The sequence below is a fragment of the Rosa chinensis genome, chromosome 1 (assembly GCF_002994745.2).
Source record: "Rosa chinensis cultivar Old Blush chromosome 1, RchiOBHm-V2, whole genome shotgun sequence".
Taxonomy (NCBI): domain Eukaryota; kingdom Viridiplantae; phylum Streptophyta; class Magnoliopsida; order Rosales; family Rosaceae; genus Rosa; species Rosa chinensis.
The window spans coordinates 9016991-9161169 of NC_037088.1; the positions used below are offsets into that span (position 1 = coordinate 9016991).

The 144179-nt window shown below is 37.9% G+C and overlaps 6 protein-coding genes, 1 long non-coding RNA gene, 1 other non-coding gene and 2 pseudogenes across 12 annotated transcripts; 5 read left to right on the forward strand and 5 right to left on the reverse strand.

Moving 5' to 3' along the window:
• Positions 1-24427: 24427 nt before the first annotated feature.
• Positions 24428-24501, reverse strand: TRNAE-CUC. Its single transcript has one exon. It is a non-coding gene; the product is annotated as a tRNA-Glu (tRNA).
• Positions 24502-28546: 4045 nt separating this feature from the next.
• On the forward strand, positions 28547-29551 carry LOC112186770 (transcription factor ORG2). The gene is made up of 3 exons (XM_024325286.2): positions 28547-28843; positions 29029-29397; positions 29489-29551. The coding sequence occupies exons 1-3, from the start codon at positions 28553-28555 to the stop codon at positions 29549-29551; spliced, it is 723 nt and encodes a 240-aa protein (XP_024181054.1). The 5' UTR covers positions 28547-28552.
• Positions 29552-45733: 16182 nt separating this feature from the next.
• On the reverse strand, positions 45734-48459 carry LOC112187356 (annexin-like protein RJ4). Its single transcript, XM_024326119.2, has 6 exons — positions 48319-48459; positions 47253-47398; positions 46905-47126; positions 46487-46699; positions 46236-46325; positions 45734-46145 (listed from the first exon to the last, which is right to left on the reverse strand). Exons 1-6 carry the CDS (start codon positions 48389-48391, stop codon positions 45945-45947), a joined length of 945 nt encoding a protein of 314 aa, XP_024181887.1. The 5' UTR covers positions 48392-48459; the 3' UTR covers positions 45734-45944.
• A 13163-nt stretch (positions 48460-61622) lies between these two features.
• Positions 61623-63953, forward strand: LOC112187380. Of its 3 annotated transcripts, none has more exons than XR_005804934.1 (5): positions 61623-61663; positions 63060-63122; positions 63217-63300; positions 63408-63553; positions 63634-63953. It is a non-coding gene; the product is annotated as an uncharacterized LOC112187380 (long non-coding RNA). The 3 variants fall into 3 exon arrangements; XR_005804933.1 differs by lacking the exon at positions 61623-61663 and adding an exon at positions 61687-62625; XR_002931074.2 differs by lacking the exon at positions 61623-61663 and having other exon boundaries at positions 61691-63122.
• A 185-nt stretch (positions 63954-64138) lies between these two features.
• Positions 64139-66304, reverse strand: LOC112187367 (annexin-like protein RJ4). Its single transcript, XM_024326139.2, has 6 exons — positions 66149-66304; positions 65863-66008; positions 65230-65448; positions 64825-65037; positions 64593-64682; positions 64139-64509 (listed from the first exon to the last, which is right to left on the reverse strand). The coding sequence occupies exons 1-6, from the start codon at positions 66219-66221 to the stop codon at positions 64306-64308; spliced, it is 945 nt and encodes a 314-aa protein (XP_024181907.1). The 5' UTR covers positions 66222-66304; the 3' UTR covers positions 64139-64305.
• Positions 66305-76243: 9939 nt separating this feature from the next.
• Positions 76244-76672, forward strand: LOC112200053 (RING-H2 finger protein ATL70-like). Its single transcript, XM_024341057.1, has one exon. It carries the CDS (start codon positions 76244-76246, stop codon positions 76670-76672), a length of 429 nt encoding a protein of 142 aa, XP_024196825.1.
• An 819-nt stretch (positions 76673-77491) lies between these two features.
• LOC112196436 lies at positions 77492-109900 on the forward strand (annotated as a pseudogene).
• Positions 77682-84117, forward strand: LOC112196428 (annotated as a pseudogene).
• On the reverse strand, positions 97116-106844 carry LOC112196420. Of its 3 annotated transcripts, none has more exons than XM_040513034.1 (8): positions 106646-106844; positions 106423-106545; positions 103364-104916; positions 98059-98231; positions 97885-97968; positions 97661-97788; positions 97337-97581; positions 97116-97255 (listed from the first exon to the last, which is right to left on the reverse strand). In XM_040513034.1, coding segments are annotated over exons 3-8 (1635 nt in total). In that variant the 5' UTR covers positions 104368-104916; positions 106423-106545; positions 106646-106844; the 3' UTR covers positions 97116-97254. The 3 variants fall into 3 exon arrangements, with proteins under 3 accessions (XP_040368968.1, XP_040368969.1, XP_040368970.1); XM_040513035.1 differs by having other exon boundaries at positions 98059-98210; positions 103343-104916; XM_040513036.1 differs by having other exon boundaries at positions 97236-97251.
• Positions 109901-124755: 14855 nt separating the features above from the next.
• Positions 124756-126308, reverse strand: LOC112200062 (F-box/kelch-repeat protein At3g23880). The gene is made up of 3 exons (XM_024341066.1): positions 125685-126308; positions 125148-125213; positions 124756-125070 (listed from the first exon to the last, which is right to left on the reverse strand). Exons 1-3 carry the CDS (start codon positions 126306-126308, stop codon positions 124756-124758), a joined length of 1005 nt encoding a protein of 334 aa, XP_024196834.1.
• Positions 126309-144179: the final 17871 nt, after the last annotated feature.

Here is a 144179-nt window from a genome sequence, read left to right on the forward strand (position 1 = left end):
TATCCCATAAAGTCCATAAGACTTGATAATACCGAGAGTTTACATCGAAGTCTTTCGATGATTATTGCATATCCTTTGGGATTGATGCTGAACATTTAGTTCCCTATGTTCACACCCAAGATGGTCTAGCAGATAGAATCTTGGTCATGCGCACCAAGCTTCTAATTTATGCATGGAGCTATGCAATCTTGCATGCAGCTATGTTGGTCCCGTTGAGGCCCACTGCTACCAACCTTACTCCGCGTTACAGCTGGTGACTGGGTACGAACCTGATGTTTCGCACTTAAGCGCATTTCGGTATGTAGTCCTCGTGCCAATTGTGTCGTCACAACGTACAAAATTGGGTCCTCAACAAAGGATTGGAATACGTATTGATTATGAATCCCATCCATTATGTGCTCTTTAGAGCCCTTGACAGGCGATCTTTTTACAGCTAGATTTGCGGATTGTCACTTTGATAAGATAGTCTTCCCGCCGTTAGGGGGAGATAAAAACGTCACCGTTCCTGATGAATGACGTGAATTAACATGGAATGTCCCCACAATGTCTCATCTTGATCCCCAATCGCATGAAAATACTGAAGTGCGGACAATTCTAGATCTATAGAGGCACTTTCTCTGATCTAGCAAAAGTGACGAGATCATATATACCTGCTGCAAATGTGCCTGCAAGGATAGACGTCCCTGTAGGATGTGTCATCCCAGATGGACAAGGTACAACTATGGTGGCTAACCAATCATATGTCCCTGCCCTGAAGTGAGGTAGACCATTAGGTTCAAAGGATTCTTATCCCTAGAAGAGGGTAAACTTGGCACAAACGAATTCTCTTGACATCGCAATCTCAAACCGATTCATCTCACGAGATAAATCCAGATTATGGGTATGTCTTAGAAGAGACTATGTTGGGGGACGCTCCAACATTTGAACCCACTCCCGAGAATAGAGAAATCTCGGTAAATTTAGTGAGATTTGGAATCGGATTGAGATTATCATCGATGATATATTAGTATTTGCGGTGGCCACCGAATCTATAATATGCGATGACCTCGAACCCTGCTTTGTTAATTAATATTAACGAAGAGACGACTGGCCAAAAAGGAATAAGCAATCCTGGTCAAATTAGATTCCTTGACAAAGAGAAAGGTGTTTGGACCTATTGTTCCGACACCTACCCATGTTAAACTTGTAGAATTTAAATGGGTATTTGTAAGGAAGCATAATGAGAAAAACGAGATTGTGATACACAAGGCTCGTCTAGTGGTGCTAGAATTTTCTCAACGCCCTGTGATTGATTACGAGGAGACGTATTCTCCCATAATGGACATCATAACGTTCCACTACTTTTTCAGTTTGGTAGTTTCTGAAAAACTGAATATGCAGCTTATGAATGTGGTCACAGCTTATCTCTATGGGGATCACAATATAGAGATATACATAAAAGTTCCATAAGGACTTAATATACCTGATGCAAATAGTTCTAGACCACGGAACACGCTCTCCATTAGTTTTGAGGCGTTCACTTTATGGATTGAAACAATCTAGACAGAGGTGGTATAACCGTCTAAGTGAATATTTGATCGGGATGGGATATGTGAATAATAAACTATGCCCATGCGTGTTTATTAAGGAAACAAGTTCCTAGTTTGGAATTGTGGCGGTCTATGTCAATGACATGAATTTGATCGATACTCCTGAAGAGATCAAGGAAACCGCAAAGCACCTGAAGTCAGAGTTTGAGATAAAAGGCCTAGGGAGAACAGATTATTGTCTCGACCTGGAGCTCAAGCACAGTGCAGATGAAATTTTGGTCCATCAACCAAATTACATCCAAAAGATGTTAAGATGCTTTAATGAGGATAAAAGCAAGCACACCCATGGTCGTCTGAAGTTTAGAGAGAACCGTATCGTCCTGAAGATGATAACGAAGAGATATTGGTGCCAGAAGTCCCATATCTAAGTGCAATAGGTGCATTATTGTACTTGGCTCAATGCCCTAGATAGGACATCTCATTTGATGTGAACTTGTTAGCTAGATATAGCTCTGCGCCAACACGCCGCCACTGGAATGGCATAAAAGACATTTTTCGCTACCTTAGAGGTACGACAGATATGGACTTATTCTATCCCTATGCATCAAGGAATGGATCAAACTCCCTTGATCCTCAGAATGATGCTTGCCTTGTTGGATATGCTGATATAGACTATCTATCAGACCCGCATAAGGCATGTTCCCAAACTGGTTATGTCTTTACCACTGGGAATACTGTAATTTCTTGGAGGTCTATGAAATAGACACTTATTGCTACCTCTTCGAATCATGATGAGATACTAGCTCTTCACGAAGCAATATGTGAATGTCATGGCTAAGAGCCGTTACAAACCATGTTCGAAGCACATGTGGACTGCATTCCACCACTGATGAACCAACCATTATCTACGAGGATAATGCTGCTTACATAGAGTAGATAAAGATGAGTTTCATCAAAGGAGACAACACCAAACATAATGTATTGAAGTTCTCCTTCAATTAGCAACAATAGGAGCATCAGAAGATTGAAGTTAAGCATATTTGATTTGAAGATAATCGTGCAGACCTCTTTACCAAGTCACTACCAAAGTCTACATTCCAGAAGCACATTCAAGGTATTGGTCTACGTAAACTATCTGAATTACCTAACATGTAATTTTTAGGGGGAGTCGAAATCAGGGGGATTATCTTGAAGCATACCCATTTGACCATCGTGTACTCTTTTTGTCCTTCGTCCAGGGTTATTTTATCCCACTGGGTTTTGTTACCTGGCAAGGTTTTAACGAGGCACAGCTTTAGCATGGTCACCCCACTTATACTACATCCTGAAGATGCTTTGATTCAACATATACATGCATTTGCTCATCTTTTCCCTTTGACCACGGGTTTCTTCCATTGGGTTTACTGGGCAGGTTTTGGTGTAGCAACTCTAATGCATCCTTCTCGTAGACATACTACCTACTTATGGTGCTAATAAGAAGACTTCACCTATCTCTAAAGCTGTGATACTGCTACTCCACACTCAAGTGCGTTGTGCTCTTTTTCTCCTTTGACCAAGATTGTTTTTTTTTCCCACAGGATTTTTATTACTTGGCAAGGTTTTTAACGAGGCAACTTAGAAGCGCTCAGCCTATGCAACACTATTGACATGAAATATCCAAGGGGGAGTGTTGTAAATATTTGTGGATAATGACGTAAATAGATGATGAGTAATAGGTGCTTATCCCTATAGATTGGTGATTGATAGGTTGTAATCGTAGGAGTGATTGGATTGTAATTAAGCATTACCGTTTTGTGTACACCATGTAGTCCTATATAAGGCTCCTCATGGTGAGATGAATGAGATACACAATCTGATTCTCTGTGTCCAAACTCTCTTTCTCTCAAATTTTTTTTCTGTTTTACAACATAGACCATTAGATTCATAATAGCCATGTGTCTAAATCTAACGAAAAGCTTAGAAAGGTTAGGCGGAAAATGAGATTAGAAGAGGATCCTCTCCCAACATGATAACCCTAAAATATGTTCCTTGGGTGACAAATTAATTAAATCATAATGGGAAAGAAAAACAGAGCAAAGTTCAAAATTTGAACAAGCTAGATACACTGATTCTTGGAAAGTCTTGTGGATCTCACAAAAGAAGAGGCTAGGAAGATTTTGTCCAGGATCTGGTAATCCAAGGGCTAGCTTCTTTGATATGAAACTCTATAAGACGACAAAAATGGACGCTGACTTCATGATCAAAGAGGATGGAATCTAACTTTTGTCAGTGACTTTGAGAAATGGCAATGCTATTCCTACTCCCCTTGCATTATCATGTTGCATTGAAAATAATAAGATACTGAATTCCTTCGACAGATATCTGTGGGAGTGCAAATTAAAAGGGAAGCCTTGTGGCGCTTCCCTTTCCGAACTCGCTTTATATGATATATGACATGAACATGTTTGTTAAACAAAAATAAATAGATTACGACATGTGTATATATCTACGGAATGGTAGCTTTAAAGTTGCTTTTACTACTATATCCGCGAAATTTTTTTTTATACACGGCGGTGCAAGTCCACATACAACAAATATGCAATTTCAACCATCCATATGTGGGATCAGTTATTTATCACTCAAAATTGTCCAATCTCAACGGTATGTGAAGTCAAATGCCATGTACCAAAGATCTTCCATTATATCCGGAGTTATTCCACGTATTGCTTGACATAAAACAGATAGTGGATTTGTTTATGTCTTTTATTGAACATTTTTCATGGCTCGATTGATACTTTGATAAGCCAATGATTTTATTCTATGTTTCAAAATACAATTAATTAACCAACATGAAACTGCACAAAGAAATAAAGACACTGTACAACGTTACAAAGAACTTCAGGACACTCAAAAGAATCAACATAATATGCCTAATAGATTGGAATTGAGAAAATTTTGTCCCTCTTGTTATAAACATACGATTTACAGGGAGATAAAGAAATGGATCAAACCGGTCACTCGTGTGTCAGTCTTCCGTTCCAAAGAAGGTAAAAATTGACAAGTAAGGAAAAATCCATTTTGGTTAGGAATTTTTTTTTTTTTTTTGAAGCAGGGTGAGGGAGAAATTAATTTAGTAGAAGTAGAATTGTAGAAATGTTAAGAAGGGGAACGTAATATATATATATATATATATATATATGTTATAAATATTATATAAATGTGGTTGTCCACTGTAAATACTCATTAGTTATGTCCTTATGATTTAAACACTACTCCTATATAAAGGGGTTTAATGAGAATGAAATACACACTTCTTCCTCCTCCATACTCTGTTTCTCTCTTCTATCTCTATATTTTTCTCTAGTTTATAACACGTTATCAGCACGAATTTGCTCTTATTTTTCTTCTTCTTCTTTTTTGAATTCCATGATGATCCGCAAGCCTTATGGTGCAACATAGTTGCTTATGACCAAGGCTAATGATCTATGAGTTTTTCTTCTTTCTCTCCTAGATGAATATCAATTTTCATTATGCGATCATTTACATATATTTGTATGTATCTTTTATATGATATAATTGTTGAAAATGTATATTTCATATACGACAATGAGAACTACATGTTCCATTGCTCAAAACTCGAGTCCTCTGACCGAGTAGTCTTAGAACCTATGGTTCTATAGACATCATACGAATGTTTTTCTCGTGTGTTCCCTATGGGATCCATTGTTCATATTTATGAACTCTTCGAAACCTTTGTTTCATATATGAATTTTTCATAGAACATACTGTTCTAATAATTATGGATCCTAATATACCTCATCTTTTCTGTTTGTAGAAAGATGACACATCCAACAAAATTGGACTATGATCCTCTTAAAATTTCTGGCAAGAACTATTTGATGCTGAAATTCACCTTATGGCTAAAAACCTTAGAAATTAATGCCATCAAAGTTGACAATAAGTCATCTGTGCAAGATCCCGCCAAACCTATGATTTTCTTGCGTTATCATCTTGATAAGATCATAAAAGATGATTACCTTACGGTGTAAGATCCACTTGAGATTTGGCAAGCATTGGCTGATTGATTTGCTCACCAGAAAGCCATTGTTCTATCTGGAGCACGATATGAATGGACGCATTTTGCGCCTTCAGAACTTTAAATCAGTCACTGATTTTCAATTCCGCTAAACATATGATTACCTCCCAACTAGAATTATGTGGAGAATCTGTCAGTGAAGATAACAAGCTCAAAGTCTCTGATTTTTTTGTGGACAATGGAAAACATATTGATTACATGATCAGCGGCGGTTTTCTTGACACCGATAAATTTTAAGCCTATGTTTAGGAATTTTTGTGTCTCTATTTATTTTGTTTAGTCATTTTAAGCCTATGTTTTGGCACCGATTAAACGTAATTATGTTGTATTATCGTTATCTGTTTAATCATATTTATTACGTTTAAATTACCTTTATTACAATTCTTTCATAACCGAATTTGTCATGAGAATTTGTTGCAAGAGTTACAATTATCATGATAATATTTTTAATTGCCATTATGTTGTAGTTATTGTTATTAATAACTCATTTTATTATTAATTTTATTACCATTCTTGGGTAATTATTGTTATAAGTAACTCATTCTATTACCATTATTTGTGTTAAAGGAAAAACATATTGTGTGCCTTCGTCAAAGTGATTGACGAAGAGGGAATCAAGCAATTACCAATTAACATCAATCAGCATGGATTACGAACCAATCAGTAGTTAATGTCATTATTGTAATTGTTCTTTCCATTGTAATTCTCTCCCTATATAAAGGGGTTATAAAATGAAATGAGTAGACCATTCCAATTATCATTTTACTTTTACACGTTATCAGCACGCTCAGAGCCAATAGCCAAGAAAAAATAATTTTCTAATTTCTTTCTTCTTTCCGTTGAAAAATAAACTCAAACCCTAGAAGAGAAAAAAAAAGGGAAAAATTCACCAACGGTGTCTGGACACTTAGGGGACTTTCAGAATGATACCTGAACTTACAAAGTTATCAATGTGATAACTGGACTCATTTTTTCGTATCAACATCGTACCTATGACCAATTTCCGTAACGGCTCTGTGACGGAAATTGGCCGTAGGTATCACATTGATACGAAAAAATGAGTCCAGGTATCACATTGATAACTTTGTAAGTTCAGGTATCATTCTGAAAGTCCCTAAGTGTCCAGATACCGTTGGTGAATTTTTCCCAATTTTGCACGTGAGTCACTTAATGAAGACAAAATGATCGATTTACCCTCAAATTCTTTCTTTCTTTTCTTTTCTTTTTTTCTTTGTTCTTCTTTCTTTCTTTCTTTCTTTCTTTCTTCTTCTTCTTCTTTTCTGGTTTCTTCTTCCCCTGATTTGAATCATCAAGATTCAAATCATCTTGCTCGTCCGATTCCCACCGCCGATTGCCGATCAAACACCGCCGCTGCGTCTCAATCCACCTTCATGCACCACAGATGTTTCTGGTTCCCCCAACTTCAAATCCTATAGCAAATTGAAATTGTGGATTGAGGTTTCACCGTTCACTCCGAGTTCATCCCCGCCGCCGCCACCAATGACTTGACCACCACCACTCTCGTTCTCTCCTCCGACCCCCTTTTATACACCATTTATCAGAAACTCAGACCCCGCCAGCCCTGTACTCTCAAATCACAGCTCCAATCACACCCCTCCATCATCTCCTTCTTCCCGACATGCAACACCACCTCCACACCATCCTCACCTGCAACTTCATCGGTTTAGCCGACAACTTCGGCCTCTAGCCCAACTTCGATCAGAGGCAATTTTCGGCAGACAAAGATTAACAACTTCAGCCTCAACACCATCCTCACCTGCAAAAAATTCGAGCTGTTCTTATTCACCAGCTTCGCCACTCCGCTGCTACCCACCATTGTGCCTCGCCGATTAGTAAACAAAGGACTCGGAGCCTCCACCATCGAGAAATTGAGGCTCACATTCTGCGTATCCTGCGCGGTCAATCGACGACCTTGCTAGGGTGGTTGTATCCAAGCCGGTCCTGCATGTCGTAGAATTGAATTGCGGTGTGGGCGACGAGCCTGATACTGCGATCCCTGGGACCTTTGGTGGTGCAAACCTTGCTGTGGCTGTCCTTCCGGCCGGTGGCCCTTAGAATGTGGCCTTGAGCCTCCACGATTTCGCTAGCGGTGGAGGAAGAAGTAGTCCTTATCCCCAAACCCAATCGAGAAGCAGCGGAGGATGACGTTGTTGTGCGGTGGTGGAGGTTGTTGTGGTCAAGTCATTGGCGACGGCGGCGGGGATGAACTCGGAGTGTGCGGTGAAGCCTCAATGCACAATTTCAATTTGCTATAGGATTTGAAGTTGGGGGAACCAGAAACATCTGTGGTGCATGAAGGTGGATTGAGACGCAGCGGCAGTGGGAATCGGACGAGCAAGATGATTTGAATCTTGATGATTCAAATCAGGGGAAGAAGAAACCAGAAAAGAAGAAGAAGAAAGAAAGAAAGAAAGATAGAAAGAAAGAAAGAAGAATAAAGAAAAAAAGAAAAGAAAAGAAAGAAAGAATTTGAGGGTAAATCGGTCATTTTGTCTTCATTAAGTGACTCACGTTCAAAATTGTGAAAAATTCACCAACGGTGTCTGGACACTTAGGGACTTTCAGAATGACACCTGAACTTATAAAGTTATCAATGTGATACCTGGACTCATTTTTTCGTATCAATGTGATACCTACGGCCAATTTCCGTCACGGAGCCGTTACGGAAATTGGTCATAGGTACGACATTGATACGAAAAAATGAGTCCAGGTATCACATTGATAACTTTGTAAGTTCAGGTATCATTCTGAAAGTCCCTTACGTGTCCAGATACCGTTGGTGAATTTTTCCAAAAAAAAAACTCTCTTCCCTTTTTCTCTTCTGCCGCCAATAAAAAAAAAAAATTCCCTAGGCCTCTCTGGCCAATCACGCACAGGCTCGCTGCCTAAACCCACCACCGAGCCTAGCAGCCCAGTCACAGCAGCATCTCCACTGGCCCTACCGCACCGCCCTTCAGCCTGCCCACAGGCGCGAATCCACCTCTCTGCTGCCCCGAACCGGCCTCACCTGCGCACAACTCAGCGTGCCGCCTCCACTGCCGGATCTCCGAACTACAGCAGCAGCAGCCCCGCCTGCGCCGATCCCAACAGCCCACTGCATCGCCGCCTACAATACACCGACCTGCATAACCCAGCCGCCCCGGCGTTTGCTCATCCGTGCAGCCTGCCCAACTGAGCAGCCCACCGGCGTCTGCCCTTCGCCGGTCGCAGATCCCAGCGTCCTCCAGCCTCAATTCCGTCGCTACTGCTCCCCATACCTGCGGTGCTACACCTTGCTGTCGATCACAGCAGCCTACCGACCCCGCCTAGCCGTGGCCTTGCAAAACCCGCCTTCCCGCCGCCGCCCACGACCTGCATCAGCTATTTTTTTTGCAGTTTTGCAAACCAGAAGGAGGAAGAAGACGTGAAGAAGAGGAAGAAAAAAAAAGAAAAAAAAATCCGGCCCAAAGAAAAGGGACCCGGCCAAAAAAAGAAAAAAAAAAAAGCAGGCCCTGCAGGCCCAGAAACGAAAAAAGAACAGAAAAAGAAAACAAGGCCCCTGCGGCCCAAAAGAAAAAGAAGAAGAAACAGGCCCTGTGGCCCAGAAAAGAAAAAAAAAAAAAGGGGGCTCAAAGAGACCCGGCCCAGATAAAAAAAAAAAAAACAACAACAAACGAAAAAAATAAGACCCACTGCTGAAAAGATAAAGGAAGCGGCCCAATTTTTTTTTCTCAAGCACAAAAACATCGCTACACACGCCTGCATCAACACGCGCGTGCGCTAGAATTGTTTTTCCCGAGACCAAGTACGTTCTCTTTTATTTTCATACTATGGTATATTTAATTATTTATAATTAGAATTTTTATTTTTTATTTTTGAGCATGCTATTTTATTGCTTGTTATATATGTGATATATATTCGTGGAATCTAAAACATGTGAATTTTATTTATGTTTTCTATTTTTAAGCATGCTTTATACCTTATTGTTTATACCTTTATTATATTTTGTTATTAAGCATGTTTGATAAGATAATTTTAATCATTTTAAGCATGCCTTGTTATTTATGTTTTAAATAATTATGCTTAAGCATGTTTCAATTATGCTATAGTTTATACTTTATTTTGAATATGCCATATATATTTTGTTATATATTATTTATGCAATTCTGAGCATGTTTTGTGAATTTTATTTACGCTTATATAGTTATCCCTAAGCATGCCTTTAATTATGCTACTATTTATATTTTATTTTACGCATGCTATATTATTGCTATTATTATGTGTAGCATATATTTTGTTGTATATTTGTGAAATTTGAGCATGTCATGTAGTTTATTTTTTTTTATATGCTATATTTAAATGTGCTATGATTATTTTTAATACAACATATCAATACCGTTTGGCCATGATAATGAAAATTCATGCGCATTATACACACACTTACTGTGATAAAGTATTTTCACATAGCATCGAAAAAATGTGATCATTACGAATCTTGGTCTTGAAATCTAATTCATATTTTGGAAAATAATTCACGTGGATGTCTTTATGACCGCGTAATTTATTTCTTCTCTCTTGTTTATGTAGATGGCTGATCCAACTCGACCTGAGTTTGACATTTTGGACTCAGAAGGACTTGAGTACCATCGTTGGGTTTCTGATATGGAAACTGCCTTTGTGGCAAAAGACTACACTGCCACCATTACTGATCCTAAAGATGATGAACTATCTAATAAGGTGAAAGCAGATGCCTTAATTTTTCTGAGGCGACATATTGATCCTAGCCTACGCTAGGAGTACCTTCAGTTGAAGACACCCAAAGCACTGTGTGATGTCCTTAAAGGACGTTTTGGGAACATTCACGATACTTTGCTCCCAGGACTGGCTGTTCAGTGGAATGGAATCCGCTTGCTTGACTATAGAAAGGTCAATGACTTCAACAAGGACATGTTGCGCTTAAAGGCACGTCTCAATTTCTGTGGAAGGGAAATCACAGAAGATGATATGATCTACAAGACTCTTACCACCTTTCCTAATTCAGCTTTTATACTAGTGAACCAGTATCAGTTGGATTATGACAACAAAAGAATCACAACCTTCAATAAGTTGATAAGCCTACTGCAAGTGGCTGAGAGACAAAATAAGATTCTCTTGAATAACAATGCCAGGCCCACTGGGACAAAGAAAATTCCGGAGGCTAATTATGGAAAAATGAAAGGTGGAAATAACTCCAATACAAGGGGGTTTAGACGTGCTGATCCCTACCCACGTGGCAACAATGCACCATGTGGAAAGGGACATGGGGATCATGGAAACAAGTTGTCAAAGGAAAGAGTTGACAATGAACCATGCTATAGGTGTGGATTCATTGGGCATTAGTACAAGAACTGCCAAGCAAACAACAGAGTAGCAACCAATTACAAGAGGTATAGAGAGTCTAAAGAACAAGTGGCTCACTATATGGAAGAAGGAGGTCATGACCTAGACGTCAACCTTACAGTTGCAGACTCCAATGGCAAAGAGGAACTTGCTAAGTCAATGGATGCTCTCAATCTTGACTGATCAGCTTTATTCATTTTATTTTCCAAAGACAGTTGTGAATGCATAATGCCTCATTTTTAATTAGACTATTGTTTGGTCTTAAAGTTTATTTTCAATCATGGATTGATGAATAAGATTTCTAAACAAGACTGATACGCTAAAAACAAGCGCTCAACTTAACCCTGCAAGATGTAGTCGTTAGCAATATAGAGTAAGCAGGGATCGTTCAAGCCGGGGATTGAGGGTAACTTTATAATTCACACAAAAGAAAACAAAACAAAACTAACTAAAAGAAAAGAAAACAAACAAAATCTGAAACTAAACAAAACAAAAACGTCAGATACTAGAAAAGAGAGAAAAATATGGCAGGAAACAGAAAGGGATAGAAAGGGCTCTGCAATCCTGAGTTGAAACAATTTGGGGTTTTTAGTTTGTAACGAAAATAAAAGATAATATAAAAGAAAAACGATTTTTATTTTAGGTTTTGAGAAAATAAGATGGAGAACATGTTAGAGACTTGGAAATCCACCACCAATTACTTTCGAACAATGTTAAGTTAACCTAGTTTCAATTACTAAGGTGTGAACAGAAATCAACCAAGAAACAAGTCGGAGCAGATCATGTCCCTTATTAATGTTTCCCTAATTACTTAGTCTACGTGAACGCACAATAGCTAAGCCTATCAAACATGCAATCAAGGTATAGAACGCTATCCTATCAACAACACATATAGTGTCAACATATTTGAAGCATTAAGATCTCATGGAAACGATTGATTATAGAGTCGCAGTCTAGTGTGGAACGCCTACCTAGCATGCTCTTCTAGTTGTTTAAAACATCAACTTTTGTTCAAAGCCTTGCATACTTGTGATTTAGAAAACAAAACGATTAGGTGAATTATTTTCTAAACCTAGCTCCAATTACATGCATAAATCTTATGTTGGCCACCATAAAACAAACACATGCAAAAGTTTTCAATCAATCAGAGATAAACAACCAATCCACACCAAAGATCAAGAAACTAAATTTAAACAAACATATGTTCTACATAATTGGGGCTTCAAACCTCGCCCCTAACAAAAATAACTAGCCACACATGGTCTTAAATTCAACAATTAAAAACATGAGTATTAAATTACAAGAGAATAAAAACCGTAAAGTGCAGAGTATGAGAGCCACGAATTCACTTTTAGGCAGCCTTAGATGCAGGCAATCCTTCAAGATGGGGCACGGCAGGAGCTTGATGGAAGTGGATGGTGAATTGCACGGTTTTTCCTTCTTGAAGACTTGGGAATTTTTGAGACTTTGTGTGCTAGGGTTTGGGAGCAGAAGAGGCGCTGTAGGATGGACAATTTCAACGTGTTTAGAGCCTCTATATATATAGAATACACAGCCCAAGTTTCCTTTTCCAATTCCGCTTTGAAAGCCTATCCTAGTTGCTTGAGGATTACTCTACTTGGTGCATAATTAAATGATTTTCAAGCTTTAATAATCTTCCCAAAATCTTGAGGAATTATTTTAGGACTCTCCTTCATATTTGTAGCAGCAATAACCTCCCAAAAATGCCCTGGAAATTCGTCCAAAGAAGAATTCTGCAAAACCGTCCTGTTTTGACTAGGATTCAATTTCTGACTCTGAAGCTTCCTTCTTGGACAAGGAACGACTTTGTCTTGACAAGTTTCTGGATGGTTCTTGACTCCCACGTGCTCTATGACATCAGATCATCTAGAATGATCAATAACCTTCTGGAAAAGATCTCCCAAAAAGCTTCGTGAAAAGCTGACAGTTTCTGCCTTATCGGGAAGCATACTTCGACTTTGATTTCCTACTGCCTCGTTGATGATTTTGACCTGTTCTTTGGCTGTAGTTGAATTATAACATCATGTCTTCAAGGATCACTGGCCCTATCTTCAAAGGTGCATCTGGAAGGGTGCAAGAATTGCTCCTCAAAACCGTTCCCAGAGAGCTGATTCTGAAACTGCAGTTTTCGGCTTTGCAGAAACTGTTTTGCACAATGAATTCCGTGGACTTCCCTTGTAATTTATGGATAAATGGTTGATCAAACTTGGTCCTTTGCATCAGTGCTTCATTATCCATGGCTCCATTGCTCCCTTTAAGCTTCTATTTCTCTTGAATCACTTCACGAACTACCTAAAAAGAAAACAAAGTTAAAACTGACTTTTTAAAGGAATTAACTAAGAAAAGTGTAAGGGATTGCACTTTATATTTATCGCATTTTATGCTCCTATCAAAGACCTTGATTTGATTATCGTTGGCTTATTAATAAATTTTGAATTTTATTCTGAAGCACTGAATTTATTCAAATTTATTTACTATACACATATTTACATGGTTCGACATAGCGCTATAAAGATGTAAAGCAATACATCTAGAGAAAAATTATTAGAATGAAAAGAATATCATTCTACACATATAGAAATACTCTAACGAATATGAGTTATATTTTCTAAATACCTCCCATTTATTTATAGGAATGAATGGAGGAGAACTTGAGTGCTTGGATGATAGTGGGACTACCCACACAATATTAAGAAATAGGTAATTATTCATTGAACTAATAGCCTATAATTCCTCTGTGACTACGATGATTGGATTATCACAACTAATAAAATGGCGAGGAACTGCCAAATTTTTGCTGCCTAATGGCTCAACATTTCAAGTCACAGACGCTCTATATGCACCAAGAGCTAATCGAACCTTGTTAATGTTTCAAAGCAATTTGTGCCAACGGTTAACATGTAAAAACACACCGTAAGAATGGCACTGAATACCTTGATATTACATCTAATGACTGTGGAAGGAAACACATCTTAGAGAAACTTATGAGTCAATTTAGTGGACTGTACCTCACTACGATTCAGATCATTGAATCCTATACTGTCACCAACAATGAAATGTGGGACACTGACTCATACAGGCTTTCGCATGACCGCCTGTGACACCGAGGTCATGACATGATGATCCGTATTTTTTTTTTTAAGAACTCACACTGACATCCCTTCTTTCGAGTGAAAAATGGGAGAAAAATCCGCCACACTGCAAGGTGTCGGTTCTAGTATTGCTCAAATGCAGTCATTGCCTTCTGAAGTACCAGAAGCACTACCTCCCTCCCATTATGCCTCATTGACTATTTCAAAGGTACATCACTCGTTTTACAAAGCCTGCTCTTTAGCAAAAACAGGATCGAGACCTTCCTATGCTAAAGATACAAAACAAAACATTCCATTTTTACAAAGGATACAAAGAGATATCTGTGGACCTATCCATCCAGAATACGGACCATTCAAGTACTTTATGGTTCTGGTGGATGCTTCGACAATCTGGTCACATGTCATTTTATTGTCCACAAGAAATGCTGCAATACTCCTAGCAGAGATTATACGTTTGAGGGCTCACCACCCTGATCACCCTATCAAGTCTATAAGGCTTGATAATGCTGGAGAGTTTACATCAAAAGCATTTGATGATTATTGCATATCTATTTGGATCGATGTAGAGCATCCTGTACCCCATGTGCATACACAAAATGGTCTCGCAGAAGCCACCATCAAAAGGCTACAGATGGTGGCTAGGGCATTGGTTATGCGCACCAACCTACCTATATCTGCATGGGGTTATGCAATATTGCACGCAGCTTTACTTATTCGTTTAAGACCCATAACTAGCCAACCATTTTCTGCGTACCAGTTGGTAACTGGATATGAGCCTGACACTTCACACTTACGCATATTTGGTTGAGCAGTATATGTGCCTATTGTGCCCCCACAGCGCACCAAAATGGGTCCTCAGAGACGATTAAGTATTTATGTTGGATACGAATCCCCAACAATTATCCACTATTTGGAACCCTTGACAGGCGATCTCTCTACCGCTAGATTTGCGGATTGTCACTTTGATGAGACAGTCTTCCCGTCGTTAGGGGGAGATAGGAAAAAGGATTTTCCAAGGGAACGGCAGGAATTGTCATGGTTTGTCCCCACTCTGTCTCATCTTGATCCCCGCACTTCATAAAGTGAAAGTGAAGTGAAAAGAATAATCGATCTTCAGAACGTAGCAGATTCGATGCCTGATGCGTTTACTGATATCGTAAAAGTGACGAGATCACATATACCAGCTGCAAATGTGCCTGTAAGGTTAGAAGTCCCCAACAAGGGGCACGATGCCGCAGATAGAGGCACTGCAACCGCACTTAGTAGAGGTGTGGTTGAGGCCGTGGCTCCCCAAGGAAGAGGGGGAGGTCACTTGGTTCGATTGACACTCACCCAAGGAAGAAGAGGGTGAGTAAGGCACAAACCAATCATCAATGTATAGAATCCCTCTCATGAGATTGTCTCTGATTATAGTTATGTCCATGAATCAATACAGGAGGACGCTCCGATGTTTGAAATGATTCCAGAGAACAAAGAAATCTCAAAGGATTACGAGAGTACGTATGAGTTAATAGAAAGATCTTCCATACACATTGATGATATATATTGTTGCTCAAGGAATCATGGAGCACGATGATATCGAACCACGCTATGTTGAAAAATGTCAACAAAGAGCATATTGGCCTAAATGGAAAGAATCAATCCAGGTAGAATTAGATTCTCTGACAAAGAGACAGGTATTTGGTCAGGTAGTGCTAACCCCACCAAGTGTAAAGCCTGTAGGACATAAATGAGTCTTTGTCAGAAAGCGTAATGAGAAGAATGAAGTCCTGAGGTACAAGGCTCGCCTTGTGGCGCAAGGTTTCTCACAACGCCCTGGAATTGACTACGAGAAGACATACTCTCCCGTAATGGACGTTATAACGTTCCGCTACTTAGTTAGCTTAGTAATTTCCAAAGGACTGGAAATGCAGCTCATGGATGTGGTTACTGCATATCTCTATGGGGATCTAGATTCAGAGATATATATGAAAAGTGCCTAATGGCCTTACATTACCCAAGTCAAGTGACTCTAAACCACAGAGTGCGTTTGCAATTAAGTTGAAACGCTCACTTTACGGATTGAAACAATCCAGACGGATGTGGTATACCCGTCTAAGTGACTACTTGATTGGGAAGGGATATAAGAACGATGAATTATGCCCCTGCGTATTCAAAAAGAAAATAAGTTCCGGATTTGCAATTGTAGCAGTATATGTCGATGATATGAACGTAACAGGTACTCTTGATGAAATAAGAGAAACCGCGAGCTACTTGAAATCCGAATTTGAGATGAAGGATCTTGGGAAAACTCAATTCTATCTAGGTCTTGAACTAGAACACCGAGTTTGTGGAATATTAATCCACCAGTCTGCATATGTCCAAAAGTCAGGCGATATAACATGGACAAAGCACATCCTGCTAGCACTCCCATGACCGGTCGAAGTTTGGATGCAAGGAAAGATCCATTTCGTCCAAAGGAAGATGACGAACAAGTGTTGGAAGCTGAAATTCCCTATCTAAGTGCAATAGGCGCATTATTGTACTTAGTCCAATTTACTCGATCAGACATTGCATTCTCAGTGAACTTGTTAGCTATATTTAGCTCAGCGCCAACGCATCGTCACTGGAATGGTATCAAGAACATTTTCGATACCTAAAAGGAACCATTGACTTGGGACTGTTCTTTCCCTACAGAGAGAAAAGAGGGACCGCAGATGGAACTGCAATCCCTAAAGGAAATGTTGATGGCGAAAATGCCACTCACTACACTAAAATGCCAAATGACGTTTTGGTCGGTTTTACTGATACTGGATACGTATCTGACCCACACATCATTCCCAAACTGGTTATGTATTTACCAATGGGAACACAGCGATATCTTGGAGATCAACCAAGCAAACCTTTGTGGCTACCTCCTCGAACCACTCAGAGATCATTGTTCTACATGAGGCGGTTCTTGAGTGTGTATGGTTAAGAACTATCATTGCACATATTCGAGGGACTAGTGGTTTGAGTTCTACCACTAACACTATGCCAAAAAAGCTATCAGACAACAGAGTTCAGATGACAGAATAGTCATTTTCTGTCGTCTGAGTGTTTCAGACTAAACTCAGACGACACATAAATTAAATGTGTTGTCTGAATACAATGAGAAACCATACTTGTTTTATTTTGAAGATATGGTCAGACTCAGACGACACTTAAATGTCGTCTGAAAAGATGAAAATTTTCTATATTGAACCCTAGCAGAAATTTTCGAATTCCCTCCAACAAATTTTAGTCTTTTCCCTCTCAAATGCTCAAACCCTATAGCTGACTAGTCAATAGAGTGTTATTCAAATGACACAATTTCTTAATTGTGTTGTCTGAACAAGGTGAGCTTGACTATTTTTGTTTCAAAGTCTCTTTTGGCATAACACTCATTCACCATTTCCCATCTGTGCTCACTCGCTCTCCCTCTCTCTTTTTCACCTTCAGTGACATAATCCCCTTTAATCCTTATGATCAATTTCTCTCAGTCCTTGTTCAAATCCGATCACAATTAATGGAGCGAACGTCGTCCTTCTCCTTGCTTTCCATCTTCGAGAAGAAGACTACCCAAATCGATCTCTACCACCATCTCCTAAATACTCTCTCTCTCTCTCTCAAACCCTGTTCCTATCTTAACCTAAATTTCCCGATTCTCTCTCTCTCTGCGTTAGCTGTGCCTCAAACCCATATCTCATCTCTCAAAGGATTAATTTTAATTGGAAGGACCAAAGGATGTAGAAAGGGGATCTCGCTCCGTTCCTAGCATCTGTCAATCTCGACTGTCAGTTCGTTCTCTCTGGCTCCAAGGATGATGAGCTTCGTCTCCGGAAGATGGAAGCCATCACCGAATCTTAGGTTTCTTCTTCAATCCAAGAGAAACCCAAAGGAGGAGAAATTATGCAGTTCCGCGGCTCTCCTGGTACTGCCAAATCCAAAGATGACGAGGCTGCTTGAGACGGAGACGAGCCTAGTTGCTGGAAGCATGTGGACGTGGCCGAGGTACCGAATAATTGAATCAATGCTTGATTCGATTCGATTTGAGGTTGTAATTTTGTGATATAGTTTACACATTTTTGTTAAATTGTACTTGGTTTGCTCTGTGGTGTGTTTTCAGGTTTGGTGTTTGATGTTCTTCATTTAATTTTTTTCCATTGTTTCTTGCTTTCAAGTCAAACTAATTTTCTTTGTTCTAGGTGATTAAAGCTTTGTTATTTTCATTTATTTTGTGCTGCTATATCTTTGTGTTCTCTGTGTTTAATTGTCTGGCTTTCTTTGTTTGGTTTTTCTTAATTGTCTGTGTTCTCCCGAGATTGATGTTTCGTTGCATCTCCGAGAAAAGAATGAGTTTATTCCTTCTGATTTTTCCATTCGTTCTGATGGTCTTGATACTACATATACATCTTCTCCGAGATGTATACTTGATCAACCTTTGCTTAAGTTCTGGTACAAGCTTGATCGTACTTTTAAAGTTCCACGGGCAAATATATACTTTCGAATCAGTCTAAAGGGTGGATTTGATAACTTGAAGAGTTCTCTGTTGACTGTACTATATATCGACCTTCTTAGAGATGAGCTGAATGAGATTTTATATCAGGTCAATGTCTCATCTCTTATAATTACTAGTTACTTTGTGGTTCAGTTTAGAAGGCTGATATTAAATGATGTTTTTGGGAATGCCTGTTTGCACTTGGATCAATTTTGAATCCCTATATAGTCTGGATCCAAGTGTGTCACTACAGGGACTCGGATGCTATAGTGGGTTGTAATGAAATCTACCATTAGTTTTTTTCTTGAAAATTTGTGTTTCTTTATTCAAATCTTTCTAGGCTGTTCTCTTCTCTAGTCTGTTCTGTTATATTTCCATTCTTAACACACTCCGTCATCTCAACATTTATTAATTCAGTTGTGATATACAATTTCTACTAGCAGTGTTCCACAACATTAAGTAATTTGTGGATCAAATGTTGTTTTCCCTGGAAAGTAGAAATGGTCAATCAATATCTATACATGACAGTAACCTGTATTCTCTGTATTCAGGCCAGTTTTGCCCTGCTGGATACTTCTTTGTATGTGAATAATTACTATCTGGAACTAAAGCTGTGGGGCTTCAATGATAAGCTTCCAGCTGTATTGTCAACAATTCTGACAACAACCAAAAATTTCCTGCCAACTTATGATCGTTTCAAGGTATGCTGGCATAGCCATTGTCTGCACTCTAGTGTGTTTTGGTTTAAGTTTGATTATTCATGTCAAAAGGAAGTACCTTGCTGGTTTCTGGCTTGTTTATGATGAATTCACACATAACATACAGGTTATTAAAGAAAATATGGAGCGTCTGATAAAGAACACTAATATGAATCCTCTGAGTCATGCGGAATACTTGAAACTGCAAGTTTTTGTACCAGAGATTCTACGATGTAGATGACCAGTTGCATGTTTTAAATGGATTGTCTGTTTCTGATGTGAAGTCATTTATTCTAGAGCTTTGGTCCCAGGTATACTTCACATATAGTGAAAACTTATTCACTTCCTTTTCTTCAACTTTCATGTCGGTATTATTAAATAGTGAAAGAATCAGAGAGTACATAGCTGTCAAATGAGAAATTACGTTATTGTAGTTTGGAGTTTTTTAGTGGAAAATGTAGAACTATTTTCAACTTACTGTCATCTCTATATGTGCAGCTTTACATTGAAGGCCTTGGTCATGGAAATCTGTTAGAAGAAGAAGCAATTAGCCTTTTGAATATGGTGAAAACAATTTTTTCTGGACAACCACTTCCTACCGAACTGATGCTTAAGAACAATTGTAGTTGTCTCGCTCCTGATGCTAACCTCATTAGAGATGTCAGTGTAAGTATAAGACTGAAACAAACTCTGTGATTCAGGTAATAAAAACGGATTTAAATGCCCTTTTGTGCTGCTATACATAGTTGTTGAGCTTTGAATGCCCTTAAGTATACATTTTTGTTGTCATTGTGAGCCCTGTTATCTTGTAGTAAATGTTTTAGTCGGTTAGTGTCACTTGTTTTGGTTTTGTTCGTTTTCTCTCTGATTTTTGTTGTTGGGTTTTAAGGGCCTCATCTTATGATCTGTTTTATAGATTTAAAAGGTTCATGTGGTCGATTTAACCATGGTTTCAGTTGCTGTACATTTTGTTGCTTTTTGGAGGCTATGCTCCTTGATTTGCTTGTTTATCATTTAAGGGTTTGCAGTTTTATGCAGTTTATTACTCACCCAATCTTTAGATATTTAAGAACTAAACTTTGATCTGATATAGGGAGTGCCCTCTAGACTTGAAAGAAGCAATATCCAGTGTGTGTTTTGCTGCACCAAGATGTGTTGATCTGCCACAGTTGCTTCAAGTTCAAATGCTATTATTTGTATCTAAATGAGGGAAAGAATTTGTATCAGCTGCAACAGAACTAATGCCAGATTGTGGTGTCAATTGCCAGGTTTTATCATCTTCTAATAGTATAACGGTTTTCCTTGATATTCATCTTGTAGTGCACTAAATTGCAAGGACAGTAGTTGTTCTATATAGGTTTCTACTCTATAGTTATGATACTGCACTTTTACTGCAGTTGATAGAGCTGAGTAGTGTGTTTGAGTCATGACTTCCCTGTGGATGATTGCAAGGATATGGATTTAGTTGCTAGTCTATTAAAAAAAATGCTATGTTGCTAGTCTAACTCACAGTTTTTGTGATATCCCTCATCCAATTTAAATATCTCTTCTTTTGTGTTTGGGTTTACATTTTTATAAGCCTTGTTAAAGGTTTATTTCTTTTACTTATTTAGTTAGGTGCTATTGTTTTACTTGGTTAGTTGGTTTTGTCTTTCAGTTTGTCAATTACTTAGATTATTAGATATTAAGTTTATTTCTCCTTTTTAGTTTGTTTTGGGGTGTGGGCTTTTATTTGAAAAGGAGAAGTTCAGTTTTTGGTGGCCGAGAAGAAGAAAGAAAAAGAAAAAAAAAAGAGAAAAAAGAAAGAAATGAAAGATGGGTCGGCAAAGTGATGAGAAAGAAGGAAATAGAGGGAGGTGGAGAAAGAAAGAGTAACAAGGGAAAGAAAGAGGAAAATCAGAAAGAAAGAGAGGAGCAGATGGGAAAGTCGATGACAGAGAGAAGAGGAGAAAGAAAGAAAAGAAGAAAGAATAGGAAGAGTGCTCTGGTTAATGATGGGGTGAGTTTAGAAAACCACAAGGTTTCGTTCTAATTGAGTTTGGGTCTACGTCTTTGAGCAATTTAGTTTGAACTTGCCCAAGTTGTGTGGTTATCAAAGACTAATGATCATGACTTACTATGTAGCTATGTAGTCTGAATTTGAAATTAGTAGAGTGTCTGAATTTAAATTTAGTTGTATGGCAGTTGTGACCAAGTGACTAGATAGCTGATCAAAATTGCAATTTGATCTTTTTGTTTTTTTATTAGTTGTTCATTCCAAATTGTGTATGAAGATGCATTTAAGCATGAAAGAGAGAACATAAATTTTGATTGAAGTATATGATAAACTGATAATATAGTGATATAAGGAATGTAAAACAAAATGTCAGTGATACTGCAGTCATAATCTGGCTGAAATTCATTTTGTTGGGATTACAAATTTACAATGCTGTTTTGGATATATACCCTCTCAATATGCAGTTATCAATTGTATTTCCTTTGTTTTTTTTTAATTCTATTTCTTGATAAATAAATCAGCAGATGAATCAGTAGTTACATTTGCTTGGACTTAGCCATTTGCTTTTGTATTGTGATTAGTTACATTTGTTTGAATTTCTTTTCATGAGTCACTGAAACGGATTGATTAAACTAAATCGGTCTTGCAATTTAAAATGACCTTACTTGGTCTTGCAACCTGGTCAAACACTCCTTTTATTTTTTTATTTCTCAGCCTTTCAATTTTCTTGCAAGTGCATCAGATGAAAAGGACAAAAAAAAAATAGATTAAGACAAATGTACTGCAATAGTCTCTGAACCATAGACCCATTATACATCATCTTAAGTTTTTTCCACTGCAGTGTACAGGTTTGCTGACTGCGGTGCTTAAGGACTACTCTACTATATATATGATATCAGAAGCAGGTGTCCAATCCCAGCCTGAAGGTATGGATAGTTTCTTTTCCTGTTATCTTTAGTTAATGTATTGCTTGCTTTGTCTTTTCATCAATCTTAGTTCTCATTGTGAAAAAAAGTATCTATTTAAGTCATTCATCTCATCTCCATGAACTGATGTAATTGCATTGAACTTTTTTTGACTAATGCTTTTTGTTTACTTAGAATAGTGTAAATTGAGAATGAGTGTGTGAAGAGTAAATTATTTTGTACTGGTCTATATATATGCATACAGAACATTTTGTCACTTCATAAACCAAAGAGCAACATTTTTTAATCAAATGTACAATTTCCCTCGCTACTTTTGCTACCAAAAGTGAAAAGCTTTTCCAGAAGATTCATTCTACCGGCTTAGACAAAGTAACCAAACGAAATGCATTTGCTTGAGAGAAGAAAAGTGTTTCATTGAGTGCCTTTGAATTTTTTATTTTTTGGTAATGGTTTTTCAATTTCATGCTAGGATATGTCTGCTGGAGCAAAGGACAACTTCCAAAACCAGTTTTGGGCTGGAAACCAAGATAGTGGCAGCATCCATTCCTTTTATGATGTCGCTGCTAATCCAGATTCGTATGGTAAAGGCACCAGATTTTTGAGACAAGTAGAACAATGTATAATGTAGTTTTACTATATCTAATGTATCTATAACGTAATTTCGATGTAAATTCAACCATATCAATAGTATACCCGCAGCACCGCGCGGGCATTTTGCCTAATAGGAATATAAATGTGACATTTGAAATACCATGCAACCACTAAATCAAAGTCAAAATATGTTGTTGGAGCTACTTAAGAACAACAAAATTTAGGAAAAATTTATTGTTATATTCCCACTCAAACAACAGAAAATTGTGGTCTCACAATCAAAACAAAGACAAAAATATATAAACTTCTGTTGACTCAAAATAAAAACAACGACATATAATTGTATTTTAAATGAATGTACAACAACAAATAATTGTTTTGTGTTAGTAGTTTAACTAACAGTTAACTGTTAGTTATTTTCCCACTCAAACAACAGAAAACTGTGGCCTTACAATAAAAACAACGACAAAAATATATAAATTTTCGTTGACACAAGACAAAAACAACAACATATAATTGTATCTTAAATGAATGTACAACAACAAATAATTGTTTTGTGTTGGTAGTTTAAATAACAGTTAATTGTTATTAGAATACGAAACAAACAACAGAAAACTGTTGTTGTAAGTCATTATAAATAACAGATAACTGTTGTCTGAATTCTCTAACAGACAACAGATGACTTGAAAACCTTCTGTCGTCTGATAAATAAGACGACAGAGGAAATCTGTCGTCTGATGCCCCAAGAGACGGCACCGTACTAGACAACAGAAATTTTTTTAATCAGACGACAGATCTCCTCTGTCGTCTGATTGCTTTTTTGGCATAGTGTAAAGAGCCTACTTGCATTTACAAACACAATGCAGCTTGCATCGAGCAGATGAAACTAGGTTATATTAAGGGTGATAACACAAAACACATATCGCCAAAGTTATCCTACAATCAGCAACAACAGACTCTCCTCAAGATTCAAATGAATCAAGTAAGGTCTGAGGAGAATGTGGCAGATTTGTTCACCAAATCATTGCCTAAGGACACATTTGAGAAACATGTGAAAAGCATAGGAATGCGAAGACTTTCCAAGCTCCCTAGATTAATGTAAGTATCAGGGGGGGTGTAGACGTCATGGGGAGTCTAACACACACGTCATACTCAAATGTAAAAGGTGCGTTGTGCTCTTTTCCTTCGACCAAGGTGTATTTTTGTCCCACAGGGTTTTTATTGTTACTTGGCAAGGTTTTTAGTGAGGCAACAACTCATGCACCATTTCGTCTTTGACTTGGCACAAGGGGGAGTGTTAAAGGAAAAACATATTGTGTGCCTTCGTCAAAGTGATTGACGGAGAGGGAATCAAGTAATTACCAATTAACATCAATCAGTATGGATTACGAACCAATCAGTAGTTAATGTCATTATTGTAATTGTTCTTTCCATTGTAATTCTCTCCCTATATAAAGGGGTTATGAAATGAAATGAGTAGACCATTCCAATTATCATTTTACTTTTACAATTTGATACTTATCATAGTTATTTATTTTATTCGATCATGATGTCTTATGATTATTTTTGTCATATCTATCTCATATGATTATGTCGTTTGTGAAAAAATAACAAAATTATTTTTCCATCACTGGGACTTGAACCCAGGTCTTTTTGGGTGAGAACCAAATATCTTAACCAACTACACTACAACGGATTTTTGATTATTTTGTTATAATGTTATATTAATGCATGTATCAATTATTGACTCTAAATGAGTACCCCTCTATTTTTGGCATATGGTACTCACATATTGGTATCAACAATATCAATTATATTTTCACACAAAATTGAGGTATGTATTTTCATGAGTTTGACAACTTCATTTTGATTTCCTCTTATTGTCTTATCTGATAATTTGACATAAAGTTGTCAATTTCTAATGAGATCGAAACTACATGTTTCTTGATCCAATTATATGAGGACTTAAAATTCCTCCACTGATTGTTATATAATCAAATAGATCGAAACCTCTTGTTTCTTGATCTCCAATTATGTCAGGACCTTTGTCCCTTCTCTTTATGAGTACATGTGAGCCTCTGTTCACTCCACTTTTAGAACATGCTTCTAATTGTGAAGACTCAAATCAAATATTTTGAGTATGAGGGCTATGGTCCCTAAATCTATTATTATTGGAGTATATGCTTATACCCATATGAACAACTGTCCCAGACTCAAATTTGAGTATATAATTTTGACATTTTTCAGTGTCAAACAATAAATGAACCACGTGTTCATTAATAAATTCAATTTGAACCATAAATGTTCATGATAAATATAATGACAAACAGAGTTGTCTTGCAAACATATAATGCAACTATGGATATGATCCATTGCAATCGTTGATAATTTTTCACAATTGATGCTTCCAAAAGCTAAGGTAACAATCATCTCAAGAGCTGCAGATCTTGATTAATGGCCGACTCCAACTAAGCTCATATTATGTTACATATATGGAACACCACTACATATATTGGTGATGAAATTTCCACCTACTTTATGTTGTATTAATCAACTATGAGTATACTACTGTATACTATATCATGAATTAAAAATTTCATTGAGCCAAATAAAAATTATTTTGGCGTGACCAATGTGTCTTTATTTTATCTACTATGTCATGTAGACTCATCTACATACATACTTTACATTGTTGTATAATATAACAACAGTTGCATACCTTCCTAATAAGGGCATTATAATTTATCGCATAGTTGCGAGTTGTCAATATAATGAGACAATCCTCCCGCCATTAGGGGGAGAAATATCGTTCATAAAAAATGTGAATTGGTGTGAGATTTTATCTACCATATCTCATTTTAATTTTGAGAAAAAATCTCAATTCATTATCTTCTTGACCTAAAAATTGGTTTGGGCTCGCCACCCACCAATGGATTTCCAATCCAAATTTTTTGCACGCATATTTTGCGAATGGTCAAACTAGATGGTCTTCCCGCCGTTAGGGGGAGGAAACACTATTGTAACGGCGTGCATTATGTGGGATATATCCACCAAGTCCAATGTTTTAATCTCCCTATAAGGGAAGATTATACAAGCCCTATAACACTCATTATGAGGTTATACAAAGATCCACATTCTTTAATTAATTTGTCCTTGAGAGACAACAAATGCCTAAAAGAGGCATGGGTACCGGATATGAATAAGCTTATTATAGCTAATGCATGCATATATTTTGAATGTGTGATAGATCTCTAATTGATGATCATTGATGATATCTCATCTGCAGTTGCAACTAAATATCATCAAGGGCTATATACTACCACGTTTCATTGTGTCGACAAATCATACTGTTGGCCAAATTGGAAAGAGGCAATTCCAATGAATTTGAATATTGTAAACGTGATGATATATTTAGACTTTATAACCCCTAAAATACAAGAGGATGTTCATTCTAGTGAATTAAAATCACTATGACACAAGTCTCTTTATAGAGACATGGCCTTATCATTCTTCTCCAAGCAACAACTTTTCTATAAGTATAGTGTTATATTGACGAGAGACTTATGGCATGTTGTCTTGGCTAATATGAAGATCTTAAAGGAAAATTGCTAAAAGCAAATCCCCAAACCCTATGTGTCATTATAAGCATATTGCTTAATCAAATCTTTGACCGATTCATATTGCCAAAGGCAAGTCCATTAATGAATGAGTTTAAAGCTCATTCATGGAATCAAAAGTCTAAAGCTCATACATACTCATTCAATTATGGTCAAAGTGACTTATTGCCTCAATGAGTACTATGACAAGACTAAGAAATCGAATTCGAATCATACTCATAATGTTGCAACATATTCTAACTTTCGCGAAGTTATGAATTTATCTAGAGCTCATATTGAGCCTATATGAAATTATCAATTACACTAATTGATATTTATGGCTAAGTATGCCATACTTGAATTTCAATGCTCGGATAAAGGTAAATGTGTCAGTTGTTGTTCATTTATATTGTTATTCTTTAACTAATATCTTTATCTATAATTTGAGCATATGAAATTGGTTCTACTCAGGTAAGATTCATTAAGAATATCATAGTTTTATTGATAATGCCCTAACTTTTGCAGGAATTGCAATTCATGATGAGTCCTCTTTATGCAAAGCACACATGGTCTCACCTATGTGATCGACACACCATATCTAATATACATGGTGTATGTATTTTATTACATACATGACTGAAGCTTGCAACAATCAGGGGGAAATTCTTATCAGGGGGAGCATTCAAAATTATGCTACCTAGGACATATACGCGTTGTACTCTTTTTCTCCTTCGACCAGGGTTGTTTTTGTCCCACTGGGTTTTTGTTACCTGGCAAGGTTTTTGACGAGGCAACATTAAGCGCGTCCAACACCATATCATTTAGTGGTGGACATCTAAGGGGGAGTGTTATAAATATTATATAAATGTGGTTGTCCACTGTAAATACTCATTAGTTATGTCCTTATGATGTAAACACTAGTCCTATATAAAGGGGTCTAATGAGAATGAAATATACACTTCTACCTCCTCCATACTCTGTTTCTCTCTTCTATCTCTATATTTTTCTCTAGTTTATAACAATATATAATTAGTTTGCTAATTGGTTGATAAGCTTTGGAAGGAAACCATGAATTAATGTAATGAAATAAGAGAGATGAGGTCTCCATCAGAAACATAGCTTAGGCACGTGGAATCATGAAATAAGAGAGATGAGGTCTCCATCAGAAACAGAGCTTAGGCACGTGGAATCAGTGATCAAGTCTCTCCCTCCCGGACCGAAATCTTCTGTCTCCATTTCCCTATCCCCACCCTGTCCCTTCATTCTAATTGGTTAACAAGGATTAAAAAATGAATATAAAGATTAAAAAATTAAACAAAAGTTTAAGATAATAATTTTTTAATCTATATCAACCAATCAGTGAAGAGGGACACCTATCCCCATCTCATTTGGGGACAGAGGATTTCCTGCCCTCCCAAACTCGTGTATTTTGTACACAACACACGCTATCTGCACTTCCACCCCCTTGGCACCCAAATTGTCATTGCCTGCCTTGCTTGATCCATTACCATGATACATTAATCGGAATGTTGTTGCCCATTCACTTTACAATTATTTATATAAATTCTTGTCATTTCATTCGCATATCTGTACGAATTGTTTTTCACACAGACATTCGCCGCCTGTTTAGCTAGTAGTTGCATGCTTTGACTGCTTTTAGGGTTTAAGATATATTTAATTTCTGTGCAAAATTCTCAACCAACAGAAAATGCATGACAAGTACTTGATCAATTAATTTAGGTCTTGCGGACTAAGGTTTAAATGGAGAGGTTGTTCAAATGATCATACAAAACCACGCGAGCCATTTTTGCCAACTCGATCTGCAAATCCGTTTTATAAACAATAATTAAGCCACATAGATCTATGGAAACAACAGACACGAGCACACACACACTGGGGAAGTTGGCAAGTCATTTTCGTAACCATCTCATTGTAATGAAAATTTTGATTGTTTTAAGACCGACAGGTTTTTACTACTAGTATAAGTGTATGGACTCCATCAGCTTTGAATAACTTAATGATGCTGAGGTGAAACATGAAAATGACGGCTGTTTGTATATATATGAATGCTATGATCTACTAAATTTTTAAAGCAAATCAGTCCCAGCATTTCAATTCAATTCAGCAAACTAATTAATCTCAAATCTCATCATGTTGGCTTTATCTCCTCCTCTGTTTTCAACAATTGGATGGCCTTTGGAGGATCATCCCATAAGTCATGACCACAACAATTATTTCTCAGCAGAATCATCGCTTCCTCATTTTCCTACAACTCTGCAGCCACAGTTTGATCAGCTTGATCACTCTACTGCAATCAACGGCGAGTCCAACATTTCTTCAGTGGATAAGAAGCTTAACCACAATGCTAGTGAGCGTGACCGCCACAAGAAGATCAACAACTTGTACTCATCACTACGTTCACTCGTTCCCGCAGATCATGCGGTATGAATAGATTTCTTTCCTACACCCTCAAATTAACTAGTGTTTCTTAAACATGTAAAAAAGAAGCCTAAAGGTATGGTTTTAGAGCATTACATACACACAGTTTAATTTGGTCGTATTATTTTTCTAGTAACTTGGTAAGAACTGAATCCTGCTAACACTTCACAAATATTTTTCTAATACAGAAAAGATTAAGCATTCCAGACACAGTTTCGCGGGTGCTGAAATACATTCCAGAGCTCCAGCAGCAAGTGGAGGGACTAATTCAAAAAAGAGATGAGCTTTTATCGAAAATTTCTACGCAAGAAAATGTAATATTACAAGAGGAAAAGAAAGTAAAAAGCACAGCTTGGAGGAGTCGGAGCTCATTATCTGCTGTTTCAACAACTCGTCTTAGTGATGGTGAAGTTGCAATTCAAATATCCACAATTAAGTCCTCCCACAATTTCGTATCTCGGATTTTGCAGAGTCTGGAGGAGGATGGGCTTGAAATACTAAATGCTTCTTCCTTTGAGTCCTCTAGAGGGAGGGTCTTCTATAATTTACATCTCCAGGTAATTTTTTTTTCCCCGAACTCTCATTCATTTGTTTATACAAACTAGAAGTAGTGGATCGTTTACGTTTTCAAATTTACATTTTCTACAGGTAGATATGTTCTATAGGTTGGAATGCGAGAATTTAAGCGAGAGGCTGTCCTTCTATGCATGAGAAAAACTGAAAAATTAATTCCAGAGGACTTTCTGATAAATTAATGTGTTACCACTTACCACATTGGTGCTTCGTCGATCCACATTGAAGTGAAACAAGCACTTACGCAGAGAATACCAACCATTAAACATGTCATGAATTCATGGAGAGAATTTTGGCGCTGTTAAACTATAGTAGGAAGAAGAGGATGAAGTTTAGTAGTAAGTCGAGTTTGGAAATAATGTGTTTGTGAATCATATAAAGTGGCGCAATGTAGATAAATGCAATTAATTAGTCTTTCCTCTTTCAAACGTTATAACCCTAATAATTCATGAAAATAATGAAGTTAAAAAACCAGACAAACATCATAACTCTAAAATCTATTCCTTGCGTGACAAATTAAAGCCTAATGGGAAAGAAAAACTAGACAAGGTTTAAAATTTGAACAAGCCAGATACACTAATTCTCGGAAAGTCTTGTGGATCTCACAAAAGAAGAGGCTAGGAAGATTGTGTCCAGAATCTGGTAATCTAAGCGCTTCTTTGATATGAAACACTATAAGAGGACAAAAAATGGACATTGACTTGATGATCAATGAAGATGTAATCTAATTATTGTCAATGACTTTCAGAAATGGCAATGCTATTCCTACTCCCCTTTCGTTATCATGTTGCATTGAAAATAATAATATATTGATTTTGAGGTGAAGAATGACAAACTCAGTGCGAGAATAGCAGTTGTCATGTACGTAGAAAAACAATTTTCCAGCCATTACAATCGTGTTATTTTGAATTCCTCCAGCAGATATATTTGGGAGTGCAAATTAAAAGAGGGAAGCCTTGTGGCGCTTCCCTTTCCGAACTCAGACATGAACATGATTTTTAAATAATAAAAAAATTAAAAAATAGATTACTGTTGTGACTTGTGAGAATTTGAGAGAGAATTGTGTTTCTTCAATTCATTGATAATAGGCCCATTTATATAGAGGGGCAAGAGTACAAAGAATACATATTATTATAAGTAATTCTATTCCAAAAAGAGATAAGAAATCTATCATTAAATCTACTTTTCCTATTATATAAGGTATCATATTCCTATTTGGACTAGTCACACCAAATCTAGGTCTCCTACAACACTTCTCCTTGTGACGTCCAAATGTGACGTCATGCAATGTTGATGAAAAATAAGTACAAGACATCTTGCTCATACCTAGTCACCAATTGTCACACATAAAATGACTAACTGGCGGTGGGTTGTAGACAAATAAGTACAACTTTGTGGCCTCATTGGCCTCCATGCCACCATCAAGGGCAGCGCTACGTCTTGTCGTGGGACATCTGTCCTTGCAGGCATGTTTGCAACAAGTATATGTTGTCTAACCACTTTAACTATGTCAGGAAATGCATCAGGCAATGAATCTACTACATTATGAAGATCGATAATTCACTGCACTTCAACTTTGGACTATGTAGTTCGGAGATTGAAATGAGACAAAATGGGGACAGACCATGACAATTCACATCGTTGACATTCTTATCTCCCCCTAAAGATGGGAAGATTGTTTCATTAAAGTGACAATCCGCAAATCTTGCGGTAAAGATAACACTTGTCATATATACCCATTCTTCATTGAGATCCCATTTTGGAACATTGTGGTGGTGCATTAGTACATAAACCTCGCAAGCAAATATGCGTAAATGCAAGATGTCAGGCTTATACCCAGTCACCAATTGTGACACAAAAAAAGGCTGAGCGGTAGTAGGCCTCAAACGAATGAGTATAGCAACTTGCAAAATTGCATAGCCCTATGCGGAAATTGGAAGGTTGGAGCGCATAACCAACGTTTGAGCAACCATTTGTAATTTTTAATGGCGGCTTCCGCAAAACCATTTTAGGTATGAACATGAGGAACCGAGTGTTCAACGTCAATCCCAATGAACATGTAAAGTCATCAAAATTTTTTGATGTAAACTCTCCAGCATTATCGATTAGGATTGACTTAATCGGATAATCTGGATAGTGAGCCTGTAATCAAATGATCTGGGCTAGCAGTTTTGTATAAGAAGTGTTGCGGGTGGACAAGAGTGTGACCAACCTGTCGACGCATCAACCAACACCATAAAGTATCTAAATGGTTTAGTTGAATAGGTTCACAAATACTCCCTTAGATTCTTTGTAAGAATGGGATAGAGTCTTTTGAATCCTTTGCATATATAGAATGGTCAAAAATTTAATTTTTCTAAGGAACAGGCTTTCAAAGAACGAGTTACGGGTCTTGGCGATAACCAATGAGGAAGTGAATTGGGCCGAAGAGGCATAATTCATGACTAGGGCACCACAAGCAATGCGAGAAGCAGGATGAGGTCGATAGAGAGTCACGGCCGAGCTAGCAAGTGGCTAGCGGTGGCGGTTAAATGAAGTACATAACCACGTTTTGTGGTTTGATGAATCGTCTTACAATTCTTGCTTCATGTAGATCGAAAGAAAGAATGTCTGTGTAAAGCCCTAAGTATATGGATCATCATATCACGACTAGAATGACCTAATTTGTCGTGCCAAAGCCAATATGTGTGCGAACCCAAGAGATCATCTCTTATAATATTATTGGATTCAGTAGCTCGAATAGTAGTAGCATATAGCCCGCTAGAGAGACACATAAGTTTCTCTAAGATGCATTTACGATTATAATCAAAAGATGTGATGCAAATGAATTCATTCCTTTTTTTTTTTTTGGTAGTGATATCCGTTGGCTCAAATATCTCTAAAACTCAGAAGGGTCATTCCAGCCCAAGGAGCATAGAAAGCCTCTATGATGGTAAATGTGGTATGATTGGGCAAAGAAAACTAGATCATTGCACGACTTTGGATACGGTTTGATAACACTGTCATAGTGGTCACAGAGGAGTGTGTGTAAAACATCTTTAAAAAAAAAAAAAAAAAAGTTGCCTATTTCAAAGAATAGTGTGCATAGCCGTACTATTTGCAAGACATTTTAATCCTTCGGAGGTCATTCTTATAAGCCAATGATTACACCAAAATTCTCGAAAAGTTCTAATCAAAACCAATTCACTGAATGGTCATCACTCAGTTCTTTTGGTAGCTCCAATCAACCGCAACCAAGTATAGAGGAATGAGGTTTTACGTCAAGCCCCGATTTTTAAACAAATTACAAATCAAGATAATTCTCACAATTATACAGACATGATGGTTTTGCCTTCAATAAAAAATACCTAGAAAACGTTTTTCCTTTTAAACCAAGTACATACTGATGCCATGAACCCACAATGTCAATACAGACTCACTCTATAGAGTCATATATTACATTACACAAGTTTAGGAATTAAATTGCATCACAAAATAATAAATAAATGCTCCTCAAAGCTTACTACATAGCGAAAATCTTAACAACGGTCACAAAATTGGCTTCCTACCGTAAAGCTGTAACTATCATATCTTTGCATCAGCCACGATTACCCTGACTTGCAGAATATTGCATTGGGTTGTCACACAACAAATCCGGTAAGCTTATGAAAACTTGTATGAGTAAACTCAATTACAAAAACCCACACAACTCATGCGAAAATAAGGAAACCCTTTCAATTAGAGAAAAAGAAACTCATACTATGATTCCATAAAACAAACCAACATTCTTTTATGAAAAGAAACAATACAAGTCACATTGTGACAAAATCATAAAGAATGTTACCCAACACTTCATATATGAAAATCAGGATCACCCTGGTCAATAGAACCCAAATAAGTAACTCACGCAATGAATCCTTCCAAAACTCAACAACTTTTCCCAAAAGGACAACACAACAAGTCATCTTGTGAGAAAATCATAGAAATTGTTGCCCTAACAATTAAATATGGAAAACAAGTCCATTCTGGACAATAAAAGAAAGAATACCCTGAAACTCCCTTTTAAAATATGTATTCATGAGTTTCAAGTAACTCCCAGCTATCCCCCATGAGATACAATATCAACAAACTAGAGCTCTAACTGATCATAACCAATCACCCTGCCAAAGGCTTGGTTCCCGATATACTTGCCTGAGGTCACACTATGCCAAAAAACTTATCAGACGATAGACAAAAACTGTTGCGTGATTTGGAGTGCCACCGTTGTAGAGCGAGCCGTTGTCTGTTGAAAATTCAGACAACAGTGGAACACAGTTGTCTAAGAAACATACAGACAACGTGTATGTGTTAAACGTGTTGTGTGATACTCGACAGATGGCTCGATAGGTGGCTCGGCAGATGCCAGGCGCAGAAGCCCAGCAGTTGCGGCGCTGCCTTCAGACAATAGTGCTAGTTTTGAAGCTGTTGTATGTTGAGCTTCTCAGACAACAGACTTTTATTTTGTGTGTTGTCTGACTGATATTCAAACTTGAGTTCTTGGACTATATCTGTTGTCTAATTAATATTGGGACAACAAAATTCAATTTCTTCTGTTGTCTAATTAAAATTGCAACAACAGAGTTTAATTGCTTCTGTTGTGTGAGTGCAGATTAGAAGACAGTGATTTGTTAAAAAACGATGTGATATATGAATGATTGCAGTGTGATTTTTCCCCATTTTTGGCCATTCAAACAACGGGTAGTTTTCATTATATCTATTCTGTTGTCTGATTATTTGAATATCCCATTCCTGGATTAAATTGTGCATTTGATACATTCACATTAAAAATATAAACATTACAAACGATCAAATATAAACATTCCAAACCACTAATCGTTGAACCCAACATTTTAAACAAGAAAAGCATTCTAATGCATGCCCATCTACTTGGGATATCAAAAAGCTGATACATATATATCAATTGTTCCAAAACATGCAACACATTGTGCATGACAATGTACCGGCAGAGAAGCACAAAGAAAGATGCTTTCCTTGTCATTCGAATTTTAAATATTTCCATAACCACTTGAGAGTTACTTGCAGAATTTCATTCAACCTGTGTGGACTCATGGATGACAAAATGGGGGACATGATGCCCCGTGTGCAAGCATGATATGAGAACAAAACCTGTGAATCCTAAGGTAAGAGAATGGGGTGCATACTCATTGATCATATTACATAATGTTCATCATTGCTTGCTATAGCCGTTGTTGTAACTCCATTATCAGCTATGGTGTGGACCCTGTGGAGATGCCACTCAGACCAAGGGCCTTCTGTTCTAAAGTTATGAACTTTCTTATGAGCCATTTATGTTTTTGCAGTCACTTGTATGTTTATAAGTGGTACTCTCAAGCCAACCAGTACTTTCTTGACTTGCTTTAAATCCCATATGCTGTGGCTCATTACAAAAAAGAATATAAAAATATCAAATAGTAATAATAATAGTTATTATTATTGTAAATAAATAAATATTAATCTTGCTTCTTCGTTATATGAAGCTGGGCGAAGTTATGGCTATTTGGAACCGAACTTAAACACTCTGGTTTCAAAATATATGCTTATAGCACTACTACACAAAAGGCTTCACACGACACCTCTCAGACGACGTAACACTGTTTTCCGTGGTGTGAATAATTTCTCATTATTGAGATGACGGTTGTAAAATTTCCGTCTTCTAATATGAATTCAACCAACAGGTGTTTTTCATACTGGAATTATGTATTGCTTCAGAAGACATTTATAAATGAAAGCGTGGTGTGAGGTTAAATGGTTAGAGAAACGGCAAGTTTCGCACCAATTGGCACCACTTCAATTTCCTCAGTATGTAGTGTTTATATGACGGTTACTTTAAAACTGTGGTATGAATCTATAGATTTGCAAGTCAAAACATGTTCTCGACATTCCCTCCAACATTTCCCTCCATTCTCTCTCCCCAAATTTATTTCCCTCTCACCAGGCAACGTGAGGAGGCAAAATTGAAAATTTTGAAGTGGCATTCAGACAACACTTATATGTAAAACCATTGTCTGATGACTTGTACATATGCATCGACTAATTGCTTATACATGTGTCCATGCCAAATGGAGCCCATCTAGACCAAAATGTACTTGAGAAACAAAGAAAAAAACAAAGCCCTAGAAGAAAGCGGCATTCACTCCACAACTACCCAGCCAAAGACATGAAGTGAATGCTGGCTGCTAACCCCGATAATGAGAGACCCTCACAAATGCGCTGCCCTTTCTTCGACAGACCCCGACACTCTCTCTTCTTCGACAGAGCTCTCTCTCTTCTTCACAAACCCTGACTTCTCTCTCTCCTCGACAAACCCTTCTTCGACAAACCCCAACCCTATCTCTTCTTCGACAAACCCCAACCAAAGCTGTCTCTCTTCGACAAACCTCGACCAAAACCATCTATGCCTCTAGCGATCTGGTTACTCGATCTGGGAAGTAGTGAAGGGAAAGAATTCTCTAGGGTTCTTCAGATCTTTCGCCGATGGTGGTTATTGCTTTCGGGTGGAGTTGAATCAGAGAAAGAAGACCTCGAATTGCCAGGGTTCGAAATCGGAGTCGGATTAGTTAGGGTTAGGGATTTGCGTCGATTTTTGACAGGCTTCAGGATTTTGATCGCGATTCAGGTTGAGACTACTTCTCTGTATTTGATTCGAAATTTAGCTATGGGTAACTGGGATTTGAATTTTGTGGTCTCAGTATTGGATTCAAACATTGGAGCTGTGAATTTGAGATTGAAGGCAAAAATGTCAAAATTTGGGCTAAGAAGGTAACTAAGTTGCTACTACTTCAATTAAGAGATCAATAGTGGTTTTGGCTACCATTTTCGGCGATTGCGAAATGAGGGCTTGGCTTTTGGGGTTTTGGTCTTGGCGAGGCTCGTCCACCATCTATGGCAGCAGGCGTGACTATGGGAGGTTGCATTGAACATTGCGTTTTGGGTTTGGGTTCTGGTTCATGTCTGGGAGAAGGTTCTGGAGAGGGACTTGGTGTTATTTAAAGGCACCAAGGCGAAACAGACTGAGGATGTTGCTTCTAGGATCACTACTAATGCCTCGGATGTTGGGCATACTATGTATGCTGTTCTTAATGTGAGTTGAGTCTTTCAATTTTCGAATGGTTGGGTGTGTTATTTGTTATGTGGTTTTTTATTGTTTTTGTGAAAATGACACTGTTGTACCCAATGCTCTGCAGATATTGATTATGGTGGCGAAGATAGTGGTCATCAACGCTATTTTATCTGGGATTTCAGCTGTGGTGAGCAAGTTTTGTTCATGTAAAGTCCCTAGTTATTTGCTTGGTTTAGGGTGTTTGTGATTGTGGTTTGGATTTTGGTTGATTGCTAGGTGACTCCATGTATGGCTCTTGTCATTGCTTATCTTAGTGAGAAACTCACCAACGACATCTAACAAAGCCCAGCTCAGCACTGCTGCGCTGTCTGCTTATCTGAATGAGGTTTGTTTATTGTGTTAAATCCCCACTCAATTTCATGTATTGCATTGACATTATAGTTTCTAGTGGTTTGGTTGTGTGTATTCTGAACTTTCTTGGTTATTTTGTATATAAACGTATTATAGGTCCTCCCTGCAATTCTATTTGTGAAAGCAAGCAATGCAGAGTTGTGGGAGAATATAGGTTTAAGAAGCTTGCTTACACTGACCTCTGCGACCAATTTGAAAAAGAAGAAAATGAAGGCAGTTTTTCCTCAGGTCACACAAATTATATATTTTGGAGGGCTTTCTATGCTGTGTGTTGCTTCAATGGTGTTGTGTAGTAGTTCAATCGATATCTTTGGCATAGTTAATCCAATTCAGGTAATATTATCTGATGCTTTTTCTTTGTGGGTGTTAATGATATGGTATAAATTTTACTTTTTTATAATATTATTGAATGACTTGGTTTGTATACAGGTATTTGAGATTTTTAAATCCCCTGAGCTTTACTATATGTTCTTGAAGGTAAGACAAGGGAACCACTATTTTTTTTTGGTGAAACCTTCACTACTATACTTTACATGCATCTTTGTAAACTATATACTAATCAGAGTTGAGGTAAACTAAAGTTACTTTAGTAAGTTTTAAGTGTTTATGTTTAGCAGACCTTTACACTTTGTATTTGGTGGATGAGACAAAGTTTTTTAATTTTTTTTGTGGTTGATTGGTTTCATTGTTGATGCCCAATAGATTGTTTAAGATGACTTGATTAAAGCTTAACTGCATATGCTCATAGGATCATCTCTCTGGCTTTCCCACTCTCTCTGGTTCTATCTGGTTGGCATTCAGTTTTTATGTAAGTTCTGTTGCTAATTGATAATTGGATGGTTCTTGCAGATGTAGAAGATTATGTGTTCTTAGTTGAAAGCTGGCATATTAAAAGGACTGCCCTTGTGGTGTGGAAACCTCAATTTGAGGTATAATGTGCTGAACTTTTAGAGAGTAAGTGGATCCCTATAGTAGTTAAAAAGAAGGTAAATTAGGGGGGGGGGGAAGATATCTTTTCATTTTTCACATTGATAGCCATTATGACTTTTGCATGCCAATAGGTTTAGAGATATAGGTTTTGCTGCTAAATATTTGTTCTAGTAATGTTTTGCTACTCATGGTTAAGTGTATAATGGCTTGATTTTTTAACTTAATACATCCATAACAAAATGATTTTTTTTTTTGTTTTGCACTTGGTGCATTCTTGGTATTCCTTTTGCTGTTTTGCATATAGCTTTTGCATTTGTATAGTTAGTTTCATTCTTTTAATCTTGATGGCAAGAAGGAATCAGTATGTTGTGTTTCATGACCACGGTCTTTTTAAGCATCTCCAAGCAGTTACATTCAATTGATAACTAATTGTTCATCAGGTGTAATGACTTCCTGTGGATAACAATCTTCCTGATTTATGATTTCCAATGAGAAGTATAGTTTATGGTAATCTCCGGTATTCATGATATCTGTCTCTTAGTTCAAGTCTTCAGGCAAAAGACACACCATTTACATATTCAGGTGCAATAAGTCCTTTCTCATTATTCTTTTTACCCAGTTCAAGTCTCCTGTCCATATCTTTTCCCTTGCAGCTAGAAGCAAGTATTAAAAAAAGAGGTCTTTTTTTTTTTTTTTTTGAAACGGAAAATGGAGGTCTTTAGAGCTTTGAATTTTTTAATGCAGCTGCAAAGCATATTTCATTGTGAACTTTGTTTTATCAAGGCTCCAAGTTACTATATTTTTACAGAAACTACTGCTATTAATCATGATCTCTTTGCTTATTTATCTAGATACAAACCATTTTCTCCATTGATTTCATTTTATATGACCCTACTATAGTTTCCGATGCTTCCTGTTTATTGTTTTTTCTGCCACAGGAATTGGCCTTGTTTTCCATTAACTTGTTTCTTTAACTGATGGAATACCAAAATGCCAGCAGTACCCGAAGCAATATCTTCACTAAGCGGTATGTATTTTCATCTATATTGCTATGTTAGAACATAACAGTTCTGTGATTATCATTTACCAAAAATGTAGCAGGCAGGTAGTTACATTTCGGGTTTAGTTGCGCACTTGCGCTTAATTATGTAAAAAATTGAATAGTGGAGCATTCATTGACATGTTTTGACTTTTTAGTTCACACTGATGATAATCATAATAATTTTGTTGGGTAAAAATTGATTAGTGTAGTATTCAAGTAGCGCTGCAGTCTGTACTTTTATCAATTATAAGAAGAGCTCCTTAGTTGTTGCTTATTTCTTTCCTTTTTTTTGTTTTCTGTAAGGTAGCTATCTATTTCAGCAAATAATTCTTTGTTCTTTTGGATGGAGTCTGTATATAATATGGTGTGTAGTTTGTTTGTGTAATATGCACCTATTGTTTCTTTTAGATACAATGCTCTAGAGAGGAGAGAAGCTTGCAAGGGCGGTAAAGAAATAAGCAAGAGAGCTGCCCAATCACAATCAACTGCTAAAGGTACAGCAGCCTTCCAAAGAGCTCATTCCTCTCACAATTCTAGAAGAAATGATGTACCACATTTTGGGAATCAGTTAGTAACATGTCTTTACCTTTTATATTTCTTCCTAAGGATGAAGTCCCAACTAAGCCAAGATTGCCATCAAGTCCATGCCAAAAGCCTGAAATCAGTAATGCCACCACTGATTCCAATTAAAGATGAGCGGGAGAAGCAAGAAAGCATGAGAAGAAAAAGAAAACAAGGTGATGAGCTCATGGCCTGTAAAGTATGCCGAAGCTCATGGCCTGGAAGGTCTGAAGTGCAATAGGCTTGAAATTTATGTTTGGGGTTGGCCTGACAATCTTTAAGTACTTTGGATGTATTTTGCTATGGGAGTTTATTGAAAATACTCCTTTTGTGCATACAATATTAGCATTGTCAAATCCATTTAGGTACATTTTTGTGGATTATAAAAATATTAGATATATATTGATAAATGACTATTTATTTGGTATTTTTTTTTTTTTGATCAAATAAGAACTTCATTGACTATGAATCAATTACAATGAGTTGTGGAAAGACTGTAAGCAACCACCAAGATGATGAAATGCCCAAAGTTTTCCATACTAGACTTCACACTGAAAGTCCATATTGACACACTGATGGAGCCACTCAGGCCCCGACTCCAAACAAAGAAAAGGCTGACTAATTTTTAAGGCTTCCTTTGCTAACCGGTGAGCAATTCCATTGCCTTCCCGTTTCACAAAGTGCCCACTACATGAACTAAAAGACTGAACTAACAACTTAACTTCATCCAAAATATGTCCTTCAAGACTCAAATCTTCAAAACTATTATTGAAACTACTAATGACTGAAAGAGCATCACCTTCCACCTCCAAGTTAAGGAAGCCCACGTGCAACGCAAACCGTAAACCATGCAACAATGCCAAGGCTTCCACCGATCTTGGTATTTTGATTCCAGCATTGAATATGAATAATTCTTGTCATTGGACAACAAAATGAAAATATGTCAAGCTGATGAGGTTTATAGGTTAAAATCAGACAAAGTTTTCTATAATTCACACGACGGTTTCTAATGATATCATTGTCTCAAATGTCATGGTACGACGGTTAGAGTTATATGTGTTGTATGAAAGCACATATACACTGAATTAGTCACACCACATTTATGTTGGAAGAACTGTCATGTGTATGCAATTTGCACAACGTCTTAAAAATAAAACTGACTTCTGAACAACAAAGAGACAAGGCTAGAATCCTAAAAACCGTGGTATGAATAGAAGTCGCACCACGGCAAATTTCTGTCGACAGCTTGTCGACAGCATGTCGACAGATCTGCCGATCCATCAGACAATGGATTTAGCTACACACCGTCGACCCAATGATCGGTATACAACGGTTGAAAACCGTCGTGTGACAGCCTTTCATCAGACGACGCCTCGATAGACCACAGAAATGCAAAACATGAGACGACAGTTTTAAACCGTCGTGTGAAGCATTTTGTGTAGTAGTGTAGAATAGATATGGTCTTAACTCTTATGAAAAAAATTGATATGATATAGGAAAAAAATCATTTAATATTCGGGTCTGTTTTGACATTGCTTTCACATATTATAGATCATTTACCATTAGGCATGTTTTTCACAGGCCATCAATATCAGACATGACAGAAAAATGGATCACCCATCAAATGGTGTTTCTATTTTAGGATGCCTCATACTTGCTTTTGCTGATGAAGAATTTTATGTAAGAAGACTATTTCATTATGAGGATAGCGACTATTACAACTCGGATGAGAAAGGTATTTTTCCTTTAGTATTGTAATGCGTATCTAATTAAAACTGGTACATCAGACCATGGGTTGAGTAAAATGAGCTTTTTCTATACATGGGTAGGGTGAACAATTTGGTATTTTCTGTTGCCATTTTCTTTTCCAACTCTGCACGTTTGTATCATGAAATCCATATTTGTGGTCATTAATTTCTACATTAATAGTTGAGTATCAATGTCAATCAGTCTGCTGATGAATTCTAATTAGGAGAAAATCTTGTTCTGGCTTGTTCATTCTTACAATTGACATTAGCTGGCCATTTCAAGTTAACCAAAATTAAATTTTTGTTTAGATGGAAAAGGAGTGAGCATTAGTTCCAAAAGTGACCGAAGCAAGAATTGCTCAACACTATACCAGTTGGAGATAATGAGAATAGAGTTGTTCTCGGTATATGGTGTTCAGGCATGTGTGGACTTTTTTACTGCCATCTGTTCTACTTTTCTCACTTTTGCTATTTAAATATGAAAGTTCTGCTAATAACATCATCTTCATTTTTAATTGAAGTCCAAAAAGATGTTGCCTGTGTTTTGTGCTAGCTAAGTGGACACAAATATGCAACTTTTGTTTACAAATTTGAACTAAGATAGTTTGAAGTCTTCTTATGTTATTTTTCATTTTATGACCTTTGCAGTCCACAATTAGCCTACAAAATTTTCAAGATGCGGAACCTGATTTTCTTACAAGCTCTATCTCGGATATTGTAGAATGGTTCAACGAAAGAGGTATTAGATGCGATGTTGCTCTTAAAGCTTTATGCAAAAGAAAAGGACTTCAAGTTGAGGTAACTAATATTTCTATTTTGTATATAAGCTGCATTTAGGGTCAAAGTTGTAGTATACATGGAAAAAAATTTATTGAAAATAGTATATATTGACCATTAATGTGTGATAGATTCCACACATGAGTCAAATTAATCAATCTGTTCATTTTACTTATTCATACCAATTGAAGTTGAAGGAATTTTACTAGGAAACCTTAATGTTGAAATATCAGGGGATTCCTCTTAACATTCCAGGTTCAGTCAAGAGAACATTAGTCTATATACCCTAAACTTCTGACAATGTCTGGAATTATGAATTACCTAAAAATGGGTGATAGAAAATGGGAAAAGAGGTTGGGAGTGGAATGGCTTTAGGATCAAGTGTATTGTTTGCTCCAGTTGCTGCTATTCTAGGGACCAGTCCATCTCTTCTATTATGATGAATCAGTTGGATATTGTGAAGTGCGGCTGGCTTTTAGTATTTTCTGATTGCTTGTGTTTTTGTGTTTTTCTGGGTTACTAATTGGTATCTTTTTTTACGTTTGGAAAAAAAAAAAAAAAAACACACACACACACACAAGAACACGTACAGGTAGAGAAGAGTCTCAATCAGCCAAGCTTTCCAACCCTATACCTATTATATCTTAAGTGGTTGAAGTTTGTACTTGAAACAATCATTTTGAATAAAATATCTTCAGATCTTTATTTTTTCTTTATGTCAGCAAGAGCTTTAACTAATATATCTTATAACCCAAGGCTCATCAAATACAAAAAACTTCTCAAGAAAGCGTCTCCGAGCTTCTCGGAGAAACTTTGGTTTCGAAACCTAGGTTTCGACTGGCGGCGACGTTCTTCCTTCAAGCAAGGAGGCGTCCGTGGAGCTGCGAGGTTAGGCGGCAGCGCGGAGCGGATCCTCAGCATCGATCGTGGGTTGCGGCGAGAGGTCTTTTGAATTGGAGGCCTTTCTGACCGTGGTTTTTTCTGGGTTCGATCCAGCCGTGCGAGTCCTACGGTGTCGGCGTGGGGGAGGTGGATTGCGAACGACTTCGATCTCCCTGGTTTCGACTATTGTGCAGGTGCTCGAAATTGGCAGAGCTGCATCGTTGTGTCATCGGAGGAATCAACGAGTCGCCGGCTACTGTGCAGGTAATCGGATTGCAGAGTGTGGGTCTGTGATCTCTGCAGTGATTTGATTTGGCTGGTGGTTTAGCTTTGAGTCGCACCGGGGGTTCTGCTCGAAGTTCTGAGGCTGTGGAGGATGGGCTAGTCGCCGGAGGGCCTTACGGCGGCGGAGGTGGCACGGCTGTAGTGGCCTAGGGTTTCTGCCCTCTTGGCTCGGGTTTGGCCTTGGGCCCTTGGGCCTGGGGTTAAGCTTGGGTTGTTGGGCTCAAATCTGTGAGCTCAATTTTATGGGCTTAAGCTGATGGGGCAGGAAAACCTTCCTGTTGGACAAGATTCGATTTGGGCTTGGGCTTACGAGCTTGGACCCAAGTTGAGGCAAGCTGGGCCCTAATGTATTAGGGTATTGAGCCTGTGTGAGGTTGGATAAACTTCTATGAGTCTTCTATGACGTTTCTAGTTTCTTGTTTGTACCACAATTGCGTGATTGGCAAGTGAGGGCTAGTTGAATGATTTCTTTCCGTAGGATGCGAGTTTTTTTCATTCTTGTATAGGCTCACTTAAATGTGAGCGTCCCAGTGATCCTTAATAGTGTGCTTTAGCTTAGGTAGGTTCTCCGGATTTTCTTGCCAGATTTCTTATGTAAGTTCTGGTAGACTACAGCTTTTTTGCTGTTGATCTAATGATATCAACTTCTATTTCAAAAAAAAAAAAAAACTAATTATCTTGATCTGCCTGACTTTTGAGAAGGCTAGGAAGAAGATCCAGGTTCGTATTCAAGAGCATCAAACTCTGTTTCTGAGCCTGTGATAGATGTACAACTCAATGTGAGTAACATGAAAGTGTTATTTATATTGTCTTTTCTTTTCTAGTATATTGCCAACTGGTAGTAGTAATAGCGACATCATATAAGTTAGCAATACTTTCTTACCTTTGTGACAATCAAGCTGCAATGCATATTGCTTCTAATCCGTTTTTTCATGAAAGAACCAAACACATAGAAGTTGATTGTCACTACATTCGAGCTCAAGTTCAATCCAAGATCATTGATACTCACTTCACCTGAAGCCATGATCAATTGGCTGACATTTTCACCAAATCTCTTCCCACTGCTCAGTTTCTCAGGATTTTGGGCAAGCTTGGATCAATGAATCCTCTTGATCCAGCTTGAGGGGGAGTATCGGCAGTAGCAGTATGGCGCAGTATGGCTGCAATATGGCTAGCATGGCCTAGTTTACTGTTTGACTTAGTTTTCTGGTTTACTGAGTTGTACATTAACTTCCACTGTTCACACCTTACTTTTAGTTGTTAAAGTAGAGTTGTTAAGCATAGTTATGGGTAGAGTTGAGGTTAAAAGTATGGCTGCTTGTTTTTTCCTCCTTGTATATATTTGCATTCTTGTAATCAGCTTATTTTTTGAAGCAATACAAGAAAACTTTCCACAATTCTCTTGCTGGTTTTCTTCAATTTCAATATGAACTCTAGCTTTTCAATTCTATCAACTGGTACATATTTCGAACAGGTACATCCCAGCGCAATCAGAAAAGAATTTAAACTAACTGATCAATTTGGTCAAGTAACTGGTTGAATCAGTATCTTTCCAACTTTTACGGTCAAGAGAGAAATCCCAGCTTCACTTGGTGACACTCTCTGCATAAGTCTCTGACTCTGATCAATCTCCACATTCATTTGCAGAAACTATATCGGACTCCTATCCATCACCGCCTTAGATTGCAGAAACTCTCTCCTGGTTCCTCTATTGATGTGAATTCCATTCTTGATTCTGAACTTGCAAACGGTGATCGATTGTAAATGGCATATGATGGATTGAGATGACGGAGGACGAAGATAAAGAGAGTAAGCGTGAGTCTTAGGTTGACAGAGGCTCTGTGGCCAAGGAGACTTGATTTGGTAATGGGTAACCATACTAAACTGTGGAGCATGCATGTTGGCTTGAACAATGGTGTACTGTCAATAGGCTCACATTCTTTGACATTGACAGGAGAGTTCCCAAGCAGTCTTAAGAGTTGGGCTGATACTAAGGATAGGGTGGCTGCAAACAAGATATTTACCCCCAGCTTGGGTCCATGAAGCAGTACAGATAAAAGACAAGAATTTTGAACAGCAACAAGGAGCTACAGATAGAATGGTCCCTTCCTAATAGTTGCCACTTGCGGTGCTTGGATTCAAATTTTCTTTAGGAAAGTAAGTTCAATTGTATGGAATTCATTCCTCGTTTTGACAAGATCGATAAAAAGGAAAATTGACCCCAAATGTTCAAATGTTTCTGTAGGCAAGTTAGCAATTCTATGATTGACGTTTTGAGCTACGTAATTTTGTTGAACATTCACCAGATAATTCTTTTTTTTATATTACTGTCATCTTCTTTTACCTTAATGCATTTATAAGGGTTCTTAGATTTAGGTGGCTTGGAGATTCACATATCATGTTTGTGTATGCATATTTTGTGGTGAAGTGTTCTGCTGACTTGCTCCAGAGGAGTATTAGGCCATTTCACATTTCATGTTGGTGGTGGCGAGGAGTCCTTCATTTATTTCTGCCCCAGTTGAGTATATGAATTATTTTTGGCGTGCATTGTTGAAGACATTACAACAATAAAACTTGGTATAATATTGCACTCTAAATTCCTTCATTAGATACACTTTTCACATAAAAACTCCCTCTCCAGGAACATTGATATAGACAGATAGTCACACTGCGAATACCGCATGCAAAGAAACTAATGACACACTATAGAACATAAACACTCATCAAACACAAATAGAAAACATCAGCATCATTCATAGCTCACTAGCTTGATTCGAATTTGCTCAGAGAGGGATCTTAGTTCTTTCCCAACAGAGTAAGGAGGAAAGTTTTGTAGTCCCCTGAAGTTTCTTGGGCCACAGCCTGTTCAAGAGGAACACTGTTCTTCTTGTAGTAAACCACCATGATGTCCCTCAAGTCCCTCTCTGCCCTTGTAACAATCACCCGAGTGAGAGCATTCTCATCGGTCCCTGTCCCTATGATGGCATTGCGTAGTACCTTTACACAGAATATCAGGGATAATATATTAGTTTGGGAGGGAATTGTTTCTAAAAGAGAGAGAATTACACATGAATTTTTGGTTACTACCTTCTCAAAGTACTTCTTGGGGTCATTGAGGCATCGAATGGCTACGTGTAATGCCTTCTGGAAATTACTAGTCCCATCCCCCAATAAATTCTGAGAGAGGGAATCAAAAACAGATAGATCATTAAAGCACGAAAATCACTTCAGATATTTTAATTAGCAATCAAGTAAATTCCTTTTTTGACACATTGAGAATGTGAATCCGAAATCGGGTAGTCTAAGTAAGCCTCACATCAATGATCATCTTATCTTACCTTGCTGATAGAACTGCCATGGTCATCTCTGTATTTGTTGAATGTAGCCATGAGCTGTGTCTTACTCCTTGTACTCAGGATCCTAATAATTTCTTCATGATTAAAACACTTCTCTTTGATTGCATCGTGAAGAATATTAGCTTCTGAACTTGCCAACTTTTCATTGATCTCATTACCGTCATAACGGTAAGCAGTCACCAAAGCAACCAAAAGCTGCAATATTCACCATAAGCCAAAAGCACCATTAATAATACAATTTATCAACTGTAACGGGCACTCAAAGTTGCCTATGCTCTTCCTTTTGCTTTCACTCCTGTGTTTATGTACGTGATCCATTGACCAACCGATTCCGGTTGGAAGGTGAAATGAAAATTACAGTTCGGCAGCATAACATGTCAAATTGTCCAACAGCATGTACCTTGCGGATATCACCAGCGGTGTGTTGAGCTAGATCTTCTTCCAAGGAGCACCTGTAGCGAAGCTGGTAAGCTTTTCTTACAGCTAGAAGCTCTTCAGGACACCGAACACTGGAGATTTCGATGATGACATTGTAGTCAGTCTCATCAGGTTTCTTAATGGCCAGATTAGCCAAAACAGCATCACGATCAGCTGGATCCAATGTCCAACGATACACCGCTCTCTATACATGTCATCCCAAAATGTTCTTTAGTAGCATATATACTAGTGAACAGAAGTAGATTGGGATATGATATTTCTTTTGCAATAATCTGATGATATGCAGCAAAATGTTATATAGTAATGATACCTCAAAATCACCAGAGAGCTCAGATTCAAGGCGCTTGAGAAGATCTTCTTGATAAAGTTGTTCATAAGCGACCCTGATTTCTTTTCTTTGAGTTGCACTTCTATGACTCAGTATGGAGATGATGACCTTCTCATTAGTCCCCCACCCTATATAAGAGTAACCAACAAAAATAAATTAATTAAAACAACATAAATTCATGCGCATATTAGCTAGCATACATCAATTACAAAAGTAATAATCTAAGCAACACCATTAACACATTTCTGTTGATATGAAATCACAAAAATATCGTATTGGGATAGAAACTTTGTAAGTGTTCTCATGGCTAATTTGGGATTGCTGTGACTTAAAAAAAAAAAAAAAAAAAAAAAAAAAAAAAAAATCTGATGCTGCTATGTTGTAAGAATAATCAGCTGTGAATTAAAACAGTTTCGTGTTTGATAAATAATATTTTTAAAAGTGCTATCAGTACATAAAACAACTGTAGAGCATATTTTGATCCACATCAGCTTTTTAAAGCAACCTCTGGACTGCTTCTAAAATTTGCTGCCAGTGACCTATAACTTTTAGTTAAAGTTGCTTTTTATTTATTTACCAAACACAATAAAATCTAAAATTTTGAACAAAAAATGATTTTTTTTAAAAGCGAAGCAATCCAAACAGGGCATCAGAGCATCTCCAATAGCTTCCCTATAATTCTTCTATTATAGAGAAGTAAAAATTAAAATCTCCAAAAATACTCCTACTCCAACACAACAAATTCTCTAATTTACAGATTGCTGTAAATATAGGAAATTTTATTTTTTCTTTCATCACTATCTCTATTTTAGGGTTCTGTTGGAGCAAAATAGCCAAATTTTTTCCTAAAATAGAGAAAAATCAAGATATTGAGAAGCTGTTGGAGTTACTCTGACATATGCTAGCACAGGAGGTGAATTTAATGAAAAATTTAAATGAAATTATAGAAAAAAGAAAATACGGCAAATTGACTCCAAGGCATAAATTGCCAAAAACTAGAAAAGTTGGCATGCAATTCAACAACTATGTCTTTTGCTTGTTACAATACCTTGACACGCCTTTCGCAGAGCCTCGGCATCTTGGTTAGCAGAGAACTGATCTGGAGTAATAAGGGATGCCATTGAAGATTGCTATAGCCTATAGATGCTGTAGTAGCTAGTTTTTGTTTTGAGAATAAGGGTGTGAGAGACCAGTCACATTATGCGAGTCTTTATATAGGACTAAATGTCTAGTAATACTCAATATTGTAGATTTGTAGCTAACAACCACCTCACAATACCCATGTTTGATTTTCAGCTTACCTCAGGCTAAATGTGAAAGGAAGAAATTGTCTTGTTAATTTGTCACGTTATTCACACCGTCACGTTACTTATCAATGATTGGTTTTCTTGAGTTGGCCACTTAGGTTTCTTTTCAGTCTTTTATTATCATGTAATCCTTTAAGTCATTTTTTGCATTAGTCTTTTTGGTATCGTGATATTTGTTGACGAGCTGGCCAATTGAGTTTAAGTCTTCTTTCGTCTTATTAGTCTTTAGTCATCAACAACTTTTAAATCATAAACGTACTTTTTTTTTTTTTTATAGAAAGGCTCATAAACGTATTTTTTAATAAGGGAGCTGAGTAGGCTTGGGAATTTTAGCCCGAAAGCCCGAAAACCCGAACCGGATCGACTCGGACCGCCAGGTCTGGGCCGGGCTTTGAGAGAAAAAATAGACAAAAAAATAAAGCCCGAAATCACATAAGAATAGAAATCACATTAGGGGGTTGACATATCAATTCCATACCCCAATGATGTGATTTAGAACATCGTGTTAGAGAAGGACCGTATTGTATTGTAATTCCAATTGAATAGGTTATTTGTAATTCTATATTAACTAGGGTAGTCATGATATGTTGCAAGATGTCACTCATGACTTGTGAAGTCCCCGAGGACTCATAAACATATATGATCCTAATAACAAGGGAGAATCAAAATGGAGTTTTGATTCGTAAACAAAATAGAATGGTTCTATAAACTTCACTGCCTTGTTAATTAGAATCTAAGAGATCGCACACCATATAAGTGGATCCTTGAGATTGTATATGAAGGAGATTAAACAAGAGTTGGTTATGACCAAATAATTAATTGGAATTATTATTTGGACATAATTAGGTTTTTTAGGTAAAACCGAACCTATTGGGCCTAAATGATTGTCGGGTTTTGGTGTGGACTTGCGGTTCACTAAGTGAGACTTGAATGAAGGCCCAAGACACATTTTGTTGGAGAGATTTTCATAATATAATTATTTATTAAGAAATGAAAAGGTGTCAATTTAAGTTTGCACCTTTTGGATTTATCTGAGTGAAGTGATATGACCAAATATCAAATAATACAAATGAAAAGGTACCTTACCTTTTGAAGGGTTACATATACTTCTATATAAAGGATTCATTCTATTCATTCTAGACAGAAAAAGGGATAATCCTACACAATCCCAAGAAAATCCTAGAGAGTCCCAAGAGGATCCTAAGAAGATCTAAGCCTCCAAATATTCACCATTTTCTGTTTTATTACATATAAAACTACTAGAAACTAATAGTGCACAATTAGTGTCTAGTAACCTTGAGTCATCTTGTAAACCTTCTTTTGAGTGTTTAGGTTGATCTTCGTAAGTGCAAGACGCCGATCAACAACAGCATTATGCTGGGCTTCATTGTATCCTAAAGGCATATTTGATTATTCCCCTTTGCACACTTGATAGTGGGGCAAATAATATCTCAAGGAAAGCGTTGCTACAACGTGCCTTAGAAGCATAAACTCTCTCATGATCCATGCCCACAAATTTGTTCTAACAATCTTGAGACATTATTTTAGCCAATGGAAAATTTTATTCTAGAGAGTTTATGCCCAAGTTTGAAAACTGGTGGAGCCTAATTCAAGAGAGGAGAAAAAGTATCGATATGAACATGATGTAAGAATCTTTCATTTTTCATTTATTGTTAAATCTCTAAAAGCTACAGGCATGATAAGGAAAAGGCTGAATATCATGGAGAGTTTCTGCCATAACTTGAAAGTTCGAGAAGGCCGAGTGTCGAATTTGGAAAGAAAACGCAGGCAATCGTTTATCAAACCAGGAAAATCGTAAGATTTCTAACTATTTCTAAATTCTGGAAATTACAGGTACGCCTAACACTTAATAACCTTGCATGTAAACTTTGAATTCATAATTGGATTGTTGCATGTGCCATATATACATCACGCACAAGTACAACTCAAGATTCCTATATGATCAATGTACAACTTATATATATATATATATATATATACACACACACACGCGAAGCCAATGGAAAAGTAATTGTCATTTAGTGACAATATGGAATCTGGCCTCATACGAAGGGAGATTGATTCATGGATAATAAATCTTCTATCGGCTAGACGTTGGGTGTTCAATGTATATATAATATACACAAGAACAAAGAAGAAGATCGATATGTTGTTTGATGTATATGAAGTATACAAAACAACGTACAAGAAGGATATATGGGATCTCGTTCTGAGGAAGATAGCAAAAAGAAGAATACATATGTTTATGGCATACATTTAAAGTATATATTATATTTTGAAATCAATCGGTTTTATATATAGCTGTTTTATGTATGTGCAGAAGTTTAAAACATGCATCGAGGTACTGCTTTGATTTATAATTGTATATATCAGTCTATTATGACTAAGGGTCGTGTTTTGGTCATCTTGTTTCATAAAACAGTTGGTTTCTAAATGGTGGTTATATGATTTTTGTGATATCAATTATATGTGGTAAATGGATTGGAAGCAGTGAAAGTTTAGATCATCTAGAGGTCGATAAGGACTCTTGTAAAAGTCATAACTATTCTTTACATTTAATTATTCATATGTGTGGGGGTATGAGTTTATGATCCAACTGCATGATGTCCGTTCTTATCCATGGACAGAATAGGGTTTAGGAAGAACTTGATCTGTACCATGATTGACGAAAATGTACTTCTTTAAAGGAGTTACAGATATAGACTGCATGCATATTCTTCAGAAAGTCAGGGTTTGCACGGGTGATAAGGCTTTGATAAAATTCATAAGGTCATATGCAGTAGTTCTTTATCTGGGAATTTATAATAGATGCATACATAGTACTAATTGAGACTGCACATCAGGCCATACATGATGATGCATGGAGAAACATGAAAGGTTTCTTAACTAATCAATTGAACCATGAGAAATTCGAATTCATGGAAGAAGTTCGACAATCCATTGTACTGGTGTACGTTGTCTTCTACTATACAGTATACTGAAGACGTATAATTAAAAAAAAAAAAAATTGCTTCTGTGTGCTAGTTGGATCCTATTTGGATAGCAACTAGTTGATTATATGTATATTGAAAATGCAAGCTTATTAAAAGCCTTTGTGAATTAAGTTACATTGCATGATATCCATCAAAAAGTAATAAGCTAGCATTAAGCTTGAAAGCGTCTATGGCTTGATTATGGACTGTGAATACTCAAGTATTGAATATGAGTATATCATCTAATATAAAGATGAGTTTGGCATAATACTAGTTGAAATGTCAATAGAAAATCCAAATCAAAACTTTAGACGGATCGTAAGTTTATGAATAAGAAATTCATTGATAGTCTTCACTATCAAAGGGCATTTGCCAAGTAAATAATAACAATGATGATTACCGGTTCATTATTGAGACATAGCTATGAAACATAAATTATAAATGACGGTGAGAACCGTTAATTCTAAGGTCATGATTAAGATTGATTGACCAATTAACAAAGTACTTGTAAATCTTTAAATTTACAAGGATTTGATGGGTGATACATCAAATGGGATGGGGAAGTCCAAATTTTTGATCACCAATGATGGAAACTCAACTCAACACTTGAAACATCAAGCCTTGAGTTCAATGAGCAAAGTACATCATATGTAGTGATTGCAAGCACTAAAGTAAATGAATGAACATATGTTTCCACATATATATAGTATCCATCCAAAGGTAAAGTAGTGCTTGGTACCTGTAATGTATGGTGGAGGTTGAGTTAATTCTCTTAATAAGCATGATTGAAAGTACTATAGTTACAGGGGTACTACATGCTTACCTATATGAGTGTGAAGGTGCTGTAGCCTTCTATGCGACTTGGACTAGTTTCTAGAGCACTCATGAAATAGGATATAGACACAAGGCCAATCCACGTGTCAGCTTGTAAAAACACTTTAAAGGGAGTAGAAAGATAGTGTGTGAAATATGTCCGGTTAAGTCACATAGAATTGCAAGTTCAAAGCTAAGGCCACTTCGCCATTCTGACTTAACTTTGATGTATTCTCACTAAGCTAAGGTTCAAGTCCACAAGACACCTTAGTTTATGCACTAAGCTTTCCAAGATGATGCTCAAGAATTTTTCAAAATGTTTTTAAAATCATATTTTGATTATATCTTTATATTTTGAAAATGGTGGAGGATTGTTGGAGAGATTTTCATAATATAATTATTTATTAAGAAATGAAAAGGTGTCAATTTAAGTTTGCACCTTTTGGATTTATCTGAGTGAAGTGATATGACCAAATATCAAATAATACAAATGAAAAGGTACCTTACCTTTTGAAGGGTTACATATACTTCTATATAAAGGATTCATTCTATTCATTCTAGACAGAAAAAGGGATAATCCTACACAATCCCAAGAAAATCCTAGAGAGTCCCAAGAGGATCCTAAGAAGATCTAAGCCTCCAAATATTCGCCATTTTCTGTTTTATTACATATAAAACTACTAGAAACTAATAGTGCACAATTAGTGTCTAGTAACCTTGAGTCATCTTGTAAACCTTCTTTTGAGTGTTTAGGTTGATCTTCGTAAGTGCAAGACGCCGATCAACAACAGCATTGTGCTGGGCTTCATTGTATCCTAAAGGCATATTTGATTATTCCCCTTTGCACACTTGATAGTGGGGCAAATAATGTCTCAAGGAAAGCGTTGCTACAACGTGCCTTAGAAGCATAAACTCTCTCATGATCCATGCCCACAAATTTGTTCTAACACATTTTTAGTGCCCAATAGCATGTATAGACCAGCCAACATATTGGCTTTGTGAAAGTCAACATTTCACTTTTAGTAGTTGGAGTTATTTCCTATTATAAAATGTGAAAGCATGGACAAAGAGAGTAAGCAAGTAAGTGGGAAGTGTGTGTCTTCACACTATCATCTTTTAGTTGAAAAGAGATAGTTTTCCCTTTGACTAATTGCACAAGTTAGTGTTATCACAAGGAAGCAAGACCACTTGCATATTTCTTCCTTTCCTTTCATCTTCTTCATCTCTTGATTCACTTGGTGAAGATCCTTAGAGGCGACATCCTTTTGTGACTCTAGTTGTAACATCAAGGAGGAGTCTACAAGCACAAGAAGGAGCACAAGAAGGAGTTCTTGATCCAAGGTGCTTCAAGGTGGAAGAGACACATACAAGGAGAGATCAAGGAGAAGAACTTTGGTAGTTCACTTGGATCTGATTGAGATCACGCTCCAAGGGTGAGTAGAACATAAACTCCCTCTTTGTTCTTCCTTACTAAGCATGCTATGTTTATATACATATCATAATAAGCCAAAATCATGGGTTAAAGGAATGAGTTTGATGTTTAGTTATTAGTTTAATGGTTAAACTAATTCCGCACTAATTAAAAGTTTTGAAATCCATCCATTCCTTCACCTTGAACCGGCTCTAATTTATGTCAAGTGAGTTTCTACGACTCTTGAACTGGAGTAGGAATACAATGAAAGGGAATTTTGGTCCTTGAGCCTTGAACCGCCTTGGATACGACTACCGCCAAAGTAGGAGATTTGCATCTACATTATATTAGCTTCTGACACATGAGATTTGGATGAAGGAGCCTCCCTAGCACCCGACATTCTCATTCATATTGTTTACACTTTTATTAATTTCTTTGCATTTTTAGTAATCTCTTTGCATTTTATTACTTTTTGTTAAATTCAAATCAACTCTCAAACATTGAATCCATCTACTCATTTGTGTATACCAATCTTGAGGCTACAAGTTAGTGGCTTTGAATAGGCTTGGTATGAACTAAGCCAAGCATTGCCAAGGCTTGGTGCCTTGATTGTTTATAGTTTTTATTTTATTTTATATTTTTCTTGTGTGCTTTTAGTATCCTACCGCAGATTATCTTGGTTAGGTCCAACACCTAATCCCCAAATTACGATAAACTAAGGTCAAAATATTTCCCTTACTTGACATGATTTGTACGCTTGCGAGAGTTTATGCATCAAGTCAGTTTTCTCAATGGAGGGTTGTGATATGGATGCTTTTACATATATAATAGAAGCAACACCAGTAAAAGTCACATTTGACATGAATAATGACCTTTTGCAACCTTACATGGAGGAGCAGATTAAATATGCTCTATTCCAAATGCACCCTTCAAAAAGCCCAGGACCTAACGGTATGTCCCCTTTCTTTTTCCAAAAATATTGGAACATTGTTGGCAATGATGTTTACTTGGCAGTTAGAAGCTTTCTCAAAACAGGTGAACTTTGTAACAATATCAATTTCACTTACTTGTTCTTAATTCCAAAGATCAAAGACCCTTAGAAAGCTACACATTTCAGGCCAATAGCCCTTAGCAATGTGATTTGTCGTATCTCCTCAAAAGTGGTGGATAATAGACTAAAGTAGTGGCTTCCTGATATCATTTCACCCCTTTAAAGTGCTTATGTTTCGAGACCTATCATCTCTGATAACACCTTAGTGGCAAATGAAGTGGCACACTTTATGCACAAATTAAGGCATCAAGATATTGGTTTCTTCTCTCTCAAGTTAGATATCAGTAAGGTTTATGATCGTCTAGAATGGGATTATCTCCAAGCAATTTTGTCTAAACTTGGTTTTCACCCAACATGGATTAATATGGTGATGAACAATGTCAGGTCAGTGACTTACTCAATCTTGCAACAAGGAGACCCAACTCCCCCTATCTCACCCATACTAGGAATTAGACAAGGTGATCCTTTGTTACCATACTTGTTTATTCTTTATGCAAAAGGCCTATTTGTGCTCATCACACATGCTGTCCAATCAAACCACATCACGGGCCTCACAATGTGCCCTCAAGCTCCAACGCTTCACCACTTGTTCTTCGCTAATGACAATTTATTATTTGGCACTACTACTGTAGAAGAATGTTTTGCCTTCAAGCAACTCCTATGGATTTATGAGAAGGCGTCTAGACAAAGGGTAAATTTCCAAAAACCAGTGTAGTTTTCAGTAGAAATCTCAACCTGGAACTATAGTACCACAAACTAGCTACCATCCTTGAAGTAAAATGAGAGGAAGAGCATGATAAATATCTGGGTTTGCCATTGAGAGTTGGTAAATCCAAGACTGCAAAATTTTCTTACAACAAAGAAAGGTTGTCCAAGAAATTAATCAGCTGGAAGGCCAATATTCTTAGCTGTGCTGGAAAAGAAATTGCCATCAAGGTCGTAGCTCAAACAATGCTAGTTTATGCAATGAATTATTACCTGCTTCCTAAAGGCCTATGTGATGACATCCATCAATTATGTGCTTTCTTTTTTTGGGGTGACACAGATGAGAAGAAAAAAAATCCATTGGGGAAGCTAGGAAAGATTGTGCTTAACCAAACAGGAAGGAGGTATGGGCTTCAAAAACCTTTATGCTTATAACATTGCTATGCTTGGTAAGCAAGGATCGATGGAGAATTATCTCGAACCCTCAATCTCTAACCGCCAAGCTATACAAGGCAAAGTATTTTCCACAATGCTCCTTCTAGGAAGCTGAACTTGGGGACACACCATCATTTTCATGGTGTAGCATTTTGCAAGGTGTTTTACAAGGAATTTGAAAGTTGTATTCAAATCTGATTAAATGCAAATTTACTTGGTTAGTGGTTTTGCAATTTCGATGACTACGGGAATTTAAGTCTTTGAACCAAATTTTGAAACTGTGTTTATAGTTATGATAGTAAACCAACTTATTTTCAATTTGGTATCTATTTTGAAATTTAGAGTGTTTCACCAAATTTAGTTTTCAAACCTTGGTCTCCAAATTTGTGTTATAAATATTTGCTCGTACTTTAACCTCTTTCAAGCTATACGTAGATTTTGGTTTTACAAGTGATTTGGCAAATAATTTAAAATTAATTAGTTTGAGCGTGAACCATTTCGACAAGGTTGTGGGATTTGCAATCTGGTGTTGAAAAGGAATTTTGAAATCATTTAGTTTGTGGAAAATCTCTATTTAGTTTGATTTTGGTTGTGACGAAATTTCCAAACATTCTTCGAATTTGATATTTGGTTCCAGTTCAAGGTCATTGTAATTTATTTATAATCTTATGATTCCCTTACCTTGGGACCATCTCTCTTTTAAGAGTTTACTTCGAACTGTTCGATATCTGACCTTGGTTGGATATTGTTAATATCAAGTGATTGAATAGTTCTTTCAGACTCGATAGTTGAATTCATTCATTTCTCTAATTTGATTGAGTCCACTATTTGATCCTCATTCTCTCCTATTTGGGAATTGTCTGTGTTGTTTCGAACTGTATTCTGTTTGTTTCTAAAATCGAAGGCATTAATATTCCCAACTAAATTATTTTGTGGACTCGTAGTTGAAATTATTCATTTTTGTCGAGTCTATCCGTCTGTGTGTCATTGTAATTAATGCCACCCCAAAGCTCATCCACTTCGTGCACAGTACAAGGATATAAATAAGTTGTGAAGTGGACATTGGAGAAAGATACCATGGCGTGAAAAACGTGAGCTTCGTTTTGAGGTATGTACACTTGCTATTTCCTTATGGTTGAGCATTGAGAACTTATTGTTATCATGAACTTACTGTTATCATGGTATTTGATTTGAATTCGTTATTCATAATGGAGAAATGAAACGCCCTCCTAGTTGAGAGTGCTTTGGCTATTTCCATGTAATTTAGAAAGGAGTTTTTTGCACCATCAGTGTCTGGAAACTTTGGTAACTAACAATATGATACCAAAATTGAAGAGAGATTATTCAGAGCACCGCCGTGCACTTGCACCAACATAAATGAATGGTTAGATTGCATTAAATACACTTTTTGTTTATTAAAAATAAAGTTGATAATAAATATCAAGGGTTGAAATTATTTTATAAGTGTTGGGTCACTTACACCGTCGGTGCATAGAATAATTTCCAAAAATTGAAAAGTTATCAAAGTGATACTCAGACTCAATTTTTCGTATCAACGTCGTACCTGCTGTCAACTTCTGTCACGTCTCCGTCAATCTAATCACGTGCATAACACGTGACTGGTTAAATGAGGTTAAAAAGTCCGATTTGCCCTCAATTTCTTTTCCTTTATTTATTTATTTATTTATTTATTTATTATTATTATTATTATTATTATTATTATTATTATTATTATTATTATTATTATTATTATTATTATTTTAAGAATACTCAATTCCTTAAATTCTCTCTCTCTTTAAGGTAACCAGTTCTGAATTCGAGGAGGATCAATCTCTTCGAAGGGCACTTCTCCAGCCTGGAAGTCCATTGTTTGCTATCTATCTCTGAATCTTTCCGGCTGACTTCAGTTAGCTTGACATTAGCAGTAGGCAACTTTTTGCCTCTCAACTCCAGTGATTTGTCTTCTACCCACCCACTTCTTCAATTTCAGTTAATTATGCTAGTAGAAGTGATCAAAGCTATTAGACTATCACCGACTTGCACAATAGCCACACACGGTGGCCGAACCTGCAAAACATCTCAATTTCTCCAAATTAATCTCAACCAAATTGAAATTCAAGTGCAGAAGCATGTAGAGCTCGACAAGTAGACCAATTTTGATATCTAAGTTGAAATAGAAGGTCGCCGAAAAAGGAAGAAAACCCACCGTGAAATCCCTACACCATATCTCCTTCGATTCTCACTCATGCTTCATTGTTGGGACAATCCGACACCACAAGGACGTCCACAACGTCAAGAGGAAGCTACGGCCACCGGTTGAAGGTCTCGAAATGGCCAGAATCTGGAAAGCTCGCCAGAAATCCATGAAGCTTCTCCCCTTCTATTCTCCTTCCTCACTTCGCGACTTGACAAACGAAGACCACCAGATCAGTAGCCGCCTCACCATTCCCTAAAAGACCCGAATCTGGCGTCATGGGTTCAAAAAAGATAACCTCTTTCCCCTCCTCGCCGCAGTTCAACTTCGACTGGCCGGAACTCAGGTTCGTCCCTAGCCCAGTTCCGGTCTTCTCAGCCCCAGTTTTGGGCGGCCGAGACCAACCCGACCACCGCTGCGGCTCTCTCCCCAAATTTAGAGATCCCAATTTCTGAATTTCATAACACTCCACACTCGCAGTTAGCGAGTCAACAAAGAAAACGCAAAAAACCTCCCCCCCCCCTCGGATTGGGATCTTTGGTTAATAAACAAAGTAAGTTTTTATTTTTAATTTTGAATTTATTCATTTAGGATTTAATAGAGGGAAAAAGACTTTTTTGCCCTCATTATGCAACTCACATGTCTCGCATATGGTCAAAATTAACGGTGCCGTGACGGAAGTTGACAGCAGGTACGACGTTGATACGAAAAATTGAGTCTGGGTATCATATTGTCAGTCACCCAAGTCTCCAGACACTGTTGGTGCAAAAAAAACCCTTTAGAAAGTAACGAATCTCGTAATAGTAGTAAAGTTGTTATTGTCGATTGAACTAAATCGAGTTACTTTATTACGAGCAGAAATTGTTAGTATATATATAGGATGAAGAAAATCAGTTTACTCAAGAGACCCTTAAGCACAATTGGAGTAGATAAAGTCATACCCTTAATTTCAGATTGCAAAGATAAACCCATACCCAAATTTCAATTGGGAAAACCAATCTTAGAAGCCAACACCCAAATCCCTTAATTATGGCTGACACAAGAATGGAAGCCATTGAAAAACCCAAGACTTTGTGAAAGAGATGCATTGCATGAGCTTACCTGATCCATGATGTTGAAAAGACTTCTGATCTTCAATTTTGCTTTTGCGACAAGACAGCAAGGAGAAGAGAGGAGAAGCAGATTGCAGTTGACTTTAGATGGAGAAGAAGATGGCAATTAAACAATCATGGTCTTCAGATTTGGCTTCATCACACTTGGGCTTAATGAATAAACTCATGACTTGGGCTTCTTCAAGAGTAGAGCTTTGTTAAAAGGAGGAATGCGAATTATATACTTACACTAACACATGTATTGCATTGAATATTCACCCAGATAAATTAGTTTGTCACTTTGTATATATTCACTTGTTGATGTATAATTGTGCATGCAAAATGCCTACTGCTGCTAGGAAGCCTTCATGTACATAATCAGGTGTGTTTTGTACCCCTTTGAATATTGTCAGTGAGATAATATTCTTGGCATCAATTGTTGAGAAAAAAGAATAAGTGTAGTGATATAGGCCTAATAATTTTAACTTCTTGCTTTGCATAATTCTTCAAGCAAGATAGATGATGCTTTCAGTAACTCTAAAGTTGTTTAAGGGAAGAGGATGCATCGTAGAAAAGATTTAGTGAGAAACACCGTCCCCAATGTTATCTCCAATTTGTCCAAGTCCGAGATTTCTGGGCTTCAACATTACTGTCAAATTCTTTCAACTTTCAATTAACCCTGGACTCTGATTAATAATATATGCCTACAGAGCGTGCTAGCACCAAGTCTGCATGCAAAAAGAGTAGAAAATTAGCCACTCGAACTCTATGAGAGTATTTTCCCATTCTTGTAGGCACAGCGTTATGTTAGAATCTGAACTTAATGATTGCCCCCACTGAAAGGGTTAGACAAGCTGGAGGTTCATCCAGGAGCTTAAAAATTGCACATAAGGTGTTCGATGAAATGCCTAGCTCGCACATTTCATTATGAATGAATGGAAATAATGACACTCACATTTTAGTTCATCACGGCTCCTTTGTAAATGACATTTTTGCCACATAAACTTGGGATTAGCACTGAATTCATTTAAACTTATTTTCTTTTGAAATTATCATATGCCTAATGCTTTTACCGATATTTCGATTCTGCAAATTTTACTTTCTGGCTTTGGGGTGTTATAGGTTGTTTAGGGCTTTTCTTTGAACAGATACAATGTAGTGTGATTTATGCCCCTGGCTATGGGACTGGCAAGACTTATAGTTAGATGCATCAATCTTAGTTTAACTTTGTGTTGCATGGCATGGATCAAGCAGTCTTGGGCAAGAACCTGTTTTTTTGTGGTTAATATGCATGTAATGTGTGCCTTCATTTTGCAGTTTATGATTTCTTTTGTTTTTGTTGTTTGCTTTTCAACAAACGATTTGGTGGAAGTCGTATATGTTTTTGTATTTGTAAGTTCAACCGTTCAAGTGAATAAAAGTGGTCCTTATATATAGGTTTTCTAATTAAATTATCAGTTGATCCATACGCGAGAGTTATAATTGCTCTCCACTATTTTGACTATTAGGCTGGAATTGCAAATTTTTCTGTTTTTCAATTTTTCTTTTTCTGAACCCTGAGGGTAGACATTGAACTTTAAACAAATCGAAGAATTATTCACAACATTGTTGCTTCACAAATACCACCCGTTGGAGTGCAACTTTAACTACCACTCGCATAAAAAAAAGAAACCAGAGGAATATATCATCCTCCATTTACATACCTGGATCACACTTAAATTCACTATTTCCTTCCATTTTTGTTTGCAGGTAATTGTGTGATAGAGTAAAAGTAGGGATGGCAATGGGGCGGGTTGGGGATGGGGATCACAATACCATCCCCATCCCCGGGATCATTTTCTACCCCCATCCTCGCCCCAATCCCCAATAAAAATATGTTGGGGATTCCCCGTCCCCATCCCCATTGGGGACTAAGCCTCAAACCCGCCCCAAATCTCCAATAAGAATTTAATAAATAAAATAATTTTTTCTCATATTGTCTTTTTTAAAATCAAAATCTACAACAAATAAATTTAAAATATGATTAAATTCATAAATCATAATTCAGTGAGTGCAAAAGTCAAAACACTATTAAAGTAAAACTGTAGCTATTAAAGTAAAGTAGTAAATGTATATATTTGTGATTTATATTATAAAAAATAAATTAAAATATATATAAGTTAAATATATGCATATATTATTGGTGCGGATTTGGGGATGGGGATCACAATACCATCCCCGCCCCATCCCCAATCTTAGATAGCGGGGATTGGGGATCCCCATCCCCATTCCCCATTTGTCCCCAAATTCTCCCCCCATTAGGGACGGGTATCCAATGGAGCTCCACCCCGCTGGGGATTTTTGCCATCCCTAAGTAAAAGCTTGATCCTTTAATATATCTGATAGCTGCAAAGGTAAATGATCTACATCCTTATTTCCTCCATATGTATATATATATCTCAAACAAATTTTTTTTTTTCAGGTAAAGTTGAAGTTGACAATATGCATCACATACTCATACTTTATACCCTCATTCATCATGTTTTGGGAGATCAGATCACCCAATTAGTTTTGCATTAGATATGATGCTCCCTTGAAAAGTCATGCTATGAATTAGCTACACATGTTACTGTCATCAATTTGTTATTTGATGGTAAGTCCTCAGAAGGCATGCTCATATTCAGTTCCGCATGCCATAATAAGCACACTTGATCTTCTTAATATCTTAAAATTTAAACAACCCTGTAGTACAATTGCTTTCTGATGTTTCAGATTGTATAGTGCATATTGTTTCTGTTTCGTAATTGTTAGTTTATTATATGGAATAAGAACCTGTAGGTTGTTTAGCATTATTACTAAAAGGCATTGCCAAATCAAAACACTACTGATGACAAACTTATGGTGAAGGTATATTAAGCCTGTATATATATGTCAACAGGTGAATTGAAAGCATAAATCAAACTACATTTATTCCTTTTATTTAGGTTGAGTTAAATGGAGCACTTGAAACCTTGTGTGAGCAAGGATTTGGTGCATGGTCATATATAATGTTGGGATTTTATCTGCAAGCTTTTTCCAATCATATATGCTTTCCTTATTCTACAGTCTACATCATTCCAGGGTTGTATACAGAATTACAGATTGAATTAAAAGAAGTTCATGAACACACCAAATCGAACAAGCCAGAGATAATAATCTATGCCATTCTGTACATACTAGAACTGCCTATTTTTACTTTAGATACTGAGACCAAGAGAAGGAAATACATGAAAGAAGAATGAGGGAATGAGTATGGTTTGATTCTGCACTTTTTTTTTTTTTTTGAATTTTGTTGCAGATTTCACTGAGCTGTAAATCAAGTTCATGAATTGTTCTGGTAATTTCAAATTGTTCTGCGCTTTCAGCCTTTTTCTATCCATCCATATACCTATTGTTCTGTTAATTTGTTACAATGGTCTGCCTATATGTGTCTCCCATGAATTCATTTCTCTGCATTTTTGTTACAATGGTCACTTTAAAAGAAACGATATGGTTTTAAGATGGAGGCAAGTTTGAAATATATTGTCAAATTTTTTTAAAGAAAGGTAGAAATAACTGATACTGTGTATGCAACTTTTTGAATGTGAGAGGCTCAAGTTATTAGGAATTTTCAAATTTTAAAAAAAATGACCATATAGATTTTCAGTTCAAAAACCCTAAATTAGATTGGCTTGCTGTTCATTTTGCCTATTGTCAGGCAAACTTAAATCCATAGTACAATTGTAAAGGTAAGCTTTTGTCAAGGAGTTTGAATTTATTATCAACTTGCAGTCCTTTGTAGAGAAACACTGAAATGAGCATGGAAAACCTGCTGTAGAGGTGGTGATTCAGAAGGTATTACAATAAATTGCAGAATTGTCATTTGAAGACTTTGCTTTTTTAATAGTTTATGCTGACTAGAGACCATCTCCGCTTATTTGCTGACTAGATCCATGTTCTTAATTGTCACACCCTGGAGAAAAAAGCTGAAGCTGGAGAGTGGGCTGAATACCATGTGGAAGCAGTTAAAACTGTAAGCTAGGTTACATCATTTCAAATTCAATTTAAGTTGATAGTACGGTTTTTGTCTACTAAACTTTAGTTCCCACCCTTTTACCTTCGCCGTCCTATCTCTTGAAGAAATGGATCCTTGCAGTCAAGGAACAGTGGTCAGTGGTGAAAGAATTTGTTGAACCTCAACAAAGTCTATTGAAGCTTATACATGAAAGAGTACATTAGCTCCCCATGTTATAAAAGCATAAGAATTTGTTGATCCTTACTTTCAGGTAAATTTCTGTCGAATCAATTTTTTTTGGTTTATCTGCTTTGTTACATACAGCTTACAACAGTATTTTTGGGGTGACAGGAGGCAAAGAAGTTGAGCAAGCCATATGTTGATCACGTAGCCATTGTTGCAAAACCTCATCTTGAAAAAGTTAAAAGAGTGGTGTTGAAGCTCTATACAAAGCAGGTGGTTCAGGCCTACGAGAAATTTCTCAAATCTGCTTCCACATATCATCATCAAGTATTGGCGTTTTGTCATGCTGTGTAACTTTGTGATAATCTCTATGGTTTTTTGTAATGCTAACGGTCCTTAAAAACAATGTCATGCTCTGTACTTATCAGCCCTGGTTGTCAGGACCATTCTCTATGTTTTTTGTAATGCTAATGGTCCCTGAAAAACAATCAACCAAAACCGTCGATATTTTGTACATCAACTGATCAATGTACATAAAAGTTTTTTGGCTATTCTTTGTTTTTTCATTCCTTTTTTTGCAATAACACACTAATTATTATTGCGACTAAAAAACCTGCAACATCGCGCGGGCCTTTTTACCTAGTTGCAAACTAAATTAGAAACTCTTTTCATATAAAGACTCTCAAGTCCAGGAACATGGATAAAGATAGATTACACACCGCTTGAAAATTAATGACATAACATAGAATATAAAGACTCGTCAAACACCGACAGAAAAACCAACATTCATATTTCATAGCTGCACTAGCTAGATTATTCTAAATTTCTCACAGAAGGAATTCAATCTTCCTTTCCCAACAGAGTAAGGAGGAAGGCCTTATAGTCCCCTGAAGTGTCTTTGGCCACAGCCTGTTCAAGAGGAACACTGTTCTTCTTGTAGTAAACCTCCTTTATGTCCCTCAAGTCCCTCTCTGCCCTTGTAACAATTACACGAGTGAGAGCATCCTCATCGCTTCCAAGCCTTTTGATTGCATTGCGAAGTACCTTGAATAACAGGTAATATATGAGTCTGAGAGTCTAATATAATCTAGAAACAGAGAATTACAAATGAAGTTTTGCATGGTTACCTTCTCAAAGTACTTCTTGGGGTCATTGAGGCATCGAATGGCTGTGTGCAATGCCTTCTGGAAATCATTAGCTTCCTCATCCAACAAAGCCTGGGAAAACAGACAAAATATTAATCACTTGAAAATTGAAATATTGTTAAACAGAAATCAATTACTTTTGGGGCAGATTGACAATGTAAATCCGCAATTGGGTATTCTAATTAAGCCTTGAATATTTGTTGTACGTTCTTACCTTGCTGATAGAAATGCCCTGATCATCTCTGTATTTGTTGAATGTAGCCATGAGCTGTGTCTTGCTCCTTGTACTCAGGATCCTGATAATTTCTTCATGATTGAAAGCCTTGTCTTTGATAGCATCGTGAACAATAGCAGCTTCTGAATTTGCCAACTTTGCATTGATCTGGTTACCGTCATAACGGTAAGCAGTCACCAAAGCAACCAAAAGCTGCAACATCCACCATAAGCCAAAAACACCGTTAGCAATTCTAGTTGTCTAGTTTAACACCTATACTCTTCTTTTTATTTAGTCGATCTATATTGCCCATCTTGTTCGAAGGTGCAATAAAAAAATCAGTCAGCAGCATTATATGTCACATTTGCTGGTAAAATAACATGTCAAATTGGCTAAACCATGTACCTTGCGCATATCACCGGTGGTGTGCGCAGCTAGATCTTCTTCCAAAGAGTGCTTGTAGCGAAGCTGGTAAGCTCTTCTTACAGCTAGGAGCTCTTCAGGAGAGTGAACGCAGGACATTTCTATGATGACATTGTAGTCAGTGTTGGATTTCTTGATGGCCACATTAGCCAAAACTGCATCACGATCTGCTGGATCCAATATCCAACGGTACACCGCTCTCTGTACATGTCATCGGAAAATATGAACTTAAGTTTCTTTACTCAATTACATTGCGACAGAATGAGAATAAGATGAATTTTCTTTTAACCCAAGACGCAAAAAGAAAACAGGCCAATGCAATAATCTGATGATATGCAGTAAAACGTTACAGTCAAACATATCTTGTCAAAAACTATTCTGACATTCAGAAAACTGCTGCATAGTTTAAGACCATTTATACATAAACGTTATTCAAATCATTATTACTTGTGTGCTCCTAGATCTGTTAAAAAGTAGAGTTTTTCTTGGATAATATTCTCTTTTCCGCCAGTTCCTCTATCTTCTTTAGTAAAAGGACAAAAAACCATTCGGAGATTTCTATGTCTTTTGGATACACTAAACTACAACCTTAATACTAACAATTATTAATAATACCTCAAAATCCCCAGAGAGCTCAGACTCAAGGCGCTTGATAAGATCTTCTTGATAAAGTTGCTCATAAGCTGCCCTGATCTCTTTTCTTTGACATGCATTTCTATGACCCAGGATGGAGATGATAGCCTTCTCATTAGTCCCCCATCCTACATATTAAAACATTAGCCAACAAAAACAAATCACTCAACATAATTTCAAAATACAACTCAATATCTATAGCAGATGTGTGTATATATATATATATATATATATATATATGAATTACAAGAAATTATCTAAGCAACACCTTTCACAGAGTTTCGAAGAGCTTCTGCATCTTCATTGGCAGAGAAATTTGGAGGAGAAACAAGGGTAGCCATTGTTGAAGTTTTTGTTTATCTCTCTCCCACACAAACACAAAAATGGTTTTGTTGGACTCTTTTCACTAGTGTATTCTGGCTCTTTCAATGCCCAAATTTATAGCAAAGGTCGCTCGGCCATTATGGAGCTTAAATTGGAATTTTATTCTCATTGAGCCTTTTGATTAATTTGAAATTATGAATTAATTCATGCATTTTCTACTTTTTCCACAAATGGGATTGTGTCATGTGTGTCTTGGTTGGCTTTGTAAAAGAATAGGACAAATGGCAATTACAGTAGGGTGTTCTTGAAATGGCTCTTGTTTGGATTCAGAAAACGTCAGATTCTTTTCTCAACTCTATCAAATTTTCTTCACTAGTACTAGTCTGTCCACCATACGCATCTAAGAGGCATGTACACAAATGCTGACCCTATAAATTAGTTCCATATATGCTAATAGGAAATTAATGTACCAAATCATGATGATATATACACCGGTTGCCAGCTCATAATGACTACTATATCAAAATATTGTGCCGTTGAGTTTCTCGATTCTTTACCATAGGATTTGTCAATTTTATTTCTCGAAATGAGATGAAGAAAGGGATATAACCGAGCGATAGAGACATTGCCATCATATTACTCACAAAGTTCACATCAATTCTACTTTTAAAGAGAGATTTGCTAGATGAAAAAGTTAAGAAAGATTTTCCTAGTTAGTTGTAATTTCAAAGAGATTTTATTTTGAGTTTCTCGACCATTTGCATTAGAATTAGTCAGTTTAGAGAAATGATATATTGATATAACTCTGCGGTAGAGTGTTTCCTGAACATCATGTTAGTCAGAAAATTCACATGTAGTACTTTCGAAAGGAATTTAATCAACATTAGTTGTAAATAAGCTGGCGAGATGAAATGTTGAAAGGAAAACTGCCAATCACAATTTTTTTACATACCTTGACACGCCTTTCGGAGAGCCTCTGCATCTTGGTTAGCAGAAAATTGATCAGGAGTAATGAGGGATGCCATTGAAGATTGTTATAGATGCTCTACTAGCTATTTCTGTTTTCAGAACAAGAATGTGTGAGACCAGTCCATGTATGTGAACCTTTATATAGGACTAAATTTCTTGTAATACTCAACATTGTAAACAACGGCCACCTCACAAAACCCATGTCTGGTTTCTAGCTTACCTCAAGCTACTTGTGAAAGAAGGAATATATCTGGTTTGATTATCTAATATATGCCCCTTTAGTCACACCGATTGTTAAAACAACCTAGGAAAACCAAAAGAAAACATGAATGGTGTGTTTCCACTGGTCTGTGCCTTTTTTTTTTTTTTTTCTTTTATAGTTTTGGATACATGATATTTTTACTTAATGAGGTGGGTTTATGTCTTTTTCGTATAATGGTTGACACATGGTTCTTGATGCCGGCCTCTTCTCTCGATCTCAAGGAAAAGAGACGGCATGATGAGCTTTTCTTAAATTTTTTATTTTTTTTTGCCCTTTTAATCTAGGTTCAACTATGGTCGGAGCCAGCTAGTACGTACAGTGCTTCAAACCTCTGTTTCCGAGTCTGTTCTAATCGCTTCTTTCTTGGTGGTAGCCTCGTCGGACGGACTAATGCTCTCCTCTTCGCAGCGCCACCTAAGGGAGAACTTCATGTCCACTGCCACGTACTGCTTTTTCAGTTTAGATAGTGAATCCCTCCATTAACCAGGCAATCAACGCGCTCTACCACTTTCGTGAAGAAAGCTTTCAGAGAAATCTTGAGTGTCTTGTTTCCGAAGCAAAAGCGGTAGGTGATGGTGCGTGACCTCCAGGAAATAGTAGGAACTCTAGAGCACCTCATTGGCAAACGTCGTGGACATGAAGATGGATTGACCATATCCCCTAAGAAGTTGAAATTGAGTTTGGTTGTGGGTAAGAGAAACCTCATTCTGGATTCTAAAAACCTTGGATTGGATCTAGTCTTGCAGGTAGAGTCCACTTCTAGCAGCATGAAGAAGAAGAGAGGACGACCTACTGGTAGTAAGAATAGGTCATCTTCTGGTGACAAGACTACGGCCTCAAAGCATGAGGAGGGCCATGCGCATCACAAGTCTCCCAACAGGAAGCAGTCTGTGGGTAAACACTCCAACTCGAAAGGGAAGGAGATAGTTATTGTTTAATTTTTGTTATTGGGGTGAAGCTTATGTGAGAGTGCATAGACTTCTATGAATCTTCTATGACTCTTCTAGTTCCTTACTTGTACCACAATTGCGTGATTGGTAAGGGAGGACTAGTTGAATGATTTCCTTTTCATAGAAGGCGAGGTTCTTACATTCTTAGATAAGCTTGCTTAAAAGTGAGCGTCCCAGAGATTTTAATGATCTGCTTTAGCTTAGATAGTTAATTCGGTTTTTCTGTCGAGTTCGGCTTATGTAAGTTATGGTAGACTCTAGCTTTTGGCTGTTGATCTAATGAATTCAACTTCTATTTCAAAAATATATATATATATATATATATATATATATATTGCATAAAAAGTTTACCAAGCACATCCTAATTTGGTATGTCTTGTTCAGTGATTAATGTGAGTCCCGTAAAAATTTAAATGAGATTAATTGAGATCAATTTTATATCTCAATAACTGTTAACAACATTCGAGGAATTTTTCTAAAAATATTATTAAGCGAATCTTCAAGTTATTGACTCTATTTTCGCTAAATTTCGGGCACCTGAGCTATTCTTTATGAATTTCAAAAGTTTAGAAATTAAGAAATTCATTTAGAATAAGTGAAAATAGTTGCGGTGCGATAAAGAGCGTCCGTTTCAACACCAGTTCATCATGGCCGTCGATATCTATATTATTTTGGGTCTTTAAATAGCGCCAGATCAGATTGAATGGGCCGGGGTGACCGAATGACCCGTTTCTTCGATCCGTTAATCCGCGAGAGTGACCCGCCGAGTTCTCCTCCGTACGGCCACTTACCAGAGTCTCGCAGCGGCGGAAGCTTCGTTGCCGATATTTATCCGTTATTTAATTCTCGAAACGATGAACCGTGACGGAGGTTCGAAGCTCTTTTCCGTCTGTTTTGCAGCTTTTTCCGGGGACCCTGATTATAATCGGCAATAAACGAGGTTTGAAAGTTTATATACGTGTGGAGCTCTATGAGTTTCTATAGTTGGATTTTGATTTCGGTTAAGATGGAAGGAATCGGTATTTTGGGAAACTTAACCCGCCGCGAGCGCAACTGTTCACAGTGGTGGGTTGATCTCTGACTACAGATTGGAAGCTTGTGCTTTTCCTAGCTCAATATGTAGAGTTGATCGAACCCAAATCGGAGAGGCGTTGGTAATGACGTCCAGTGTATAGTCGAGGACCTTGTCAGTTAGAGTTCATGTAATCTATAATGCAAAACAGCAGAGCAGCTCTCGTCTACTTTTTCTTTCATGGCTCTTGATGCTTCTCTTCGTAAAACGAAGTTACGGGTGGCGTGGTCCCTCTTTTTTTTTCCTTTCTTTTTCAGTATTGGAACTAACGTTAACGGCGATTAGAGGGTAACAGGAAACGGACGGCTTGATATGCTCCACATCGATGGTAATCAGGGCCATGTGGATTACCACCTCAGGTGGTTTCCAGAAGTTTCCTATTCTCAACAATATAAAGTTTAGTTATAAAGTTCTAATTGACTTTGTACCTGCTTTGAGCTTCTCCACCGCATCAGTTAAAGCCGTTTTTCGAAAGTTTATAGCCACTGCATGAACAAGAATGAATCTTTCAATACCCAAATGTCAGAGCTCGAAATGCTCCCTACAGGCTACAGTCATCAGTTAAACGAGTGTTCTTTTTTTTCTTTTTTTTGAGTTGCAAAGTTACTCATCATTGCCATGTATAACGCGTACAGTTCAAAATGCCAAATATCTCAAATTGGGCATAGTTAACTAATGCATGTACAACGTTGTAACTAATGCCCCTGCTTATAAATTTCTTGTGAACTCCCTAAGTTTTTTTTTTTTTTTTTTCAATAACATCAAATGTATTGAACAAAGAAAAAGTATACATGAAATCAGTCTTAAAGACAAAAGGCAAAAACATATTACAAAACTGTTAAAAAAAAAAAAATCAAACAAACCGACATTCCCGGAGGCCGGACATATTTCCGTCATAGGCAGCTCAAGCACTTCGATGACAAATATCCCACCAAGGAACATGAGTGTTAGAGACATCAAAGGAACCCTTCCCTACAGATATGGGAGATACGATCTTGCATACGGGATAGGAGAGAACGACAGTTATATATGCCAAAAAATAGTGAGTCGTGCAGGGGGTTGGTGTTTGAGCATAAAGTTATAGCCCAAAGCAGTTGTCAACTAACCATCACTGGAGGAACGCCATACAAGCTTATCGTTCATCCCAGGTGAGATAGGTAAAACCACGGATGTAATTTCATCCCACAAAGTCGTCAAAGCACCAGTGAGATTATGAGGTCTTAGCCAAGCTCCATCAACAATAAAATCTGAACCTTTGAAACTAAGAAAGTACTAATCGAATAAGGAATTACCAAGACGAAGAGCAATAGGAATATCTAGCCAAGCTGCTTCTTCCATTTAAAGGACAAAGAAGAAAATCCTTCAAATTACCTGGTATTGGTATTCTTTATTTAAAGTTAAGTTGTTTTCTTGCTTGGCGGTGGACTTATACACTCTTTTTTTTTTTTTGGTCAACTCCTTATACACTCTTTTGTACTATTCTTCTGAAATTTATAATTATTTAACTATACGCATGCATTATAAAAATATATGAGCAGGGCATTCTGATACTATAAAGAAAATAATAGATAAATAAATAAAACTTTAGACATTTAAAAAATTTCTGTACTGAAATCCATAAGTAATATGGCTTTATAGTAGTTGAGTACCGCTGGATGCTGCTGCGTTTATTATTATTATTATTATTATTATTATTATTATTATTATTATTTTATAACACATTTTTATGTAATAAAGTAACAATTATAAGCTCAAAAACATTATCCGAAGAGTTATCAAATTTATACATATTGTAAAAGTTAGTCTTCTAACTAGACTTACATATTTACATATTTCAAAAGTGGTTCTGAATAGTATCTCAAGAGTCTAGTGCCACTATATATCTTCCCGAAAACTGCAGAGTACAATGCATCAGATAAGCAAAAATATAAATTTGTACTAAATTACAGGGGGCCGTGACCACTTACCCAATTTTAGCCTAAAAATTGCCCACTTACTCCACTAAGAGATTTTTAACCCCATTTACCCAATCTAACATCTACTTACAGTTTTGCCCCTATTAATCAACTCTCTCCTCTCATACTCTCTCTCCTCCCCCTCCGTCTTCGATCTATTTCACTTTCCTCCACCTTCACCGATTTCAGTCTCAGTCTCTCTCTCTCAACTCGTCTCAGTCACAGCCTCTCTCTCTTAACTTGTCTTAGTCTCAGTCTCAGTCTCTCTCTCTCTCTCTCTCCATGTCTGCAGATCGAAAAATGGGTTCGGTTTGTCAAAATCGAGGGAGAGCCAAGCAGATCGGCGGCGAGGATTTTTCCTATGCTTGATGCTTTTCTCGCTCGGTCTGGTTCAGTACGGCTTCAAATCCTAAATCAAGCAGTCGCATTCCAGTTCCACGACGGTGGAGGAGATCAAGTCGAGTCGCCAACGGCGGAGGGTCTGCTGGAGCGAAATTTAATGGAGGTATTCCTAGGCGTCGACGGAGGAATTTTACGCCGGTGGCAGGGATGGCTGCAAACAATCCCAGGTTTGCGATTTGGCTGTCGGTGTTTGATTCCGAGGATGAGCTTGTGCTTCTTCTTGGCGCGCTCCTCGTCGTCGTCCGGCGGAGGAGGAGGAGGGACCGGCTTCACACTTTTGGGTGCCCAGAGCAATTTTTGGGTGCCCATAGCACTTTTTTTTTTTTGTACACTGTGAACCCCGAGAATGAGGAAGGAATTGCAATGTAACTGTGGGGTTTGTTTGATGGTCTACTGGGGGCAGTAGACACATTATTGGCCCCCAGTAGACTTTTATATGAGGGACAGGGATCACTATAGTGTGGTGTTTTAATAAGTTACCTGTTGTTTTCTGTGTATTAAAGTCAAATTATCTGTGAATCCTACAAAAAGGTGCATTTTTGGTGGTCTATTGGGAGGCAGTAGAAACATTGGACGTTGTATTGGGGGGCAATAATATGATTACTGGGGGGCAGTAATATGATTATAAATTGATCAATTGTTCCTGTAGTGTATTCATTTTGGTTTTTGGAGTTCATACAATTCACTGGACGGCAATAATATGATTTTTAGGAGGCAATAATATGATTACTGGGGGGCAGTAATATGATTACTGGGGGGCAATAATAGCCGGATTCCGGTCACCGGTCGCCGGAATCCGGAATCCGGTCACCGGTCGCAGGAATCCGGAATCCGGTCACCGTTCGTCGGAGTCCGGTCACCGGTCGCCGAAGACCGCGCCGACCACTGGTCACCGGAGCACAGCAAGGTGGAAGGTGACTTCTCTCTCTAAGTGAGAAAGAAGGAGAGGGCAAAAAAGTCTCAAAAAAAAAGAAAAAAGAATTAATTGGGTAAAGGGGAAATAATCCCTTAGAGTGTTTTGGGTAAATGGGGTTAAAAAACAGTTGGTGGAGCAAGTGGGCAATTTTTAGCCTAAAATCGGTAAATGATCATTTCCCCAAATTACAGCAAAATTAGTGGTTATTATTCTGATAAAAACAAACTAGTCATCATTATTAGCTATTATAATTCAAAGTTCAGAAATTCAAAAGAGTTCTATTAACTACGTACTAAATTCAGACAATTGGCAACAATAGTAGATAGAAAAGACTTCCATATATTAGATGTCTGTTTGACCCCAGGTGATCTTCTTTCCTCTTTGATGTAAACCAATTATATATGGAGTTGCTCTAGGGTGGAGTTTGGAGGAAAGATTCATCTTTAATTGATACACAAAAAAACCTAATTAACCTAATTTAACTCTTTTAGAAGTTATATATGGGGCGTGAATGGATGTTAGTGTAAGTAAAAAATTAGAACTTAATTGACATATTAAAATTTAGAATCAATAGCAAATTAAGATAATATACATGAATTAACATGGAAAAGTGGTTTTTAGGCTGTACATAAAATGCACCTAAATTTGCATATTCAAGGCATCAAGAATCTACCTCATATGCATGGTGATTTCCTCTAAGCAAGCTCTTCAAGAACCAGTACACAAAATGACAGACTGAATCAACAAGATTTCACTTATATTATATATTTTTTTTCCTTTAGTCTACTGGAACTACCATCTTCATTAATTAAAACCACAAAAATGGCAACATTCCATAATCTAATCATGCATAAGTAATGGAAATAGCATTCAGTTTTAGTGAAAAGTATGATTCCTGGTTGAGCAGATCTTCAACCTAATTAATCTTCCTAGAATCTGGAAAGAAAGAACATATTATCTAAACCCAACTGCAACTCAAAATTACCAAATGTGTTTTGTTTTATTCGTCCATGAATTCAACAGAAATGCTATATGGTTCTCAGAAATGAATAATTTTATTTAGTCTCAACTAATAAACAATTTCCCGAGATTTCCAGATGTCCAAACCAATACTGAAGATCCAGCTAGATAGTTCTTCACACCGGCACATAGAAACCAAAGATGAAAAAACTTGGCTAATCAACATCAAAAAGACAACAAAGCAATCAAAACTTGAGCAATTACCAAAATCAATGTTAATGTCTTGGCTGAAGATAACATTTTCATATCATTTTCTAACATTTCCAATCTTAAAACTTAAATCCCAAGACATCATCCTAATACCACAGTTCTTCCCTGACCTCAAAACTCCCAAGAGATCCCCCAACAACACAATTAATCTTTCTTAAAATGTTGGTACTCAAAGTTAAATACAGCATAACATACAATCAATTTTACTAATGAAGCGTTAGCCTTTTCTAATCCAAATAAGTCTACACACCATAACTATCAGGATCCGCAGCTTCAGAGCTTAATCAAATACAACATGTTAACAACCTTGCACAAATTATAACATCCAAATTTTAGTACGTTAATTTGTTTGTTTCTAAATATGAGTAATGCTGATCAGAATTAAACTATCAATTATTACAGAAGGATAAAAAGGAGCAAGGTCAATTTTACAAAATTAAAATTCACTCGACAAGCAACTTCCGAAACCTAGTCATCCTAGCTCTATGAAATTAAATAAAAATAGAAAAAGAGGGATGATAATATCGGCCAACGCAGTCCCGGAGAAGCTAGCTGAAAACTGAACAATTAAGATGTGAATATGTGATTGAAAAATCAGTCTATCAACGAAATCCGCATATTTTAATATATATATGCGGATTTCCTTAAATAGACTCACTTTTCCATCGCATATCCACATCTCGACCGTTCAATATTTAAGTCTTAAATAATGATTTTGAGTGCCTTAATGATTATCAATATGGCTAAAATATGCGGACTTCCTTGATAGACTAACTTTTAGATCTCATATTCACATCTCGATCGTTCAGTATTTAGCTCCTAATGTATAGATCACTTCTGCACATTTTAAGCCAAATTGATGATCGTGAAGGTAGATTAAATCAATGAACGAACCGAATCTGTCCAACTTGAACCGTTCGTGTTCATAATTGTAAATCGCAGTTTTGAATGCCTTAACGATTATCAATATGGCTAAAAATTTGCATAGATGATCTACTCATATATACCTGAAAGCTGAACGATTAACATGTGAATATGTGATTGAAAAGTCAGTCTATTAACGAAATCCGCATATTTTAATATATGCGGATTTCCTTAAATAGACTCACTTTTCCATCGCATATCCACATCTCAACTGTTCAGTATTTAAGTCTTAAAAAATGATTATCAATATGGCTAAAAATTTGCAGAGATGATCTACGCATATATACCTAAAAACTGAACGGTTAAGATGTGAATATGGAATCGAAAAGTGAGTCTATCAAGGAAGTCCGCATATTTTAATATATGCAGATTCCTTAAATATACTCACTTTTTGATCTCATATCCACATCTCGACCGTTCAGTATTTTAGTCCTAATGTATAGATCACTTCTGAAATTTTCAGCTAAAATGATGAACGTTAAGGTAGATTATATCAATGAATGAACCGAATCAGTCCAACCTGAACCATTCGTGTTCATAATTGTAAATCGCAGTTTTGAGTGCCTTAATGATTATCAATATGGCTGAAAATTTGCATAGATGATCTAAGTATATATACCTAAAAACTGAACGGTTAAGATATGAATATAGAATCGAAAAGTGAGTCTATCATGGAAGTCCGCATATTTTAATATATGCGGATTTCCTAGAATATACTCACTTTTCGATTGCATATCCACATCTCGATTGTTCAGTATTTAGCTCCTAATGTATAGATCACTTATGCAAATTTTCAGCCAAATTGATGATCGTGAAGGTAGATTAAATCAATGAACGAACCGAATCTGTCCAACCTGAACCGTTCGTGTTCATAATTGTAAATCGCAGTTTTGAATGCCTTAACAATTATCAATATGGCTGAAAATTTGCAGAGATGATCTACTGATATATACCTAAAAACTGAATGATTAAGATGTGAATTATATGTAATTGAAAAATGAGTCTACCAACGAAATTCGCATATTTTAATATACGGGGAGGTCCTTAGCAGAGAAGGATTGTACATACACATATATCAGAGAAGGATTTTATATATATATATATATATATATATATATATATTGAGATGAAAATAAATTTCGTCACTAGTTACTGCAAGTAATTAAATACTTCTTTGCAGAAAGTGATGAAAATAGTTTTCAACTCAAAAAGTGTAATATTTTGAATTTTTTATTATTATTTGTAACTATTAAATTATAATTTATCATTCATAAGGAGAAAATTACACATTTAGAGATGAAATATATTTTGATGGAAAATTATATTCTGATTGCGCTTCCATTCCTTTTGCTCCTTGCCATGGTTCTTGACACTGTGGATATTCTTCGCTGGAAAATGGCAAGAAAGAACCTCCGTCGTAGCCGCTATGAAGCACGATGCGTGCTGAACGCCTACGCAGACAAGGTTGCCCGTCCCAACGCTCTCATGCATCTTCCACATGAGGAACGAGTAGACTTGATGCCCAGCTACACATTCTCCGCCGGAAAATGGCCGGAATCGGTCAACACTTACATCATATGCCTCGAAGAGTACAAGAGTCAAGACACGCTTCGCTTCATGCTCCCATGCCGACACGACTTTCATCAACCCTGCATCGACAAGTGGTTGCGCCATGCCGTGAGCTGTCCGCTGTGCAGACAGAGTGTCTTTCTGCCGGAGCCACCCCTTCGTCGTCTTTCGGAGGAGGAGCCAGCGACTGGAGCACCGGATTCGACAGAGCATACCTGATTTCGTGGACCATTTCTTTCTGAGCATTGATGAACCAATCCTCTACATTTCTGAGCGCTTCTCTCAGCGCGCCGAGGCCATCATCGGCTGGATAGCCGCCTTGATTGGCTGGCTTGCTGGAGAGTAAGAGTAAGAAGCACCAGGAATAAAAGCTCCGTTCGTTTGTTTTGAGTTTTGACGTGACTGAGTTAAAAAAAGTAAAAAAATTGAAAAAGTAAAAAGTAAAGTGCTCGTGTAAATGGTTTTTTGATGCGAGTGAAACGATGAGTGTGTAGCTGTAAATCTTTTCTTTTCCATCAATGGAAGCGTCCCATCCTTTTCATTATTGCGTTCAGAGTGTGTTTGGATGAGGGAAAAAATGATGGAATTTAATTGAAAGTGAGGATTTCATAATTCCTAAAAACCAGTTCCCTCGTTTGGCATTATTAGATTGGAAATTTTAAATTTCTCTGTGGAAAAAAAAAAAACGAAGGAATTCGTTATTTAAATTCCTTACTTCAATTTCCACCAAAATAGGTGTCATTTACAAATTTCTTTGCAGTATTCAATTTTTATTTTCAAAACAAGACTTTTTTCTATTTTGTCTTTTTATTTATTTTAAACTTTCTTAATTTATTACACGTTTCAAATCCTAAATAGATGCAACCAAACAATAGAAATTACAATTAATGGAATTTTAGATTGATGGAGTTAAAAGATTTCATCATTTATAAATTTCTACGGATTTTATAATTTTCTCATCCAAACGCCCCGTCAGTGTTTTCTTATTGCAATTTAAATTCTTTGTCAAAATTTTGACCCGGGCCGGATGTCGTATTCGGAGCCTTTTTGCTGCCTAAAACCCTAAGAAAGCGATGGCGGTCGAGACGAGAGTCTTGAGGATGGGACTGTGTTGAGGACTAATCTGCAAGGGTTTATGATCAATGGGGTCTCGGTGATTACGTCAGTTGATAACAGCTCCGGTGAGGATGAGAGTGCCTTCATAGAGGGCTTGATATTCGTGCCTTTTGCTTTCACTGCGTGGTAATGCTTGTCCTTATTTTTGGTGAGTAGTCACCAATGCTTGGTTATCCCATTGGTGGCTTCTTAATGTTTAGAATGAAAGGTGTTTGTGTTTGTGATGGTATTCTATTCTGTTTTGAGTGTTTGATTCTGTGTTTGAATTATGGGAATGCTGTGGAAATCAAAGGCTTGAGGAATAAGATGATATGGAAGGAGTTTCTGGGGCAGTTCAATAGGGGACAATGGTTGGAGTGTGATAGAATTTTGCTATATCTGCTGTTTACAATCGTTGCTGTTGTGCTAGCACAGATACTTGTAGACAATGTTATGCTATTGTGTTAAATGCCCTTCTCATCAAATAATTTGATTGACTTCATAGGAAAGAATGTTAAAATGCAAATTAGAAACCCATTTGTTCAGACGAGCATGCATGTTATCTTTAAGCTTAATACTTTTTGATCTGGTTTTCTCATTCAACAAAGTGATTTGCTACCTACTCATAGTGAGTAGGGTCTTTTTGATCTGGTTTTGATATCATATTATGTTGTACTGGAAATCAAGTTGTTAGTTCTTAATTCTTTCAAACAACTGTTCTATACTTGAGTGATTATCAATTCTTCGTTGCATCTTCCATATTTATATTGGGTTGTTCATGCCAGTGGTCCTTAGTATTGTACTATCAAGCTTTAACATAATGAAATTGCAACAACAGTAGGCAATCTAACGAAATAAGTGAAAACTTAGGAGCTTCAACATAATGAAATTGCAGAATTGGGCTAAAGTATTGATTCATGTTTATCAAGGCCAATTATATTATGAGGACCAACTGTTTGGTAGGGGTGAGAATTAGACCCGCCAAATCTACAAACCCAGCAGAGCAGATTTCATTGTGTTGATCTCATTCCCATTTCTTAACAATCTTGTTTGGCATTTAGTCATAGTAGCATGACTTTCTGCTTGATGGTATTGGACTAGTATGAATTGGGTTTATCAAGAATAACTAACTATAGTTGATAGGCTTGAAAGTTGTACTTCCCGAGTTGTTGTCTAAGTTGAAACTTCCCAGAACACCCTGTATGTTCTTGAAGGCAATCAAGACCTGAGCTTGAAATGAAAATTGTTAGCCTAACATGTTAGTCATGAGTGTCTTGGATATTTCTGTCTGTGTTTGGTTGGGTTTCAGTATTCTGGTAACAATATCAAAGTCCTGTATGCTCTAGTATGATAGCAATCAAGAGTGGAACTTGCAATGAGGGTACTACTCTTACAGGATATTCATGAGTGTCTAGCATATAATTGTCTAACTTTTATTTTGTTTGACTAGTTTGATAATAACATGGAAATCCTCGTATGTTCTAGTTTGGTATGTTTGCTACTTATCTAGCCTAAACTTGAAATATCTGTGTTGTGATTTGTGAAATGTCGATGCTGCAAGCATTTTTTAGATAGAGTTTTTCTTGACCCGCTCTCCTTTTTGTGACTTTCTGCTGGGAATTTAAACAGAGTCCGGTTTCTTTATCCCTTTCCCATCTCTTATCTTCATTTATAAATTTTGGATATGATCAATTGCTCTAGTGTATACCTAACATTGATGTGCGCTTTTGTGAGATGTGGTATATTCATTTGCTTTGAGTTTAATTCTTATGATTTCTTTTTTACCTGTAGGTGGCATGCTGTTGCTGCATGGACATGGGATGCTCAGGACGAAACATGTGGCATTTGATGGTTGTTGTCCTGATTGTAAGCTCCCTGGGGATGATTGCCCACTAAGTAAGTCGCAAACATTATAATTTTTATCATTTCTGTTAATTCATCAGATGAGTTCGTATTGGTTCAAACTTTGCTATTTCAGAAGTGGCTCGAATGTTGTCTGTATCCACATATGGTCATGCCTTTTTTCAAGCGTAATTAATTTGAGATCTGTGGTGCTTGCGGTGATCTGTGCTCAAATATCTCATTGTGTTATGGTATATTGTATCAATTGATTATTAATTTTCAAGCATCAAGATTTGGGTTTTCTTTCTTTTCTCCTACTAAATACCTAAAATATGATTCAGATAAATATGCCGACATGTTATAAAATCACAACTACCATAATTGATTTCAAAATTCAAGCTGGCATCCTATTATTTCATCCCATAATGATTTTTTTTTTTTTCCCATTATTACTTGTACAGTGCCTTGGTGCTGTACAGCTAATTTTGTTTGACTAGTTTGCTTATACATGTATAAGCAAGTATGACACTTTGAGGGTTATATAATCATATATATATATATATATATATATATATATATATATAATTCTCAACATGCAATTCCTTTTTATCTTCCTACAGGCTAGCTCATCATCAGGACCTTCCCAAACCAAGGTTTCTGATCATTTTGTCAGCATGGGATTTTCTCATAATATGGTTGCCAAAGCCATCCAAGAACATGGTATGAGCACTGAACCATTTCATTCCAGTGCAAGTTTTTACTTGAAATGCTTCAGTTTAACCCTGTCCTTATTCAACACAATAGTTTGATGGCATCCAGGACTTGAGGATGCAGATTCAATTCTTGAAATCCTCCTCTTATATAACGTGATTATTAACTGGACTTCACTTGCCAATGCTTTCTTTGATGAAGATAACTTCGGAATGTGTTGGTTGTGTCTGATGTGCTGTTACATAATTATAGTTTTAGCTTCTGTCAAACTCAACTTGCATGTAATGCGCATCCATGAATTTAAGCATTCACATTTTGTGTTTGCCTATGGTATATTGGACTAGGTCAGTAGATTATCAATCTGGGGAGTATAACCATGTATTTTGTATTCATTCATTGTCAAAGCTGTATTTCATAGTAATGCGTATTCAGGAATAATAATCATGCATGATTATTTTAGTCAGCCTGTAGGTCCTTAGCTGCTACTTTAGCTAGTCTTCTTTTAATTACAGTGTCTCTGGCTGTCTGCATTGTATATTTCTACATCAGTTATGCCTTGTTTTCATATCATATCACTAATTGTTTCGCTTTAATTGTTTGTCATGCACATATTGATATTGTCTTCTCTACAAATCTTATAATCCATATGTTTTCATTTCCACTACATCGAAGCACTACTCTCGCTTTATGTTTAGTGTCCAGCATTGTGCCCATCTTCCGTCTTTCTTACCTATCCTTGTAAAATCAAAATGAAATTGATGAGGATAAGAAGAACAAAAAAAAACATTAAACTGGCATCAAAATTCCTGGTTAAGATTTCTAAATTAAGCAATTGTGTTCAATGTACGTTGTCTTGTGAGTGCATAATCAATTGCTATCTTGTTAGATTGTTATCCAATTGTTCTGATTCATCTGTCATTTCATGGTAGTATAATGCACATATTTATAGTTTTTGCAAGATGAGTTGGTCCCAAGTATTCCGGGTCTGATCTTCCCATACTTGAAGAATATAAAGTTGTTGATAACTTGCAATAAAAGGAAAGAAGGTTTTACATTCTTCTGCTTTCTTGCTATTATTTTGCAGGCTCTTGAAAGTAGTCCTCCGGAGCAACATTCTCTTCCAGAGCTGCATTCTCCTCCAGAACAGTGCTGTCCTCAAGAACAGCGACTAGTTGACTCGGATCTCTTTTCTTCAGATTATGATGGGGGCTTTCTAGACAGTCTTTCATACCTCTATAGCTCTGATGATACCTCATATCTTGAATACTGTAGATGCCATTGGCCCTTTTCGATAAGAATCTCTATCCTCCACACCACGTGATATTATAGTGTTTTGCAATATCAATGGAACTTCCTCATCATTCTATAGGCTAGTACATCAATTTACATGGGATTATTGGTTGATAGCAATGACACTTCACTTGCATGTTACATGTTACATATGTGGACTTCACAGAAAATTAATAAACTATTTTTGCAGGTAACCATCGATTGTACATCTGAGGCAGAGACAAAACTTATGTCGTCGGTTAAAATGGGGTACAATGAATTGGACTATTGGAGGCTTCAATGGCAATAGAGAGATGCGGTATAACTTTATTTCTATGAGAATCCTCACTTACAGATTGTCTCTATACTTCAATTCTTTTTTGCGATTATGTTGATATTCTGTAAACTGCTATTTGCTTGCTTTAGGTATATGCATATCTTTAGCTCCAAACCAAACTCCAGAAGTTTAACCAGAACAATTTCGTTTAGGGTCTAGCACTCTAATTTCATCTTCAACGCATCCAAAAAATATATTGGTTCCTTTCTGGGTAGTCAGGAATCAGGATTGCAATCATGTAAGTGGAACTGTATAGCAGGAGAATCTTGTGGAACTAGGCTACAATGTTTTTCATAGCACAAAAACGGCCAGTGATTTTGGGGCCACAAAACTCCTTCCTAATATTATCTGTTGTTTAGTAGGAAACCCAACCAGGTTTACTAGTTTCTTTGACTTGGACAATAAACCACTTTCTGCTAGTTCAGTCAGTTGGTGATGCCATCAATCCTCAAAATCTTTTTTTCAATTCTATATATGTTGTTACCTGTCTCTTTTACTTATTCCTGTAGAAAAATGGCAGGTATTGACTTGTCACTTGTTGATTTGACTGATTTCATATCAGCTGCTCAAATTTCAAAGGCAGAAGATAGCCATCTTCCCCTTGAAGAGATGGTATTGTCGATACTTATTGCTGATATTCAATGTTAATTTCGGTACAAAGAATCAGTTTATCTACACGTTCCATGTCTGGTAGATTTTGACTGCTGGTTCAACTTTTACAGCGTACACATCTGCGGAGTGAGTATCCTGAGAAGAATAAATGGAAACTTTGTGAATCTTCATTGCTGAAGAGGAAAAGGATTACGGGACATGGAAACCAGATCATAGGGGAAGATGCTGGTGCAATTCATCTCCCAAATCCAATGAATGGGTTTGGGACTCCAGCTGAACTCTGTCAAATCCACAGAAGTCTTCCAAAGGCGGCCACAGGACCTCCTTAGTTTTACTATGAGAATGTGGCATTGACTCCTAAAGGAGTTTGGAGCACAATATCCCGCTTTTTGTATGACTTGAAGCCTGAGTTTGTTGATTCAGTTTTTGTGCTACTGCAAGAAAAAGGGGTTATGTTCACAATTTTCCAATCAAAAACAGATTTCCTCTCGTTTCCCTTCCACCACAAACTATATTTGATGCATTTACCATGACAAGGAGGTGGTGACCTACTTAGGATGATCGGACAAAAAGCTAAATTGCTTACCGGCTTGCATTGCTAGTGCAACAATTACTGAGAGGATCATGAAGGCTCTCAAAGACTATGACGAAGATGAAATGCCACCTGAAAGTGTCCGTGGCTATGTTCTTTATGAATGCCGCAAGTGGAATCTTGTTTGGGTAGGAAAGAAAAAGGTGGCCCCACTTGAGCCTGATCAAGTGGAAATGCTTTTGGGGTTCCCAGGGACCTGACAAGGGTAATAAGCAGGACAGATAGATATAAGTCACTGGGAAATTCATTCTAGGTAGAGTTCTTCTCTTCCATTTGAATGAACATTTCTTTCTTCCTTATTGTGCAGTTCATGCACTGAATGATCCTGAATATTTTCAGATAGTTCCATTTGCTTTGGTTGTTTGTTCTGTTCACAAGCATGATCTGTATTTTAACTTCTCTATAATTGAACTTTATGTTTCAATCTTTCCATCAGTTGTCCCGTCATTTTGAAATTGCATTTGCTTATGGTTCATTGACATTTAGATATTCTCTGCTATTAAATTCCCTCATTCGTTTGTTTGCATTTATATTTCCTATAGTTTCACTTTACCACAGTTATATTTGCTTCAGTTTTCACTTTTTGTCTGCTGAAGCATGACAGTTTTGAGTGGATTTGTATATTTTGCTGTTTCTATCTAATGAACTTTGTATTTGAACAGTTTCTATTCTAGTAGATTTTCACTTTTATTGCATACTCTTTGCTATTACATTTTACTTACGGGCTCCACTTCTTCAGATTGATACAGTGGCTTATCACCTGTCAGTTTTGAAAGATCGATTTCCCGATGGCATCAATGTCTCTCTCTTCTCTGGGATTGGCAGTGCAGAGATAGCTCTTTACCGGCTTGGTATCCCGATGAAGAATATTGTGTCAGTGGAGATTTCAGAGGTGGGGAGAAATGTTGTGAGGTGTTGGTGGGAGCAGACAAACCAGAGGGGGAACTTGTATCACCTTGCTGATGTGGAAGAGTTGAATGTCAGTTCCTTTGGTGGGTTTGATCTAGTGATTTGTGGCAGTCCATGTAACAATCTTGCGGGTAGCAACAGGCACCATCGGGATGGGCTTGAGGGTAAAGAATCTTCCCTTTTTTATGACCCTTTTTGTATATTGGATTTGGTCAAGGGTATTATGGTAAGATACAATTGAGTTTATTTATAACCCTTTATTGAATAGAATGAACCATTGGATCTCTTTGTTTCTGACTATTGATCTTGGACTACTCTTTTTTCCAAATGATTTAGAAATTGGTTCTTGTTAACTCTTCATTATCCGTGTGCTTTTTCTTTCTTTTTTTGTTCCAATGGTTTTGTCATGGGACCTGTTAAGCTTATGTTGAATCTCTGTGTTGTGTCCTGCTTCAATTCAGAAACCAACTTGTGCTACATGTTTGAATAGTTTCTACTCCCAGCCCTCTTGACTGAGAATGCATATGAGGAGGTAGCTCCTCTCTTTTCAGTGGCTATTGTGAGCCATTCAAGGAAAAGACTTCTACTATGTATGGAATGGTAGGTATGAAGCTAGTTATACCCTGGGTAATCTCAAGTAAAAACCAGACAATTGAAATTTCATTTCAGTAATGTATAAAATTAGTTATACCCTGGGTAATGATAGTTTATTTCGCTATTCTCTCATTCATTATGATGATCTGGAGACTCTGTGCTGAAAGCAGAGATGCAGCCCAGAAATAGTAGCTGAGGCTCAAGCCTTCGTAGTTTATCATAGTTTTATAGAGATTTTTGGGGCAATCATAAGTGATGTAGGACTAAGCTCCTGCACTAGCAAGAAAAAGCTAGAAAAAGTTTCACTTTGTTTTGCCATTATAAGCTGATGTAATTGCCGGTGTCTCTCAAATTGAACAAACAAAAAGACATAATGTAACGGCTACTGTAAGAGGCCATAACAATTTGTACCCATTCCAAACAAGAATACTATTGAGTACAAGCATGAAACATGTTCGCCAAATTTTGTTCACGAGTGAGAATCACGTCTCTGTTCCCTGCTTTTATGATCTGAATCTCTGTTCCGTCCTACTTTAATCAAAAGGTAACTCCCCCGACCAAAATTACTTCAAGCAATTATAGAAAAGTGACACTGTTGCGCCTACACACATAGGCTTGTAGGTGTGCCTAGGTCGTCAAGGTTGATATGATTTGCAGCTTTCCAATAAAAATTAACAGGATGGTAAACTGAAAGGAAAGGAAAATCAACAACAGTTTTCGGGGGGGGGGGGGGGGGGGCGGGGCGGAGGGAAGTATTCAACTTCACCTTCATTGCATACTAATGTTTGCACAGAATGACAGATTCTAGTAAATCTTGTTCTCAATCTACCTAAGGATCAAAAAGCCTAGACCATATGTGTGCTCGGTATCTGCTACATATTTTCTGGCGTAAAGAAATTGATCCTAGGAACTCCAAACAGCCATTCTGCAGGTAATAAAGGGGAGCTGATAGTAACAGTTTAAAGACCTTAGCTCTAGGAATCTCTCATATACACTAGTGTTTAGCACTTTTGGATTATTCACCGGCTAGCAGTGTTCATTAGCAAATAGATCAGAGTAGACTTGGACATCTGAGGTTCCTTTTCCAGAACAGCAATCACATCCTTGACAGATATACTACGAGTACTAGCCACAGTACTGGAAATGATTCCCCACCAAGAGACTTGATGGGTTTGAAGGCTTTGTGTAATCTTTTGTCCTTTATGTTGATTCATGGGATGAGTGGACTATAAACTGGGGTGTGAGAAGTGACTAGATCTTGTCTTATCTGTTTCAAACTTGACTAGTATGATTTGTATGGGCCTTGTTACTCGTTCGTTTTAACGGCATAAGTTGATTGCAATGGCATAAGTTGTTCTCTTTGTTGGCCAACTCAAAATTTGTTCTTGTTGGCTAGCTTTCTTTTACTTGGCCAATTTAAAATTTGAACTCTTGAGTTGGCTGCCACTTTCAATTTGGGTTGGCTGCCATTTTCTTTTGTGTTGGCTGACTTGAGTTTCCTCATGCCTTTGGCCAACTTAAAATTTGAAGTCCTTTGTTGGCCTACTCTCCCTCACTTGAACTCATTGGCCAACTTGAACTTTTTCATGTGTTGGCTTCCATGGGCCACTCTCACTTGTTGGCCAGCTCTAGTTCTATCCATCGGCCACGCTCGAGTAACTTAATTGTTGGCTTTCGTTAGCCGATTTGCTTATTTATTTTTCGGTTGGCCGATTTGAATATTATTTTTCATTGGCTTCCTTGTGTCTATTGACTTGTTGGCCACCATAAGCTACATTCACATGTTGTCTTACTCAGATTGGTTTGTTCGTTGGCGTACTCACGAACAACTCACTCAACACTCAAGTTGATGTCCCGAAAGCTTATTGGACAAAGACAATATATTCCAGTCATCGGGGAGGTCAAGGGGGAACATCTACTCATGAGTTTTCAGAGGTCGATTCGGGGGCCAAGTTGACTCAAATTTCTCAACCACTCGGCTAATGTCGCCGATGCTTCAGAAACTTGGGGGGGGGGGGGGGGGCAATGTTTGTACCCACATTTGCATGGCCACTAGGACATAACTAATGTGCATATAGTCATTTCTAATTACAATGAGCCGCTCTACAAGTAATTTGGGCCGGTAGCTAGAAATGTTGGCTGATGAATAAGTGGACACTTCAGTTGGCCCAAGATGAATCAGACGAAGCTAGGCCTTTGGTTATCGGCTGGCCTGTGGTCATTGGTTTATTGTCTAAAAGCCCATTGGCCAATACTCTAATTGGTTTCCAACCCGAACTCAACTTAGAAAGATAATGGCCGATTGTCAGAGAGGCCGATAAGCGATAAAGATGAAATTTGATCAAGTAGTATTTCAGTCGACTTGAAGTTCATGTCAGCCGATAAGGAGAGTTCAATCCAAGATATCCTACTTCAGGATTAATTACAGCCGTTGATGACGACCATTAGAGCCGATCCGGATAGAGTCCAGCGTCAAGTCAGTCGACGGTAAGTATTGAAGCTGAATCAAGATAGAGTCACTAAGCCAAGAGGAGGCCGAATTCCACTCAACTTCAAAGAGTCAAGAGATCAGTTCAAATCACAGAGCAGCCGATATAAATAGAAGCATCGACAGAAGACATTAGAGACACACAACTCCAGAAACTCGAGCCATCAAGCTTTTCTTATTTCGTTTTACCTTTTGCTTAGGTAGAATTTTGTCTGTTTCCTTAGTTTATTTGCTCTGCTAGTTACAATCTCAGTTACTTTACCTTTCTTGTAGCGTAGTATCGATTTTGAATTGTCCTCTTTGTTTTCTTTCAAACAATAGTTGATAATTTTCAGCCATTCCAGATTTCAGTTTCGTTGTTATTATCTTTTATTTGCTCCTTATTGTCTTTATGCTTTACTTGTTTGATCATGCTATTTACTGTTCGTAGTCTCATAGTAGCTATTAATCTTATATTTACTCATACTCTCATAACAACACCTAACCTTCAGCCACCAAGTCCTTAATCTGGAGGCATCGAACCGCAGCCGAGAATAAGTTCCTTCCTCGGCTAACAATTGCTTGATAAGTCAGATCTACATCCACTACACTTACAATTGTACACTTGGCCTTCTGGCAGTGTGCTGGCACGCTCCGCATCTATTCATCGAGAAGGACATTTGTTCCTTGATCCCTCGGCTGTATAGGCCGAGGTGATTTTCAGAGGCAACATCTTTTTGCACGTCCAGTGGGACGAAGATTACTATTTGCTTAGTAAGGTTGAATGCAAGGGAAGGAGGTTAGTCAACAAAAACAAGACAACCCATACAGTGTAAACAGGGGAAAGAAGTTTCTTCGGTGTGGAGAGTCAGGACATAATTCAACTTTTTGTCCATCACGACCGAAGCTCGATCTTACTCCAATCAGAATGTCACTTGAGTCAAGTAGGAATGGGACTTCAGACACTTCGTCGGCAAAACAATCAGCCGATGAACGTAGAGCTCAAGAAGCAGCAAAGACTGCATCGGCCGAACTAGCCGCAAGACAGGAGGCCACACAAGCAGCGGTAGCCGACGCCGTTGCAAGGCAAGAAGACATGAGACGAGCGGCCGCTGACGCAGCCTTGGCCAGGCAATCTACTGAAAGTTCGTCTAGAAACTCACCACTTAATGCTTTTCAGAGTGCCTCGAATAGTGCAACCACTCCCGGTGCTATCATCTATGCAGCACGAGACGGTAGAGTTAGAGATACTGTGGAAACTGATTATTTAGGACTGGCCGGAGTGTCAGCCGAGTATTTGTACAAAGCATTGAATGAGGTTTTTAAATTGCAGACGAATGAACACGCTGCCCGAGGGGAAATCAACAATAGAACATTGGTAGATCAGTTAGCTACTGTTTTGGGAGAGAATACTAACCGATCTATCGGAGGATTGCAAACGTCTCTTGAGCAACTGAACCAAACAATGGCGGCTATGGTGAATGGTCAGAACACTTTCCAAACCTTACTGATACAAAATCAACAAGGCCAACTCAACCAAGCACTTCAACCTCCATGGCAGCAAGCTCATGCTTATGTTCCACAGCCACAGGCTCAGTTTCCTATTGGTGGACAGCCGTTTCAAGCTCAACCCCAATTTGGAATGGCCAATAATTATGTGCAACAGCCGATAAATAACAACAACGGTTTGGGAGGACAAAATCCACCTAGGAATGGGTTGACAGTTGAAGAAATAAGGAGAATTTGTGAAGAGACTGTAGGGCCAGCTCCTAGAAGAACGGCCAGGCCGAGATACACCAAACCATATCCGGAAAGGGTTGAAAACAGAGACTATCCGAGGGTATTCAAATTTCCCGACTTTCCTTTATTCAGTGGAGATGATTACCAATCAACTATAGCACACATTTCCGGGTTCATAGCGCGATGTGCTGAGCATTCTAGAGATGACGATTTGAAGTTGAAGTGGTTTGAGAACTCACTGACCGGCCCTGCTCATGCTTGGTATGTCAACTTGGCTCCTAATTCTATTCAAAACTGGGCCGACATGGAAAGAGCTTTCCATGAGCAATTCTACAGAGCCAAACCAGAAGTCACAATCGCTGATTTAGCAAAAATGTATCAAGAAGCACATGAGTCGGCCCAAGATTTCTTAGATAGATTTAAGGCCGCAAGAAATAAGTGCAGAGTCAATCTAGGAGAGCTAGAGTTTGTTCGAATAGCTCAGCAAGGTCTAAATTATGAATTGCACAAGAAATATGAGGGAGTTGATATTAGAGACATCTTTGAATTAACCACTAGCGTGGCTAGATATGAGGCAATCATTAGAGAAGAGACTCAAGCTAGATCAGCCTCAAAGGGAACTTATTATAAGAATCTTACTGTTCATGCTATGGAGGCCAATTTCGAAGGTTTGAAGGTCGAGGAGGAAGATTCGGCCGATATCAATGCTGCCAAATTGTTTATAAACAAACCAATGGTTTGTAAAGCCCTTGCAAAGCCAACAAACCCAATCAAGGATAAACCTCAGCCGATAACCTACCATACCAAAGATGGCACACCTTTAAGATTGACACCTACCCGCACTTACACTTTTGATATCACAAAGGCTGACATAATTTTTGATCAACTTCTTGCTGAGAAAGTAATTAAATTGCCAAACGGCCATGTTATACCTAAGGCCGATGAAACTAGAAATAAGTCTTATTGTAAATTTCACAATTCATGGAAGCATTCTACTAACAATTGTGTGGTTTACCGTGATACTTTGCCGGATCTCATCGAAAAAGGAAAGCTGAAGTTTCCGGAGACGAGTAAACCAGCTTAGCTTGTCGATACCAACCCTTTTCCAGTCAACATGGTGTACGTCAACTTCCCAAGAGGTCACAGGAAGAATTGACCAAATGTGAACTTGTCTGATCCTAGGGCCCGAAGGAGCTATATATTTCGTGACCAGAGGAGGGAACCAGTTTATGACAGTCAGGATGAAGACGCATACAATATGACAATGCCACCGGCTTTGAAGGCCTCATCGTCATCCACTTCAAAAGTACCGCTGGCCAGTGCTGTGATTCTGTGCAGCCGTTGCAACTGTGAGGTAACCCTCAATAATCTTCTACAAATCAAGAACCAAGAGTTAGCTACTGATCGACAGGTAAAGCCTGGGTTAAAAGCCCCAACTAATTGTGAAGAAAGTAAGAAGAAAGACTCAGTAGGGAAACATGCTGGCAATGAATTGGGGACCCCCACGGCCAATATGGCCGATGATGAAGTACTTAAGCTCTTTGGCCCTCACAGTCCCAAGGGATGTTATCAGGGACAACAAACTTCCCAAAGTGTGTTTAAGAGGATAAAGGAATCTGAAAATGCCGAAAGCGGACGACTTTCTGTGAGGAGAAGGTTGACTTTTGAGGATGATGATCTTGAGGGAAATTTTGCTGATGGTTTCAATGGCCGACGACGATCAGGTTTTGACCAAGATGATCGATTTTATGACCATGATTATTTTGCTAGAAATAGAGGCCGAAGACCTTATAGGACATATCGACCACCAGTCACTCATGATAATAGGTGGTATAGCTGAGCGGCCAGAGATCAGCCATTTTCCCCTTTGACAAAAACTCAAAAGAGACGTATGCAAAGGGAAGTGGCGGCCGCAAGGCAACAAGGGTCAGAAGGGTAGGAAGTCAGACGCTCTACTGAAGCAGATAACAAAGAAGCCCCTATAATAAGAGAGGACTTTCATAAGGATTCAGGAGAACCTATGGAACTTGAGACAATCGGTGACCATTTTGAAAATGTCCTTAGCTTCCCAAAGCTACCCCATCTGCGGTTTACTGAAGGAGGGGTTAAGGTTTTCAAACATCTTAACCTTCCATTTAAGTTGGCTGAATTAGAAACAATGAGAAAGTTTCACCAGAAACATACAGCCCTTGCAATTTATGGGCTTCCAAGGAGTCAAGACTATATTCTCAATACAATAGTAGCAAATTTTGATGCCGATCATGCTTTGATTCGGCAGGGTTTCCATAGCCGATTGATTACACCTGGTTTAAAAGCTTTGTATCAAGCACATCGCAAAGGAATCCAAAAGAAGGATATAGTCACTCAAATTCCAGTTTCAGAAGCCGACTTTCATTTCCTTAGATGTTTTCATAGAAGTCACTCGGCCGAGGAAACCTATGGCATAACGCCAGAAGAGGCCCAGCTCGCAAAGGGAACTTGATGATTATTTAGAAAAGAAAGATTTTGCGACTGAAGAGCAAGCGAAAGCCGATGCCAAAGTTAAGGATATTGAACAACAGAAGGAAGTGCAAAAGGCGGCCATGGATAAAACGCCAAATGGAAAAGTCCCTACCATAAGAGTACTAAGAGGATAGGATCCGCCGTTCTCAAATCAAGATTTGGGGATGATGAAAAAATATCATAGGATGTATTCAGCATTGGCCACTTATGGCCTAACTGAGAAGGAAAGCGTGATGATGAAAATGTTGGAAAAGGATCTGTCTTCATAGTCATACCTCATCACTGAGGATTCTAGCATCGGCTTAAAAATCAGTTATCAGGCAATGATAGAGAACTGTAAGCTGGAAGCCAATACTGATAACTTACCTATTTCTGATGCTGACCTGACTTACCTCCGCGCCTACCATAAACAACATCCAGCTGCTGAGATTTATGGATTCACGTCCGCCGAGAGCAAATTACTAGATAATTTGTCCAAATACCTGCGGGCTCGTGTAATCGAGTGGCAAGCAGAGACAGAGAAGGCATCCACCTAGTTGACAATTGGGGCCATTGAAGAATTGAAGAAAGAGCAAGCCAGTCTCAATCAGTAGTTGAAGAATGAAGAAATGGTAGAAGGTGCTGCCACAAACAATGGTAAGCAAGACGATTATGGAGACGAGGGTGATGAGGAAGTCAATTATGGGGAAGAAGAGGAACAAGGTGACTATGATAATGAAGCTGGAATCGACTACGACGTAGGAGATGACACAGCTTTTGACATGGAAACCTTATCCCCATTTTACAAGGGCGAGGCCGCCTTCGGAAAAGGAGAAGGTAATACAATGGACATCAACATGGTTTATGTCCTACCTTCAGAACTCAAAGCTCAACCAGGTCAGTCAAATGAACTGATCGGCGACTTTGTTGCCGATCAACAACCTCGATTTCAGATTGATGAAGTCGTTGTCCAGTTGAAGGATGAAGACGGCCGTGTGGTACTCACAAAACCAATGGCCAAAATGGCTCAGCATTTGAAGCCGTTATACATCACGGCTTACATAGAGGGATATCCAATAACGAAAGTTTTGGTGGACAATGGTGTAGCAGTTAATGTGTTACCTACAGCCGTTATGAAGAAATTACGCAGAACTGAATCTGATTTGCTACCTTCGGACGTCACAGTGAGCAACTTCTCTGGCGGGAAGAGCAGGCCAAGAGGTATCCTCCCACTCGATGTCACAGTGGGGGAAAAGACAAACATGACAGCTTTCTTCGTGGTTGATTCATCTGCTCATTACAATGCGTTGCTTGGCCGCGATTGGATTCACCAGAACTTATGTGTACCTTCTTCCCTGCATTAAGTTTTGATCTTCTGGCATGGAGACAAAATTGAGGTCATTCCAGCAGACAATAATCCATTTCAAGCATCCACCAATGTAGTAGAAGCAAGGTTTTATGAGGACGATATTGGTTATTTCACTTTCAGTGGATAAGATAGCAAGGGCCGACCTACCCAAGTTACGGCCCAGAAAATTGTCAACCTAGGGAGGATGTTTTGCAAGATGCAGAACGTCCAACCCTAGTTGACCTTTTCAAGGACAATATCAATGTCTAGAGACCCAAGGTCTCTAGAAAGAAAGGCCGCAGTCCGATCTATTTTAGGACGTTTGCTGGCCTATTGGGCCGACAGGATTACCAAGTCTAACTCGGCCATCAACTTAATGGAATATATTGCAGAACAACAGGAAGAAGAATTGAAGTTGGAAGATATCGGCCCAGCCCCGGTCGAATTAGAAGATACTGAAGCCGAAACTCAAGATCCTGTACACCAAATCAACTTGGGAGATGAAGATAACCCTCGGCTGATCTCTATCAGTAGACTTCTCGATCCAGAACTGCGAGCAGCGATGGAGGCTTTATTACGAGAATATAAGGATTGTTTTGCATGGGAATACCATGAAATGCCCGGGCTCGATAAAAGCTTAGTAGAACATGTATTACCTCTTAGAGATGATTGTAAACCTTACAAACAAACTCCTCGGCGATGTTCCGCCGAGGTACAAATTGAAATGAAAGAGGAAATTGAACGATTACTACATGCTAAATTTATTAGACCTGCTAAATATGTGGAGTGGGTTTCCAACGCTGTACCTGTAAGAAAGAAAAATGGCAAGATGAGAGTATGCGTTGACTTCAGAAACTTAAATTTAGCAACTCCAAAAGATGAATATCCTATGCCAATGGCCGATCTCTTAATTGATGGAGCGGCCAAACATGAAATATTATCTTTCATGGATGGTCATGCCGGCTATAATCAAATATTTGTAGCCGAAGAGGATGTCCATAAAACCGCCTTCAGGTGCCCAGGCTTTGTTGGAACCTTTGAATGGATAGTGATGCCTTTCGGCTTAAGAATGCTGGAGCAACTTACCAAAGGGCCATGAATGCCATTTTTCACGATTTAATTGGCAAAACCGTAGAGGTGTACATAGATGACGTGGTTGTTAAATCAAAAACCCGATCAGGACATCTAGCTGATCTATGTAAACCGTAGAGGTGTACATAGATGACGTGGTTATTAAGTTTACGTATGCGAAAACATAAACTTAAAATGAACCCCAAGAAGTGTGTTTTTGGAGTATCAGCGGGGAATTTTCTTGGTTTTCTCATTCACCAGCGGGGAATTGAGGTCGACAAGAATAAGGCTAAAGCCATTATCGATGCACCCGCTCCTTCAACAAAAAACAGCTATAATCATTCCTTAGTCAAGTTAATTTTCTTAGACGATTCATCTCTAACTTGGCTGGTAAACTTCGGCCTTTCTCTTCTCTACTTAAGTTGAAAATTGGAGATGAATACAAGTGGGAGCCAGAGCACCAACAAGCTTTTGACGAACTCAAGAAGTATTTAACACAACCCCCAGTGTTAGTACCTCCACAGAAAGGAAAGCCACTGAAGCTCTACATAGAGGCCATAACTGAATCAATTGGGAGCATGTTGGCTCAAGACAATGATCAAGGAAAAGAGCAAGCCATCCATTATTTGAGCAGAATCCTCACACCTGTTGAGATAAGATATTCGCCGATTGAAAAACTATGCCACGTGCTCTACTTTTCGGCGATTAAATTACGACATTATATGTTACCATCAGTTGTTCATATAATTCCACAAACGGATTTAATTAAATATATGTTGACTCGGCCGATCATCAAAGGCCGAATTGGAAAATGGACAATGGCGCTTTCTGAATTTACTTTCAAATACGTGGCCTAGAAGTCAGTCAAAGGCCAGTCATTGGCTCAATTTCTTGCCGACCACCCTTCTGTTGAAATTGAAGATATGGAGAATGTTGAAATAGATACTGCACAAGTCGGCCAGATGTATCACGAGCCTTGGCTACTATATTTTGATGGCTCAAGTGCCAATGACTCCACATGGGCAGGAATAATGATTGAATCTCCAACCGATCAAAAGCATCAATATGCCTTCAAACTGGACTTTAACTGCACAAACAACCAGGCCGAATATGAAGCCTTAATAATTGGCCTGGAAGTATTGGAAGAACTTGGAGCAACAAGAGTTAAGGTGTTTGGGGACTCACTATTAGTCATCAATCAAATGCTCCAGGTTTTTAGATGTTCAAATCTCTCGTTGGCCACTTCTTATGCCGCCGCACAACAACTACTTAGTTGTTTTCATGATGTAGAATTTCACCATCTTCCGCGAGAACTCAATAGTGAAGCGAATGAAATGGCTCAAATTGCTTCCGGCGTCAGCATTCCAGCAAGCCAAACTAACAAAATAATCACAATTGAGAGAAAATCATTGCCATCTTTGGCCAAGAGAGGTATGCCGGCCGATGTCTTTGAGATAGACGTGCCACTTGGTGATTGGAGATTTTACATAATCTAACACCTTTTGATGAAAAATGATGGCGGTGGGAGCCGAAAAATTAGAATGTTGTCTAGCAAGTTCACAATTAAAAATGGCGAACTGCTAAGGAAAAGTCCTGATGATGACCTTCTTCTTCGTTGCCTCGGCTCCGAAGATGCCCAGCTAGTAATGGCTGAAGTTCATGAAGGTATTTGCAGAGCACACCAGGCTGGGATAAAAATAAGATGGTTAATCAGGTGACATGGCTACTACTGGCCAACTATTCTTAAAGACTGTATTGAGTATGCTCGAGGCTGTGCTCCATGCCAACTTCACGGATCCATTCAGAGAGTTCCTGCTTTCCCCATGAATCCAATAGTGAAGCCATGGCCTTTTCGGGGCTGGGCAATGGATATAATCGGCCAAATCTCTCCCCCATCTTCCAAACAGCACAGATGGATACTGGTAGCCACAGAATACTTTACAAAATGGGTTGAAGCCGTTCCATTCACCTCCATAAGTAGTGCCGAGGTGATCAAATTCATTGAGCAAAACATCATTCACCGCTTCGGTATTCCAGAAACTATAACAACTGACCGAGGATCAGTATCCATAGCTAAAGCCGTCATCAAATGGATGGCCAAGTATAAGATTACAATGCAGCAATCGACACCCTATTATGTTCAGGCTAATGGACAGGCTGAGGCCACAAACAAGGTCCTCATCCAAATTGTGGAAAAGATAATTCAGGAAAATCCGCGTGATTGGCACAATCTTCTATCAGAAACTTTATGGGCTTATCGGACCTCCAAATGCTCGGCTACAGGGACAACTCCCTTTGCTCTGACATATGGACATGTTGAAATTTTACCAATGGAAATGACAGTCAGATCATTGAGAGTTGCAATGCAAAACAATCTCACAGCCGACGAATATAGTCAGGCAATGTTGCAAGAACTAGAGGATCTTGACCAGGCACGGTTGGATGCATATGATCGGCTTCAAGCTCAAAAGAAGGCTGTCGCTCGTGCTTACAATAAAAAGACTAGATACAAGAGTTTTGGGGAAGGCGAGCTGGTATGGAAAGCAGTGTTACCCATCGGCACGAAGGATCCCAGATTTGGAAAATGGTCACCAAATTGGGAGGGTCCGTTTATTATTGACAAATTTCTCGGCAAAGGAGCATATCATTTGCGCGATAAAGACGGCGAACGACACGCAATGCCCATTAATGGCCAATACCTAAAGAAATATTACCCCACAATGTGGGAAGCGCGAGCTGCTGAATAATGATGTAATCAAAAGATGGCCACTATAATGTATACTGTATATATGTTTAGGCCATCTTGATTCTGGCCGATGCAATTAAGCTGAAAAGATTATTTTTATCAGATTTCCAGTTTGTTTGCTTGACCATTATACTTCACTTGTATTTACTACTATAAGATATTATCTATCCATGACCCAACAATGTTTATGATAATCTACCGACAAGCAAATAATTAATTCAGTTTTTCATCGGCCCATAACTTTCAACTGTTTACAAAAAAAAAAAAAAAAAACCTGGCCAATGGCCGACAAAAGAGCCACATACATTCATCATCATTACTCGGCTAATAAAGCTTTAAGAGCACCCAAGGTACAACCAGTGTCCTGAAGGTCACTCTCAAGTTGCATACACCTAGGCTCGGAATTTTTCAATTCGGCCTCTATTTTTTTCAGTTGTCCTTGGCTTTGGAAGCACTGCTTACTCTTTTGAAGGAGCTTTTCCCCCACTTCTTGTCTCTCTTGTTTCAAGGACGCCAATTGTCTTTCCAACTCAATCTTGCCTTCAAGAGACTCCACAACCCGTTTTTGTTCCATACACCACCCAAACTCGGGAACCAAGGCTTTCTTCATTTGCTCACAAGCCAAGATTTGTTGTCTCCTTTTTTCTATTTCTTGGTATGAACCAGCTACACAGGATATTTGTTTGGTCAACACTTCTAGCTTCTCACCAATGAGAGCTACCTTGGGAGGGGCAAAGTATTTGGCTCCAAGTAACAAATCCATGGCCACTTTCACTTTTGATAGTTGGCCTGTTTCCACAAATTCTTTTAATGGCTGCGCTAACGTTTCCTTTACCACCTTCAGAGCCCCATCAACTTCCTCCCTTGATGTCAATTGCGGGGTTGGTAACTGCAAAATGGCCGAGCAACATTCTGGTTGGATTAGAGCATCAGCCGAAAATGCCCTCATAAAAGCCTGAAGTTCTGCTTCAAACCCTTGATTACCTTCCTACAATGTCAGCCACTAACAATCAGTTCTTCAACATAATAGAAGGGAAGTAATCACAAAACATGTTTGGTGCATACTTACTAGTTCGTTAGCCAACACCAGGTGTTGCTCACTAAGCGACGAGGAGGGAATACTGGCTTGCGGTGAAGTTTGGCGAGCACAAGTGTCTCCTCCATATTCATTGCCATAACTTCGCTTTCGGTCATTCTTTCAGGAGAAATTATCTCCCCCACCGGTTCGTCACTACTTGGTTGGCCATCTTTATCAATGGTCAGTTCCACGGATTCCTCTGTTTCACTAGGAATGGCATTTTGGACGTTGGCCTTCTGCAAATTCATCATATAAAGTATGTCATATTTATGCTCAAGCTAATAGCCAATTATTCACTCTGCTGCTGTGTCATATCTTGAATGTCTCTAGGCAACTTCGTTTGGCCACGCATAATTGTTCTTCACTCTTAGAGGATTGCTCGTCTTGTTTTACCGATTGTTTCGCTGGAGGAGATTGAGACGTTGAAGACATGGTGGCACCATCTGTTATTCAAAGGAGACAAAACAGAAACGCCATTAGCCATCGGCCATGATTCCTTACATAATGGCCGACTGCAATTCAAATTGATTTCGGCCTACCTTTGGCCGCCTCAGTGGCCGCACTATGGGTGGCCTTTCTCTTTGTGCTCCCTTTAGCACACTTCTTCAAAGACTCTTGGCCACCTACAATCAACAAACCCCAAGTTGGTGAACAAACTAACAACATGTGCATAAATGAAAGTACACTTGGGGGGGGGGGGGGGAACAACTTACTTATAGTTGGGATTGCTTTAGCAACTTTGCTTGTTATTTTACCACGCCTTACAGCTTTCGGCTTCTCTTGTGCCCACGGATTTCCTGCAAAAGCCGATCGCCTAGCCGACACCAACCCATCTTTAAAGCGGCTACCTACTCGTTTCGTCCACCACTCTCTGAACTGGGAGGAACTCTTGCTAGTTGCTACTCTTGTCCCAGTGGGCGTACCAAAAGATATTGCCTTTGAAAATCACCTCGGCCTATACAGCCGAGGGATCAAGGAACAAATGTCCTTCTAGATCAATAGATGCGGAGCGTACCAGCACACGGCCAGAAGGCCAAGTGTACAATTGTAGGTGTAGTGGATGTAGATCTGACTTATCAAGCAATTGTTAGCGGAGGAAGGAACTTATTCTCGGCTGCGGTTCGATGCCTCCAGATTAAGGACTTGGTGGCTGAAGGTCGGGTGAGTTAGGTGTTGTTATGAGAGTATGAGTAAATATAAGATTAATAGCTACTATGAGACTACGAACAGTAAATAGCACGATCAAACAAGTAAAGCATAAAGACAATAAGGAGCAAATAAAAGATAATAACAGCGAAACTGAAATCTGGAATGGTTGAAAATTATCAACTATTGTTTGAAAGAAAACAAAGGGAACAATTCAAAATCGATACTAGGCTACAAGAAAGGTAAATTAACTGAGATTGTAACTAGCAGAGCAAATAAACTAAGGAAACAGACGAAATTCTACCTAAGCAAAAGGTAAAACGAAATAAGAAAAGCTTGATGGCTCGAGTTTCTGGAGTTGTGTGTCTCTAATGTCTTCTGTCGATGCTTCTATTTATATCGGCTGCTCTGTGATTTGAACTGATCTCTTGACTCTTTGAAGTTGAGTGGAATTCGGTCTCCTCTTGGCTCAGTGACTCTATCTTGATTCGGCTTCAATACTTACCGTCGGCTGACTTGACGCTGGACTCTATCCGGATCGGCTCTAATGGTCGTCATCAACGGCTGTAATTAATCCTGAAGTAGGATATCTTGGATTGAACTCTCCTTATCGGCTGACATGAACTTCAAGTCGACTGAAATACTACTTGATCAAATTTCACCTTTATTGCTTATCGGCCTCTCTGACAATCGGCCATTATCTTTCTAAGTTGAGTTCGGGTTGGAAACCAATTAGAGTATTGGCCAATGGGCTTTTAGACAATAAACCAATGACCACAGGCCAGCCGATAACCAAAGGCCTAGCTTCGTCTGATTCATCTTGGGCCAACTGAAGTGTCCACTTATTCATCGGCCAACATTTCTAGCTACCGGCCCAAATTACTTGTAGAGCGGCTCATTGTAATTAAAAATGACTATATGCACATTAGTTATGTCCTAGTGGCCATGCAAATGTGGGTACAAACATTGCCCCCCCCCCCCCCAAGTTTCTGAAGCATCGGCGACATTAGCCGAGTGGTTGAGAAATTTGAGTCAACTTGGCCCCCGAATCGACCTCTGAAAACTCATGAGTAGATGTTCCCCCTTGACCTCCCCGATGACTGGAATATATTGTCTTTGTCCAATAAGCTTTCGGGACATCAACTTGAGTGTTGAGTGAGTTGTTCGTGAGTATGCCAACGAACAAACCAATCTGAGTAAGACAACATGTGAATGTAGCTTATGGTGGCCAACAAGTCAATAGACACAAGGAAGCCAATGAAAAATAATATTCAAATCGGCCAACCGAAAAATAAATAAGCAAATTGGCTAACGAAAGCCAACAATTAAGTTACTCGAGCGTGGCCGATGGATAGAACTAGAGCTGGCCAACAAGTAAGAGTGGCCCATGGAAGCCAACACATGAAAAAGTTCAAGTTGGCCAATGAGTTCAAGTGAGGGAGAGTAGGCCAACAAAGGACTTCAAATTTTAAGTTGGCCAAAGGCATGAGGAAACTCAAGTCTGCCAACACAAAAGAAAATGGCAGCCAAATCGATACTCGATGTTGTAGATCGAGCAGAGCGAGAACCACTGGGAAATGAGGAGAACTTGCTGAAGCGTGACTTTAGCTTGGCTGGGTTGCTAGGGCGTTACCCTTGCTTGGCTGGTTCCGTAACCGTTGTGGTCGCGGCACTACCGTCGGCTCCCGAGGAGACTAGGACCGAAGTACGTTGACAGAGGGTTTGGTGGCACTGAAAGTTGGCTTCTGAGAAGACTAGGACTAGGAGTGTGATCACCGCTAAGAGAAAGAAAAGGAGAGGAGTTGCTCTTAGAGAGGTTTGCTCTAGAGAGAACTTAGATCATCTTAGAGATGTTGTTGTGTTGTGAATGTGTGTTTTAGAATGAGAGGAGAAGGTGTTTATATAGGGAAGAAAAAGAAGAGTGAAATGATGAGTGGAAGAAAAATAATGAAAGTGGAGTATGAAAGTGATTTGTAAAATATGGAAAAGATAGAGAAATGATAAAATGAAAGCAAAGAATGAAGGTGCAGAAACATGGAAGTGATGATGATCTATTAAAGAGATTGTAGAAGAAAAATATATCCAAGGAAAAAGAGAAAAGCATCTAGCTTTCTTCATGTGGGTAGGAAATATGAACATGTGAATATTGAGCTGGTTTTAGGTCAGTTTCTGCCCCTTTATTCCTTCAATTATTTCTCCAACAAGACTTCATAATGAGCCTTCGACTTCTTCATATGAAATTATCCAACATGAGTGTAGATTACTGTGGTAAAATTTCAGAATTTATTTCCATGTGGTTGGGCCGGAAATGCTGCTGGACCTCTTACAGGTCCAGTTTTCCAGTTTTGCTTCTGTAGAAAATTGGACTGATTGTTTGAAGGCCTTCCACTCAAAACTAGCTCTCTTCATAAGAAAAGATCTTTGGGATGTCTAGTATTAATCTGGAAAGTTTCAACTTATTTGAATCTTGTTTGGTTAGTCTTCTGCCCCTCTTTCCTTGTTTAGCTCGGTTTCTCCTAGCCGAAGTAAGAAAATGTGCTAAAGTTGACTTTTCATTTCCATGCTTCCATCATTTCCTTTTCTTACAGCTCGCATAATTCTCCATAGTAGGCTTTATTTAGCCTCTAAATAATATATTTCGAACTTGTCGACAATATATAGTTTGAGCCACTGGCATTGGCTCAATTTCTCCAACACATGCCTTGTCAGGCCAAAATGCTCATTTTGGGTCCAAACAGAAAGTGTGACACTGATCTGGGTTGCGAGCTAAGAGATCGAACTAAAGGTAGACCAGCCGTTGCTAATTTTAGTACATGGATTGAGGTGTTTAACAACGGTTTGGGAAATAAGTCACTTGATAGTATTGGCAGTCAGGAAGAGAAAGGGGAAAGCCAGCAGGAGACAATGAAAGTAACTCATGTAGAGCATGCTGCGTTTCTTGCCTTTTGGATATGTAAGTTCTTAGTGTGCACAACTTCTAAAAAAGTGAATGTGGAGTACTACAAGTTGGCTGAAGCATTAGCAAGTAAAGAAGTACAAGAGAGCGATCAACCATTAGCTCTTGGTCCATTTGTGCTTGCCCACTTATACAGATGTCTTCACCACTATGTGACCGAAGGACTGAATCCAAATTGGTCTGGGCCATTGTGGATTTTTCAGTTGTGGCTGCACACTTACTTTCCCTCTTTCAGACAGCCGGGTTTGGCATTGGCCGTAGACACCACTCTTGGACAACAATTAGCTCCTCTTGATTTACTTCCTCATTCGGCAGAAGAGTGTTTTGAGGTGTTGTTCAAGTGTCCAGAGTTTTCTGCAGAACAATTTGCCGTTTGTTTCAGTAGGAAGTATTCACCCTACCTTGCAATGGATATCAGCCAACACGCTTCAGAAAGTGAGACGAGATGGGAGACTGCGTGTTCAGCTTGGAAGAGTGCAATAGGTATGAGGGATCTCTTCTAGGGTGCCTTGTCTGGTAAAACACTCAAGTGTGGAGTGGAGTTATATTCACCATCCTATTTCAGTCGTCAGTTGGGATATTATCAAGCTATACCGGCTCTGGTGCCAGAATCGTCAAACCGATATAGGTTATTGCGAGCCGTTTTCTGCAACAAGGACGACATTGAGCAGAATAACAAGGCGTTTGTGTACAACATGAGCTTTCCCATGAAGACAAGAGTAGCAACTAGCAAGAGTTCCTCCCAGTTCAGAGAGTGGTGGACGAAACGAGTAGGTAGCCGCTTTAAAGATGGGTTGGTGTCGGCGAGGCGATCTGCTTTTGTAGGAAATCCGTGGGCACAAGAGAAGTCGAAAGCTGTAAGGCGTGGTAAAATAACAAGAAAAGTTGCTAAAGCAATCCCAACTATAAGTAAGTTGTTGCCCCCCCCAAGTGTACTTTCATTTATGCACATGTTGTTAGTTTGTTCACCAACTTGGGGTTTGTTGATTGTAGGTGGCCAAGAGTTTTTGAAGAAGTGTGCTAAAGGGGGCACAAAGAGAAAGGCCACCCATAGTGCGGCCACTGAGGCGGCCAAAGGTAGGCCGAAATCAATTTGAATTATCTCCCCCACCGGTTCAGGAGAAATTATCTCCCCCACCGGTTCTTTCGGCCATTCTTTCAGGAGAAATTATCTCCCCCACCGGTTCGTCACTACTTGGTTGGCCATCTTTATCAATGGTTAGTTCCACGGATTCCTCTGTTTCACTAGGAATGGCATTTTGGACATTGGCCTTCTGCAAATTCATCATATAAAGTATGTCATATTTATGCTCAAGCTAATAGCCAATTATTCACTCTGCTGCTGTGTCATACCTTGAATGTCTCTAGGCAACTTCGTTTGGCCACGCACAATTGTTCTTCACTCTAAGAGGATTGCTCGTCTTGTTTTGCCGATTGTTTCGCTGGAGGAGATTGAGACGTTGAAGACATGGTGGCACCATCTGTTATTCAAAGGAGACAAAACAAAAACGCCATTAGCCATCGGCCATGATTCTTTACATAATGGCCGACTGCAATTCAAATTGATTTCGGCCTACCTTTGGCCGCCTTAGTGGCCGCACTATGGGTGGCCATTCTCTTTGTGCTCCCTTTAGCACACTTCTTCAAAGACTCTTGGCCACCTACAATCAATCAACCCCAAGTTGGTGAACAAACTAACAACATGTGCATAAATGAAAGTACACTTGGGGGGCAACAACTTACTTATAGTTGGGATTGCTTTAGCAACTTTTCTTGTTATTTTACCACGCCTTACAGCTTTCGGCTTCTCTTGTGCCCACGGATTTCCTGCAAAAGCAGATCACCTCGCCGACACCAACCCATATTTAAAGCGGCTACCTACTCATTTCGTCCACCACTCTCTGAACTGGGAGGAACTCTTGCTAGTTGCTACTCTTGTCTTCATGGGAAAGCTCATGTTGTACACAAACGCCTTGTTATTCTGCTCAATGTCGTCCTTGTTGCAGAAAACGGCTCGCAATGACCTATATCGGTTTGACGATTCTGGCACCGGAGCCGGTATAGCTTGATAATATCCCAACTGACGACTGAAATAGGATGGTGAATATAACTCCACTCCACACTTGAGTGTTTTACCAAACAAGGCACCCCAGAAGAGATCCCTTATACCTATTGCACTCTTCCAAGCTGAACACGCAGTCTCCCATCTCGTCTCACTTTCTGAAGCGTGTTGGCTGATATCCATTGCAAGGTAGGGTGGATACTTCCTACTGAAACAAACGGCAAATTGTTCTGCAGAAAACTCTAGACACTTGAACAACACCTCAAAACACTCTTCTACTGAATGAGGAAGTAAATCAAGAGGAGCTAATTGTTGTCCAAGAGTGGTGTCTACGGCCAATGCCAAACCCGGCTGTCTGAAAGAGGGAAAGTAAGTGTGCAGCCACAACTGAAAAATCCACAATGGCCCAGACCAATTTGGATTCAGTCCTTCGGTCACATAGTGGTGAAGACATCTGTATAAGTGGGCAAGCACAAATGGACCAAGAGCTAATGGTTGATCGCTCTCTTGTACTTCTTTACTTGCTAATGCTTCAGCCAACTTGTAGTACTCCACATTCACTTTTTTAGAAGTTGTGCACACTAAGAACTTACATATCCAAAAGGCAAGAAATGCAGCATGCTCTACATGAGTTACTTCCATTGTCTCCTGCTGGCTTTCCCCTTTCTCTTCCGGACTGCCAATACTATCAAGTGACTTATTTCCCAAACCGTTGTTAAACACCTCAATCCATGTACTAAAATTAGCAACGGCTGGTCTACCTTTAGTTCGATCTCTTAGCTCGCAACCCAGATCAATGTCACACTTTCCTTCTGCAAATACAATGTCCACCACTTGCCCATGTGGCGGCAAGCCCATAATGGCCGCTATATCAATCAAGGTCGGACTAAGTGCACCAAACTAAAGCTCCAGAGAGTTTGTTTGAGAACTCCAAAAACACATAGCGGCAGCCAGCAAGGAGCGGTCACAAGAAATAGTAATGGTGGACAGCTTGATGGCGTCATAGATCCCAAGTCGTTTCCATATCTCCCCAAATCACTTCTCGACTCGTTCTACCCACGGAATCCAGTTGGCTGTTTCACCAGGCCATTTTCTTGGTTTTGTTCCCCATGCTCCCCATGCTTTTCCTTCACTGAAATAGCTAGAATCATCTACTTCATGCTGGCTCAAAACTTTTTCCACATCAGCAGGTAATCACTCTGGAAACTTGGGCCAAGTTGACGTACCCCACCCCACCTTCATTCGGGACTCGTTGTGTTATTCTATTCATGAAGGCCGAGGCATTCTTTTCAGTGGCTTGACTTAGTGCTTCCGCAAATGCAAATGAGCGTTTGGTGATACTTTTTGTTTGCCTTCATAATTGTCTTCTCCGGTCCCTTTCGAAGCCATTGTTTGGACAACCAAGTCCTACATGATATAGAGCATAATTGGTTAGCACACCATGTTTCTCAGTATCCACCATGTTTCTGGCTATTCGATGCGATTCGCCGAAAACCGCGAAACTTGGGGGGGGGGGGGGGCAAAGGCATATAATTACATGCATATGAGCCAAGATATTATTGATAAAAAGATGATGTGTAGTACAAATGCAGAATGAAAAACCGCGCCTGATCGGCAATATAATAGCATATGCCTTTGGATAAATATTTATCGAGACATATGCGTATCCTGCTGCCATGCTTTTCAAATGCATGATTATAAAATCATGAAGAAAGATGCCAAAATGAGAACATCAGCGCAAAGTCCACTTTGTTTGACTTTTCAAACAATTTATACCAGTGATGACAAAGGCAATTAACGTGCAATTCAACTTCATGCATTGCTAAAATATGTGCCACAAATCGGGCCCATTGGGAATTAATATATGTGTATATATGTACAAGTTGCAATATCATGCATGGAAGAGAGAGATGGCTGCAGAGAGACACGAAATGGGTTGGTGAACCCACAATTCAAATCATGCATTGAATTAAGTTGGTCAAAAGATTCCCTGTTGGCATTAAACAAATTGATGGCTGCAGACCTTTTTTTTAAAAAAAAAAAAATCTAGTGCCATTCATAATTGGGAATCTTTTGCTAAGCTTGTTTGCATTAAAAAATAGTTGATGGCTGCACAGAGACACGAAATGGCATTTGTAGTGAATATGAGGCCACAATTATCAATTAATGCCATTCATAATTGATGGTTGCAGCCCTTTTAAAAAAAAAAAAAAAAATTATGAGGCCGGCTTGAATGAAGAAAATAAACATGGTCGTGATTTGCCAGAGTTGAGATCTGCACGTTTGTTTCTTGTTGACCTTATCTTGATGCAATTGCACATGGGAATACAATGCCAAAAACAAAAAATTATGTTTGACTAATTGCATTAAAGCAAGCAAGTCTGGGAAAGCTAGTCAAAGATTTCACTACCAGAAGAAACAAAAACGTCATTAAACATAACCCCATCTATTCAAGATAACTATGAAGTTATATTTGATTAAATTCTTGGACTATGGGTCTTTGAAGGCTAAGTCAAAGTTATCTTTGATTAATGGTAGAATCTGGGAACATGAGCAAAGAGCAAAGCATGCAAGTTCATAATTAACTTCAAAGCTGCAATTGTTTGCAGAGTGGCATTAAACAAATTGCTGGGAGCTTGAAAGAAGCGCAGCACATATAATTGCATGGTGGGCTTCATGTAATTGCAACATATAATTGAATATTGCTTAGACATGTTGCTCTGAAGTGATTATGCGCAGAAAACAAGCTGTTATGGGTCAATGAAAGCTTAATTACAATTATGAACTTGTTCATTTAGTTCATTGGTATGTACTTCAGATTTCTGGGAAATTGAGAAACAATTGCAGAACGGCATAATCACATAAATGGTTAGACCAAAATATGCACTTGCATTTAAGAACCAAGAGCCGTACCTGCAATCAAGGGATACCCAGCTTCCAAACAACTCTACTAAAGCGGGATTTGCTAAAAATCAAGGGATTCCCAGCTATGATTTCAGCTCTGGAACAATAGGATAAAAGACTACACAAAATGGACTGAAATATAGAGGGGGAGATTATTCAGATCCATTAGATTCTTCAGATCTGAGTTTTCTAATTTACAAACTCAAATGCAAAAATTCAAAATATGTAGTACCTTTCGTGGTCACGAGGATACTCTCGGCTTCATACCCAGATCACCATTAAATGAAGGTGTTGATGAATTTGAGGATATTGGAGCTGCAAGATTCAATTGGAGCTAAGTGATTCACTTACCAGAGGGCAGCTTGCTTTTGCTAGAAATAAAAGAGGTTTCTCCTTTTGTGGTCGTAATAGAAGACTGGGGAGATAAGATGATTAAAGAAAGCATTGAAAGAAAAACGAAGTGGTCAACCCTTGATAAAGTGGTGCACATATAACCCAGGTTCCAAAAAAAAAAAAAGGGAATGGGACCACTTTTCTTTTAGTTGGCTACATCTCTCTCTTTGTTGGTCATTACTTACAACTTTTCTTCAAGTTGGCTGACAACTTTTCTTTAAGTTGGCTGACCAACTTTTCTTTTCAATGGCTGGCTTTCTTTTGTGTTGGCTGACTCTTTCTTTGTTGGCCAACTTGAAACTTTCTTTTGTGTTGGCTGACTCTTTCTTTGTTGGCCAACTTGAAATTTTCTTTTGTATTGGCTGACCCTCTCTCTTTGTTGGCCAACTCAAAACTTGTTCTTGTTGGCTAGCTTTCTTTTAGTTGGCCAATTTAAAATTTGAACTCTTGAGTTGGCTGCCACTTTCAATTTGGGTTGGCTACCATTTTCTTTTGTGTTGGCAGACTTGAGTTTCCTCATGCCTTTGGCCAACTTAAAATTTGAAGTCCTTTGTTGGCCTACTCTCCCTCACTTGAACTCATTGGCCAACTTGAACTTTTTCATGTGTTGGCTTCCATGGGCCACTCTTACTTGTTGGCCAGCTCTAGTTCTATCCATCGGCCACGCTCGAGTAACTTAATTGTTGGCTTTCGTTAGCCGATTTGCTTATTTATTTTTCGGTTGGCCGATTTGAATATTATTTTTCATTGGCTTCCTTGTGTCTAGACTTGTTGGCCACCATAAACTACATTCACATGTTGTCTTACTCAGATTGGTTTGTTCGTTGGCGTACTCACGAACAACTCACTCAACACTCAAGTTGATGTGCTGAAAGCTTATTGGACAAAGTCAATATATTCCAGTCATCGGGGAGGTCAAGGGGAACATCTACTCATGAGTTTTCAGAGGTCGATTCGGGGGCCAAGTTGACTCAAATTTCTCAACCACTCGGCTAATGTCGCCGATGCTTCAGAAACTTGGGGGGGGGGGCAATGTTTGTACCCACATTTGCATGGCCACTAGGACATAACTAATGTGCATATAGTCATTTCTAATTACAATGAGCCGCTCTACAAGTAATTTGGGCCGGTAGCTAGAAATGTTGGCCGATGAATAAGTGGACACTTCAGTTGGCCCAAGATGAATCCACGAAGCTAGGCCTTTGGTTATCGGCTGGCCTGTGGTCATTGGTTTATTGTCTAAAAGCCCATTGGGCAATACTCTAATTGGTTTCCAACCCGAACTCAACTTAGAAAGATAATGGCCGATTGTCAGAGAGGCCGATAAGCAATAAAGATGAAATTTGATCAAGTAGTATTTCAGTCGACTTGAAGTTCATGTCAGCTGATAAGGAGAGTTCAATCCAAGATATCCTACTTCAGGATTAATTACAGCCGTTGATGACGACCATTAGAGCCGATCCGGATAGAGTCCAGCGTCAAGTCAGCCGACGGTAAGTATTAAAGCCGAATCAAGATAGAGTCACTGAGCCAAGAGGAGGCCGAATTCCACTCAACTTCAAAGAGTCAAGAGATCAGTTCAAATGACAGAGCAGCCGATATAAATAGAAGCATCGACAGAAGACATTAGAGACACACAACTCCAGAAACTCGAGCCATCAAGCTTTTCTTATTTCGTTTTACCTTTTGCTTAGGTAGAATTTCGTCTGTTTCCTTAGTTTATTTGCTCTGCTAGTTACAATCTCAGTTACTTTACCTTTCTTGTAGCCTAGTATCGATTTTGAATTGTCCTCTTTGTTTTCTTTCAAACAATAGTTGATAATTTTCAGTCATTCTAGATTTCAGTTTCGTTGTTATTATCTTTTATTTGCTCCTTATTGTCTTTATGTTTTACTTGTTTGATCGTGCTATTTACTGTTCGTAGTCTCATAGTAGCTATTAATCTTATATTTACTCATACTCTCATAACAACACCTAACTCACCCGACCTTCAGCCACCAAGTCCTTAATCTGGAGGCATCGAACCGCAGCCGAGAATAAGTTCCTTCCTCGGCTAACAATTGCTTGATAATTCAGATCTACATACACTACACCTACAATTGTACACTTGGCCTTTTGGCCGTGTACTGGCACGCTCCGCATCTATTCATCGAGAAGGACATTTGTTCCTTGATCCCTCGGCTGTATAGGCCGAGGTGATTTTCAGAGGCAACAGCTTCACATGACAAGTTGTAACTTTTATCTTTTAATGACCATTTGTGAGAGCGTGGGGAGAAGAGATAAGGTTATATAGGTTAGGGGTAGAGGAGGAGACTTCATAGTAATCTTCTGATTTAGAAAAATTTGAGGAGACAGAATCTTTTCTCCTGCTTGGTGTTTTTTTTTTTTTCCTTCTTGGAACTAGCAGATCTTTTTGTTAGTACTTGTGATCAATTGGTTTTAATAAAAGTACACCCTTTTCAAAAAACAAAATAAAAAAGTTAAAAACCAAGTCTTTTCTTCATTTTGTGTTCGGTTTTAATATGCAGTTACTGTCTTTTGATTTTTCTATTTTCTGTTTTGGAATCCAAAGGTCATCAGTCATGGCTTATAGATTCTGACATTTGCCCATTTTGCCTTGTAGTCTGATATGCGTGTGTTCTACTAAATCTTCTCTGTTTTGTTCATTATTGCTGAAATTTTATGTTGATCTGTCATTAACTATTATTTATCTTGCAGTTTGGGGTGCATGCAACCATGCATTTCATCTTCATTGCATCCTAAAATGGGTAAATTCACAGACTTCTCAAGCACATTGCCCCATGTGCCGGAGGGAGTGGCAGTTCAAAGGATGAGAGAAAAATTGGGATTCTTATAAGGAATTCCTGCCCCCTTCTCTCTCTCTGTCATAATGTGCAGGGGTTGCCGTTGCAGACTTGCAAATGTTCGGTTGTATATTAGACTGAGGCAATGTACATTTTGTGTATCTGGTTATCTATGCTGAGGCAACTCCTCGAGGTTTCAATTATCAATTGTTTGATGTATTCCCCCACGTCTTGTGTAGTAAACCTCTCTGGTGAACTATAAATGACTATAAGTGATCCTTCTTTCATTCTTCTTGGGTTAGATATTGAGGGAAATGAAAGATCGACTCCTCCAAGTCCAGAAGGACAAATAATAATTCAAAATATTACAAATCATCTTATGAAAATCATTCTACAAAAATCATTCAAGAAGAAAAGATCAAGCTTCCAAGAGGATAAGCTCGTCCAGGAAGAAGTGGAGAAAAAAGTTCTCAGAAATATATTCCTGTTGTACCCAAATGGGGACAACCGTTGTCAGAAAGAAGGGTTTACCTTGACCTAGACAGGGTTATCTAAAGGAAAACAATAGGTGATTGGGTTGGTAGTCTAAAGCTAACCTAAGCTCTAGTGTTATCTAAATACTCATACAAAGATGCTCATGCTTACTATGAGTCGACTCTAACTAGCGTAGTTCAAAAATGGTACTAGTCATTCAAGCAAATCTCAAAATGGGTCGTTGCTTAGACCAATAATCCTTTCGACTTTGCAATTCCCATTTTTGCATAATGTGCCCATCACTCGATCAGGGTTAGGACTTAGGACATCCGATGTACTTACTCAATCTAGCCCATCACCCGAAAAGGGTTATGGCGTCCAATACACTTACTCAATCGTAGCCCGTCACCCACACAGGGTTATGGCATCCGATACCCTCACCTTTATCACTACTATGACACTAAATCCATAAACCGAAAACATTTACAAGTCCTAAGTGACCCAAAATGTTACTCCAAAACTGAAATACCCTTTCTCACAATAAATCAACAATGACATGATATATTGTATTATAGCGGAAAATACGTGCTCGAAATAATAAATCACACAATCACCATTATTATTATTTCACTCAATGCCACGCCATCCATATATATATATATTTCATGTAAATATATCTATACGTAGTCATCCACTCAGGAATGACTACTAATACCAACTATAGTCCACACATCATAAAAACTGAGAAATTCATTTTTTTATAGTTAAAATATCATTTTAATTACCCATGAACCGACAGAACCGTAGTAGAACAAGTCCATATAATTTAAAATAAATATTTATTTCCGTAAAACAATTTTCACAATAAACCGATTAAATAAAATAAATAATGAAATTCAGTTCGTAAATGAACCATGTGAGATTTACTCACCTCTAATCCCACTGCGTCTTCCCAAACAGCTAAGATTACAAAATCACCAAATGTTCGTCTAACACAATTTCGTCAAGCACCTAATCACATACGGTCTCAACTTAGCACACTATTCACCAAACACAATTATACGATGATCCAACGGTCGGATCCTCACGAATCGCATGTAGGATCACTCTCTCAGAATTACACGACGATCCAACGGTCGGATCTTCAAGGATCGCATGTAAGATCATCTTCACAAAATTACAGAATGATCCAACGGTCAGATATTCACAAAGCGCCATTAAGATCATCCTCTCAAAATTATACGACGATCCACCGGTCAGATCCTCATGGATCACCCTTTTGAATCATCTTTTCACATTATACGAAGATTCAATGGTCGGATCTTCATCTGTGACCACACAAAGTCATCGGGACACTTCAACGATTATTACATCAGAACTGCAAGTCGATCGGACGGTATGATCCTCACGGATTGAAAGGCGAAACAATCGAAACCGTAAAATTCCTAACAAATTCATGCAATCTCCAAAAATTACTCATTGTACATCGAAATGTTCACATCGATGTGTAGATTGAAAAGAGGAATTGCAACTATCCCTGGGGTGGCCAGAAGCCCCCGAAAACAGTTGCCATTAACAGCGGCTGTGCCGGTCGTCAACCACCGAATTGGGTGACAAAACCTATGTCAATCTCTTCCTCTCAACATGCACAACAACTTTCTAACTATCACAAAGCTTGAATCAAAGTAAAAAGGGTCGGAAACTACCTCAACAGTAAGATTAGAGATTTTTTTCCAGTTTTCCGATCTGCCTCCGATCTCCTTCCTCGCTTCGGTTATGTTAATGCCACTTGGTGAGCACGATCATCATCTTCAGGGAATTCCAGAATAATAGGTGGTTCGAGCTATGGTGGCTGGAGGAGGGAGAATCTGGCATTGACTTAAATCAAGGGTATGATCAGGTCTATGGGCCAAGATAGGTTAAGATGCTTACCCAGGCAGGTTCGCAAGGTTGAGGCGAAGCTAACCCAAGAAATTTCACGTCCGATGGTGGCCGGACAGTGAAGATATCACCGGTGGAAGAAATCGGGTGATTTCCGGTCGAGGGGAGAGAAAAGAGATTGGGTTTCCAATTTTGGAAATATCGGCTTTTTTGCAATTTCTGAAAAATTTCGTCCTTTATACAAAAATAAATTTTTTTCCCGAAAGCCATAACTTCTTCATATAAACTCCGATTTTTGCGTTCCTCATATGCACGAACTCATATCGATGAGCACTACAAATTTCTTGAAGGAAGTTTTTGCAAAATCCTAACGTATAAAAAGTCAAACTTTGTGACACCCCTAAAACATTGCGTTTTTGATAAAAATTTCATTTCGAAGTAATTTCTATTTCTCGGTTACACGAAAACACATCATCAAAAGGTAAATCATACCAAAAGAAACTTTTATTAATTTCCATAATTCACACCAAATTAAATTTGGAATTTCAGGTCTTTACAGAACCTTTTAGGATAAGAGTATATAAGAACAAAGGTCACACACATCTAACTCTTTAGATTACTTTATATTTAACTCATATTCCTTGGACCTTGTTCAATCAAATATTAAATATAAGCAATGAACAATAAACTTGCCCATTTGATTAATAAAAATTACAATAATAATTACATCAAAAATGATTGTTTTAGGACACAACTCCTTAAGTTGAGCCGATTCATATACTAATTCAGGCAAGAACAATTACATCGAGCATTTCCTCCATCGTCGTTTTGATATTTTAGGCTGCCAATAACACCGCTATGAAATTGAGACCCTAACATTCCATTTATGCTTTCTAAAGACTCTTTAACAACCCAGAATACTTCCAAGCCCTCCAACCTTATCACCTCGATGCACATGCCTTTCTCCTTCTCCCTTAAAAGCCCCTGTGGTTACAATTCCATGTTAGAACTTGCTCCGTTCTATTGCTGTAAATCTATCTTAGCATGAACACAAGTAAACAAACATTTCTATGTAAATATATGTGGGAGTGCAGCAATGATCATAATTAGCATTTATGATTGATATGTCAGTCGTATCCTAATATAGGACTGAAACATCATATATATATCATGTTGTCTGCAAAGATATAAACTGTATGATATGTAAAGCAACATAAATGAAATCACCGTGCACCATCAAATTCTGCATTTAGGCTTGGGATTGAAGTCGCTATATCAATCCTATATCTACAGAATACATAAACACCAGAAAACAGATAGAACTGACCTTCTTGACACAGTTGAGTCTTCCATCTTAGTCTTCTCCTGATTTCACCTTTAGCATCCTCTTAGTAATGGGACTAATTGATGAGAATGATTCGTGCATCAGAAGGGACCGAATATCTGATATATAAAGCATTGTATTGTTAGTTTCTTCCATCAAGAAACTGACAATGCATCCCAACTGCTTTTTCAAAAAACCAGATAAACTCTCATGAGTCATAACTGTATTTATGAATTTCAAATTCTAACAGATGTGATAAGTTGGACCAAAATGATTTTCTTAAGTCCTTAACTTATACTTGACATTTGAATTCAAAACTAAATCATATATGAATATATACTTAGGTTCTACACAATGTCGGGTTCATTAAGTTTTTTTACAATCTCCCACTGAACTTGACATTGTTTAGAAACTGAAGTATATATATATGATTTAGATACTAAAGTGTGCGCACTTTGAATTCAACTCACATCAAACAATCTATTTCAAAATTCTGTCAATTATGGTCAACCATAAGGAATCAAAGAATGTCATGATGAATTAGAAAATCATCAGCATTCCAAGATCACAATGCAGCATACATAATCACATGAATTACCTCAAAATACAATAATATAACATATGCCTAATCCATAATCCATAACGATCATTCATAATATAAGCATATGTTGTCCTGCCATAATTTCTAATAACATAGAATTGGCAACCATATATTTCACACTACTTAATATTGTCAATATGCAAGATTTGCTATTCATTGATAGCTTGCTAAATTTGTACAACTTGAGTATGCAGAAAGATAATAAGGTGAAATTCCATAAATGTAGGTGAACTTTACTGATCAATTTTAGTCTAAAATAATGAAAACAACTCTATACAATGATAAGTAAGAATGATAAACATCCAACTGACCTTGTATAAGTTATATTTTCCATGCTTTTCTTCAGAAAAGCATTCTTGGGGCACTAGTCTTCATGAAACTAATCTGCTTTAGACATTGTTGACTTTCCTTTTGTTTCCTTCAAAAACCAAATGTTGTTGCTAGAAAACAATATATCATCAACATTCATGATCAGAAAATGAAGTTTCTCCCATGGGTCTTTAGAGATATACAACCATCCAAATTGTTTTTGGAGAACCAAACTTAGTGATCATCGATCTTCCACAAAAACTTCAAGCTACAGCATTTAAATTTCTGCATTTTTCATTATTCATAGACTGCATTGCATATTTAAATTTTTCTCCATTGTCTAGGACTGATGTATTACTGTAGTCATGTGCTAGGATTGATATATTGCTGCAATCCTAATCTGGAACTGATATGATGCTGTCTTGAAAGATAAACCACTTCTTCATTTCACTAGCTACTTGTGATGAGGATACGGAATAAGCCCAGCAATAACACCTAATATGCCTAAAGGCTCTATTTCTATATGAGTTGTTTATGCCTCTATCTGATATCCTTTCACCCTTGAGATCTTCTTGTCAGCACGGCTTCAGCATTAATTGATCCTTCAGAGCTTTCTTCTTCCCTTTTTTATCAATGAATTTAACCTCCAAAATGACTTTTAACTTAGCAATCCAGCTTTGCTAAATGGGGTTGTATGATCATTTCTCCGTATCATTAGCTACTTGTGTTTATTCTACATCCATTTATGAACCATTTGCTGCTGTAATATCCTCCACCAAACTATCATCAGCCTAGGAGTAGTTTGATCCAACTTGATCTTCTTCATGGAATATCTCTTGCAGAATTTTCATCTAATAAGGGTCTTTTACCATCCATGTTCTCTGCCAAAGATACAACATGTACAGAAAAGAAGAATTTAGATGAGAAGGTTTGCTCAAAGCCTCATTATTCTTCAATACAGGATAGAATCTTCTATGACAAGTCAATAGCCTGATCAAAACCATTCTCTCCTCCACAATGAACACTCACCCTCACCACATTTATTATTTTGGCATACAGACATTGATTGAATTTTTTTGACTCACCAAGCACACTTTTGAAGTCCGCTGATCCTGTCAGTATTAATCCTGCAACATTAGTTTGGTTGGTGGCAGGGTTAGTAAAAGTCTTGGTGACATTTTCTGCTGCCTCAGCAATATAGTTGTGGATGCCTCCTCTCTAAGATTATCAAAACGAAGAGATGATTGCCCCTTCTTCCCTGTTTCTTTGGGAGATCAACATGAGAATCTTCCAGCATATCTGTTGATATAATTATCTTTTCCCATCACTGGTTCCACCAACAACAGTCTTGATGGTTGTCTTGAAAATTGCTTCACTCTTATGCTTAGAGTTAGGCTCCAAAGACAACTATGTGAAGTCTTGAAAAGGACCAAATAACCACCAATTCAAAGACAAAATAGTATGTGTACTCCCCACTTCTATTCTAAATCCAAGCTCCCAAGAACAAGTAGAGAAAACCAACACCACCAATGAAAATTGTCGAGACTATTAATTTGCTAACTTGAAAAGCCTAGATAACTTTCTGGAACATGAACTCATTTTGATGACTTCATAAACATACTAAACAAGAACACCACAAGAAGATTTATGTCTAGGAAATTATCAACGCATGATTGGTGCCTGGAAAAGGAGGAGTCAGAAACTGAAATCTAGAACTCTCAACTTCCAGATTTCCCACAAAAAAAGGTTCATAAGTCCTCCATCATCCTTTTAGTTACTCTAGACTTCTAGTGCTCTTCTTACTCAAACTTTGGACCCTTCCAAACGTGTACCTTTTCTTTCCTTGATGAACTCCCCTAATATTGCCTTGTTCTGTCAAGCTATACATGAACACTAATATTTCTGTGCAAATATAACTAGGATAGATACTACACTTGCAATCCCAGAATTCCAGAAAACAAAAACTTGAACAACAACAAACTTACTTGAAGAACTAGATTTGTTAATTTTTAATGCATCTCCTTGTTGTTATTTGCTGCTCTTAGATGGATTTCCTTCAATGCATGATAATAATCTTGTACTCCCAAGTTCAGCTCAATGTCACTTTACCATTTTCTGAAATTTGAGTCATCCTGTAGTTCAACCTGATTGATGCTCAAAGGAAAATGTCTATATGTATATGAAGTTGATCAGTAAAATCATTCTAGTTTATCATAATACTAGAATTGTCTGTATGTCCCAAATAAAATGAAAATGCATGATTTGAACATTCATTTGACACCAAATACATATGTTTAGAAAATAGAACTCAACCATTTTCAAGATTTTGACATCCTTTGGGGTGTACTAATCTCTAATGATATCTGAATGTTCAATTTTCATCATAGACAAAATCAAGAACCAAATGTATGATACCAAACTTATTTGGAAATAAGGATCAAATTAAATTTTAAGTTACTTGATTTTATTGTTGAAAACCAAACAAGACAATTAATCTCCTTTACACTAAACCATTTTGACAGCATTTAGCATCTAAGAAGATTTAATTGACTTTATATCAATAATGTGATCATGACCAATCTGAAAGCCATTTACTGAAATATGTATGTATATATGCAGAAAATGAACTCTTCTATTTTCGAGATTTGACATCCTTTATGGAGTACTATTCTCTAATAGTTCTGAATGTTCATTCACCTATAATATATACAAGATTATAAAACCAAATGTTTGACGTAAATTTCTTTGGAAATTATACTCAAATTTAATTTTAAGTCTCATAATCTCATTATGATGAAACTGAATACAGTGTAATTGCTATATATTGGCCACTTTGACAGCACTTTATTATGCAACATATAACTGAATTCATACTATATATTTCATCAGCATGTTTGATCCTTTAGAATCTTCATATATGAGACCACTTTGGCAGCACACCACATATGAAGTTTTCAAGATCAATATCAGAAACTTTAAACATGCATATCCATTATTCAGCATTTCAAAATGATATGGAAAACATAAATATGCACTAAGATGAATACAATGTAATCTTCATATGAAATAGAGGTCCTATATTGAATCAAAAGTGCTATAAGAGTCTACCTTTGGCTAAACTTAATAAGCTAAACTTAATAAGCTGATACAAGAGTCTACCTTTGTGACTGACTCATGAATTTGGAAATTCATAACTAATCCCAAAAAATTCCGTTTTGGGTGATTCTAGTTTCAAATAACTCTTTAAGATGTCTACTAAAACTCCTTAGAAGAAACTAAAATTCCCAGTGGATCAATACAGTTTTGCAAAAGTAAGTGACTGAGTTGAAATTCCAGAAAATCTAAAAGTGGCTAAAATCTTTTTCATTGTGAGAGGTTACACAAAATGACTACAATGAAATATCTCAGAATAAGCACATATAAACACATATACTATAATTGGCATATTAGGAGTGCTGTAGTAGTCGCATCCTAGCTTGGGACTGCAACAATGTATTTATCATAATGTCTACAAATTTACATGAACAAAAAATCGACTATGACAAATATAGGATTGATATAGTATTCCGATCCCAAGTTAGTCTGCGTAAATCATTGCAATCCTTCAACACAATAATCTCATATGTAAGATAATGACTATGTCAAATACAAGATTGTTATTAAACAGCAACACGAATCATAAAAGATAAAGATAATCTGCAGTAGAATAAGTGTAAATTTAAGGCAAGATTTATGAAAGCATGTGATACTAACAAGATGTAGTTCCAGAATCTATTGATGCTTCTCCAAGATACACTCATCAATTAAACAAACGAAGGACTGTTATTTTGGATATATAACTCATCTGCTCGTAAAGCAAGGCCTAGATCAACACCAACTTGGTAGAAGACACTATTTGGTGATCAACAGGAGTGATAGAGGTTGGTGATTGCCTTAATGGCTCTCTGGTCATTTTCTCCTCCTCTCAACGAATGAGGATAATGGATAAAAAATTTGGGAGAACCCAATTTCATTGACATCAATCCAGAGCAAATAGGATTTGCAAAGATGAGAGCGTGCATGTGTGGATAAATGCATCAGATATGCAATATATATGTATATAACTGCATGAGGATTATGTGAACAAAAATTCCCAGAATTCGTTTCAAAAGAAATTGGTTGAACATCAATAACATGTATTCATCTAAGTATAGATTGCTCTAATACCAATTGTTAGAACTTGCTCCGTTCTATTGCTGTAAATCTATCTTAGCATGAACACAAGTAAACAAACATTTCTATGTAAATATATGTGGGAGTGTAGCAATGATCATAATGAGCATTTATGATTGATATGTCAGTCGTATCCTAATATAGGACTGTTATCTGCAAAGTATATAAACTGTATGATATGTAAAGCAACATAAATGAAATCACCGTGCACAATCAGATTCTGCATTTAGGCTTGGGATTGAAGTCACTATATCAATCCTGTATCTGCAGAATACATAAACACCAAAAAACAGATAGAACTGACCTTCTTGACACAGTTGAGTTTTCCATCTTAGTCTTCTCCTGATTTCACCTTTAGCATCCTCTTAGTAATGGGACTAATTGATGAGAATGATTTGTGCATCAGAAGGGACCGAAATATCTGATATATAAAGCATTGTATTGTCAGTTTCTTCCATCAAGAAACTGACAATGCATCCCAACTGCTTTTTCAAAAAACCAGATAAACTCTCATGAGTCATAACTGTATTTATGAATTTCAAATTCTAATAGATGTGATAAGTTAGACCAAAATGATTTTCTTAAGTCCTTAACTTATACTTGACATTTGAATTCAAAACTAAATCATATATGAATATATACTTAGGTTCTACACAATGTCGGATTCATTAAGTTTTCTTACATTCCAATCACAGTTTCATCTTCCATGCCATATGTGACTTGACTTGTTCAATTTCACAACTGACCTCATGGCGTCTCTCTCTATGGACAATTAGTTTGGTACATTGTAGACAAAGCCTAATACTGAATATGGACTGAGGTTTGGGTACTAATGTTTGGTGCTGATGAAAATGATTGCCAAACTGTCAATGCATAATGATGGTGCAATATGTAGATAAGTAAATATCACACTGAATACCTCATTCTTTTGAATTGATACAAGATCATCAGTATAAAATTCTTTTGAATATATAGAATTCTCTCTCTCTCTCTCTCTCTCTCTCTCTCTCTCTCTCTCTCTCTCTCTCTCTCTCTCTTAAAGGAGAGTAGATTAAAGTGGGGATAAAATGTACTCAAAAGAATAAACTCAGCCAAACTAGTTTCCATCAACTAACTCATGGAGCCATCGAGGACCTTGATCCTTACAAAACATAGCTTGTGCTAATTACATTGCAAATCTAGCAAGCTTGTGAGCCATTAGATTTTGAAACATTTCTTCACCGTGGCCTTTCCATTAGTTGATTCACCGTGGTATTGCTGTCCAAAAATCTTGGTGTGACTACCCGAAAGGTCCAAGGTGATGGTAGCCACTTGTCTCTCTCTCTCTCTCTCTCTCTCTCTCTCTCTCTCTCTTAAAGGAGAGTAGATTAAAGTGGGGATAAAATGTTCTCAAAAGAATAAACTCAGCCAAACTAGTTTCCATCAACTAACTCATGGAGCCATCGAGGACCTTGATCCTTACAAAACATAGCTTGTGCTAATTACATTGCAAATCTAGCAAGCTTGTGAGCCATTAGATTTTGAAACATTTCTTCACCGTGGCCTTTCCATCAGTTGATTCACCGTGGTATTGCTGTCCAAAAATCTTGGTGTGACTACCCGAAAGGTCCAAGGTGATGGTAGCCACTTGTCTTCCCAAATTCTTGTTGTTTCTCCATTCCCAATCTGCCAACGAATGCCTGCACAAAGTAACTCATTTCCCCAAACCAAGCTCCTCCAGATAAAAGAAGGCTTTGTTCCCACTTGCACTGCTGACCAATCACCTTTAGTGACACATTTTGCTCGAAACACCCAGTTCACCAAGGACTCAGGGTGCAACACAATCCACCAAGTTGTCTTTGCAACAAATTCTTGATTAAAGCATACATTATCTCAAAAACCTAACCCTCCTGCCAACTTATTTTCACAAAGTACATCCCATTTACACTAATGAATATGCTTCTTTTTCCCACCTGATCCCCACCAATACTTAGCCACGTTAGATTGATAGGTTCTGCAAATGCCCTTTCGATAATCTGAAAACCAACATAGTATAAGAGGGGATAGCCCGTGCAACAGTTTTGATTGACACCGTTTTTCCTGCCTTCGACAAAAGCCTCTTATACACAACTAAAAATGCAGTCCATAGGCACAATTCTTAACAAAAAGAAAAAATATTACCAGACCAGAAACCCTATAGGACCTGATAAATCCTTGTCATCACACCATCTTAACTACATAGAAAATACAAGTATGGTAGTACTTAAGATACCATTGAATTGAAAACAGACATGCGATGATAAATGCATATATCACACAAGTGGGAAGTTAACATTACCAAAGACATTGTGTAATGGCCTAGAGTGTCATTAAATTAATTTCGTAATTTATTAATGGGTCAATTGTACGAAATATGAATTTTATGCCTTGCTCATATGTTGTTTGAGGATTGGAATTATTGTAGGACGAATTTTTAGGGGGGTTACGAAGTTGACTTTTTATACTTTGAGATTCTGCAAAAACTTCCTTCACAAAAGCCATAGAGCATGTCGATACGAGTTCGTGCATATGCGGAATGCGAAAATCGGAGTTTGTATGAAGAAGTTATGGCTTTTGAAACAGTTTCCATTTTTGTATAAAGCCCAAAATTTTGCAAAAATTGCAAAGAAGGACAGGTTTCCAAAATTGGAAACCCAAGCTCCATTTTCTCTCTCCCCGACGGAAATCGCCTCTCACATTCATCCGACGATTTCTCCTCCATCCGGCCCCCATAGGGCGTGCCACTGGTCCCACTAGCTTCACCTCACCTTCCTCTCCAAGTCTGTGGCAGGATCGTAGCAAAAATTGAGTTGTGGAAGGCGCTGTAAGGAGGTAAAGATCTGTGGCTGCACTGCAATCTGGGCTCATCGGAACTCGAGATTTTGACCACCTCAGGTGACATTTCATGAGGGCTTTTACAGCCTAGATAACGTTGAAGTTTTCCCCTACAGTGGCTTGCAACAATTCAACGTGTGGAGATCGAATTTTGGAATTGAAATTCTAGGGTTTCAATTGGCTCATTCTCTTCCAAGGTAAATTCCAGCCAATTGGCTTGCAATTGGACATCAATGTAGTTGTGAAAGTTGTTGTACATGTTGTGAGGAAGATTTTGGCATAGGTATTGCGACCCAATTTTGGTGTTTGCCGATGGCGACGCTGCCTTCTATGGTGGTGCTTTACAGTGTTTTTCGGCCACTCTAGGGACAGTTTCTGTTCCTAATTTCGATCTACTCGTTGATACGAACATTTCGATATACAATGCATAATTTTTAGAGATTGTATGAATATGTTAGGATTTTTACGGTGTCGATCCTCTCGTTTTTTGATCCGTGAGGATCCGGCCTTCTGATCGACTTGCAGTCTTGATATATTGATCATAGAAGTGTTCCAATGACTTTGTGTGGTCACGAATGAAGATCCGACCGTTGGATCGTCGTATAATTCGGTGAAAATGATCCTAAAGGTGATCTATAAAGATCTGACCGTTGGATCGTTGTATAATTTTGTGAGGATGATCTTAATGGCGTTCTATGAAGATCCAACCATTGGATCATCCTATAATTTTGAGAGGGTGATCCTACATGCGATCCGTGAGGGTTTGACCGTTTGATCATCGTATATTTATGTTTTGTGAATTATGTGTTAAGTTGAGACCGTATGTGATTAGGTGCTTGACAGAATTGTATTGGGTGAACACTTGGTGATTTTGTAATATTAGCTATTAGAGAAGACGCAGCTGGATTTACAGGTGAGTAAATCTCACATGGTTCGTTTATGAACCGAATTTCATTTTTGTAGGTTTAATTGCTTAATTGTGAAATTTTTTTTCTAGAAATAAATGTTTTAAAATCATATAGACTTAATCGGCTATTGTCCATGGGTAAGTAAAAACAAGATTTTAATTGTAAAAAAATGAATTTCTCTGTTTTTGGTGTCTGTAAACTATAATTGGTATTAGTAGGCATTCCAGAGTGGGTGACTACATGTGTGTGTGTATTTACGTGAAATATATATTTGAATGGTGTGGCATTAGGTGAAGTAATGATGGTGATTTTATTTGGATTATTATTTCGAGCATTTATTTTCTGCGGGAATACAATAGATAATGTAATTGTTGGTATTTTGTGCGAAATGGTATCTAAGTTTTTGGTGTAACATTTTAAGCCTTGTCGGACTTTTTAAATGTTTTTGGTCTACGGATCGAGGGTCACAGTAGTGATCATGGAGGAACTTGATTTTCATATTGTTGCATGAGTTGAAATAATATGATTTTATCACTTTAGTGCGGTATGTTACCCTTAAGAGTTAAGGATGTCGAGTTTTGAAAACGAGTCATTTTGTGAGATCCTTTTTTTGGAGTTAAAGGGTGATTCTTGGTTTTTGCTTGAATTGTAAAGACTAAAGACTTATCAACATGCAATTCTTGATTAACACAATTCACATCATAGAGCCATGGAGATTGATGAATGTGAAGTTCTTCATTCATGAAAAATAATAAGATTATAAATTGACGAAAATAAGATAACCTCCTCAAGTGTCAAGCTACATACTCATTATTAGGTTTCAATTTCTTCCACAATCAAGTCCTCATTTGTTGGAGGATCTACATGGCAGAGGCCATTGAAAGTCTACAAAAGACGTGGCAAAGAAGGTTCCAAGGCTCAAGCCTTTATCTGGCACTCAGTAGGCGATGATGTGTCAACATGGGAACTTGACTGATTTGGGGTCAGCAAGTATCTGGAAAGTTTTGCAAAGTTTTATGATTTCTTTTCTTATTAGGATTCGTTTTATTATTAGGAGATATTTTTAGGGAATCTTCTTAAGCCTAGGGATGTTAGGATTACATGGTCATAGTTGTTCAAGGGTTGTTTAGCCTCACTGTATATTGTGGCCTTTGTAGTTAAAGGGTGATTCTTGGTTTTTGCTTGAATTGTTTGATCTTTAATTAATTTCCTTTTTGCATTTCCATTGTTGATTTCTTTAATTAATTTTCTTTTGCATTTCTATTGTTTGATTTCCCTATTAATTTTCCTGTTCATTTCTATTTATTGGTTTTAATGTAGTCTCCTGAACTAAACTATATGCAGGGATTACTATGCTTTCTATTTCGAATTGTGTGCTTTTGGTTATCTCCTTAACTAATTTTCTATGCAGAGATTACTGGTTTTCAAATTAGATCGCTTTTAAGCGCAATTGTAGTTGAGACTCGTAGTGAGTTGAGAAATGTTTTATCACGTCATTGTGGTGATAAATGCTTCATGTTGAGAGGAAAGAAGATTGTTTCATTTGATTTTTGTTGAAATTTCAAATGATTTTGTTTGTCACGAGGGTGACTTGTATTTCCTCAAAAGAAAAGGATTTTAATTTTTTTGAGATATTCATTGTGTTGTTTTGTTGTCTTGAGTCAAAAAGGTATTTTGTGGTTATTTTGGTTTACTCATACGAGCTTGCAAAAGTTTACCGAGTTGTGTTGTTTAAATCCGGTGCACTATTCAATGGTGTAGGGGTTATTGTATAGGTTAGAATATCGATTAACCATCATCGAAGCCGAGGTGTACGTTCTGTAGCGTGGGCGTAGAAGGGTGCTCATAGTTTTAGTCTTCCGCTGTATAGTGAGTTGGTGGGTGTGTTTACATATTTAATTGTTATACAGTTTAATTTGTAACTAGCACTCATCTATGCCAACCTGGCAACCTTATGCGTCTTTTATGTTCAGAAGTTGATGTCCATGATTGCTTCTTACCATTGTCATCAGATATATATCTAATTTAATAATTAGTAACCACGCAAAAACCAATTCAGACTTCGATCAAGTTTATCAATCAAAATAGATTATTTCAACAAATGTAGAATCCCATGGTTGTGCTGTCTAAGAAATAGGTAAAGCGTGGAGCTAGCGTACAAGGCAATATATATATATATATATATATATATATATTATATAATTAAGCTAATTCTTGGGGGAATAGTTAAATTTTTGAAGTACCATATATGCCCTCACATACTATAAATATTAATAAACAAATTATTTCTATATGAGGATAAGATAGTCAATAAACTGTATCATATTTCAAAAGATTGCAATACCTCCCATGAAAAAAGGATAAACTTCTTCAAAATGTTGTAATTTTTTTTTATTTAAAAAAATAAAAATAAAAGTCAATTAACATGTGCGGAGCACATGTTAAGGGGCTAGTATATATATATAATTAACCTTATAATACAAAATCTTAAGATTTGAAATTATTGCTTTTGTTGAAATAAGGTAAATAAGGACCTAGCTAACAGAATTCAAAATATGCTAGAGTGAAAATGAGGATAATTAACTAGAAGTAGTTGAACAGAGCAAGGCAGCTAGCAATTATTCCTCTTAATTTCAGCTTTCTGGAGTTTTCAACTCTTTTCACCATGTATTCTTGGATCACAGCATGATAATCAGGAATCTGGAGTAGACTCTCTTCATATATAATGATACCAGGCATATGATACCTCCTCCGAAGCCTGTCTGTAACAACTGGCTTGTCTTCATGTTCAATCCTTACAATTTCCATCATGTGGTCCTTGCAAGCCAACTTAGCCACAACTGTACCAGTGTTGGTAGCCAAGAATGGGAAGAGAAACACCGGGAACTCAGACTCAAGCTGATTCGAAAATTCTAAGTTAAAGAGCTTAGTCCAAGAGTTACTCACCCCATATTCCCTAATGACCCATAACTCACCAGAATTATCACAAGCAGCACTGTACGGCCCATAAGAAAATCCATACATGCATCCTCCACAATAATCTACATGTTGAAAATAAATTGTATTATGATTTTGGTCCAAAGTGGGCATTTCCCGGCACTCCTCCTTCACCAAATCAAAAGCATAAATAACTGGTCCTAGCCAAAAATCGCTTTCTCCTAGCCAATGAAGTGTCTCTCCCAAAAAAGCCGCAGAAGTTAAAGGAAAATTCTGGTGTGCTAGTATGTATCCCATACCCACACTTACAAAGTGAGAACAAATTTGTTCTCAAAATTATAATTTGAGTCATACTTTGTGTAATCTTTGTTCTAATAATGGTAATTACACCTCTTACGGCACATTTACAAGCTTTGAACAAATTCGTTGTCAATGTTGTAATTTTTGTTCTCAATGTTGTAAATAGTGTAAATGAATATGGTAACTTTTGTTCTCAATGTTGTAATTTTGGTTCAAATACTTGTAAATTTTTGTTCAAATAGTTGTAAATAAGGGTATCTCATAATGGTAGGTACCATAGCTTGTCTCGAAGTTAAATAGCTAGGGCAGGACTTAAAAGGTGATTCAAGCCTTTTCCAAAGGCCAGTTCTTGTCGAGAAGATTTTGACCTCCAGCGTCTCCGCCTCATTATCCCAAGAATATGCGGCCACCAGAACTTTGTAGTCGTCAGTGGCCGGCAAATAGCCAAAACCACAGTAGATTATTTGAGAGCAGTTGGTTTCATTATTGGAAAAACCAAGTAGCTTAAGCGAGAATCCAGTTGATGGGTTCCAAATGTAAAGAGGAAAAACAGAACCAGGAGTTGCAACACATACCAAACTATTGCAAGAGCCTAGTACCTCGACATGACTGATCCTATCCCGATGCTCGAATGGACCAGTAAGCTTTCTAATTGAAGACAAAGACCACGGCCTCTCCAAGTCTAAGGATTCAATGTCAGAGTCGTTACGGTAGAAGACGATTATGCGACTCTGAGTTTTCTTCTCAAAAGCTACTTGAAACTGCAACGTGGCCAACTGTGGATCAGACACTATTGAACGCCAGCGTTTTGAAACACAGCGGAATCGGATCAGGGATTTGACAAGTAACCTGGAAAGGATGTCCACTATAATATCTTCCGGTATGTGCTTTCCCGCCATTCGCTGACGTTCGCTCAAGAACGAATGAACGATATGACTTGCGGTTAGGGTTTAGGAAGTTGTGGCGTTGATGTATGTTGTTTAGGGTTACAAGCAATATCAAAAAATGTAAGTGATATTCTCGGAAACCTCTAATCTATCATCAGTATTAAATAAGGCTTAAGGTTAAATTTTCAATAGTTCCTGCAATTGCCACTATCTTTATATAAGTCTACGAATGTTGGATATAATAAATAAAGGGCAAAAGAGTAACCTAGGAGGATTAGACAGTTACATGTTCTCTTAATATCAAAAACTGAATTGCAGTTTTTCTTCTCCCACACCGTGTAGAAGGCTTTCTCATCTGTTAGGGTAAGACCCCAACGAAGAAAAGAAATGCAGAAGGAAAAAAATGCAAAAGAGAAATTCTGATATATTGATCGATAATGGTTACAGGATACAAGATGAGGCTTTATACCTGGACCAGCTAATAGATGAGGACACATAAGCTAATAGATGAGGACACATGTCGCTCAGGAGAACGTTGCATTAAACAACCCCTAATTACCAAATTAACTCTAATTAACTCTACCCAGCTTAATTAAGAAATGTTCGTGCTAATCACATGCAATATTAAGACCATAATCAACTCATGTTTCCTACTGTCACCACGACAACTAGAAATGAACAAAATCATAACAACTCCATCCCGCCTAAGGTAAGAGCTTGTCCTCAAGCTTCAAAGTCTGGGAATCTGTGTATGATCTCATCTGCTTCTTCCCAAGTTGCCTCCTCCACTGCGGAGCCTAGCCACTGGATGAGCCACTGAGTTACAGCCGCATTGTTCTTTTTGAAAATCCTCCTCTCCAAGACCTTGGTTGGATACCATCTAGGATTGTGGGGATCCACATCAGGTGGTAAGTGAGCTGTTGGTACTACAGCCTCACCAATCTTCTTTTTGAGCAAGGAGACGTGGAATACAGGGTGAACCTTGGCAGTGCTAGGGAGTCTCAATTTGTATGCCACTGAGCCAATCTTCTGCTCCACTTGAAATGGCCCATAATATCTTGGTGAAAGTTTGTGAACTAACCTTTTCTGGACTGAATGTTGTCTATATGGCTATAACTTTAAATATACCCAATCCCCCATAACAAAAGATCTTTCAGTGTGATGTCTGTCATAGAAGTTCTTCATTCTGGCTTGTGCTATGTGAAGATTTCTTTTGATCAATGCAAGGAGCTCATCTCTTTTTCTTAACTGAGTATCCACTGCTTCCACCGCTGTTGAACCTGGAATATAGAGCCGAATTGCAGGTGGTTCATAACCATATAGTGCCTGGAAAGGGGTCATTCCTATTGCAGACTGGTGAGCAGTGTTATACCACCACTCCGCCCAAGGTAAAGCATCCACCCAAGTATGAGGCTTCTCTCCTACCACACATCTTAAATATTGTTCCAAGGTTTTGTTCAAGTTCTCGGTTTGTCCGTCACTTTGAGGATGATAAGTTGAACTTTTGTTAAGACGAGTGCCCTGCAGTGTAAAGAATGCTTCCCAAAAAGTACTCAAGAACACAAGATCTAGCTCTATCGGAGATAATGGCTTCCGGCATTCCACGCAGCTTAAAAACATGATTGATGAAGTGTTAAGCAACGATTGAAGCAGAATATGGGTGAGCTAATGCAATGAAATGCCCATATTTTGTAAACCTTTCAACAATAACCATAATGACAGACTTACCACTGGAGTTAGGTAAACCCTCAATGAAGTCTAATGAAATCTTAGTCCAAGCCTTATCTAGGATCTCATTTGGATGAAGTAGACCCGGAGGGTTAATAGTTTCATAATGGTTTTGTTGGCAAATGTGATAGGAGGCAACAAAAGCCTTAATGTCCTTCTGCATTCCAGGCCAGGCAAATGATATGAGTAGTCTTTCATGAGTCCTTGACGTTCCAGCATGTCCCCCATTCAATCCCCCATGAAATTCACTCATTATTTTCTTCCTCCATTCATCACAAACAGGCACAAATATCCTGCCCTTATAGAGTAGTTGATCATTGACCACAGAATAATGAGGAGATGGGGCAGTACCTTGAGTTATTTGCTACAGAATAGTACTAGTTTCAGTGTCATGTAGACAAGCTCGCTGAATCTCTGCTAAGTATGAGTGAATTGGTGATGATGTCCCAATGAGAGAATTTAAGGATCCATACTTGGTAATTGTCTCATCCACATCAATCAACTCCCGTTTCCTGGACAAAGCATCCGGGGCTGCGTTGTTCTGGCCTGGTTTGTAATGAATTGAGTAGTTGTATCCCATGAGTTTAAGCAACCATTTTTGTTGTGCAGGCGTGGTAATCTTTTGATCCAAAAAATACTGAATGGTTCTGTGATCAATGTAGATTCTGAAATGGTTGCCTAGCAAGTAAGGTCGCCAATGTTGAACAGCAAAGACCACTGCCAACATTTCCTTATCATAAACTGATAATGCAATATGTCTGGGAGCGAGAGCTTTGCTCAGAAACGCAATTGGATGTCCTTCTTGTGAGAAAACAGCACCAAGTCCTATTCCGGAGGCATCACACCACTCTCCGACGGGCCTCTGCCAAGTTTTTTTTTTTTTTTTTTTAATTTTACATATATTCGTTTATGATTATATAATTTTTTTTCACATATCTACTACAAAGCGGCCACGCTAGCGCAATGGTAATATAGATGTGCTGTTGTTTGCAGCATCAAGGTTAGAAACCCAATGGCCTATTTTTTGTTTTTTTTTCTTAATTAGTTTAATTGCAATTTTTTTGTCATTGAACACCTTTTTTTTTTTCCCTGCATTAACATTAATGTAGGGGTTTAATTTATATATATATATATATATATATATATATATAAATTTGTTCGATTATATGAATTTTTTTTCTGTGAGGCCACATTTAAATTATTTGCCTCAGGCCATCAAAATGTCAGGACTGGCCCTGACACTCAATAGTGAACTCCTTGGAAAAATCTGGCAGAGCTAACACTGGTATGTTCATGAGAGCATGCTTCAAGGCTTCAAAAGCAACTTCAGATTCTTGTGTCCACTGAAACTCACCAACCTTCAACATATTAGTGAGTGGCTTGGCAATGAGGCCAAAATTCCTCACAAACTTTCTATAATAGCCGGCCAACCCTAGGAACCCCCTGAGCCCTTTGACAGTTTGAGGTTTGTTCCAGTTTTTTATGCACTCTATTTTTGTTGGATCTGCCATGCCCTCCTTGCTGATTATGTGACCTAAATATTCGACTTGTGACACTCCAAAACTGCATTTACTCTCTTTAATCTTCAAAGCATTAGCGTGTAACCTCTTGAAGATCTTCTCCAAATGTTCCAAGTGAGCTTGTAAAGAAGAGCTGTAAATTAAGATGTCATCAAAGAATACCAGGGCAAACTTCCTCAAATAATCTCGCAACACATCATTCATTACCGACTGAAAAGTAGATGGTGCATTTGTTAGTCCAAATGGCATAACTAGAAACTCATAGTGACCATTATGAGTTCTAAAAGCTGTCTTGCTCATATCAGCAGGGTGCATCCTAATCTGGTGATATCCAAACCTTAAATCAAGCTTGGTAAAAATGACTGAGCCATGAACTTCGTCTAGCAATTCATCCATAATTGGGATGGGGTACTTATCTTTCACTGTGGCAGCATTGAGGGACCTATAATCCACACACATCCTCCAAGTACCATCTTTCTTTTTGACCAACAATACTGGAGAGGAGAATGGGCTAACACTTGGCTTAATAACCCCATTATCAAGTAGTTCCCGGACAATTTTCTCAATTTCAGCTTTTTGAAAATGAGGATATCTATATGGCCTCACACTCACTGGTGGAGTATTAGGAAGTAACTCGATTTTGTGATCTTGCTTTCGGACTGGTGGAAAGGAGGTCGGAGTTATGAACAAGTCAGCAAACTTGTGTACCAATGCTTGAATTTCAGGGTTTGGAGGTTGTACCTCTTGAGCGGAGAGGGAGGGTTGAACTTGGACTAGCATGGCTTCTCTTTCCTTTCTTAGCAATCTGATCATTGATTTGCAGCCAATTACTACAGCCTCAGCTTTGGTTTCTCCTTGTAGTTGAAAAGTAGTGCCCTGAATATTAAATTTCATTATCATGGTATCAAAATTCCAGAGAATATCACCAAGGGACCTTAGCCAACTTGCCCCTAGCACAATTTCACAACCAGTTACTGGCAACACATAGTATTCTGCAGAAAAAAAACAAATTGTTGTAACTGAAGGTCAATATGCACTTCTCCTTGAGTTTGCATCTTTGCTCCACTGGCTAGGATCACATTTAAGGGGGGTAGTCTGTGCACTTGGACCTTGGAGCCTTTGAGAAGTTGAGGATGTATAAAATTGTGTGTTGCTCCAGAGTCGATGAGTACATGCACCACCTTATTGTTAAAAATTCCCTTTAGCTACATGGTAGCTGGATTGCTATTATTATCACTCATAACCTGTAGTTTGATGAGAGGTTCCTCCAAATCAATGATGGGAGGGACTTCCACCCCCTGCTGTTCTTCCGAGACCTCTAGTAGCTCTTTTTCACTGGGTACAATTTCCATGCTCATTAGATGTCCCTTCCTCCTACAATTATGTCCAGGCTTATAGGGCTCCTCACAAAAATAACATTGATTTCTGGCTCTCTGAGCCTCAAACTCAGCATCCGACAACTTAACTCTAATATTGTGAGGTCCTCCAGCTGCATTGTGACTGGAGCTGGGTTGTTTATGATTGAAAGAAGGTACCGATGCTCTAGTGTAGGTATTGACAGATGAGGGTTTATTGCTGGAGTTATGGCTGGATGTGGGACTATGACTTACATACTTGTGTGGAGTCAAGCTTCTCAGGTAATTCCGATGACCTTCATTTCTCGTTTCATACACTCTAGCTAGCTCGCATGCTTCATAGAGAGTTCTGGGATTTTGAGCCTGTACATCCACCCTGATATCATCCTTTAGTCCCCCAATGAAGCATGGCAACAATACTTCCGCAGGAAAGCCAGGAGCTCTGCGTGAGAGTTTTGTGAACTATTCCTTGTATTGCTCTACGCTGCCTGTTTGAGACATTCTGGCGATGGCTGCTTGGTACTCAGCACGATTGTAACCGCTGAATTCCCTCATGAGTAGGTCAGCCAACCCCTGCCAAGTGCTAGGGAACTCATGCTTGAACATGTACCATCTATCGGATGCCTTCTCTGTGAGATGCATGGAAGCAATAGATAATTTCCTATCCTCAGGTATTTGATAGAATTCAAAATACTACTCAGCCTTGTTGAGCCACTCAACTAGATCTCCACCACTAAACACACTGAAATCTAACTTTATTTGCTTCATAGTGGGGAGGCTTGGATCGACATATGGTGAATATAAGTGTAGAGGCACTTGTTGTGGAAATTGAGGATAGTAGGGTGGCATCATGTGAAAGGATGGTGGGATATGAGTGGTGGTGGTAGCATAAGTAGGTGGAATTTGGTTATGTGAGGTGGTTATGGTGGTGGTATAAGGCATAGTAGGCTGGGGTGTAGGTGGAAAACAATTAAGCATAGAGACAGAGTAAGGGCCGGAGTAGGTCATGGTAAATGGATCTGGTTCATACAAGGAGTGGCTTGATTGTCCCATAGTCTGGGCATTTCCTTGGCTCCTACTGACGTAGGGTGAGCCAGGCACAAGTTGTTGGTAACACTGCTGTTGAGCTCCTCCTACAAATTGGCCCATCGGAACATACATGTTGTTCACTCCCCCCATCTTAGTACCTCCCTTATTTAGCATTGATCTATCTTTTCCCCCAGTACACATGTTTGTACCATGTGAATCAGAGGTCCCATCAACAATATTACTCACAATAGCACCAGTAGATTTGGTTAGCCCAACCTCATCAGCAAAATTTGGATTTAAAGTTGAAAAAGTTGGAATAAGAAACTGATTACCCTCATATCTGACTATGGTGGATGACGAAGCTTCAGAAATGGTCGCCACTTTTGGTTGAGCTACTGATGACTAAATAGATCCAAATTGAACAGTTCCATCAGGTTGAGGAACTGCGGTGCTCCCCTGGCTCACCACTAAGGACTGAGAAGTGTGCAAACCATCTTTGACAACTGTGGTAAGAGAAGACGTGAGCTGATGTGTGAGCTCCTCCATCATCGCCAACTTAAATTGAGCCAAGGAAGTAGCTAGAGAGTCCTGGATCGAAGCTTGTAGCTCCTCCAAGCGGGCACTGGTCTCATCTCTGTGGATCTGGAACTCGTATTCGAGGTGAGAAAGCTCATCCGATACAAGAGGGGCCTTCGGGTTGCGAGGCGGATCCGCAGTTTTCCCCACCCCCTTAAGCTTAACCATGGTCGTCTGGCTCTTGATACCAGTTGTTAGGGTAAGACCCCAACGAAGAAAAGAAATGCAGAAGGAAAAAAATGCAAAAGAGAAATTATGATATATTGATCCATAATGGTTACAGGATACAAGATGAGGCTTTATACCTGGACCAGCTAATAGATGAGGACACATGTCGCTCATGAGAACGTTGCATTAAACAACCCCTAATTACCAAATTAACTCTAATTAACTCTACCCAGCTTAATTAAGAAATGTTCGTGCTAATCACATGCAATATTAAGACCATAATCAACTCATGTTTCCTACTGTAACCACGACAACTAGAAATGAATAAAATTATAACATCATCTTTGCTATGGAATCACCCCTCACGATCATACACTTCAATTGACATAAAATCTACTTAAAAAGGTATGGCTTGCCTATCAATATTCTGGATTCTGATGAGGGTTTCATTTTGTTTCCTTTTGGGTCAGCTCTCCAACACAGGGATCAATTCAATAGCATATTCGATGAGAAATTCGTCTTTAACGCAGAAGGTAAACACCAACAAGAAGACATTGCAGGCTTGTAGCCATCTTATTTTGGTTTCTCTGCTTTGTCAAACATTGAAGTTGAGATTTGTGAATGAAAATATTTGTACTCTAATTTAGGTATTTTGTATTTTTTTTTTCGATCATAGGAGAAGATCAAGGAGAAAGGAATCGAAACAACAAATTCACTACGAGGCAACTGCTGAGACCTTGGATAAAGACTGGTGGTTAAAGACAGGTGATCTTTGTTAATTTGACGACGGCGTTCATGTACATTGTGGACAGTTTCATATAATAAGGACAAGGCTTATGAGGTGATTGAAAGTTTCTCCTCCTTAACTGTTAACTCCTTACAAACGTGGTCGTAAATTTCACTTTGTCCGTCCATTTAAGTAATGTTGTACGTCTGAAACAAATTGTTGGTACCCCCTGCAGTTCTGCTACTATATCGGTAATGTGTTTATATATAGTGAATTTGTTTCCATGCCCAATTTCCGTTACTGTTGTTTTTGTATGGACTCTTTGCATATTTATGTTGGTTTCAGATTTTTATTTAGGCTATTATGGTTACTGAATACTAAAACCCCAACGTCAAGGAAAGTACATGATCAAGACATATGAAAAGACATCAGGTCGAGAGGTAGGCATGAGAATGCAGAGATTGGTGAATTTGTTGTTTCCTTTTCTCCTTGATCTTAAATTATAGAGAGCTAGGTATTGATTTTAATGTTGTTCTTCTATAGTCTTAAGGAGTTTTGTTGTTTTATTGTTTTGCTATTGCTTTTTAATTAGCGTTTGATTGTTTTCTAATGACCATGTTAATTTCACTTTCTTTGCAGTTTGCTTCTGATTGAAATTTGCATTTGGTTTGCCGTCAGCAATTTGAATGAAATGTTACACCATCTATACTTTCTTATATATATCTCACCCTCAAACACTTGTTTTTTCAGGTTGCTTTGAAGAAAAAGGAGGCTGAGAGAAATGCAGAAGACTTAGCTAGGCTTGGATTGAGTGACCATTCAGGTTATGGTTCATGATCTACCTTTAATTCTTGTTCACTATTTTATGTAATTGTATCTATATGTTTTGTGAAGTGATCTCATGGCTTTTATGTATACACTAACAATTGGTATCAGAGCCACCTTTACAAAATTATAGATTGATTCTTAATAATTGTTCTAACGCAAAAAAATTGTATTTTGATTTTGCAACGAGGACCCAAGCTTAAGAAGCAGCCATGGAGCAACCTTCAAGTTTACTATGGGAGCAGTGATCCCAAAAATGGATAAGCAAAAATTCTCCTTTATTTGATTTTTCATTATATTTACCCAGAATTATATAATTTTAAATGGGTTAAGAGCAGAGCATAAAAACCTAATAGTGTGAGCGTTCTCCTCTACTTTTGCGCGGCAAACCAAAGGAGGTGAAGAAGAGAAAAAAAAAAAACGCAAGGAGAAAGGAAGAAACAGAACAACGTAACCCTAATTTCTGGGTGCTCTCCCAACCCGTGTACCAAGGAGGAGGAAGACCACTTGGAGAAGTGCAGAGAAGCAGAATATCTTTAACCCGGGCAAGCCACTGCTTCTGGTAAAACCCAAGAAGCTTTGAGACCCGCTCCGGATTGAGATAAGAAATTTTATTGGTCTAATTAATTTTCTTTCAAAACTATGAGTTCTACTATTTTTGGCCGTTAGCACATTAACTCAATATTAGATTATGTAGTAGGAATCTGACCTTATGTTTTGAAATTGAGCTTGAGGAATTCCATGACATGGAAGTGGACGTTACCAAAGGCTTCATAATTTTCTGTTTCTTTGACCAAGCAGATGCTACAACCAAGGTAATTTTTTGGTTTCAAGGATTGCAACTGAGCAGGTCTGTCAATTGTATATTTTTGATTATGTGTTGTTGCACAAGCTTATAAATATCTGGGCAATATACTTAATGTATATAAGTATATGGACAAAATACTGTTTACTCCCTATACTTATAGGGTTTCAACGTTTCAGTCTCTGACGTTTCAATTTCACCGAAAAAAGTCCCTGAACTTTCCAATTTCACCCAATTGGTCCTTGCCGTCAATTTTCCATTAAAAAATCAGTTATCTTGCTGACGTGGCACTTCTTCAACAGTAAAATGACTATTTTACCCTTACTGACCAAAAAAAAAACTTTTTTTTTTGTTCTTATTTTTTAATTTTTTAATTCTCTTTTCTCTTTTTTTTCTTTTTTAACTCTCTTTTCTCTATTTTTTTAATTTGTTCTTTTTATTCCTACTCTTTTTATTTTTTAACTCTCTTTTTTTATAACTCTTTTTTCTCTATTTTTTTAATTTGTTCTCTTTTTTTCCTACTCTTTTTTTTAACTGTCTTTTCTCTATTTTTTTAATTTGTTCTCTCTCTCTCTCTCTCTCTCTCTCTCTCTCTCTCTCTCTCTCTCTCTCTCTCTCTCTCTCTCTTAACCCTCTTTTCTTTTTCTTTTTTTTCCTACTCTTTTCTTTAACTCTTTTTTCTCTGTTTTTTTTTATAACTTTTTTCCGCTTTTTTTTATTTGTTCTCTCTCTTTTGTTTTTTTTTTTATTTCTTTCTCTTTTCTGTTTACCTCTTCCTCCTCTCTGCTCTTCAGCCTTCTTTTCCTCCTCCCTGATCACAGCTCCAGTTTTCAGCGAGTATCACCACCTCTCATAATCACCGTTGGCATGTCCGCTGCTCCAAGCAAGTGCTGGCCATTCCAGCATCCATCCAACATCCCCGTCATGCTAGCAAGCATCCCCACCTCTCCTAATCACCCCTCTCCATACAGAGGTTCCAAACCAAATCAGAGCACACCCAAATCAAATCAAATAAATCCACGAAGGGGCTCATCATCTCAGCAAACCAACACTAAAGAAACGTTATCGACGTCGAGAGAAAGCTTCTGATATAGCTCCGACACCACGAAGGGGCCGGAATCTGAAGGGAAAAGAACCCGACCATTCCGGCTTCCAGGCGTAGCCGAAAACTGGAGCTGCGATCAGGAAGGAGGAAAATAGGGCCGAATAGCAGAGAGGAGGAAGAGGAAGAAGAGGTAAACAGAAAGAAATATAAAAAAGAAAAAAGAGAGAGAGAACAAATAAAAAAAGAGGAAAATAGTTTTAAAAATTTAAAAAAAAAAAAAGTAGGAAAAAAAAAGAGAACAAATTTAAAAAAAAAAAAGAGAGAAAAGAGAGTTTAAAAAAAAAAAAAAAAGAGAGTTAAAAAAAAAAGAGAAAAGAGAGTAAAAAAAAAGAGGAGAACAAATTAAAAAAATAGAGAAAAAAGAGTTTAAAAAAAAAGAGTACGAAAAAAAAGAACAAATTTAAAAAATAGAGAAAAGAGAGTTAAAAAAGAAAAAACAGAGAAAAGAGAGTAAAAAAAAAAAATTTGGGTCAATAAGGGTAAAATAGTCATTTTACTATTGAATGAGTGCCACGTCAGCAAAATAACAAATTTTTTAACAGAAAATTGACGGCAATGACCAATTGGGTGAAATTGGAAAGTTCAGGGACTTTTTAGGTGAAATTGAAACGTCAGGAACTGAAACGTCGAAACCCTATAAGTATAGGGAGTAAACAGTATTTTGTCTTAAGTATATTACTTTATACATATGTATGTGAGCCTTGGTGTACCTTGCGGGTGACGGACTGATGGGCATAGAGTATCATTTTAATAAAACTACGTACTACGTACTGCTCCAAACTTGATTGTTCTTGGAGGTCTATTAGCTCGATTGTTTGGATAACAAGATTCTTGGTTTTAATGGTTTCCTTAGCAATATATATGGAGTACGTATGTGGGCATTGCTATTTGTTGCTACTGACGTTTGTCGTTTGATGCTCATCATCATTATATAAAGGCTGAAAAATTCAGAAGGGTGCTTAATTGCATGAAATGAATATATAGCATGGGGACTTAGCCAGAGGGCCCCAAAATAGTCTCTATAGCTGTATGGTAAGTTTTGCTATGTGTTGTTTTATCTTCTTGAGCACTTCAAATCTAAATACTAGTCCAAGAATTTTAGTGCAAGCAATTTTACATTTATACTCACCTTATTTTAAAGGTTTTGAACCTTACTCAAAATAACTTTTTCGGCTTTATATATATGCCTAATGCAGGAACATTGGGTGGGGTGTTGATCACACCTTGTACATGAAAATATATGTTTATATATATATATATATATATATATATATATTCCGCACATATATATATATATATATTTCTGCTGTGCGGATTGAAAAACCTATGTGTGGTTTGTGTTAATGGTCTTTTGTATCAATGGGTGTTGCTTTTGTATTGGTTAACAGTAGGAATGAGCAAACGGGGAATTCCCCCGTCCCCGCCCCCGCTCCCAAATTCCCCCGCGCCCCCGTTCCCTGTCTGGGGATATTTTCAGATGGGCGATTCCCCGCCCCGTCCCCGCGGGTAATGGGTTCCCCACCCCCGCCCCCGCCCCCGCATTGGTCTTTTTTTTTTTTTTTCTATTTTCTATCTTTTCAGTTTTTTTTTCCTTTCCTTTTTTGACAAAAAATAATTTTTTTATTCTTTTTATTTTCATCATTGTTTTGGTCGATTGAGTATTTCAAATACTTGAGACAGTGTTTAAGAAAGAAATTGTTTGTTTAGTCACGAGGAAGCAATACGTTTAAAACAAATATTTATTTCTGTAAAACAATTTTCACAACCTGGTCTAAATGTAGAGAAAATGTTACAAACAGTACCCGAATTAAGGCTTATTCTTAACTTCAGTACCCGACTATTCAAAACTATCACTTTGGTACCCCAAGTTTGAAGTCTGACCCAAGAATGGTACACGGCGTCCATCACGGCGTTAACTAGCTAACCACGTGGCATATTTTGAGAGCTGATACGTGCAAAAGCAATCGCCAATTTAAACCCTGAAAATGTCGAGCGTTAGTATAGGATAAGCAGGGATCGTTCAAGCCGGGGATTGAGGGTGCTAACATGTGAGAAACAAATTAAAGAGAAAGAATATACAAAAGTTACGAAATTAAAAGAACACTTTACAAATTTTACAAAAATTAGAATTTTACAAGTTACAAGCATGCATAAAATTAGAACAAACAAAAGTTAGAGAAAGAGCACATACATGTTACGAATTAGAGGACAAAGGAATGAGAGAAAGAAATGAAATTCACAAGTATATATATAGGCAAGGACGTAATTAGAGAGAAAACAAGTTAGAAAAGGTTTAGAAATCCTACTCCTATTTATAAACAAGTCCATATCACATTGGGAATCCATATACAACAAGGATTTAGATTACTTAATTATTAAGAAAACAAATTATTGACTAAGTCAAACAAGAAATACTAAGTCAAAACTAACTCTAACTACTTTCCCTAAAATTTAGGAGCTAATCCCTAAAAAATAGGAGCACATAACAAACACATAACAAACTCCTAAAAAAACACTAAAACTAAAAACAAACACATATTTACTATTCACGGAGACACTATTCACGAAATTAAAAACATTTATTTTATTTTATTTTTTTATTTTATTATTTATATGAACATGCTACCTAAAAATTCTAAGTTAATTTTAATTATTTACACAAACAAGAAAACATAAAGATGGGGGGTTTTTGAAGATTGAAATATAAATTTTCAGAAAACAATTAAAGAACAAAAACATTTTATTTACAAAGGTGGGAAAAGAAGAATTTTTCGAAGAACACTTGTCAAGAACTCATCAAGATCAATATTTTCATGCATCCCTTAATCTTTTTAATCACCATGGAAAGCTATCAACCAAGAACACAAAGATCCAAGCAACCATTGTCCCCTTTTAACTTTCTTTCTTAAGTCAAATTGAAAATCAAGTCAATTTTATTTTGAAAAGTTCGATATCAATAATGAAAAATCCCGTTTTCAAATCATTAAGTTCAAGAAAGAATCAATAAACATGCAATTCCAAGCGTGTCAGAACTTATCATCACATGCATAATCTGATTTTCGACTCAAAGCAAGCCTTTACTACTTATTCGAATTAGGTTTCACCAAGCATCAAACCTAATTACTAGCAAGTTACATGCAAGTCTTCCTTTTATGTTTGTCAGACCAAGTGAATCGTTAACATGTACTGAAGCACAAAAATCAGATTATCATTCCATATTCGGCAATTTATCAAGACAAAGGACACACAATCACATCAAACATTGACAAGAACATCAAAGATACATTCAAATATCAGTTTATCAACTCATGGTTTCGGTTTCACATAGAAAAGATTAAAAACAGAAAACATATCAAACAAGTTACAAAACCGAGAAACAAACATGATGAAGATGGTATGAACAACCCTTATTCACGTCCCAAGGTCCAAAGCAGCTCCTTAACACGGCAACAAGTGAAGATCACGGCAAAGGATGGAGGATGGCACGGCTAGAACTTGCAAGATGCGAAAACCTGAAACTTGAGAGCAAACCGGTGAGAAACGAAATTGTGGAGAAAAATTGTTAACCCTAGAACGTCTAATACACAAGGTATTTATAGGAGGACGTCCCAAGGCTCTCCCAATCCGTTTCTACTTGGTTTCTCCTAGTTCTAGTTGATTTAGGACTTCTTTCTCACGAAACAGATTTCCGGCAGGATTGACCTCAGTCCACTAAAACGGCCATAACTTCCTCTAGAAAATAGCTATTGACGAACCGTAAAAAGCTCTGGAAACTAGACATCCGTAGCTTTCCAACCATATAAAGATCATAATTTTCTGAGCTCTGAACGATTTTTGACACTCCGTTGAAGTTGACTGATCTGCACAGGCAGATTTCCGAATCTGTAATGGATTTGACTTTTAATGCACAAGTTGAGTCCAATTCGATTTCCCTTCACATCACATGCCTCTCACATGCCTTCCACGCCTATTCTGGAGTAGAAACGTCAAGAACTCCCTAGAACCTTCAAGAATCTCACGGCAACTCCAATCCTTACTCAACAAGAAGTCCAAATTCCACATTGCTTTGTAATTCGAATTCCTTGTTGCTTCCTTTTCCATGTGCACGGCATATGACCTTCTTGAGACTTCTAGATACTTCATGAACGTTCCAAAGCTCTCCTAGTGCGAGTAGAACTCCATATGCAAGTAGGTTTCCTAGTTGAATACAAACTTCTTTTCTGCGATTCTTCTACACTCTTCCGGAACCTTCTTGAGTAATCCTTATCCAACAGGGACTCCTTGTCACACTAGGATTCCTTATCTGAGTAGAATTGGGTCTCCCTATTCAAGTAGAACTTCTAATTTCCGCGACTTAAGAGTTTGAATCCAAGTCAGCTTCTGATTCCTACTCCAACTAGGATTCCTTTTCCTAGTCAAACTGGGAGAACTTCCATTTCTTCATTTCTTTCCATTTCTGCGCCACTTGTGCATTCCTTAGTCATCTTTGGACTTGAGACTCCATTTTCACCTGAAAAAGACTAACTAAGTTAAATTGATCAAGATAAAGGAAATAACTTAGCAAAATATAGGGTTTAAACATTATAAACGTCGCATTTTATGCTCCTATCAAGAGCCCTCATAGTTTGCCACGTAACAAAGACTTAACGCTGTGATGGACGCCGTGTACCATTCTTGGGTCGGACTTCAAACTTGGGGTACCAAAATGATAGTTTTGCATAGTCGGGTACTGAAATTAGGAGTCAGCCTTAGTTCGGGTACTGTTTGAAATATTTTCTCTTAAATGTAAAGTAATAAAATTCAGTTCGTAAATGAATTATGTGAGATTTACTCACCTCTAAATCCCGCCGCGTCTTTTTTTTTTGGCAAAAATCCCGCTGCGTCTTCTCTAACAGCCAAAATCACAAATGATGTTCAATGCAATTTTGTCAAGCACCTAATCACATACGGTCTCAACTTAGCATACAATTCACAAATCACAATTATACGACAATCCAACAGTCTAATCCTCAAGGATCGCCTAGAGGATCATCTTTACCAATTTATACGATGGTCCAACGGTCGGATCCTCACAGATCGCCCTTAGGATCATCCTCTCAAAACTATATGAAGATCCAACAGTTAGATCGTCCCGGATCGCCCTTAGAATCATCCTCACAAAATTATATGACGATCCAACGGTTGGATCCTCAAGGATGGCCTAGAGGATCGTCTTTTCACAATTATACTATGATCCAACGGTCAGATCCTCACAGATCGCCCTTAGGATCATCCTCTCAAAATTATACAAAGATCCAACGGTTGGATCGTCCTGGATCTCCTTTAGAATCATCCTCACAAAATAATACGACAATCCAACGGTTGGATCGTCCCGGATCGCCTTTAGAATCATCCTCACAAAATTATACGACAATCCAACGATCAGATCCTCCAGAATCGCTTTGAAGGTGTATTCTGGATGGGAAAGATAAATACCCAGTATAAGTTTTCTGTTTTTTTTTTTAGAATAAGAAAATTATAAAAATGCTCATATGTTGGTTGAAAAATAATAGTTCTCAATTAAAAAAAAAAAAAAAGAAGAAGATTAACGGGGAACCCGCATGGGTAATGGGAAACCCCGCCCCACCCCCGCGGGGGAAATAAGTGCCCCTACCCCTGCCCCCGCACATGTGATGGGGAACCCTGCCCCCACCCCCGTTTGCTCATTCCTAATGGAGTTGGGATGTGTACTAGAATTTACTCAATTTAGAAGTGTGAATCAAAATTGCAGGTATTGGGATTTTTTATTTATTTATTATTATTTTTTTTTTTAAAGACTACACTGCATGTATCAGGAATTTGGGATTGTCCATTTAACATATCTATATAAAATAGAAAATTATTAGGACTTTGATCAGACAGACTTGAAATGGATTTTTCTAAGATGTGTGTTTTTTTTTTCAAGGATTAGTGAGTGCGTCTAAGCGCTAGCACATTTGGGTTTTGATGCTTAAACGACACTAAGCCATTTCTCAAACACTAACAAAAAAAAAAAAAAAACAACAACAACGACGACGACGACTCTAAGCCAAGTCAAACCAAGTATGTACGCATGTGTTTACATTTCGCTTTTTTTTTTTTTTTTTAAGTATGTACACATGGATTTATTTCGTTGAAATTAGTAAATGAGAGACCAGAGTTACTGGGATCGCTCCTCTCCCTTGCGACCCGCATTCCGAATCGGTCAATCCCGATCATGGTACATTGGCAACCCAGATCGCATCTTTAAAAATCTCATATTGAATCGATTGTTTACTTAGGATCTATCTTCTGGTGTTATTGAAGAAAATTGATTTATTCTTCGTGATTAGATTGCCTTCATCGTTCATTGAATATGTAGAAGTTTAACCGACTCCCAAATATTTTTTCTGACTTTTTCACGTCTCTTTTTCTATTTTACCCTTTAATTCAAATTTAAAGGCATTATCTGCCTCTCTTTCATACATTGGTCATTAAATTCTTTCTAATTATTGTTGTTGACATACACAAATTCATTTGATTATTTCTTTACATTTAAAATTTTCTTTAATTGGTTAATGACTTAATCAATCCTTCAAAATAATTTAAGAGTTTGATTATAAAAGTAGAGTGCATAAAATTCAGAAGCCTACACTTATCGTACTGCGTACCTAGGTAACTAGCGTACCGCATATTCTCCCCACTACGACCTGCGATTCAAGTAACACTATGAGAGACTGGCATGAACATATATAATCAGTAAAATGCCGAGAATTTGTTCATTTTTTAATAATTTTTTTTTGAATTTTTAGATGGCTTTGGGTAGTGTCTGAAGTAATATGCAGTTTTATAGTTTCTGCAGTTATTTATTGATGTCGGATGTAGTCGAATTAAACAATTTAACTCTATAATGTCAATTAAATAAATTTCGTATTCAAAATCACATTTTGTCCCTTTTCTGATATCTCTGATCAGTAGACAGTAAAAGGAAAATGGTGAGGACCGATGCCACTAGCGCTGACCCATCTTCCACGTGTGTTGATAACCCATCTTTAATTTTTACGATTTTGTTCACAGCATCCAGCCACAAATGATGACATCATATCACATTAGCGTCTTGTACAACATTTTGAAGCCTGTGGCGGCGTCTTCTTCAACATACATCAATTATTTCTTCAAACATCGACCGCTTATTATACCTGAAAGGCTGAGAGACATTCCTAGTTGGAGTTTTCTCATCACGTGGTTTTATGATTATCCAATCAGAAGAAATAAAATTTTTCATTTTTTTTTCAAAACTGTCCCTGCTCCCTAAAGTACAATACTCAAAACACCCCCTACTAAGCAATGATTCCCACCACGTGTCCGTGCGGTCCGCCCTACGCAAGATTCTCGTTATACCTTAAGTTTTGCCGATCAAAGATTGTGAGTACTTGTGGGGCTCAGAGACAACATGATGCTAAAAATTAGACTGCTTATAGGTGCTGACGATATCTCTTCATAAGGTTTTTCAATATGTATTCTTGTAGCTACAGTTGGTGGCGATTGCTCAAAGACTCATATTTTTGATAAGTATATTTTTTTCTTCTTGGTTCGATCATTTGTGCTGGTGGCTTCTTTATTGGAGGGCTTCAAATCCTCTGTCCCCAATTTCCTGTCTCCTTTCCTATCCCTCCATTAATATGTTGACATGTGTTATTTCTTGCCAACAGTCATCTAACTCTGTTAACTAGAAATAAAACAAAATAAAAATCTAATTACACAAAAGAAAAAAACGCAAAATGCATTCCAACTTGAGACTTCTCTGAGTTTTCTCTCCAAGTTGAATTGACAAAGCTATACTCACCAGAAAAGAAAATTAGGAATGTTTTTGTTTGCGTTCTGTTCAATTAGGTCACCTTCAAATTTCTCATCTCTTTTTGAATGGGTCAATCTAGTTTTGCTTCTTATGTTGGAGATTTTGGTTGTGCTCAAATTCAATTTCGGCATCGAAAGGGATTGAGTCTTCATCCGGGTTGTCTTGCGATTGTTATAGAAATGGATCGCTC

What these genes read in the sequence shown, in the direction of transcription:
- LOC112186770 (XM_024325286.2), top strand. Translation starts at nt 28,553, where the DNA reads ATGTTGGCTTTATCTCCTCCTCTGTTTTCAACAATTGGATGGCCTTTG. An exon ending in TCGTTCCCGCAGATCATGCG is followed by an intron (nt 28,844 to 29,028) that starts GTATGAATAGAT and finishes TTTCTAATACAG; the next exon opens with AAAAGATTAAGCATTCCAGA. An exon ending in TCTATAATTTACATCTCCAG is followed by an intron (nt 29,398 to 29,488) that starts GTAATTTTTTTT and finishes CATTTTCTACAG; the next exon opens with GTAGATATGTTCTATAGGTT.
- LOC112187356 (XM_024326119.2), bottom strand. Translation starts at nt 48,391, where the DNA reads ATGGCATCCCTTATTACTCCAGATCAGTTCTCTGCTAACCAAGATGCC. An exon ending in TCTGCGAAAGGCGTGTCAAG is followed by an intron (nt 47,399 to 48,318) that starts GTATTGTAACAA and finishes ACTCTTATATAG; the next exon opens with GGTGGGGGACTAATGAGAAG. An exon ending in CCGCTGGTGATATCCGCAAG is followed by an intron (nt 46,700 to 46,904) that starts GTACATGCTGTT and finishes TGAATATTGCAG; the next exon opens with CTTTTGGTTGCTTTGGTGAC.
- LOC112187367 (XM_024326139.2), bottom strand. Translation starts at nt 66,221, where the DNA reads ATGGCTACCCTTGTTTCTCCTCCAAATTTCTCTGCCAATGAAGATGCA. An exon ending in TCTTCGAAACTCTGTGAAAG is followed by an intron (nt 66,009 to 66,148) that starts GTGTTGCTTAGA and finishes TTTAATATGTAG; the next exon opens with GATGGGGGACTAATGAGAAG. An exon ending in AGGGCATTTCTATCAGCAAG is followed by an intron (nt 64,683 to 64,824) that starts GTAAGAACGTAC and finishes CTGTTTTCCCAG; the next exon opens with GCTTTGTTGGATGAGGAAGC.
- LOC112200053 (XM_024341057.1), top strand. Translation starts at nt 76,244, where the DNA reads ATGGTTCTTGACACTGTGGATATTCTTCGCTGGAAAATGGCAAGAAAG.
- LOC112196420 (XM_040513034.1), bottom strand. Translation starts at nt 104,367, where the DNA reads ATGGGCTTGCCGCCACATGGGCAAGTGGTGGACATTGTATTTGCAGAA. An exon ending in TAAAGCAATCCCAACTATAA is followed by an intron (nt 97,969 to 98,058) that starts GTAAGTTGTTCC and finishes TGTTGATTGTAG; the next exon opens with GTGGCCAAGAGTCTTTGAAG. An exon ending in GGCCACTGAGGCGGCCAAAG is followed by an intron (nt 97,789 to 97,884) that starts GTAGGCCGAAAT and finishes TTTGAATAACAG; the next exon opens with ATGGTGCCACCATGTCTTCA.
- LOC112200062 (XM_024341066.1), bottom strand. Translation starts at nt 126,308, where the DNA reads ATGGCGGGAAAGCACATACCGGAAGATATTATAGTGGACATCCTTTCC. An exon ending in TAACTTCGAGACAAGCTATG is followed by an intron (nt 125,214 to 125,684) that starts GTACCTACCATT and finishes TTCAACATGTAG; the next exon opens with ATTATTGTGGAGGATGCATG. An exon ending in TGCTGCTTGTGATAATTCTG is followed by an intron (nt 125,071 to 125,147) that starts GTGAGTTATGGG and finishes TTTTCGAATCAG; the next exon opens with CTTGAGTCTGAGTTCCCGGT.